Here is a 144,179-nt window from a genome sequence, read left to right as displayed (position 1 = left end):
TAGCACTTACTCCTGAAGCGGGGCACACTCCAACGCAGGTCACCTTTGAACGGAACCTTCGCTCTTTCTCTCCATCTCGCCTATCCTCTGTGGTTTCATCCTCACTTCCTTCACTCTCTCAGATTCCAGCTCTGGACACAAACAGTTCTACTGACACTCTTTGCTCCACTCCAACCTTTTGCTTGGACAACTTTTGCCCACTGTCGTCTAGACCAGGATGCACCACCTGATCTGCCCCCTGGCTGTCTGATGTTCTCTGTGAACATCGCTCTAAACTCAGGGCTGCAGAGAAGAAATGGCATAAATCAAGAAACTCTACCGACCTCAGTGTGTATCAGTCTCTCCTCTCTTTCTTCTCTGCAAATGTATTCACTGCTAAATCATCAAACTACCACAACAAAATGAACAACTGTTGTGATGCTCGCTTTCTCTTATCTTCTTAATCCACCTCCACTTCCTCCATCGAATCTTACATCTGACGACTTTGCAATTTTTTTCACAAATAAGACAAGAATTATCAGTGACCAATTCTCCACACTGCAGACTGAGGATAACTTCACAACGACTTCTCTCCTCCTTCTCTCCACTCTCAGAAACGGATGTTTCCAAACTTATCCCGTCCACTCAACTGACACTGCCCTGCTCTCGTTTACTGAAACCCTGGGACTGGCAAGAGCAGCTATGTGTACTCAAAGTACGTTTAGGCGAAAGCGCAGAAAACACACCTAGACCTTTGCACACGCTGATTCTTCAAACTGATTACGTAACGGTGCAAACTGTGAATCGCTGTAAATGCCCTTATGGTTGGCTAACACTTCCATTGATCAAAACTGTGCTGGCTAGGCATTGGCTAGCTAACAATAGCCAAACACGAGGTGTGGCGATTGGCACCTTGATAAACCAGTCAGTGACCCCTGGAGTGTTATGGGCTATAACATCGCTTGTGATTGAAGGAGAGAGACGAGGGAGGGTTAATTTTACTCGGAAGAGACCATTCTATGAGAAACAAAAGCTGGAATACGATTTAGAATCGATATTTCTTTGAAAATGGACGCTATCGACAACTATAACTCAAATCGCGCATGTAAACAAAGGAGGGTCTTTCGTTTTTTCCCCTATTTATTCGTTGTTTTGGATTAAAAAGTGGGATGCATCTTGAAGAGTGGACCCTTACCTTGAAATGTGTGCTGTTGTTTCTTGGAATAGTCCGAGCTGAGCAGAACTATAGGCGGTGAAACGTAAGTACTGCCGTGCACTTTGTACATGTTTAAATGACCGGTCCTTCAGCATTTATGTTAACCCTTTCCTCTCTGCTGTATTGATTTAAAAAACAAGCTCAGAACGTGGATTTTGAGTGTTTTAGCTTTCAAATGATATATAGTTTATGATAGTTTATTGAATATTTTTCTTTAAAAAAGGTTATTAATTTGACAGTCAAGCCCTGCCACGCCCTATTGGCCCGTGGCCGGGCCGGTGCGGGTTAATTAAAACTAACAAAGTATGTTGTTGTTTTTTTTTTTTTACATTGAACAATGATGGAGCTATTCTTTACCCATCTTCTATGGTTTTTTCTTAGCAGCATAATGTATAAAATAAAAACAGCTCCTTATAAAAAACAAAAAATGTAAATGTTATATTGTTGTAGTAGTTATGAACAAATACAACGATGTAAATTTTTATATGGAACTCTATAACTCTTTATATTGAGTGTGTTTTTACTCAATTGGTTTCTCTATAGGGCTTATGTTTTTTGGAACAAAGCAGGAATTATGGTCTGGCTGAAATGGGCTCGTGAAGGAATATTGTAACGGGGCTCAATTACATTAAGCATGTTCTTAAAACCTGCGTTTTCCACTATAGGCGCTCGCTCACTCAGTATGCGATGAAGGCTCGTTGCAAAATGGCTAATGCGTTTAACAGACCAGAAAAAGAAGATCCTCCAATTACCAACAGGTCTGGTGTTTGGGTGCACTTTGGATTCCCTGTAAGCTATAATGGTGATGATAGAATGAATGGTAAATAGTAAGGTCTCATATCCGCGGCTATAACATAAATGAAGCCTACCAATCGCCGCGGTGATGTTTTTTAAACATTGGCCATCGCATACTGTGCATGAACTGCTCGCTCACTCAGCGAGTACTGAGTGAGCGAGTGCCTGACTGAGTAGCCTAACATGAAAATATAAGTTGGTGTTTTTTTCTTCTTCGGGGGTGTCAGGGGCATTGCCTGTTACGTCGTTTGGGTTATTGTGCTACCTTGTTGAACTCATATCATTATATTTAACTTTTTTTTTTTTTCAAATATAATTAATTAGTCCAACGAACCGTTCGGTACATAATGTGTACTGCGTAAAGAACCGCCAGCCTCGTACTGAACGGTTCAATACGAATACGCTTATCGTTACACCCCTAAAAAAAATATATATATATATATATATATATATATATATAGAGAGAGAGAGAGAGAGAGAGAGAGAGAGAGAGACAGAGAGGTAAATGTATACTTTCAAAATAAACCAATTCAAATGGAAAACTAATTTTCGATTATGTATGAAACACACATCTGCTATACTGTGGAGTCAGTGTCACTGACTTTTGAAAACAAAGAGGGCACTTGTTAATCAAATTATTAAAATGTTAATGTAGCCTCCTTTCCTGTCACATTCACAATCACTTCTTCTGCCAATGTGCTGTGGCAAGCTTTATTTGTTTACTCGAGCGTTTATTGGGCTATGTGTGCAATTAAAGGCTCATTATAATGATTTAAATGGTTTAGAAATAAACATGCAATTAGTTGACTGCTGCACCACATGACCGACTACTAGTCGACCAAAAAAAAAAAAATTTAGGGCAGCCCTAGTTCCTACAGACAATTTTATGATCAGTTTATAAAGGAAAAACTTTTCCCCTTTTTATCACAGGTTAAGGCAGGAAATATATTTTATAGTTTCTATAGGTTACTAATGAGATGTCAATCAGTACTTGATTATTCATATAGTTTATTCTACAGCATCTAGTACTTCAGCTTCAGTCATCACACCCAAAGAAAAACTGCAGTGCTTTACAAATATAGGAGAGGAAGATCTAATTAAATGTATCACTGCATCTAAACCAACAACATGCCTATTAGATCCTAAATCCACAAAATTACTGCAAGAGTTGTTACCTGTAGCAGAGGAACCGTTTCTCAATATTATTAACTCAAAAACCATTCAAGCTGATGGTTATTAAGCCTCTTATTAAGTAACTACAACTAGATCCTAATGAACTGGCAAATTACAAACCCATTTCAAATCAACCATTTATGTCTAAAATTTTTGAATAAGTTGTCTGCACATTTGTGCTCCTTCTTGCAAAAAATATATCTCTATGAAGAGTTTCAGTCATGCCCCACCATAGCACAGAAACTGCACTTGTTAAAATTACAAACTACTTGCTTCATCTCAGTTATCACAAGTAAAGTATGGTGTGCCACAAGGATCTGTCCTAGGCCCTCTGCTATTTTCAATATGTTACCCCTTGGTAATGTTATTAGAAAATATGGAATTAGTTTCAATTGTTATGCTGTTGATAACTTTATATGTCAACAACACCAGATGAAACTTCTAAATTATCTAAGCTAGCAGAGTGTATTAAAAATTTAGAAGATTGGATGAGCAATAATTTTCTCCTATTGAATTCGGAAAAGACAGAGATATTACTTATTGGACCAAAAAGCAGTACACTGAATCTCTTCAAAATCCTATTTCCCATGTTACAAAAACAGGATTCTTCCATCTTAGAAACACTGTCAAGCTACAAAACACATTACCTGTTTCTGATGCAGAAAAGCTAGTTCATGCATTCATAGACTGGACTATTTTAATGCACTGCTAGGTGGTTGTCCTGCATCTTCAATAAACAAGCTATAGGTAGTCCAAAATGCAGCGGCTACAGTCCTTACCAGGTCAAGAAAATATTATAATATTTGCCCAATTTCACAGTCTCTGAACTGGCTGTCACGTTGCAGGGCGCCTTGTCGGCTTCCCCTGTGGTCTGTGTTGTCCTGTCTTTCCGGTAGTTCGTGGTCTGGGCAATCAGTGCTGATCGTGGCAGGAGTACGCAGATCACAAGCTGATTCTCCCCCACCTGTTGCTCGTTCCCCCACTCCCTTATATGTCTCTGCCTTTCTGTCTGTCGTTGTGAGTAGATTGTTTTGGCTTTGCCCGTGTTTTGTGTGGTGTCCATGCTTCAGGCTTACCCTCTGTTCTCCAATTTAAGGACCCGTAGTTCGGAGATCCGGCCACGCGAGTGGTCCACAGTGTGCCGGCCAGTTCTGCGATCTCTGTGTGTATCTGTGCAATTTAAATTATTGTTTAAAGGGGGGGGGGGGGGTTTCACTCAATATCCTGTTAAGTACTCAAGTACCTTGAGTACCTATAGAGTAGTACTGCATCCTTCATAACTCCAAAAAGTCTTTAGTTTTATTATATTCATAAGAGAAAGATAGTCTGTACCGATTTTTCCCGGAAAATACGAACGGCTGGAGGCGTGACGTGCGGGCGGAGCTAAAGAATCACGAGCGCCAGTAGGCTTTTGCGTTGAGAGCGTTTGGAAGCTGTGACATTTCCGTGAGGACAAAACCAACCAAAACAAACCATGGCTAACAGTCAGATTCAGCGTATATTTATGATCCAGAATCAGATCCAGAGGCTGAAATTTAACAAGAGCAGCATCAGCAACGACGTCTCTATGTGGTATGTACTGAAACTGTATATATTTGCTTAGCGGTTTTGGAAAATGACTAAGTTCCACTTTGTTGTCTTTTTTTATTTTTTTTAAGCTGTACATGTGGAAAGTGCAGTTTGATGACAACATCGCATGTTGTTTACTTGATGTGCTTACGCGCCGATAGCTAAGTTAACAACACAGAGATATTTGAAGCAGTTTTACTCACCGCATACGGTTCCAACACACGATCGTTACCCTTTTTCGTTGGGACTGCATTATCCTTAAGAAATAAACGATGTGCAAATACGGCGTCAAACTGGGCCTTGTTTGTAAAACAAGCATCTTCAAAATGCAGGGGAACAAACACAAACACTTGTACAACTCCGTTGATGATCTGTAAAAATAAACTCCATCCACTGGTCCCTTAATGCTGTTTTTCTTTTGGTAATCTGTGCAGGGTTGTCTTGCCCTGGCAACCAAAAACACACTTCTTTTGTGATATTTCGCTACGCTCTCGCTCTGATCCGTGAATGTCTGTTGTGCTCTCAGTGCTCTGCTATACGGGATCGCGCGCTCTTCCGGCAGAAGTCTTCTTAGGACCCATATAAGGAAATTCCGCTCCATCTAACGTCACACAGAGCCATACTCAAAAAAAACTTTCCGAAACTAGTGACAAACCGGAAGGATTATTTTTGCAACAGATATACTCCTTCAAACGTACAACTTAATTTTTGAAACTTTGTCCATGTTTAGCATGGGAATCCAACTCTTTAACAAGGTCACGAGCATTGTCGCTGCTTTAGCAGGGAGAGCAGTCAGTGTCTGGTTACTCCATTGAATTCCGCACGCTCGCCGCGTCCTGCGGCAGGAATGAGAAGGCTCTCTCGCTGATCCCCACTTCCTCCACGTCCTGGCTGAGCGTGTGAAGGATGAGATCTATTCTCTGGAGCTGCCTTCTGGCTTGGATGAGCTCATTGACCTTGCCACTCAGTTCAATGACCGGATTGCTCTCCATTTTCGGCACCAAAGAGAGGGGATTACCCACACGATGTCTCAAAGTTGCATCCTCCCGGAGATGGAGCCTATGCAGATTTGGAGAGCACAGCTGACCATAGAAGAGAGACACCTTCGCATGGCTAATCAGCTCTGCCTTTACTGCGGTGAGGTGGGGCATGTGGTAGCGGTGTGCCCTGTGGCAGGGCAACGCTTTTCACACAAGGGAAAGCACATGGTGAGCGTCACTACAACTCGACTGCCAGCTGGTGGTTGTTCAGAGTTTCAGGCTTCGGTACAGTTTGGGGGAGCTGTTTTCCAGGTTTTGGCATTAATCAACTCTGGAGCAGAGGGCGACCTCATGGATTCCAGATTGGCAACACGTCTGGTGATTTTGGCCATTGGGCTGGCCGAACCTATTTCTGCCAGGACCCTTTGTGGCACTTATCTCACTAATATTACTCACACCACCCAGTTTGTCACATTAACTTGTCTGGTAATCATGCCGAGGATATTAGATTAGATTAAACATAACCCCCATATTGATTGGGCCCGTGGTTCTATTTTGGCTTGGAGCCCATTCTGTTTAGCTCAGTGTTTGGGTGCTGCATGTTCCCCAGTCTTGTCTCGTTCTTGCAGGAGGAGCTGGTCAACCTGGTGGATGTACCGCAGGCTTACCATGATTTGAAAGGGGTTTTCAGTAAGTTCCGAGCTTCATCTCTGCCTACGCACCGCCCGTATGACTGTGTGATTGACCTGTTGCCTGGCACTTTTCCACCTAAGGGATGACTTTATTCTCTGTCTGGTCCAGAGAGGGAGGCCATGGAGAGATATATACATGATTCTCTGGTAACAGGCAATATCTGTCCCTCTTCCTCTCCAGCCGGGGTGGGGTTCTTCTTCATGGTGGAGAAGGATGGATCGTTGTGCCCCTGTATTGACTATCAGGGTCTGAATGACATAAATGGGAAAGAATCGTTATCCTTTGCCATTGATGTCATCGGCCTTCGAGCTCCTACAGGGGCAACCATCTTTCCGAAGTTCGACCACCGCAGTGCTTATCACTTGGTTTGGATTAGGGAGGGGGACGAATCGAAGACCGCCTCTAACACCCTAATGGGGCATTTTGAATATTTAGTTCAGTTCTTCAGTGACAGAACTGTTTGTGTCCGTTATGGAATAACTCACGCTAATAAACTGCGTCTTGGTAGTAAAAAACGGCATGGTTTTGCAGCGTACAGTGTCACAAACAGAATGAGACAGCGCTCTCTCGTGACGGCTCGTGACATGCTCTGACTCACCTGTCAGCTGATGGAGGCGGAACTTATAGTGATCGTCTTTTTCTTTGTTTTTTTTTCAACAGTTTTTATATATGTGAGAGTGTGTTTTATGTTGAATGTGAATGTATCTGCATGACTACCATCTGTTTGAGTGCAAATCAGCGCAAATAAGCTCGCTAGTAGTGTATAATCACGGCTATCAAAGTGAACACATCTATATGAATAGAGAAGTGGATTATTTACTTTAAGGCGCATTTGTGTTATTACCATCTGTATAAGTGGCAATCAGCACATCAGCAATTATTTGCATTGTAATTCATTGTAAATGCTGCATTTCTAGCAATCTCAGGTGTAAGGGAAACGGGTAAATTTAGCTCAAAGGGAATCATTTAAGATTTTAAAGGGAATTTTAACAGAATCACTGTTTCACGGCTAATCACTGAGGCACCCTGCGATTCACTGAACGAGTTGTTTAACATCAAATCTGCACTGGATATTAATATCCAAACTATAGTGAAAACACTATTAATTATCACAGTAACATGATTGGCAGTTTAAGACATTAACTTGTAAGCACAAAACACAAGATACTTCTCTTTTCAATATGAATAAGGCTTTATTAGATAAATCTAAGACATATAAACTAATCTAACCAGGGTCGTCGGACTGGGGGTAAAACCAATACTGATTACCAGGGCCCCAAAGGAAGAGAGGGCCCTTGAAAAGTCTGGAATATATATTTTCAAGGTGTGGGGGACCCATTAGGACTGCCTATGCATAGGGCCCGGGATATTGTGCAGCGCCCCTGAATCTAACACATAAGCACGCACTCACACATTCACACAGGTTGCAGAAAGATAGAAAGTTAGGGAAGAACAAGTTTAAGAGAATAAAAATGTGGAATCCCAATTTTACAGCAATACGTGAAATTGCATAGACATGAACACCCAACAATCACTTAATTAACCCTCAAATTGAGTTCCTCAATGAGGTTAAAATTATATTAGATGCACCAGTACAGATGTGAGACTGGGGGTAAGTTACTTGCATAGCCTGTGTAAAGGGGGTTCCCTTTGTTGTCGTTGGAAAGGGGGTTTCCTGAGGTTGCTGATTGGCTGGGAGATCAGTAGTCATTGGAGTGATGTCTTGGGAAACCTGTGGTTGGACGTTGGCTGAAGACGCGGAGCTGTGGGCTGGTTGAGCTTGAACAGGCACTCGAGGTCAGACTCGGAGACACAGCGTCAAAAAACTTAACTCAGAACACGAAACTCTCATCGGAAAACTACTACAACTGACTTCAGACACAGCCTTAGATGAAATCAACTGAAATAAAATACATGAAATCTCTCAAGATCTGATTAAACAACCCCACAAACAGCATCACCAGCTCCACTTATTAATTACCAGACTGACTTTATTTCTGTCAGACGTCTACAGAAGATCTTATTGAGAATGAACTTAGGTTTAGATGTTGAAATCCTTGTTAGTGCGTCCGCCTCCCATGCCGGAGACCCAGGTTCGAGCCCCGCTTGGAACGAGTGCGAGGAGCGTCAGAGAGGACCCGGGTGAGAGGGGTAACATTGGTGCCGTGACCCTGATGGGAGTGAGGTTTAGGGGGGTAAGTGTAACGGAGGCAAGCAAGTAGTGCTGTGCAGGTAAACCTCACTCCCCGATCTCAAGAGATGCACTAGCGAGAGACGCTGATGGCTGTAGCCATTTAGCCTCCTTGTTAGTGCGTCCGCCTCCCATGCCGGAGACCTGGGTTCGAGCCCCGTCAGAGAGGACCTGGGTGAGAGGGGTTACATAAGGCTGTGTCTGAAGTCAGTTGTTGTAGTTCTTGTGTTTCTCTTTTCTTCAGTGATTCTGTTTGTTAACAGCAGCTGTTCATCACTAATGCTCAATCAGCACTTAGTTAATCAATTAATTACTTAATTGCAGTATATATCTTCTGTTTCTGAACTCAACTAAATTAACTTCAGAGTACTTATAACTGTTAGTTTTAAAACTTAAATGGTTTAAGGCAATCAGTTTCCTCAAATGATATGAGTTAACATAACTTGTCAGGTTTTAGTGAGGCTGTGTCTGAAGTCAGTTGTAGTTTCTTTCTCTCTTTTCTTCATTAATTCTGTTTGTTAACTGCAGGTGTTCATCACTAATGCTCAATTATCACTCTACTAATCACTTCATTATTTAATTGCAATGTAAATCTTCTTTCATTGAACTCAACTGAATTAAGTTCAGAGTACTTAAATGGTTTAAGGCAATCGGTTTCCTCAAACAGTTTGAGTAAACCTAATTTGTCAGGTTTTTAAGGATATCTGTTTACTCAAACGGTTTGAGTTAAGTTACTTGTCGGGTTTTACAGTAGCAGGCATGCAGGCGCTCAAAGAACACTAACAGTCATGACTAAAAGCAGCAGCTGAAAAGCAAACGCTAAAAGCAGAAAACAAAATTTGATGGTGTCCTGAGTATTTAAACCGGCCTTTTGGCCACACCTCAAATGTTGTCTTGACCAAATAGATCTTGTCTTTGCTTGGGGTATCATAAATCATATGTTATCTTATCAAGCAGGTGGTCCAAATTTTCCCGCTCTTGCAGGGTATAATTTTGGACATGATTTCTATAACAAGAATGTTATACATTTGACAAATAACTGGTCTCGAAGTCTCGAAGTTTCCTTCATCGTGGTTTATTCTTCCAAGTCAATAAAGAATCACATTTCTCAAATACAGCATAATCCTCTTGTTCAGCGATATCTTCTCAACAACTTATTTGAAGAGATACTTGTTAGCCAATTTATGCTATATGAAAAACAATTATGAAACGGTCAAAAGCTTTGTGTTCTTCCGTTCGTCTAAACTTACTGCATATACGTCAATATCTTTTCACACAACTACCAAAATGACGTCACTGAACATGCGCAGTAAGAGCAAATATAAACCAAGTAACATATTCAACAGTAAATAACTTATTAACAAAAACAATTACTGTACCAAAGTTACATAATAAAAATGTGAAAATATAAATTCTGGAATATGAAATATGGCTCTTACATACCGGGCCCTAATTGACAGGCAAGCAGACTGACAATTACCTTTTTAACAAAAACAAAAGAGCCAAAAAATACTTATATCATGCATTACCTTAAAGACAATAAGTGTCTATTATCTATATCCTGGAATTTCCAAAGTCTTTATAAGGTATAGAAACACTCAATTTTTTTGAGGAGTAGTTAACAGTCCATTTCACAGATAAGGCACAACTTGTCAACAGGCCTTTCCAAGGTATTGGTTTTAGTTTTAACCAACACACGTCTTACAAGTCCTTTTTCATCTGGAAACGTTTTCATGATTCTTCCAAAGACCCACGAATTTCTTGGAGACGAGTCGTCTATTATCAGGACAACATCTCCAACTGAAAGGTTTTTCTTTACCTGAGTCCATTTTTGACGCTCCTGGAGCAAAGGTAAATATTCACGCACCCACCTCTTCCAGAATAGGTCAGCAAGATACTGAATTTGTTTCCACTTGCGACGTGCATACAAGTCTTCCTTTCTGAAAAGACCAGGAGGTAAGGCTGGTTGCTTTTTCTTTAATAGAAGGTGATTAGGTGTCAAGGGTTCCATATCTGTGGGATCATCTGTTGTAATGGTAAGTGGTCTGTCATTTATTATTGCTTCCACTTCACACAGGAATGTATGCAAGCTTTCGTCAGTAAGTGTTTGTTCTTTCAGCACAGATCTCAGGATTTTTCTAACAGACTGTATCTGTCTTTCCCACACTCCACCGAAATGAGATCCAGAAGGTGGGTTGAAAATCCACTGAATTCCTTTTTGCAAGAGAGTACTTTCAATTTTTGACTGGTTCCATTGTTGAATGGCTTTGCGAAGTTCAACCTCAGCACCTATGAAATTAGTACCGTTGTCACTTCTCATAATTGACACTTGTCCCCTCCTGCACACAAAGCGACGGATGGAGTCGGTGTCCAGTGAATGTGCAACTTCAGTGTGCACAGCTCTTGTTGTAAGGCAAGTAAACAATACCCCATATCTTTTAACATTACTTCTGCCTTGTTTGACCTCAAATGGTCCAAAGTAATCAACCCCGACATTGGTGAAAGGTGGTTGATCTGGTATTATTCTGTCTAGTGGCAGATCTGACATTTTCTGCTCTGCAGCCTTTGCTTTGATCTTTCTACATGTCACGCATCTGGAGAGAAACTTCCTAATGATGGAATTCGCAGAAGGAAGCCAAAATTTTTGTCGCAACTTTGACAGCATATAGTTTCTTCCACAATGTCCAATTTTCTCATGAATGTCTCGTAAGATTAAAGTTGTGACATGTGAGTCTTTGGGTATAATTATGGGATGCTTTGCATGCTCAGACATTGCAGATCTACCAAGACGACCTCCAACTCTTAGCAACCCATCCTGAAGTATTGGATCCATTTTAGAAAGGCAACTGTTCTTTTTCACAGATGGATTACCTTTTTGCAACATGGACATTTCTTCCTTGAATCTTTGATTTTGAGTGAACTTGATGATCTCATTTTCAGCCCTTGTTATATTCTGCATTGTTAGAGCTTTGCAGTTTTCTGTTGTGGAATTTGTTTTACAACTCAGAACTTTTCTGTTTTTGACTGTTACTTGATTGCTGCGATGTATAACCAAGTCTTTGAAACGAAGGATCCATGCCACGGCTCTCTTTAATTTGTACCAATCTGAGTAATAATTGAGCAATTTGTTCACAGCATCTGTGTCATCCACTGCATACAGAAGATTTACTGATTGTTTAACCTCACTGTCAAACAAATTTGTTGATAGGTCATGATTAGTCTCAGGCCAGTTGCTTTCTGATTCTTTGAGAAAAGAAGGACCATTGATCCAGTTCACATTTTTCATGAACCTTTCACAAGTAAGTCCTCTGGATGCACAATCAGCAGGATTCATTGAGGTATTGATGTACCTCCACTGTTGTGGTCTAGTTGACTCTCGTATGGTGGCAACTCTGTTGGCAACAAACGTTTTGAAACGAAGTCCTTCATTGCCAATATATCTCAAAACAGTGGTGCTGTCAGTCCAGAATACAGATTCTTGCAATTCTAGTTCCAGTTCATCTTTCAGCATCTTGTCTGTTTTAACAGCAACAACTGCAGCAGCCAACTCCATACGTGGAATGGTGGTCTGCTTCAGTGGCGCCACACGAGACATCCCCATCATGAAGGCGCAATGTGCAATTCCATCAGCATTTAACAATCTGAGGTATGAGACAACTCCATATCCCACCTCACTAGCATCTGAGAAGTGGTGTAGCTGCGCTGAAGTGGACACTCCAAAGTCTACTGGTTTAATACACCTTGGTACACTGAAGTCAGTCAACTGATTTAGACCACTTAACCAGGAAATCCACCTTTCTGCACTCTGTTCTGGAATGTCATCATCCCAGGCAAGTTTTTCTCTGCATAACTGTTGCATTAGAATCTTTGATGGCAATATTACAGGTGCGAGAAAGCCCAAGGGGTCATAGATGGAGCTTGTGACTGACAGAATTCCTCTTCTGCTTACAGGTTTTTCTTTCAAATTGATTCTGAATTTGAACACATCTGAAATGACACACCATAACACCCCTAATGCTCTCTCTACAGGTAGTGCATCTTTGCTTAAATCCAAGTCTCTGATACCTGCAATTCTTTCACTTTCTGGCACAGAGGCCAACAAGTCACGACTGTTGCTTGCCCATTTTGTAAGACGAAATCCTCCACTCGCACACAGTTTTGTGAGATCATTGTGCAAGGCAACTGCTTGGGCAGAACTTGAAACAGACTTTAAACAGTCATCTACATAAAAGTTCTTGAGAACTGTATTGATTGCTTCAACTGTTGACTTGCTACGATTGTCTTCTGCTGTTTTCCTAAGGGCAAAATTAGCTACACTTGGAGATGACTTAGCACCAAAGAGATGGACAACCATCTTGTACTCATCCAAGTTCTGATTTAGATCCCCATCTGGCCACCATAGGAACCGAAGCATGTCACTGTCTTTTTCAGGAACTCTCACCTGGTAGTACATAGCTTCAATATCTGCAATCATGGCAACTGACTCTTGTCTGAAGCGAGTGAGCACTCCAATGAGTGTATTTGTCATGTCTGGACCCTGTAGGAGTTCACTATTTAAAGACATTCCTTGGAAACTGGCAGCACAGTCAAACACCACTCTCAGTTTTTTGTTCTGAGGATGGTATACACCGTGATGAGGTATATACCAAACTTGACCATCTTGACGATTTAATTGTGATGTATTCACCTTGACTGCGTAACCTTTGTTTAGCATGTCAGTCATGAAGCTTGTGTACTCTGCATGAAAGGAGGGATTTTTCTGAAATTTTTTCTTGATATTTAGTGCTCGCTGGACAGCAGCAGTGCGATTGTTAGGCATTTGGATGACTGTTTTCTTGATAGGAAGGTCAACGTAATAGTGACCATCGGAAAACTGCACTGATTTAGACACAGATTCCAAAAACTGGTGATCCATCTGCGACAATTCCGCTTTGTCATCACAATTTCTTTCAGGAAAATCGTGGTTGTACTGTTGTATCAGCATCTGTTCTACACTCTCAATGGAGATTCTGTTGACTGTAAGATTTGTTTGTTTATCTCCATGAATGCTTTCTTCAACAGGTTCCCTAAGAGGTCCATTTAAAACCCATCCAAGGGCAGTTTTCACTGCATACGGCCCATTGTGCTTACTATTAATTACTTTCCAAGGTTCCAGAAGCTTGAATTCCTTGTTTCCTATGAGGATTTCCACTCCAGCATCAATGTGAGGCAACTTCACTTCACTTAGGTATGGCCATTTGTCAACATCATGTTGTTGTGGAATGTTTTCCATTGACACTGGTATGCTCATTTGTGTGAACACTTTGGGAAGTTCAATGAAGTAGTTTTCCTCCAATCCACTCACTTCCAAGTCTGTGAGGACATAACTTTCCACTCGTTTCTTTGAGTTCATGGTGCTTAGCATCATATCGATCTTTCTACCCTGGACATTCAACCGTCTTGCTAGTGCATCAGTACAGAAGGTGGCAGAGCTGCCTGGGTCCATAAAAGCATACACTTCCAAACACTTATCACTCTTTTTTGACTTTATCTTGACAGGAACTATGGCAAGAACACAGTTGTCTCCGGACCCAGTGCACGCACTTGTCTCATGACTCACTGTGGCAGGTAAATTGGTAACTTCAGTCCTTTCAACTTTTACCATTTCCTTCTCAAGAATCTTGTCTTGTATGGTTAAGTGTAACATGCTAGGATGTTTCTTTGAGCACAGCTGACATGTGCTTCTTCTGTTACAGTCTTTGCTTAAATGTCCTTTCACTAAGCATCCAAAGCAAAATCCACTTTTTCTTAAAAAGTCCAATTTGTCTTTATATGGCTTAGCGCTGAATTGGTAACATTGCTCCAAGGTATGGCCTTTCTCACAGAATGCACAAGGTTTTGTGTAGGCACTGATGACTGATGTACTGTTGGTTTTTAACATAGTCAAGTCTTTTTGAGTTTCACCAACCTGTTTGACGTCAGTTACAAAACTGCTGCTTCTTTTTGCTTCCTTTTTAAACTTAGATCCTTGAAGAGACTTGTTGGTCTGTTTTTTATCACCTGCCAAGGCATCCAGATCCCCAAAAAGTGGGTTTGATATGACTTTTGCTTGGCGATCAACAAACTCCACCAACTGAATGAACTTGGCTCTTCTTCTGTTGCGCTCCTCATACTCGTAAGCATGTGCTCTCCATTTTTCACGCAACTTGTAGGGTAGCTTTGAGATAATAATCCTCATGTTGGTAGGATTATCTAACTCATCCATATATTCAATATCCTCCATTACATTGCGGCAAGTGACTAGGAATAGTGAAAATGCACTTAAAGACTTTCCATCCTCTGACTTAATTTCAGGCCATTTGAATGTCTTCTGCATTAAGGCTGTAGCAATTTGCAGTTCGTTTCCAAACTTCTCGTGCAAGAGTCTCATTGCCTTTGCATAACCACGATCATCTGGCATATGCTGACAACTTCTTACAAGGTCTCTGGGCTCACCTCTTGTATACTGCTCCAGGAAGTACAACTTGTCAGCACTACTGTCAGCTCTGGAGTCAACAGCATGTTTGAACGCTTTCATAAAAGACCTGAACTCAAGTGGATCTCCATGAAACAAAGGAATATCACGTTGAGGTAGACAAGACATCTGTTGATTCTTCACTAGCATTGCTGTGATATCTGTCTGACGTTTCATCACTTTTTGCAGTTCTGAAGTATCATTATTATGGCCAGCTACTTCATTGACTGGTGCCGACCATTCCTTAGCAGTATTTGTTTTCTTAGGCCTGACACTAACAGGTATACTTGGGTAAATTACTTCAGGATGCGATGACTTTTTGCTGTGATTTGATGTTACACTATATTGATCATATTCATAATGTTCATGGTTTGAAATGCACACATCAGCTGCTTGGATAGCCCCGATTTGACTTGCACACTGTTGTTGTTCTTCGCAATCTTGATACACTTTAATTTTGGCATTAGACATAGCAAGAGCCGTTTCTATTTCCAACTTTTCCATTTCAGCCTTTAACTGTGCTTCTTTCATTTCCAATTCCTGCCTTTCCTTCAAACTGGCTGCTTTAGCCAACAAAGCTGCTCTGTTATCTTCTTCCTTAAGACGAGCTGAGGATGCTGTGGATATTGAGGATTTTTTGGAAACAGACGTTGCTCCACTTCCTGACTTATTAGAAGTGATAGTCTTGGAAGACACCATTGACACACTGTCCATTGGTGTGACATCGTCACAAATTTAAGACATCTTAATGCACTTCTTGGTTTCCTCAATCCACGACTCCACTTTTTCAATGAATTGTTTGCAGCAGATTAGTTTAGGCTGAAACCAGAAATCCTGATCGGCATCATGCTCTTCATCTTTTAAATACAGCAACACTGATGCATTACTTTCAACAAATTCTTCAAACAGCCGTTTGTAGACTTTAAATTGGTGGTTTTCAACATCATTCACGTTGCAAACATTCTCCATAAGCAGTTCAATTTCGCTTGATTTTGCGGTTAATTGTCTCAGCTTGCCTCTTCTGGCGTTTATCTTGCTGTGGAGCTTCTCTTCTAAACCTTTGTCAGTTGGCGCCCTCTTGCGGTCGGACCGCGTAATAGCATCATCGTCGTCGTCTTTGTTGTCCGCCATCTATGAAACTTAATAGCGTGCAAGTTCACTTACGATAGAAGTTGCTCAGTAAGACTTCTTGCAAAGAAGATGATCGATATCCATTCATTCATACCTCCAATACACACAATACTGCACGATATTGTTTGTCCAGCAGCAAATGAGCCCTTCTGACTTCGCATGCACGGTCTTCCTTTAACGTGCTGTAACGTCCGCACTTGCAATAATTCCTTAAACAACGGAGAAAGCTTTTGACTTACATGTGGGGGACATGTGAGTATCTTTGTAATTATTTCACAAGTTTTGACGCGTTTCTTCTTAATTTGTATTCATCACTCGAAGTCTCGAAGTTTCCTTCATCGTGGTTTATTCTTCCAAGTCAATAAAGAATCACATTTCTCAAATACAGCATAATCCTCTTGTTCAGCGATATCTTCTCAACAACTAATTTGAAGAGATATGAAAAACAATTATGAAACGGTCAAAATCTTTGTGTTCTTCCGTTCGTCTAAACTTACTGCATATACGTCAATATCTTTTCACACAACTACCAAAATGACGTCACTGAACATGCGCCGTAAGAGCAAATATTAACCAAGTAACATATTCAACAGTAAATAACTTATTAACAAAAAAAAAATAACTGTACCAAAGTTACATAATAAAAATGTGAAAATATAAATTCTGGAATATGAAATATGGCTCTTACACTGGCCACCCCTATAAAAACATGCTGGCTCCACCAACAGATCATACAGTCTCATACATTTGAACTCTGTGAACAGAGCAGTTTTTGACAAGGCAAAAAGGATTTACACTTCATTTCATGAAAAATCATATAATCTTATGGAAAATGGGCATCTGATGTCCCCTTAAAAAAAAGAACAAGCTAAAAATGTTAATTTTATTAGTTTGTTTGTTAGATCCATGTACATACATTTTCAATTTAAGCCTAAACATATTTTTAATGTTGGATGACTGACCTCACAAAAGAAGATGTCAGCTATGTGAAGGAAAATATTGTTGATGGTAAACATTCCAGTTGATCCATGTCACAAAAAAGTGTCTTTCTGAACACTAATAGCTTACAGTGTTGCTTATGTCTGTGTGTGAGGCAAAACAGCCAACAATGTGTGCAGTCTGAGATCTGTATGAAGTGACAGGTCTTTGTTTGAGGTTTGAGCAGATGATGGACTCTTGTGGAGCTCTTGATTTACATCCTGCTTGAGATCATTCAAATACACACAAAACAACATGGAAAAGATCAGCGATCAGACTGATGGAGTGGAAATCAGGAGAGATTAACTAAAGTGAAAGTGAATGTCGTGGCATTTGCCAAGTATGGTCACCCATACTCGGAATTGGTGCTCTGCATTTAACATATCCAAGTGCACACACACAGCAGTGAGAAGTGAACACATCATGAACACACATCCAGAGCAGTGAACACACACACAAACACACCCGGAGCAGTATTCAGCTATATATCCAGCACCCGGGGAGCAACTGGGGGTTCAGTGCATTGCTCAAGGGCACTTTAGTCATGGGTATTGAGGGAGGAATATAGCACTGTTCCTTCACTCTCCACCACCTACAACTCCTGCCAGCACCAAGACTCAAACCAGTGACCTTCTGGCAACTAGTCCAGCTCTCTACAACAATCCTGTGCATTCTATTCTGTGACAGTTAAACCAAAAAATAAAGATGGCGTCTGAAATTTGCGGTCAGTGGTCATTTTGTGTGTAAATGTATATTTTTGATCAACGTTTTCCACTTTTTATGTAATTTCTAGTGAGAAATTAATATTGCAGTAATGAAATATCCAATTAGTTATCACCAAAGCTCTGTATATTTTGCTGTAGATCATTAAATAATTGCTCTGCCTCAGAAGCCTGTCTGAAATCAGTTTCGTGAGGTGCCTTCCTGTAAAACGCTGCCTGCAAAGTCATTGCCTGATACGACAGCGAGGCAGCAAGTAACCTGCCTAAGTTTTTGGATGCAGCAGTTATCTGGACAAGGGCTAATGCTCTTGCCTGAATTTGAGTATTGACCATATGTCGTACTGCTTTAAAGGGGCATGCTGATCTTTTTAGCTATTATAAGATAGCACGCTTCGCTACATCTATTCTTCTGTAAGGGGTTTCTGTCCCACTAAATGTAATTTATTAATAAGATTCGGGAGGAGCGCGTCAGATACTTAGCCTAATCAACACAGGTGGACCATAATCAAGTAATCAGTCCCATAGTATAAATATCGCTGACTTACCTCTATCCATTGACGCTTTATCAGCATCCCTCCTCCACCCCATCTCCTCACTTCAAGTTCACTTTATAAATAGACGGGGAAGGGGGGGTACTCTAGGTTCGGGCCATTCCCGAGCTCGGAGCCCTTCCCCGGACAGCACGCCAAATACGCATACCATACCTCAGCTAATTATATGTAAGTGTGAACTAGTGAAATGCCTTTTTGAAGGTCTTTACTTAAAGCTATCAGGGTACTGGAACCACTTGCGTGTTGAGGCTTATCTAGTGTCCAGTATTATATAGTGCTAGACCTGTCATTGCTGCTTCAGTCAGTGATGGTTCGAAATGACAAATTATGGTAAACAGAGAACTAAATGTTTAAGTAGCCCCCTGTTAAGTCTGCTTGGCTTACTGATTTTTGTTTAGAACAATGTAAATTGCTAATGTGCCTTTAAAAATCCAAACGATTTACAAGTAAGTTGTGTCTGTGTTGTATCTGTGAGTGTGCTTTAGCTGAGATAAGAGTATGTATGTAAAAGGAAATTTGCCACAGTTGTAAAGTGCTGGAAATTTTTATGTCCTTGGAAGTAGTTGCATTTTACTTGGAAGGTGTAAGAACCCTGGTGTACTATTCTGTGAAATCCTTTAGATCCTCATCTTCATTTGCATTTTGCCAGATTTGTTTAGTAAATCAGACTTGATCTGAGAGGTGTTCTGAGAAAAGCAATTCTGGAGGTCCTGTGATGTGTGAAATATATTCAGTAAGAATGGAGACTCGAACTGTTAAGAGAAACACAGATAAAAGGAGGGATGCATGCTCTTGTCATATCTGACTATCACAGGTATCTGGTTGATGGTCTTTAACAAACCAGATGGAGAAACTCTCATCTGTTCTTACTTTTGGGTGAGTATATATGACACACATCAGTCAGATGATGTACAATTATAGATGCTGTTTAGCTATTCTTTATTATTTTCTTTATGAGTCAAATGCAACACAACCTTGATGGACATCCCAAAAAGCAATGGACATATTTTGTTTTTGTAACAGGTGTATTTTCCATTCAGGGGAGTTCAGAAAACTTGGAAGGTAATGTCCCATTAGTTAACATGCATTAAGTTACATTAACCAATACACAACTTACAGTTTTTATTAATATTTGATAATGTTGGTAATAAAATACAACTGCTTGTGGTTAGGTCATGTTAATGCAGATCCATTAAAAATATTAACTTCAGATTTTAATGCAGTAGTAAATGGAATTGAGTGTTTTGGACTGGAATTTAATATTTTTAACCCAAATGGACTGTATTGAAACTTCACACATTTGAGTCTTGACCCTCTGTCTCTTGAAATGTTTCTAGAGAATCTGGCATTAAAAGGAACAGCTGTACAGTCGTCCACATATTCCATCTATGGAGCTTCAAACGCCATCGACGGCATCAGATACGCTCCAGGTCCATCCTCAAGCTGCTCCCACACAGAAATCGAGCTCAACCCGTGGTGGAGGCTGGACCTGCTGGATTCTTACAACATTTACAAAGTGACCATCACCAACAGAGCCGATGGCTATTTGGATGAAACGGCTGGAGTAGAGATCCGCATCGGAAACTCTCTGGAAAACAACGGCAACAACAATCCCAGGTGAAGTTATGAAAACAGTTATGAATGTGTCAGGAGAACTGGATTTGAGCAGGTCAGCTGATTGTGTCATGGTTTCTCTCTTTCTCTCTGTAGATGTGGTGTCACCTCACTTGCCCCAGCAGGCAGTTCTGTCAGTTTCTCTTGTGGCGGAATGGAAGGTCGTTATGTGAACATGTACATTCCTAACATCCAGCAGTATCTCACACTGTGTGAGGTGGAGGTTTATGGAACAGGTAATTTGTGAAATTTCACGCCGGAAGAAATAGGTCCATCCATTGTTAATAGTGTAGAGGTGTATGAAGCCCAGCTCACAAAGATTTCACTTTCAAGCTTAGCATCTTTCTGTTGGTCGAATTTGCATGATCAACTTGAACATACAGTGAAATCTACGTTGGGAATTTTTTTGCCCTCATGGGAAACTCTGGATCACACAGATTCTTTTTGGAATCTTATTGGAAGTACAGATTAGTTTTTTTCGCGAGCAGCAGTGTTGCCAACTAATTTTCAGGGAAAGTTGCTGAAGGCAGGTTGATTTGTTGCTAAAAGTTGCTAAATGGCGTTATGATATCATTGGGTGATGATGTCATTACATGATGCAAAATTGCGTCACTGCGTAGAATACACAATGAGATTACTAAAATCTTAACAAAAATATGATTTGAAATATGTTCATTTTAAATATGTTTGGAAAAATAATATAAAAATGTATTTGTAAATGTAATATATATATATATAACTTTTTTATAACTAGATATTTTTATATTTAAATTCAACATTGAATTATTAAACAGTGACACATTTTTGAACAATTACATTTTATGTAGTAAAACTATACATTTTGAACAGTTATAGTTTAAAGCATTAGTTTGTTAGTACGCCACACAGAAATGACCAAAAAAATTGGGCAAAATGTGTCAAACCTGTCTGTCATATTTACTGTTGTCTTGTGCAAAGTGTATATACAATGGCTAAGCAACTATTCAAACTGTGTGCTTCTCCCTGCCCGCGTTATTTAACGGGTGGGGATACACACAAGCTTTGTGTAGTTTGTTTGGGAGTGGAGCATGCGTTATCAGCCTTCGAGGAGACTGATTGCCCGCATTGTGAGAAGCTTTCGCTTCGCATGCTCCGCTCCCGCTTGTCACTCTTTGATGAGAAGAGCGGCGGGCCTTGTGCTCCTCAGGGTGCAGGACCCGCTTCTGCCGAGGCAGAACGGAGAATGCATTCCTGGGGTTCGCAAATGGATCTCTCAGCAGGGTTGGAGACGGGTCCGAGGGCTCTTTCTCCTCCCTTACCTGGGAGATCCATTGCTCAAACTCCGGTGTCGGAAGCCCGCCCCGCGGCTTCTTCCGCCCGGGGGGAGAGCCCATTGCTTCGTTGCTCTAGCTCCGAGGAGTTAGATGTAACGGGCAGTGAAGGTGACACAATCAGGGGGGAAGAGGATTCGCCATCACTTTCCCCAGCATATGAGGAGTTGGTTGATGTATTAACACGAGCTGTAGATAAGTTACATATATCTTGGCCATCTGATAATCAGAGCGCTCGTCCTAAAAGCAAATTAGACAAGCATTTTCTGTCTTCTAAAACATCGCCTACATCACGGGGTCTCCCTTTTTTCCCTGATCTTCACAGTGAGCTGTCTAGATCGTGGAATAAGCCATATTCATCATGTCTTTTCAGCCCTCAAGTGCGCATTTATTATTCTGAAAGAAAATAGTTATGAAGCGATGCCCGGGCGGAACAGACGCTCACGAGCTATCTTTCCCCTGGTTCAGCGTCATCTATTAAGAACCCGACTTTGCCCACGAAGCCTTTAAAGATCACATCTAATTTAGTGGGTAAAGCTTACACAGCAGCAGGTCAGGCTGGAGCTTGCCTTCACTCGATGGCCTTGCTTCAGGCTTATCAGGCTGAGCTGCTGGGGGAGTTAGATAACAGTGAGGGAGTGACGAATTAGATAACGTGACGAAATTCGCGAACTTCGTCTGGCTACGGATTTATCTCTCAGGGCGACTAAAGAAACAGCACATGCTATTGGTAGATCTATGGCTGCTTTGGTTTCTACAGAAAGACACCTTTGGCTTAATCTTTCAGATATTAAAGATAAAGATAGATCTTTTCTTTTAGACGCTCCCATTTCTCATGAAGGTCTGTTTGGTGATGCTGTGAATGAACTGGTTGAAAGATTACAAGAAAAATAAAAAGCAATCTGAAGCTTTTAAAAGTTTTCTCCCTCGTCGATCTAATCCTGATACCGCTGGGCGTGCAAGGCAGCCTCAGCCATCATGCTCCTCATATCGTGTTTTTCAAAAAGAGAGTGTTGCGTCTCGCGCTCCTCCTCAAAAATCACGGGGACCGAGCCAGCACTCACAGCCAAAGCAATCTAAGCAGAAGCCGGATCTGAGGACCGTTCTTCTCGCTAAGAAAGCTTCGGCTCAGAAGAAAAGGTCCTGATGCCAAATGGGTCAGACCTGTGAGGGCAGCCCCAATCGAGACGGTGCAGTGTTCACCTCAGTATACGGTGCCCGTCCGGTCTCGGTGCTCTCACGGGGCCGTCCTGCCAACCCCGCCACCCTTGGTGCCTCGGGGCGCAGCGGTCTCCAGCGGGTCTCTGGCGCTGTGTCTCCCAGACGCTGCGTCGGGCTCGCTCCCTCTGAGGGGGGGTTCAAGAGCAGTTAGCTCGGGTGGTTCCTGCGCTTCGGCTTCAGGTCCCCGAACTAGTTGTTCAAATTACACCAGAGGCCAGCCTCGAGAGGCTGGTTCCCTTAGTAGAATGTCTGACAGAATGGAAAAGTCTGCCGAATATATCTCAATGGGTCCTGCAGATAGTAGAGAAGGGTTACAGAATCCAGTTCGGTTCTCGTCCCCCACGCTACAACGGGGTGTTGCTCACAGTAGTGCATCCCGGGCAGACTCTGTTCATGGAGCAAGAAGTGAAATCTCTTTTAGCGAAAAATACTATAGAGCAGGTGTATCCTCCCGACAGGGCATCGGGTTTTTACAGCCGTTATTTCATTGTTCCAAAAAAGGATGGAGGGCTGCGTCCCATTTTAGATCTTCGTCTGTTGAATCATACAGTTCAGAAATTAAAATTCAAGATGCTGACACTCAAAAAGATTGTGATTCAAATCAGATCCTAGGACTGGTTCGTCACAATAAACCTAAAAGATGCGTACTTCCATATCTCCATCCTCCCTCAGCACAGGAAATTCTTAAGGTTTTCTTTCAGGGGCAAAGAATACCAGTATCAGGTACTTCCCTTCAGCCTAGCTCTCTCACCCTGCACATTCACGAAATGCGTAGATGCAGCTCTGGCCCCGCTCAGGCTGCAGGGCATACGCATTCTGAATTACCTGGACGACTGGTTGATTTTAGCGGAATCAGAACAGTTGGCGGTTCGGCATCGAGATGTCGTGCTCGCTCATATGCAGAAGTTGGGTTTGAGGCTCAATACCAAGAAGAGTGTGCTATCTCCATTACAGAGGACCACTTTTCTTGGGGTGGTATGGGATTCTGTCACGATGCGAGCCGCTCTTTCGCCTGCTCGTGTAGCCAACCTCCTCACAGCCACATCAGAGCTAAAGCTAGGCCAGTCACGCACTGTAAAACCAATGTGATCCCCTTTGGCCTGCTGGGCATGAGACCTTTACAGTGGTGGCTCAGGACCAGAGGGTTCTCCCCGATGGGAAACCCACTTCGTACGATCAAGATCACATGGCGGTGTCTCCGCACCTTGGTCATATGGAGAGAACACTGGTTCCTGCCCCAGTGTCCGGTATTGGGAGCTCTTTGTCATCGGGTTACCATCTCGACAGATGCTTCCCTTACCTGCTGGGGAGCGGTAATGGAAGGCCGCTCAGCTCAGGGTCTGTGGGAGAGCCATCATCACTCTTGGCACATCAACTGCCTGGAGGTGATGGCTGTCTTCAAAGCTTTGAGGCACTTCCTGCCAGACCTGAGGGACCATCATGTGCTGGTCCGCACAGACAATACATTGGTTGTCTCTTACATCAACCGTCAGGGGGGTCTGCGCTCGCGCCCACTCTGCAAATTAGCACACCAGATCCTCCTGTGGTCCCTGGGGAAATTACGCTCTCTGAGGGCAATGTATATACCAGGGACTCAGAATATTGGAGCAGACACCCTGTTGAGGCAGGTGCTGAGGCCAGGGGAATGGAGGCTTCACCCCGAGGTGGTGGAGCTCATATGGGAATCTTATGGCCAAGCAGAAGTGGATCTGTTTGCGTCTCAGTCCACGACGCACTGTCCACTATGGTTCTCCCTTACTCATCCAGCCCCCCTGGGGTTGGACGCTATGGTACAGACGTGGCCGAGGGTATGTCTGTACGCCTTTCCCCCTGTTGCTCTGCTCCCAGGAGTTCTGGAGAGAGTCCGCCGGAACGGAGTAAGTCTACTTCTCGTAGCTCCACACTGGCCGAGTCGAATCTGGTTTGCGGACCTGATTCATCTCCTCGACGGTTCTCCCTTGGAGATCCCAATCAGGAAAGAGCTTCTATCTCAGGCCGGGGGCACTATATTTCACCCCCGGCCAGAGTTTTGGAAGCTTTGGGTGTGGCCTCTGAGGGGGCGCAACTCATAGAGAGTGGTCTCTCAACTGAGGTTGTGGAGACCATTCTTAGCTCCAGAGCTCCAGCTACGAGGAAACTTTATAGACTCAAATGGAATGTTTTTTCTTCTTGGTGTTACCAACATCAGTGTGACCCCGTCCACTGCTCTGTTGGCTCAGTTCTTGAGTTTTTACAAGACTGCTTCACTTCTGGTCTATGTCCATCCACCTTAAAAGTTTACGTGGCAGCCATCTCGGCTTTCCACGCCCCAGTGGGTGGCGCATCTCTGGGTCGAGACCCTCTTATCTCTCGTTTCCTTCGTGGCACCTTGAGGCTGAGACCTGCAACTTGTACTAGAGTGCCGGCCTGGGACCTGGCTATAGTTTTAGAAGGCCTTTCTAGGGCTCCTTTTGAACCCCTAGATTCAGTCTCTGAGAAGTTTCTTTCGTTTAAGACTACTTTTCTCCTGCTATTTCGTCCCTTAAAAGAGTCGGAGACCTTCAGGCTCTCTCGGTTTCTCCCACCTGCCTTGAATTTGCACCTGGGATGGTCAAAGCATTTCTCTACCCTAAGCAGGGATACGTCCCTAAGGTACCGACCGTTGGTTTTTCTGGCTGAAACTCAGGCACTTGTAATATGGTGGTTTGGGTATTCTCGTTCCCAAAGCGTTATCGAAGCATCGTCTCTCCCTCGATGGGGAACGTCTTGGTTACGTCTGTAACCTCGGTTCCCAGAGAAGGGAATGAGACGATGCGTCTCCCTGCCATACTTCCTTCGTTCCTGTGATCGACTTGCTTCGGCACTGTCGAAGCTAACACCGGGTGCTCCGGTTGGGGTTTTTATCAATTCCTGGTCGTGACGTCACTCCTGACGCTCACTCTCGCCATTGGACTAGTTGACATGGATGCTTCAGACGCACTCACGCAGAATGCGTTCCCAAAGCGTTATCGACGCATCGTCTCGTTCCCTTCTCGGGGAACCGAGGTTACAGACGTAACCGAGACGTTTGATAATAAATAGTACATACACACTACAAAAGGGCACAGGCTGCCATTTACAAACTTCATCTCATGCAATCAAAATCTTGCATTTGAAACAGTTCATATAAGGAATAAGTGACCATACAATGTGATCTCACTTAATAGGAGACAGAAGTGTGATAGAAGTAGGCGCATTATCACAAGAAAGACATTAAGGTTAAGACACAGGTGATGAGTGGCAGATGTGTGAGAGGGGAAGCAAACTTTTTTTTGACTGTGACTGTATACAAAATAAGAAACATAAAAAAAAAAACACTGCTTCATATTCAGCAGGATTTACACCATTGACACCAGTGTCACATTTTAAACTTTGTTTCTCACTAATGCATACAGTATGCATCGGCATGTAATTGAGAGCATTCTGAAAGATAAAGTGTTATCAACATGTCAATTTATTATAAGAAACACAAGACTTTAACAGCCAATGAGATTTCCAGCTGGGGAGACTCAACTGATTTTCTACAGTTTAGTGTTAATCATCATCTAACGCAACCAGTCAAGAGCTACATTTAGCCTCAGATGTTATATGAATATGGTCCCTGAAGCATATGTTTTATTAGCTGACAATAATAATAAATAAATAAACATTATAGGCACAAATACAAATGTACTTTTATAAATTGTTTTTGAAAAATATGGTGTTATTGTTTTGGTAAGTTGAAATTAAAACATCTATGAAAACTTGTGTGATATTCCTTTAAAAGAAACTTCTAGTAGATCTTTTTTTAAAAGTATATTTTACTGTGCAGTTTCTTACATAACTTCTTTGAGTTAGACCGAACTTTTATTTTGGTGGGTTGTAGACATTTGTGGTGGTGGGTTGTAGACAGAGTTTCTGTGTTTTTTAACAAACTATTATTATTATTAGCTATTAGGCCTACTTGAAGTATAACATACTCTACTGTGCAATAGTACTATATTTCTGTTTAAATTTCTTGAAGTTATACCGAAATTTTATTTTGACAGGTTGTCGTAAAGACATTGCAGTTTATGTCTGTACACATGTTGGAGCCTACATCATGTGTCAATATAGTGAAGAGCTGAAAACACCACACGTGCTTCAGTGCGTGTGTAGTAGTACAGCACAGATCGATCCCAGAGATGTGTAGAACAACAATTGCAGTTTCTTTGACCTTTAATATTCACAGACACTAGTCCATATCGAGATTTGATTAAATGTACACCCCTACTTTTTATTTATTCATTAAAAAATGGCCGAATTCCGTGATGTTCTGCTTTATACAGCAAGTTCTTGTGACTGAATTCCGCGATTCAATTCCTGTCGCTTTCCAAACGCAGACGGGGTGAATTTATGAATGAAAGTGTGAAAGTTTCGAAGTGGGTAACGTATCACGTAGTAGACTACACCACTGTAACATTAGTTAGCTAAATAACGTTCTTCAACCTGATATTTATCATCTCAAATTCAGCATTACAACTATGCTAGCTTTCATTATAGCTTAATTTCTTGATAGACAGATAATCAATTTTTTTTAACCTCTTTCCTCCTGTGTCTCCTCGCGACTCTGGTTCCCTCGTTCCGTGCGCACTCATATAGTTTTCCAAACAAATGTAAAATATAGTCTATTGCCACTCTGTCCTCTTCTCGTGCTGCTGCATTCACTGCAGTCGGACATTGGAGATTCGCGCTCGTAAATTTTCAAATTGGCCATAACTTTTAATTCGTTCCTGCCAACTGGGGTGGCAGCTGGGGTGGCAAGGCTTTCTTTAAGGGTGGCATTTGCCACCCCATGCCACTCCAGTAGATCCGCCCCTGCAAGAGGTTAAAATAGAGCATAAAGTGCCAGTTGCTGCATTCCCATCCAGAGATGAGAAATGAGTAGGTGAGGGAAGAAGGGAGGATACTACAGAGGAAAGACGGGAGGTTGAAAGGAAGCATAGGTTTCGTCTAAAAGTAACCGGTATAGGGCTAGGTGGCACACAGGTAGCAAAATGTAAGTAAAGTAAATTTTATTTATATAGCACATTTAAACATAGGAAGGCTATCCAAAGTGCTGAACAAAGTAAAAACAAATAGAATAAAACACAGAAACAACCAGACAGAAAACAGACAGAAACAGCATCAGGAGATAGTTAAAAATGCCCGGGAATAAAAATACGTTTTCAATTTAGATTTAAAAATAGCAATTGAAGGTGCAAGGCGGATGTCGAGAGGCAATTGGTTCCATATACGTGTAGTTTAAATGTAATGAAGAAATGGTCAGAGATATGTAAGGGTTCTACCAGAATGTTGTCTGGAATACAATTGCATGTGTATATTAAGTCAAGTTGGTTGCCTGATTTGTGGATATAATTTGGGGAGTAGGGCGGTAAATTACCACAACCTGGAGTTTTATAGAAGCTATTACAGTAATGGCATGATATTCAAATGAGGTATAAATGTGTAGGGGAGAGAGAGTTGAGTATTTCCACTTGTTAGAAATGAGATGACAAGTGCCCCCACCCTGGCCAAACTGACAGGGGTGTGAGAGAAAGAGAAATTGTTAGAGAGAGCAGATGGGGTTGCTGAGTCTTCTAGACAAATCGAGGTCTCAGGCTTGCCAAGATGCTGAGTTTGGATTGTAAAGAAAAAGCAGAAATGAAGTCTGCTTTGTTGACAGCTGACTGACAATTCCACAGACCCACAGAGAAAGAAAGAGATGCAGTAGAGGATGTAGAGATAGGATGCAGGTTAGCAAGATTGTGTTGTGTCTGTGTGTGACATTAGAGAGTTGTCGAGAGACAACCGGAATGTTATGGAGGCACATGATAGAGGTGGAAAAAAGAAGACAGGAAAGCAGAGTGTGTAAAAGGAAGGATAAAAAATAATACTTAAGTGTGTTGGCGGATTCGTTGCTCTGTGAAGTCACCCAGGTAAAGTTGCAGGTCTATACACTGGTTGATCTTCACACAAGAAGGCTGGACACGAGGCCTGAACGCTTCCACCAATGCTTCAGCATCAGCACACAGACATCAAATAAATACACAGTCTAAAGCCCTATTCGGACGGGACTAGTTTTACTGGGGGTCGTTAGAGAAATCTGCGTTTCACAGACGTACTTGGTGATTTTAATCCCGTCCGAATCTGCCACGTCTGTGTTTTTCTCACACAACCTCTGTGATAATTCCAGAGCAAATTACCTACTGTTTTTCAGCAAACTCAGTGATCCTCTGAGAAAACTAATCCCGTCCGAATGCGAATGTCTGTGATTGCCGGTGATATTTTATTTCACAACACGTTTCCTTATGTGTTTTGGCCAACGTGAATTACCGTAGATGCTCTTACCGCACGGATGTTTGATATATTTTCTTAGCGGCAAATAAATAATACAAAAATAATAATAAAATCAAGAGCAAGATCACGTAAACTGTTAATACCGGCTAATATCAGCATCAGGTAAGATTACTCACGCTCATTTATGTACTCAGTTACATAATGTTTTAATTAGCCTACGTTTAATAAAAAAAAAAAAAAAAAAAAGTTAAACTGAAGGAACCACACATTAACATGGTTTTGTTATACTAGCCATTTAGTATTTATTGTGTAATAATACTAAGGCAATCATTCTGAATGAATGCAATGCACGCATACAGAGCGCGTGATCTCTGTGACGCCCAGATGCACAAATCAGACCCTCCCACCTCTGTAATAAACACGGAGATGTTAGTCCCGTCCAAATTGGTACATTAAAATCTCAGACATCAGGTGGTAAGAATCGAAACTCAAACGTAGTTTAGAAAACTAGTCCCGTGCGAATAGTGCTTAAGACACTAAAGTGAAAAAAGCTGTGTGTCCGCCTCTAATTAGCACAGCCAATAGTCTATGGCAGGGCAATTCCTCAAATCAAAACTACAGTTCACACTTTAGTGCAAGAAGGGAGCAATGCAAATAACACTTTTTCTTAGCCAATAGCCATTAGTATAATTACCAGTAAGTGCAATCGAAAATATAAACTACAGTGAAAATAAAAAGTAGAAATGGGTAGATAACTAAATATTCCTTCCTAGCAGCAAATAATACTTATAAGACAAGCGGATCCAATGCACCGCCTTTCTGAAACGCATCGATTTTTACAAAACTCATCGGTCTGAAAAGCGAGGTGTACACTGATTGGCCAGCTATCCAGTGTGTTGTGATTGGCCGAATACCTCATGCGTTTAACTGAAATGTTACACCCCTTAACATACTGTGATGCTGTGTCTCGGCATGATGAGACAAAACCACTAAAACCCATTACAAACGAGGCGTTTATTGCATCCAGTGGGGACATAATTACTGATAATGAGGAGTTATGTATTCTTTACGGATTGTGTTACATATTGCGCTGCATAAACATAAAACCCATGTCTGCATTTGCAATCGGACAAATGACAAAAGACAAGCATTACTCTACACTGCTCAAAACTCGCGTTTGAAATATCAGTGGCAAATTATTTCAATAGGTAAACATTCTTACAGACTGGGAGTCAGAAGCACCAGACTGTCCTTGAAAAGTTGGAATTGCCTCATTTTATAGAAACAGACATTGTAGTATTCTCTCCCAGGAAACAGTCCTCCGTAAAATGTGCTGCACACATCTGAATATTTGGGTTGAACTGTTCTGTCGTAAAACAACTTAACCACTGATTTCTATTTGTGTCCTCTTTTGGAAGACCAAACAAAGTAGTTTCGCTTTCACAACGAACAAACATCATCTCCACAACATAGCAGCGACAGCAACGGAGAGAATGTTATGCCTTCTCTTTTTTGCGTGAAAATTTGGGTTGTGTTATGCAAATTTTCCCACACCGTGAAGTAGAGATATTGGGGCGTGTTTAAACAAGGCATTTTAGGAGGTAGTGGTTGACTTTTATAAAGAATATCTCTTTGAATTTGAGACTTTAATCTTTGCAACTTTACAGATCTTCTTTATGCACCAAGAGCTTGAAACACTCCAAAGAGAAAGGAAACATCTTAATCTCATCATATTAGCCCTTTAAGCAAGACACTCATGCGTTGCCGTCCATCTCTTCTGTTGACTAATCGCTTTCCATCCTAAATTTTAGTGACTTCATCCTAAATTTAAAAAAAAACTTTGTCTTTCTCTTTATTTATTGCTTCCCTTTCTAGATTTTACTTATTTGAACAATGCCTGAAACTTGATATTATAAACACTTCCTGTTTCTGTTGGCCTCTTTAAGACTCACTTTATACTTTAAGCAATTGTAAGTTGTTTTGATCAAAATATCTGCAAAATTGTTAAATGTAAATGTAACTCGCTACTCAGACATAAACTAAGTGGAACGAAGTCTGTGCTGGTGCAAATAATTATCGTACACTTGATGATAAAATATGCACTACGACTCAGTACTTCTACTATAATACTGGTAGCTCTGTCCTGAACTATTTTGTACATTCATCCATACATCCAATCCTCTCAATTTCAACATTTTGTTATGTATTTAGAAATTCAACACACTAAACAAAATAATTATAAACGTCAGCAAGCAACTCACATATCACACAACAGACACACTGCATTCAGTTAGAGACAGCAGTCCAGAACAGTTGATCTAATCACCAAAAAGCCAGAAGTTCAAGAATACATAAAGTTGTGTTGCTGAGTTTGAACAGGGTTTAAAAAATAGAGCAAACTTCAATAGGAAGCGTGATTTGTATTATTATAGCTGTCTCTATAAAGCATACAGACTGTATTAGACCGACAGAAAGATGAAGCTGTGCCGAAGTATTCAAAATACACAATCTCCCAGCCTAGGATAAAGTCATTATTTACATTAACAATAATTTGGGAGAAATATAATGTAATTTTATGGAAAACTATAAAATCGCGGCAGGATTTTTAACAGTGTCGGCACAGACAGTCGTCGAGTGGTGTCACCGGTGTGCATACACTCAACACAAAGATGTGGAACAGCGCTGCACTTCTCATCCGGTCTCTGACCCCCTTTACTCACACACTCTGATGTGTTCTCAAGCACTGAAATTTGGCACCAATTGATTTAATGTGAATCGGTACTCAGTACCAATGTAACTCGGCCGGTGCTCTTAAAAATACAGAGTTCAGAACTCAACCCTAGTTGTAGGTCCCTATAAAATCAGTTTGATTTATTCACAAAACGTCTTCCAAAATTTTTTATTTTATTACAAATGTAAACAATTTCCATTAAAAAAATTCAGAATTCAATTTTATTGGTTAAATTTAATTTAATTAAACAGCCAAGTATGGTGACCCATACTCAGAATTCGTGCTCTGCATTTAACCCATCCAAAGTGCACACACACAGCAGTGAACACACACAAACACACTGTGAACACACACCCGGAGCAGTGGGCAGCCATTTATGAGCAGTTGGGGGTGCAGTGCATTGCTCAAGGGCACCTCAGTCGTGGTATTGCCAGCCTGAGACTCGAACCCACAACCCTATGGTTAGGAGTCAAACTCTCTAACCACTAGACCACGACTTCCCCATCACATACCTCAATCTCAGGGGCAGATATAAGTAAATGTTTAAGATTTGTGGTCAAAGGGGTTTGTCTGAAAAAAGCTGATTTATATGTTCAGATAGTAAGTTAGTAAAACCAAGTAACATATATGATATGTTTCTCCGACAGCCAAGAAGCAGATGATCCGAGTGCAGGTGAAAGCTGCTGAGAATGTGGATGAAGCTGAACTGAAGGCGCTCGTCTTAAACAAGGTGGATTTTATATTACTCATCTGACTAAAATTAATTGTTGAACATACAGCAAACAGAAATTATCAGGTCAGTTTAGACATCAGTCTTAAAATAAGACTCAAGAAAAATCAAATCAGATTTCCCCACCAGTGTGCACAAAAACCACCTCAGTCAGTCTTTATATAAAGACAAAACACAATGCTTTGACCAATTCTGATCTTTCTGAAATGCTGAAATGCCTCAAACTTGTCTGTGTGGGATCTATCCACTGAGTAACTGAAGACTGTTTCTGTGTTTAGTTAAATCAGACGCTGAGCGATCAGGACGTCATACTGACATGGAGGACACAACCCAATGGGAAAGTCTTCCAGAAGAACAGGACTGTACTGAAACAATCTCCTGTTTGTTCTTCTTTGAAGTGAAATGTTATTTATTTAAAGCAATTCATTATTAGTTACAGATATCTGAATTATTACATTCGATTATTGCATTGGGCTAACAATTTATAGTAATTTCTCAAAAATAGTTAAATATATTCATTTTTCATTGATTCATTTAGATGAAAGATACGTACACCTAAATATGAGCGAAAAATGGTAGGATGTTTTATCATTGTAGTTAAACTCTTTAAGAATAGATAAATGCCTTTGGGAGGATTAAAATATAAATAAAACTATCTCACAAGCAAAAAGCACAAAAAAGCAAATTTGCCTTGTTTGTTTGTACCATTAAAGGGTCATGAACTGGTTTTAATGTTGTCTGAGGTCCACTTTACATTCAAAATCATACAAATCAATAAGCAATGGTCTATAGTCCTTTCATTCATGGCAATAAAAGAGCATCACAACAAAGGCTTATGGTTTAAATTAAAACATGATCTAAATGTGTATATTGTATGATATTCCCTAAAACATACTTTTTCAATAAAGTATAATAATCATTAGTTTCAGAAGAGTATTGTTTTGTACAATAGTAGTATAATATTTACAATACTATTCCTGTCAGTTTCCTCCAGTTAAACTTATATTTTATTTTGGTGGTTTGAAGTTCTTTTGAGTTTCTGTGTATGTCTGATGATAGTTTTCTCAAATGAAATGGTGAAATTGTCACTGGGGTGGACTCGGATGACCAGCCACCCCTAACTTATCTTCTTCATCTATGGGTAGGTACTGATCGTCACAGTTTTGCCCAGTAGGTACTAACTTCACCAATGGGGCAACTCTCTTCAGGACTCGGGCATTGAGTATACAGTTAAGGATGCTTCTCAGTCGAGGATACTTGCGTCGATACACAGTAATGAAACAGTGGTTTAAAAGCTTACTTCACCAGCAATGCTGCATTCTTCAGGACTCCGACGGTGAATAGACAGGTCAGGATTCTTCACAGTACAGAATAACTTCGTCAAGGCACATTAGAGAAACTGTGATTTAAAAGCTTGCTTCCTCAGCAATGCACTAGGTTCCTTCCTAGGGCAGCAATACTGCATCCTTCTGGACTCCGACGGTGAGTAGACAGGTAAGGATCCTTCACAGTACAGAATACTTTCGTTGGGGCACATTAGAGAAAGAATGATTTAAAAGCTTACTTCAGCAATGCTACGTACTGCCAGACTCAGACAGTAAGTAGGGGGGGTAAGAAGTCTTCTCAGCACAGGATACTTGTGTCAGTGCACGTGGGTGAGACAGTAGGCGTTTCTCAATGTCAAGGATACTTCCTTGGTAGGACTGATCCTTCCAAGTCACTTCCTTCAGAGGCGAGGTGAGACTCCTCTTTAGCAGACAGAGAACACGTAAATGGAACAGGCTAGCAAGTGCACATAATTGCGTAATTACGTCAGTGAAAAGGTCCGTTTGAATAACGCTGTGAATGGTATCATTAAATTACTTTGGAGAACTTAACTAGTTATTTATAAAAGAAATGCCGTTGATGCAACCAATTGTTAAATGACAGGTCCGGTTCAGTTAACCATTTGTATTTGTATAATTTACAATATGGTAGTAATTTGTACTGGCATTTAAACGTCAAACTTTACTTATATTTACTACAGTTATAACAAATGTTTGGTAACGTAAATAAAAACCGTTAACGCTCCGACTAACTTAACGTTCAACATTTTTTTATTTTTGAACTAACGTTATATAGCAAAGCTGCGCGCATAGGATTGTGGGTGATTTGAGAGCGCGAAGAGCGCGAAGGATACACATATGCATCCTTTCCTGTGTATGGGATATTCTTCGAATTAAGGACTCAGTCCTTGGTTGAAATTCCGAGGCTCCTCGACATTGGAACAGTCCTTCGACGGATGTCGATGACGTAGCATCCTCGAAATACTGGCTTCCGGGGATCCTTCCTTGACATTGAGAAACATCTAGTGACTTAAAAGCTTACTTTCTCAGCGATGCTGCGTTCTTCAGGACTCCGACGGTGAATAGACAGGTCAGGCTTCTTCGAAGTACAGAATACTTTCGTCAGGGCACATTAGAGAAAGAGTGATTTTAAAAGCTTACTTCCTCAGCAAGGCTGCATACTTGCAGACTCAGACGATAAGTAAGAAGGCAAGGATTTTACCCACAGCAAGATGTTCCTTCCAGCTCAGCTGTATCACTCTGGGATTCCGTCAGGGAGTAAGTGTCATAAATTTTCACAAACGTATAAGCTAGGGTTGGGACCGCTTCTCAACAAAAGCACACCACACTCATGTTTACCACAAATCCACAGCAATGAATCCATGTGTAACAATAAGACAAAAGCACTGCAACTCACTCACACGGTAGGGCTGATCAGAGGCCTCAATCCATTCGTTACACTCCCGTGGGAGATATTCAATCCTCAATTCCTCTTCAGCACACTCTGAAACACATAGCTTCCCCAACAGTCAGATTTACATTCACTGTATCCTCTTCAAGCTTTTTGAATGTTTATAAGATGGAATCAATTCACTTATCTTTATCTCTCCCTTCTCAGTGCAGATCCAATCGATAAATCCGTCCAGCAAATTCCCACAGGCGAACTCTGTTCCAGCAGACTTCAATGGGCAGCTTTCACCCCAACGAGGCTTCATCACAGCCCAGTACACTCCTAATGCATCTTCAATAGGGAACCTTTTCCCCGGAGACTTCATCAAGAAACCTGCACACCCCCATAACTTCCCTGAGCAAGCTTGTGCCCAAAACTGCTCAAAAACCCCACTCTGCTCTGGGGAAAAAAACAACTCCCCGAAACTTCTCTGAATAGCCCTTTTGTCTTTGGCTTGTAAAGCAGGAAGCCTATGTGAACGCCGCTCCTCCCTCTCTCGCACCTGCAGTGCATTAGCACTAATCAGGCCGGACAATAGGCATTTCTCAATACCAAGTTCGCAGAGTCTGGACTTCCGTCCTTCCGAGTTGACTTGCCAAGTTCAACTCAGAAGAACGAACTCTTGAGGATGGGAGGGTACGAGTCCAGTCATTCTACAAATGGAACGGCAACGTACTTGATAGCGTCACCGTGCATGCTTTACTTGAATTAACTTCTTATTTATTTTCAATATATTAAATATATTAGTATTAAAAAATGTATATGTACCTACTCCTACCTATTATATTTAATACCTACCTATATGTACTAATATGTACCTTCCTATTATATTTAATATAATATTAAACAACTGCCTCTTTTTTATTTTAAAAACTATTAAACATATTAATATGTGGTTCAGGTAACATTACTGCTGTGATTATATTTACGTAGTTTAAAATAAAATATAAAATATGTGGAAACAACTGCCTCTTTTCATTAAGAACAATCTAGCAATAAACCCACAATTTAAATTAAAAAGCAGGAAAAACGGTTGAAAGGTGTAAATCAATAGTAAATCAGTGTAAATCAAAATGGAACACCTTACGTTGAATTTCGTGCACAATAGTATTTTGAAATGTATTACTTAAAGTTGTGAGTTTTCTCCTTCGCCATTGATGTGAGCCTGGTTCGAACTGAATTCCGGGTTATGACCCATATCAAGTCCAAGCAGATTTGTCACCTCTCAAGTCACCTCTCCATGCATCCTCGGTAAAAGGGGCGGATCAAGAACAAATCCGGGGATTTGAACTGGACTTGGCTAGATGTGAACTTTGAATTGGAACAGTACTTGGGCAGCAACTGATGACGTTTTACAAGAACACAAGTACAGACAAGTACGCATATTGAGAAACAGCAGGAGTGGGATGTGTCGCACACAAATCTTTCCCTCAGGAAACTCATGACTCTTCAAGAGGGTTCGGCTCGCTGAGCATTTTTGTCACCTGTGACAAAATGCTGGTGAAGTGACTCAACAGTTACTGACACAGTTGAGCTTCAGTAAGTGCAGTAGAGCAAACAGACATCTACTTGACAGTCTGTTAGTATTTGCAGACACTCATCCATGTCATGGTTTAAGTGTACAGCCCTAATTCAAATTTTTTCATCCAAATTTTCCCAAATTCTGCATTATACAGTAAATTCCACTTTCATCGCTAGATTCTTTGATTCCGTCCCTGTGTTTTCCACAACATGAAAATTATAGAGCCCCACTATTTCTGTAGTATATAGTATGCACATTTTCCTACATTTTCTTTCTGATCTACAGTACCAACTTTTTTCAGGCAGTATTTGTGCAGTATGTGACTACAGCACACTATATGGAATACAGTGGTATCCCACAATGCAATGCACTCGGACTGACCTTCCAGTTGTAGTGAGATGGAATGTGTAAACCGCAAGTCTAGAGTTGGGTCTGAGTCCACCTTTGTCGAGTACGAGTCAAGACCAAGTCCTTAAACATCAAGTCCAAGTCCGAGTCCAAAAGGGGCCGAGTTGGACTCAAGTCCGAGTTCTTAAAGGCCAAGTCCGAGTCGAGTCCGCCCGAGTCCAGAAAGTAATTAAATTAAAAAATTGGTATTGTAAATTTTTACATTCTATTAATATTTTAACCTTTCAACCCTTTAAACCAATGGCAATATAAAAATGTAATAAAAAAATACCACTGTTACATCTCATTGCCATTGAACATTTTTATTTTATGTCAACAGAACTAGTTTCCTATCAAAAAAGGTTTTATTGTATTACAAGTGCATGAAAATACAAATGAACCAGTTTTATTATTGTATCACACTATATTGTCCTCCAGTTAAAGCTGACATTTCAATTATTTAATGCCTCTCCCCCACATTTGACAGAGGTAAAGTGCAGCCAATGAGGAGATCCTTAATGATGACATCATCTTGTTGTCTTGCAGAACTTGCATCATAAAGTTGCACTGCTTGTTTGGTCAATTTTGGTCTTGCAAATCCTGCAATGCTGAGCTGTGCAGCATCTGTTGGTTGCTGCTGCTGTCTTTGGTACTCGGTTGCATCGGTTTTCGGATCATCAGTACACTGAACCGAAAACCGTTTCTTTCGGACGCGTCCGATTTGAGAACCGATGAACTGATGATACTGCGCATGCGTGTAATTTTTCAAGTATTTTGTTAAACATCGGAAAGTGTGATAAAATAACTATAACTATATATATATATATATATATATATATATATATATATATATATATATATATATACTGTATATATATATATAATTGTTTATATATATATATATATATATATATATATATATATATATATATATATATATATATATATATATATATATATAAAAATTATAAAATGTTTCTAATCTGTATATTGTAGATTATGTATAGGCCAAAGGGGTTTCCAGGGAAGTTGGACAATAATTAAGACTCTAAAGACTCTATGTTTAATAGGAATAAGGGATGATTTATGAAATATCTGTACTGTATTTATAGTTAATGATGACAGATTCACAAATTGAGTTTGTAGTAAACAGAACATGAACACGTGTAGAGCAGTTGATGATACTGAACTGCAGCACGTGCCGGTTAGAGCGATTCTCGTTCTCGAGTCAAGAACCGGTTGCATCGGTTTTAGGATCATCAGTACACTGAACTGAAAACCGTTTCTTTTGGACGCGTCCGATTCGAGAACCGAGGAGCTGATGATACTGCGCATTCGTGATTCAGCGTGAAGCCGACTGACTCACAGAGTGTCTGAACCGAACTGATTCTTTTGGTGATTGATTCTGAACTGATTCTGTGCTAATATGAGCGCGGGTAAACCGAAGGCTTGAATGAAGGGCAATCTGGCGAAACGTAAGTTCATTTAATAACAAATACATCGCAATGGATTATGTATAGTAAGTGGATCATGGTTTCTGCGCTGATGACACCTAATTTATTTTATCTTCAAGACTTAAATCCTTGTATGCACATTATTGCTGTTACTGTATTTGGGTGTGTTGTTGCAAAACTTAATTGTAAACTTTTCATGATTATGAGGTTTTTAACTGACTGAAGTTATGATTACTGGCTTTATATATTTGAATGTTTGATAGACTCGACGCCATTACATCATCACCAATGCTGGTTTTATTGTTACACATGACGCAGACTCGACTGTACTCTGAATATTTTCTGAGTCCAAAATGTTCAAGTCCGTGTCAAGTCTGAGTACAAATTCACCCGAGTGCGTGACAAGTCCGAGTTCATTCAACTTTTAATACTTAAGTACATTTAAGATTAAAAAAAATATTTTTATACTTAAGTACAATATCACATACTTTAAGACTTTTACTCAAACAATATTCTAAATTGTGACTTCAATTTCTACCAAAGTAATTTTCTGGTAAGATATCTGTATTTGTCCGAGTCCAAGTTCGAGTACCCCAACTCTACGCAAGTCATTTTGATTATTTCTTAATCTCCTTAACTCACTATTTGGTCAGACTTCCAAATGCCAAATCATTTTAACACAATTTAAGAGATAAAATCTTATTGGCTGGCACTCATCTATTACCATCTGATTGATTTCAGCCAATCAGTTCATGGGAACACAGATAATGTGATTAATATTCATTAACGCATCAACATTTGAGTCCTTGGAGTCTTCACTAATGAGCTGATGAGTGATTAGCAGTCAATGTGAAGCCAGTGCTTTCAGATGGAGCAGCATTTAATACACAAAGCCATAGTTCACTGACAAGCTACACAAAATCACGTTCATGTTCTGCAGGCAATATAATCCAGTGATAATGAAATAAAAAATAAACAAAATATGTTCTGAGTTTATGAAAGCGGTTTGTGTAGCTTGTCCGTGAACTACGGCTCATTCAAAACATCAATCTAGTGTTTTAAATAAATCCTTCTGTGAGATGATGTGGCTTCTTACACAGAAATAAAGCATACAACATATTTCCTAGTATTCTAAGAAGTGATAAAGGCTATGTCGATTAACATTGAATTATTATATATTTTATTATAATAAAAATTATAATAAATTTTAAAAATGTATAAATATAAAAACACTCAGATAAACCATATTGTCATAATCAGTGAAAGCAGTTAAATCTTCTGTTTATTCAGTAACTGCTATAGGAATTTCCTGATTTCTTCTGCGGGGTGTATTTGGAGTTTCAGCAAGAGAGTGCCCTTTGGTCTTTGAATGGAGATTCACTGCTGATCACAGACTGTGCTTCAATGAACGAAACAGTAATGTATAAAGTCATACTCAAGTAAAAATACAGATATCTTACCAGAAAATTACTTTGGTAGAAATTGAAGTCACAATTTAGAATATTGTTTGAGTAAAAGTCTTAAAGTATGTGATATTGTACTTAAGTATAAAAATATTTTTTTTAATCTTAAATGTACTTAAGTATTAAAAGTAAAGCTACAGGTAAATTCAAAATGGAAAAGAAGTATATATATATATATATATATATATATATATATATATATATATATATATATATATATATATGTTCATACACAGCTTGATTTTGTTCAGTTTTAAACATTTTTATCCATTTTGTATTTTTGGATAAGAATAAGAAGCACTTCAGCTGTACTTAGTGTCTTTCATTCCAACATAAGAAAACATTTATTGAATCTGCATCTTAAAAAGCATTTAGGTGTATTTACAGTTTATGTATTTCAGTTTATGTAGAGGGGACATGGATGCATTTAACCTGCAGTTACAGATGGATAAATAATGTTTTGTTTTTAACATAAAATGTTGACTACTGATATTTCAAAAAATTTAAAACATGAACAAAATAGTCTAAATGTGAAATTCTATGGGGCAGAAGCGGGACGGGGTGCAAGCTCGGGAGTGAGTTCAGCTTCCTGACAGCCTGGTGGATGAAGATGTCCTTCAGTCTGCTGGTCCTGGCCTGAAGACTCCGCAGTCTCCTCCCTGATGGCAGCAGACTGAAGAAGCTGTGTGACTGGTGTGTGGGATCATCTGCAATGCAGAGGGCTTTGAGAGTGAGTGAGTCTTGAAAAAATATGAAACATACATGGAATAGAAACAATGTAAAGATTGAAGGTAGAGTTCGACTAAGTTAAATAAAAAATCTTGCATGGATCTAAACAAAAAAGTATCAGACACGTTCGTTAAAAAAAATCTTGAAACATTACATTTTAAAAACGAGTTAAAGTTTGTTCTAAATCAAACAAACAAACAAAAAGTACCAGATTTGTTAAGAAACAGCATAAGATACTTGTCAAAATCAATGTTGTAGTGTACCATTACAATTTAGGAAAGTTAGAGTCTGACGAAGTTTAATAAATAAAAAGAGATGACCATCTTACCCTGATCTAAAACTTACAAAAAACTAAAAGTAACAGATATGTTCATTAAACAATATGGCAGTTTTTATATTTTGCACTTTTAAAAAGCTAATGTTTGTTACAAGTTTAAAAAAAAAGAAAAGAAAAAGAAAAAAAAGAGTTGATCATCTTACCATCTTACCGTATTTTGAAGAAAAGGTTATGCCATTATTTGAAATATAAAGCAGTAAAAACAAGACGGGGACTCTTTGATTTGATTTAATCTATCAGTTGAAACAGACATACATATTAAATGTCTAAACTTTTACAACATCACAGGAGATGCAAATATTTTGTCTCACGCACCGCAAGAGAAGGTCTGAAGATGGGATGCAGAATCGGTGGTGCGTCAATATCAGATCAACGAAGGTTGTAAAAATAAGTAGGCTAAATAAAAATAAAAAAACTTTTAAAGATGTTTCTGAGGTCGCGACCTAATGAGTTTTGAGGGATCTGACATTGTGAACTTTTGTGTTGTATCAGGTAAAGGTCAGTGATCAAACTGAAAATAAAATTTTCTAAGATGTTCTGTGATCAAAGGATCTCCATTGCATCTATTTTATGGCATGCTCCTGTGAGTGTGAACTTTGTCAAAAGTTTAGGCAAAGGTTCAGTGGTGGGTCAAAGGATGTGTAGCCTTTTGAACCTTTTTTATGACCGTTGAATTTGCATATTGTATCTGGTCGAATTATTAGGTAAAGTTCTTGAAGATAATATTTTTCTAAAAAAAAAAAAACCTTGAAGGTTTATGTATAATGTAGATCTGGTGAATGTGATTTCACAAATGTTCAGGAGAGATTCGATAGATAGAGACAAGACAATAAGAACTAAGTGAAATAAATAGGGCAGGTCAAGGTGATTGTTTTTAACAAGGCAGTCTATGATGTAGGAAAATGTTTAATTGTAGATAATTTAGTTTATTTTAGTTACATTTATTATTTTTATTCCCACCTAGACATTTAAGCCTCAACACAAACATACACACACACACACACACACACATACACAGAGAGAGAGAGAGACAGAGAGAAACACAGACATGTATGCGAACAAAACAAGCACAAACATAAAGATACATGCAAACAGTCACACAAACACATACAAACGTACATTAAAATGCAAACATACACGCACACACACAACATGTGCACAAACACATAAACATAATATAAACACAAACACACACACTCAAACAACCCCCTGCAGTTAAACCATTTAGACTTTTAAGATGTCTCATACAGACCTTTTACAAATAAAAACTTTTAGAATCACACTGGGTATCTCTACAAGATGATGAAAAGCAGTATGATTAAACAATGACTCTGAATCTTAATTTGAACATGTGTGCCCCATCTGGATATAAATATATTGACGTGCCTCGAGCTTCGGGTAAGGGTGGTGGCTTGGCTGCAATATTTGTATCAAATATATCAATCTATGTTATTGATGCTCCTACCGTTTCATAATTTGAATGTCTGGTTTTAAAGTCAATGGTGCTGCACCTGTTCTTATGCTGCTCATTTATCGTCCACCAAAACCTTTTTCTGAGTTTACTGAGTTGCTGACACTTCTTAGTCCACTTTGTCCATCTATGGTCTTGACTGGTGATGTCAATTTCCATATTGATAATCCAAACTGTGTCAAAACTACTAACTACTAACTACTACTACCCACTACTAACTCCGTGGAGCACTATAATTCCATGCTTTCCTCACTTTTGGATGAGTTCGCACCTGTGCGAGAATGGCTTGTTACTTTTAGGAAACCCTGTCCATGGTTTACCCCGGATTTACGTTTAATGAAAGCTGCCGGAAGACAATTAGAACGGCAGTACAAAAAATCTGGCCTGACGGTGCACAGGCTTCTTTACACTGAACAACAGTCTGCTTACCATTCTGCTTTGAATACTGCACGTAAGAGCTACTATTCAAGCATCATTGGTAATGCTGCAACAAATTCTAAGTCGCTGTTTAAGACTGTTGACAATCTTCTCAAACCAACTAAGGTCGTTGTTCATTCCTCTGTTGAACAGTGTAATAAGTTTCTTCATTATTTCACTGGTAAGGTTGAGGGTATATATAGCACTTTAAATACCATCACTCCTCTTGAGCTAGTTAATATCCAGCCTTCAAACTTCCCACCTACTACCTTTTCAAACTTTGAAATGGTCGGAGATGATTTTATTATAAGTACAGTGAAGTCCATGAACTCTACAACCAGTATTTTAGATCCGGTTCCCTGCTCGATCATCATGAACTGCCTTGCATCAATCTGCCCTTTTGTGACTTCAATTGTGAACCTTTCATTGACTTCTGGAATTGTTCCTCCAGAACTAAAAACAGCTGCCATTACACCAGTCCCTAAGAAGACTGGTTGTGATGTATCTGATTTATCCAATTACAGGCCGATTTCTAACCTCCCATTCTTGGTTAAAGTTCTTGAGCATGTTGTGGCTGTTCAGTTAAATAATCACCTAGCTCTGAACAGTCTCTTTAAACCTTTTCAATCTGGGTTCAGAAGAGGGCATAGCACTGAAACCGCTTTAATAAGGGTCGTAAATGATCTTCTTATCACAGCGGATTCAGGTGCATGCAGTATTTTGGTCTTGTTAGACCTCAGTGCTGCTTTTGACACTATATGTCACTCTCTTCTGCTTGGCAGGCTGGAAAATTGGTTGGGTCTTTCTGCAGCTGTCCTCAATTGGTTTCCGTCTAATTTAACAAATCATGCTTGTTTGGCTTGGGTAACTACAAATCAGATACCATGCCTGTTTGACAGGGATTTCCTCAGGGTTCAGTGTTGGGTCCAATATTATTTAATATTTATATGCTTCCACTTGGGCAGATCATTAGAAAACATGGTCTTGGGTATCACTGCTATGCGGATGATACGCAGATTTACATCACTACTAGTCCTGATGTCCATTGCTCATTAATAGCTTTGCGTGGTTGTTTAGCAGAGATCAGTATCTGGATGCATAACAACTTCCTGAAGCTGAATGGCTCCAAAACTGATTGGTACAGTGGCAGCTAATCGTAAGGCCGAGCAGATCAGTTTGATTGTTGATTCCTGTACGGTATTTCCCCACTTCAACAGGTGCGAAATCTTGGTGTCATTTTTGATCCTCAATTATCATTTGAAGCACACATAAAACACATCTCTAAAACTGCATTTTTCCACCTGAGAAACATAGCTCGACTTAGACCTTTTCTCTCTTTTGCAGACAAAGAAAGGCTTATACAGTATTGTTCAAAATAATAGCAGTACAATGTGACTAACCAGAATAATCAAGGTTTTTAGTATATTTTTTATTGCTACGTGGCAAACAAGTTACCAGTAGGTTCAGTAGACTGTCAGAAAACAAACAAGACCCAGCATTCATGATATGCACGCTCTTAAGGCTGTGCAATTGGGCAATTAGTTGAAAGGGGTGTGTTCAAAAAAATAGCAGTGTCTACCTTTGACTGTACAAACTCAAAACTATTTTGTACAAACATTTTTTTTTTCTGGGATTTAGCAATCCTGTGAATCACTAAACTAATATTTAGTTGTACGACCACAGTTTTTTAAAACTGCTTGACATCTGTGTGGCATGGAGTCAACCAACTTGTGGCACCTCTCAGCTGTTATTCCACTCCATGATTCTTTAACAACATTCCACAATTCATTCACATTTCTTGGTTTTGCTTCAGAAACAGCATTTTTGATATCACCCCACAAGTTCTCAATTGGATTAAGGTCTGGAGATTGGGCTGGCCACTCCATAACATTAATTTTGTTGGTTTGGAACCAAGACTTTGCCCGTTTACTAGTGTGTTTTGGGTCATTGTCTTGTTGAAACAACCATTTCAAGGGCATTTCCTCTTCAGCATAGGGCAACATGACCTCTTCAAGTATTTTAACATATGCAAACTGATCCATGATCCCTGGTATGCGATAAATAGGCCCAACACCATAGTAGGAGAAACATGCCCATATCATGATGCTTGCACCTCCATGCTTCACGGTCTTCACTGTGTACTGTGGCTTGAATTCAGAGTTTGGGGGTCGTCTCACAAACTGCCTGTGGCCCTTGGACCCAAAAAGAACAATTTTACCCTCATCAGTCCACAAAATGTTCCTCCATTTCTCTTTAGGCCAGTTGATGTGTTCTTTGGCAAATTGTAACCTCTTCTGCACATGCCTTTTTTTTAACATAGGGACTTTGCGGGGGATTCTTGAAAATAGATTAGCTTCACACAGACGTCTTCTAACTGTCACAGTACTTACAGGTAACTCCAGACTGTCTTTGATCATCCTGGAGGTGATCATTGGCTGAGCCTTTGCCATTCTGGTTATTCTTCTATCCATTTTGATGGTTGTCTTCCGTTTTCTTCCACGTCTCTCTGGTTTTGCTCTCCATTTTAAGGCATTGGAGATCATTTTAGCTGAACAGCCTATCATTTTTTGCACCTCTTTATAGGTTTTCCCCTCTCTAATCAACTTTTTAATCAAAGTACGCTGTTCTTCTGAACAATGTCTTGAACGACCCATTTTCCTCAGCTTTCAAATGCATGTTCAACAAGTGTTGGCTTCATCCTTAAATAGGGGCCACCTGATTCACACCTGTTTCTTCACAAAATTGATGACCTCAGTGATTGAATGCCACACTGCTATTTTTTTGAACACACCCCTTTCAACTAATTCAACTAATTGCCCAATTGCACAGCCTTAAGAGCGTGCATATCATGAATGCTGGGTCTCATTTGTTTTCTGAGAATCTACTGAACCTACTGGTAACTTGTTTGCCACGTAGCAATAAAAAAATATACGAAAAACCTTGATTATTCTGGTTAGTCACATTGTACTGCTATTATTTTGAACAATACTGTACATGCCTTCATAACAACTAGGTTAGATTATTTTAATGCCTTGCTCTCTGGCCTTCCAGCTAAATCGTTGAGCAAGCTTCAGTATATACAAAATTCTGCCGCTCGTGTGCTCACTTGTACTTCTCCTCGTGAACACATTACACCGGTTCTTTCACAATTACACTGGCTTCCCGTAAATGCAAGAATTGATTTTAAAATTCTAATTTTAACATACAAGGCAATTCATGGGACTGCACCTGAGTATCTTTGTGATCTCATCAGTCCTTATATTCCATCACCCTCTCTTCGCTCTACTAACTCTCTTTCCCTTCACCAGCCATCATGTAAGCTAAAGACCATGGGGGAAAGAGCCTTTTCATATAAAGCCCCTAAGCTATGGAATGTACTTCCTCTGCAGGTCAGAAATGCACCAACGTTGGGTGATTTTAAAAAGTTGATTAAGTCGCATTTATTCAAGACTGTCTTTCTTTAATGAATTGTTGTATTGCTTTTGGTGTTTTGTTTTATTTTATTTATTACTTTTTACTGTAGCGCTTCGGGTTTAAGAAAAGCGCATTACAAATAAAATGTATTATTATTATTAATGATATAACTTTTGTTTTTGTAAGTTTTGTAGATTTTTAAATCTTTCAAACCTAAAACCATGATGCTCTAAAGCCAAGGATAAGCAGTCAAATGATATTCTGACGAATGCTTGGCCATTACAGAGATTTTTCTTTATGAATTGATGACGTCCCTAAGGTCACAAAACGCTGGACTTTTGGTAGTTCCTAGGATAGCAAAGTCCCAAACTCTGGAATAAGCTTTCTCATAATGTTCGGGGTTCAGACACACTCTCTCTGTTTAAATCTAGATTAAAAGCACATATCTTTCGCCAAGCATTCGAATAATGTATCTCTTAAATTGTGACTGCAGTTGTATCTGATCAAATGCGCATTCGTATTCTTTAGCTTGGGTTAAACTCATTAATTTTACTTGGTTGGAACAGCAGCTATGCTAATGATGTCTCTATGTGTTTCTTTGTTTCTGCTGGGATTTACATCCCGTGGTAACTAGGATTTACACAAGCTCCAGTCTGGATCCAGAACACACAAGAAGAGATGATGCTGACCCTCAGAGGACCTCAGATGATGCTAACCCTGAATCAACTAAAGAACTAACAAATATTTCTACAAGTGTGACTGCATCATATAATAATTGCTGTTAATAATGTTCATCGTCTGGCTGACTACTTCTTGAATTAATTTTTCTGAAAAATCCTGTCATACGTTTACAAACTGACAGTCACCACTTATAAGCTACTACTAAATATTGTAGAAACGTAATTTTCGGTGAAGTTGCTTTGTAATGATTTGTATTGTAAAAAGCGTTATACAAATAAACTTGAATTAATTGAATTGAATTAATTGAAAATTAGTTGTCATAAGGTTGTTTACAACAAAATGTGGTTCTTAAATAAGGTGTACAAATGTCTCACAAAATCTTAACAGATTAGACTTTCTCACTTTAAAAATGAATATTAATCATAGTGTTTAAATGAAACAAATTTATTTTCCACAGTATGTTTTATTTTATTAAAATAAAAACAACTGATCTATGTAGGTTTATTTTACTAAGATTTGATCAAAAAATTAATAGAAGAAATAATTCAAAATTATCAATGTCCAGTTTATCAACCCTGCCAGATGTGTCTGATGGTTTGTGATTACAAATATCTTACTGATACAAATGTGTTAAGATGTTAAGTATCTGTAAAAACTGTTTAAAAAGTAATCTTTTTTTTGGCTTTCATGTAGGATTCATCTCCACATTCAAAGGTGAGACCTGAGACAAATGACAACAGAATGCATGAAAGACCTTTCTCTTTAAGATATTTTTAATGACAGAGTAAAAACTTTAGATTAATTAAAACAATTGAGTTTATGCATTTCTCTTGAATATGTATACAGTAATCAGTGAGTACATGAAGCAGTATAAATACATAACCTCATAAATTCAGTGTGATTCAATAAAAAAGCAATTTAAAAAAAAAAACTTAATTTATATACCATATCTGACTTTTTCCTCAAAACAAAGTATTTCTTCAAAACTTTCTTATGACTTTTTTTTAATGTGCCAAACAACCCGTTTGTTGGGAAAAAACATTTTAGTGTGATGTTTCTAAGTTAGGATGAAGTTGACTCACATCTTTAGCCTAAAATATTTTTGATTCAAACTCTCTCACTGTCAGACACAAGACAGGAACACAGAGGTAGGTGAACGTGTACCAGTATTTATTGTGACAGAGGTTTCAGACACAGGTGAAGTAACAGGAATAGTCTTGACACAAAGAAGGTTGGAACTTAACTCTGGTTATGATGGAAGTAGATGACAGAATCGGAAGGCGGCACAGAGGAACTGACGAGGAAGGAACAACGGGTATCCAGGGGAACAACAAGTACATGTGGGTCAATGCTAGATCAGACGAGGAGTGAGGGGAAGTGATGGTCCTAGAGACGGCCCTCTGGACCTCCCGGCGGAGCTGGGTTTTGTAGATTCCCATTAGTAATCTGTTGGTTAATGGTTCACTGAATCGGGTTAACAAGCACGACTGGAGGGAGAATGGGTTCAGCAACGGATGGTTCAGGATCGGCTTGGTAAAGGTGAGAAAGGGCATCTGCTCTACAGTTCTTGTCACCTGATCTATAGGTGACCTGGAAATTAAATTGGTGAAGAAGAGAGCCCATCTGGCCTGGAGAGGATTCAAGCGTTTGGCTTCTCTGAGATACTCATGATTGCGATGATCTGTAATGATTTGGAAAGGTTGCTTGGCTACCTCCAGCCAGTGTCTCCATTCCTCGAGAGCTGATTTTATGGCTAGGAGCTCATGGTTTCCCACGTCATAATTCTGCTCCGCCGGGGATAACTTTTTTGAATAGAAGGCACATGGATGGAGCCGTGGGGGGTCACCCTGCTGCTGAGAGAGGACCGATACCAGTTGCTGAGGCGTCAACCTCCACTATGAAGGGCAGATCTGCATTGGGCTGAACCAGGACCGGAGCCGATAGGAAGGCCTGTTGCAGTAGGGAGACGGCTTCTCTGGGAGGTGTTGTCCATGAGAGAGACTTGGGCCGGTTCTTTAGCATAGAAGTAAGAGGAGCACTAAGCATACTGTACTGGTTAATGAAGCGTCGGTAGAAATTGGCAAATCCCAAGAAGCGTTGAAGTTCTTTCACGGTGTTGGGTAATGGCCACTGCTGGATGGTTTCCACCTTCCTCTGGTCCATCTTGATACCATGTTGGTTGATGATGTAGCCTAAGAATTGGACGGTGGAGGCATGGAACTCACACTTCTCTAATTTTAGAAACAGTTGATGTTCTCATAGTTTTTGAAGGATTTGGAGTACATGCTTCTCATGTTCTTTCATGTTACTGGTGTATATCAGTATATCGTCTATACAGATGATGACAAATCGATTCAGGTACTCATGGAAGATCTCATTCCTATAGTTCTGGAAGATGGATGGAGAGTTGGACAGGCCATAAACAGTTAATCAATGACAGAGACAATGCTCTTTAAAAAAGCCATAAAATCAAAACTATCGTGTGAGAGACAAAAATGTGCTTCATTACGAAATAGAGTGATAAGGCAACTACGAAAAGCAGACCTTTTTATCACAATTATTAAAAATGGTCATGGAAACTCAAAAGCGACTTGAGATCAGATTAATAAATTAACAGGTAAAACTTCTTCTAGGAATAATTCAATACAGCTAAAGAATAATGGCATGCTTTTGCAGGATCCATCTGCTGTGGTACAGACACTAAATTAGTATTTTGTTGATTCTGTGGATACCATAGCTAAAAGTTTCCCTGTGAAATATAACAACTTACCTGTCATTACATATCCAGTTGCAATCAGCGAGATTTCCTTTCTTTGGGAGTTTGATGATAACTTTCCTTTGCCAATCCTCTGGGACTTGAGCTGTTGCACAGCATGTATTTAGGAGAGTCGTCAGTTTTTCGATGATGGGGTGGCCCCCATGTTTTAGAATTTCTGCTGATATCATGTCTAATCCAGGCACTTTGTTATTCTTTAGCAGGCGGGATCACTGTTGCCGTCTCAGTTGTTGTGATGGCATCCAGATTCACGGCCAGGTCCTTGTCAGAAGCAGGTGGGTTGAAGGCAAAAAGCTCTGCTGACATTGATTGGTTGAGCATGTCCTGGAAGTGTTCAAACCCACCTTCTCTCTTGGTCTTCTGCTGTCAGCAGTACCTTGCAGTTAAACAAACAAACAAACAAACAGGTCTTTTAAGTTTTCATGCTCAGTATTGATTCTTGTTTAAGATTACTTTATAATTGGTCTACTTCACTGGTTTACATTTAACATTTAGTCATTGAGCAGACGCTTTTATCCAACGTTACTTAAAAATGAGGACAATGCAAGCAATCTAAATCAACAAAAGGGCAATGATATGCAAGTGCTATAACAAGTCTCAGTTAGCTTAATACAGTACACATGATGGTTTCTTTTTACTTATATAATCAATAAAAAGAAAACTATATAGAAAAAGATAGAATATAAAAAGACTAAAGCAGAGGCCTTTGTTTTGCTTTTGTTAATTGTATAATAAATAACACTTAATAAATAATTCGGACTATAAGTCGCATCTGAGCATCAGTCCAAAAATACATCATGATGAGGAAAAAAAACATATATAAGTCGCACTGGACTATAAGTCGCATTTATTTAGAACCAAGAACCAAGAGAAAACATTACTGTCTCCAGCCGTGAGAGGGCGCTCTATGTTTTCAGTGTAGACTACAGGAGCAGCATCTCTGGCAGCATAGAGCGCCCTCTCGCGGCTGGAGGCTGTAATGTTTTCTATTGGTTAATTTCTCTTGGTTCATTTCTCTCGGTTCATTTTAAATTAATTTTGATAAATACGTCGCACCTGACTATAAGTCACAGGACCAGTCAAACTATGAAAAAATGTTTGACTTATTGTACGGAAAATACGGTAACTTTTACAGTGTAATATGTGTATCCTGGTATTCCCTACATTATTTCCCCACAAGTATAGTAACACCAGTAAATATATAAATATTTTTTGGTCCCCATGAGGAAACAAGCATTTAAATCATACAAAATTATACAAAACAAATTAAACTCTGCAGGACGTATGTATAGGTTGAGGGCAAGGGGATATTAAATACAGTCTGTACTGTAAGAAAACTGTTATGCCCATGGAATGTCCACATAAAATAGGCAAACTCAATTTGTGTGTGTGAGATCAATTTGGTCTGTACTCTATCTGCCATGTGCCTTTGTAACAGGTACAGAAAGTGTTTTGTTCAAACTTATGTATTGATTGTTATAATTCTCACAAAATTGTTTTTCACATGCACCTGATATGATTGCCTAAGTGTGTTGAGTACGCTTCCCCTTTATTGCTGTGATGTCTTCATGAGCCTACATAATTTCCTGTTATGGCCCCTCCTCTTCCTCTTGGCATTGTAATTGCATGGAAGAGGTGGGTTATTTTTGGCTCCTGCTAATCCTTATTAATCTTTATTTCAATTGTTGCTTTTATTTCTATATCTTCATTGCAAATTAAATGTATTATGTTATTTTACTTACCTGTGTGGTTATTTTTGTCATTTTGCCCAATTTAAGTTATATTTGTGTCTTTGGCCTAATATGTGGAGATGAAAAGCACATGGTAATTAAATCTACGTCACATTTGTTTTATAGAGCAAGATAAGGGTGATTGTACTCAGAGGCTGTTTTTATTTGTTTTACATCAGGTATGTTTTCTCTGTATTCTCTTTCCTCTTGGCATTGTAATTGCATGGAAGAGAGCAAGATAAGGGTGATTGTACTCAGAGGCTGTTTTTATTTGTTTTACTTCAGATCTCAGAGTAAAACCCAGCGAAAACGCCGCCTGTGATCCAGTGTCTGTTTTCACAACGCAGAGAAAAGTGATTTTATAACTGGTATCGCGAGCCACCGGTTACACCCTGTGATGCTTTACTTATCTTTTTACAAGACCTATTTGTATAGTTGTACTTTATATTTTATGAGTACTTTGTATTTAATGTTCCACTTTTAGTGTTATCCGTCTGCACCGTGAACATCGCTCTAAACTCAGGGCTGCAGAGAGGAAATGGCAGAAATCAAGAAACTCTACCGACCTCAGTGTGTATCAGTCTCTCCTCTCTTCCTTCTCTGCAAATGTATTTACTGCTAAATCATCAAACTACCACAACAAAATTAACAACTGTTGTGATGCTCGCACACTCTTGAAAACTTTCTCTTCTCTTCTTAATCCACGTCCTCCTCCATCGACTCTTACATCTGACGACTTTGCAATTTTCTTCACAAATAAGACAAGAACCATCAGTGACCAATTCTCCACACTGCAGACTGAGGATAACTTCACAACGACTAATGCACACTCTTTCTCCTCCTTCTCCCCACTCTCAGACATGGACGTCTCCAAACTTACCCTGTCCAATCATCCTACTACTTGTCCACATGATCTGATCCCCACTCACCTCTTTCAAGCAATTTCTTCTTCAGTCATACCTTCACTTACTCCCATTATCAACTCCTCTCTTCACTCTGGAACATTTCCCTCGGGTAAGCCCACTGCTTAAGAAACCATCTCTAAATCCACCACTTCTAGAAAACTACAGACTGGTATCCCTTCATTTATTGCAAAGACACTTAAGCGAGTTGTGCTCAACCTGCTTTCTATGTTCCTTGTACAGAACAACCTCCTGCACTGCAACCAATCTGGCTTCAAAAGCGGCCACTCAACTGAGACTGCTCTACTCTCGGTTACTGAAGCACTGGGACTGGCAAGAGCAGCTTCCAAATCCTCAATACTCCTCTTACTGGATCTGTACTAATGCTTGCTTACAAGACGACCACTGGCATGGCACCAACTTACCTAAACTCACTTGTTCAATCAAAGAGGTTCAAAATCACTCTCACGGACCTTTTCCTGGACTGTGTCCAGCTGGTGGAATGACCTCCCAATCTCAATTCAAACAGCTTAATCTTTACTCATTTTAAAACATCTAAAGACTCATCTTTTTCGCCAGCACTCAACCAACTAATACTAGCATTTACATTTTCTTTTCTTGTCTATCATATTCTTAAAAATGAAACCTTGCTGCATGTTCTGTGCTAGACTAACTGAGACTTGTCATGGCACTTGTATACTGTTGTCGTTCTCTTATTGGTCTGATTGCTTCTATTGTTCTCATTTGTAAGTCAGATAAAAGCGTCTGCTAAATGATTAAATAAAAATGTATGTACTGTACATATGGAAATTTGAAAATTAAGCAGACTCGACTTGCTCATAAAATAATCCCTAATTTTTGGTCATACAGAAAAGAGTAATACATCTTTCAAATCTGTAAAGACTTTTTATGCACTCACAATACCATGCTGTTGCAATATAATGAAAGCAAACATGATGCGCTTTATGCTGTCTCAGTCTGTCAACTTGAACACAAAACTGTGTATATACATTTGCCTTACAGACAATAAAATCTATATCTATAGAGAGGTAAATGTATACTTTCAAATGAACCAATTCAACTGGAAAACACATTTTCAGATTATGTATGAAACACACATATGCTATACTTTAGAGTCAGTGTCACTTTTGAAGTGACTTTTGAAAACAAAGAGAGCACTAGTTTATCAAATTATTAAAATGTTAATGCAGCATCCTTTCCTGACACATTTCACATTCACTTCTTCTGCCAATGTGCTGTGGCAAGCTTTATGCGTGTGCTTGAGCATTTATTGGGCTGTGTGCAATTAAAGGCTCATTATAATGATTTAAATGGTTTATAAATAAACATGTGATTAGTCGACTGCTGCATCACATGATCGACTACTAGTCGACCAAAAAAAAAAACCTTCCTAAAGGCAATCTTATTATAAGTTTATAAAAGAATAGTTTATTCTACAGCATCTAGTACTTCAGCTTCATTCATCACACCCAAAGAAAAACTGCAGTGCTTTACAAATATAGGAGAGGAAGATCTAATTAAATGTAGCACTGCATCTAAACCAACAACATGCTATTAGATCCTATACCCACAAAATTACTGCAAGAGTTGTTACCTGTAGCTGAAGAACCGCTTCTCAATATTATTAACTCACCATTATCTGTAGGTCACGTCCCAAAACCATTCAAGCTGATTGTTATTAAGCCTCTTATTAAGTAACATGAAATAGATCTTAATGAACTGGCAAATTACAGACCCGTTTTAAGTCTACCATTTAAGTCTAAAATTTTAGAAATAGTTGTTTCTGCACAATTGTGCTCCTTCTTGCAAAACAATATATCTCTATGAAGAGTTTCAGTCAGGCCCCACCATAGCACAGAAACTGCACTTTTTAAAATTACAAACTACTTGCTTCATCTCAGTTATCACAAGTAAAGTATGGAGTGCCAAAAGGATCTGTCCTAAGTCCTCTGCTATTTTCAATATACATCCTACACCTTGGTAATATTATTAGAAAATATGGAATTAGTTTCCATTGTTATGTTGATGATAAATATATTTTCAGTTTAAGTCTAAAATATTTTGAATGTTGGGTGATTGACCTCACAAAAGAAGATGTCATATTGTGAAGGATGTGGAGGAAAATATAGTTGAAGGAAAACATTCCAGTTGATCCATGTCACAAAAAAAGTGTCTTTCTGAACACTTACAGCTTACAGTGTTGCTTATGTCTGTGTGTGAGGCAAATCAGCCAAAAATGTGTGCAGTCTGAGATCTGTATGAAGGGACAGGTCTTTGTTTGAGGTTTGAGCAGATGATGGACTCCTGTGGAGCTCTAGATTTACACCCTGCTTGAGATCATTCAAATACACACAAAACAACATGGAAATGATCAGCGATCAGACTGATGGAGTGGAAATCAGGAGAGATTAACTAAAGTGAAAGTGAATGTCGCGCCATTTGCCAAGTATGGTCACCCATACTCGGAATCGGTGCTCTGCATTTAACATATCCAAGTGCAAACACCATGAACACACACCCAGAGCAGTGAACACACACCCGGAGCAGTTTTCAGCTATATATCCAGCACCCGGGGAGCAACTGGGGGTTCAGTGCCTTGCTAAAGGGCACTTTAGTCATGGGTATTGAGGGAGGAATATAGCACTGTTCCTTCACTCTTCACCACCTACAACTCCTGCCAGCACCAAGACTCAAACCATTGACCTTCTGGTAACTAGTCCAGCTCTCTAACAGCTGCGGCCTAATGGTTTGTTGCAAAGGTATGTAGGAGCTACTGTAATTAACATACAGTACATGTAGAGATTAAAAACAATTTTTCCAGATTTCATCACTATACGAAGAACAAAAGCAGCTTTGTACAGATGTACTTTTACACTATGTTCTTGGTGATTTGCATAGTTATGAGAATTTCCACTGGCTCGCCCATATTGTAATGCATTTCTATTGAGTTTTACCTATTCTATACAATGTCAGATCAGTGGAAATCTTGAGTTTACCTCAGAAATCCCTTTTTTATCAGTGAATTTTCAATGATTGTACAATTTTCCACCAGAGACCAAAACACAATCTCCTGGATACAACCTGAGAAAGCAATTAAAAGGGGGTTTAAAATGGACAAAACATGAAAGGAGAATAATTGGTTAGTGTAAAGAAATGTTGATTACATTGTCTACATTTTCATTTTTCCGTACAGTATGTTGTTGATAATCTAGTGTCTGATAAACAAAAATTCAAAACAGAATAAATATATACATCACAGAATTTAAATGTTGTTATCAGCAGAAAGTTCTGTTCATTAACGATTTATCAGAGTATTTTAATCGTCACACTAAATGACAAGTCAAAAATACCAGAAATTCACTTTTATTTATGCATTTATTTTTAAAATTGTTGCTACAAGAATTGTAAAACCTGAAATTTTTGACCTTGAAGAAAAAACTTTTTCAAAAATAATTTCCCTTCACATTGTATAATTTAGCGTCCATGTTTACTGTTGTATATTTTACCTTTCATTCAGATGTCCCACATAGATGAGATCAGATGATATAAATCGAGCACAGCGTTAGTTCAGTCAGGCCACGGAGGCATAGGTTGCGATCAGCTGATGTGGTCAGCCGTCAAATAGCTTCAATCACTACCATTCTCCAATTAGACACAGGACATATATACATGGAACTACTGCTCGGTAATTATGCTCAAATGGCTCGGAACAGCTATCGCTCACACAGGAACTAATCAGACGGTGAATCCATCTCTATAGGAAGCATTAACTTAACCAAATTCACAGCGTTGTTTGTCAATCGATGGACTGGAAGTGATCTGAGCGAGCACAGCTCCTATCAATTGATTTAGACACTTTGCCCGCGATTCATCACCAAAGTTGTACTAATACGACTGACCCAAAAACTTTACACGATATCTGCTTCCCCTCATCCACGAACAACTGTCAATTTCACCTTTAACTCATCCCTGGATGTCTTCATGAAGCTAAGCAAAGTTTCTTTCATTTTATTGCTATTTTGGCGAACATGCTTCAGACATTGCTCATTGTCCAAAGCTAATTGTTCAGTTATGTTTGCTAGGTATGCTATCGTATCACCACACCGGTGACACTACCAGTTAAATCTACCAACAAGCCTTGTTAATCTGATGTCAAGGCTGTCGATATGAACGGACTGCTGCTTCAGGCTCATCTATTGGGGATGCTTTCATTAAACTTATCGACTATTGCCAACACACTGTGTTTAAATCAGTGATATGCTGTTGCTCAAGCTAACTGGTGTATCAATAAAGCGTTTGATATAAATGTACAGATCATAAATTTTGCTCATATCAATGCTAAACGTTATCTGGACAAGGGCTAATGCTGTTGCCTAAATTTGAGTATTGACCATATTTCTACTGCTTTAAAGGGGCATGCTGCTCTTTTTAGCTGTTATAAGAGAGCACCCTTCGCTACTTCTGTTCTTCTGTAAGGGGATGCTGTCCCACTCAATGCCTTTCTGAAGGTCTTTACTTAAAGTAATCTATACAGTATCATATTGTGCTAGTCCTGTCGTCGATAAGCAGGATTTATGCTTTCACCTTGCTCCACTGCGAGCCTCTGATGACTGTGTGCACCTGACCAAATGGTCAAGGCTTTATACTCGTTGCGTTCACCATCGTACAGGGTCATACGGGTGCTTGAAATCCTTGAAAATGCTTGAAATTTAATGCAGAGTTTTCAGGGTAAAAAAAAAGTTCTTGAAAATGCAGTGCGTTGGTTCATTATAATTAGTTTTCTTACTTAATGGTTAATCATTGTTTTTCATAAAATAAGCAGCTCCGCTCGAGTCTGCACCTGTGGCTGTATTGTGCTCTTTATTAACGTGTGCCCTTTCCGATAGAGGACAGAAAGAAAAAAAAAACCCTCTCACCGGAGGTTGATGCTTCAGTCAGCAATGGCTCGAAATGAAAAATTATGGTAAACCGATAATTGAGTATCCCCCTATCAAGACTGCTTGGTTTTGTTTTTCATGGGAGAGTGTGCGCTTTGAGCATGTAAAGATAAAGGTAAAGGTTTCCCTGCTCAGTTAAACTAAGCCTTAAGACTGTCGTGATTAAAGAGAAAATGAAATGAATGAAAGTGTTATTGTAGTATACATTCAAGATCAGCTTAAAATGCATACAGTCTTTATGCAGGGTTCCCCAGCATTAGGGTAGGTATTATTGACATTATAATTAATCATACATGGTGTTGAACACTACAGTTGTGTTCAGATCATGCGTCACTGGACTGGACTCTCTCGAATATCGTCATAATAAACAGCGGAAATGATGTAAACAAGAATTAATTTGTGGTGTAGTCCACGAGATGCAGTGGAATCATCAGTCATTAATCAGGAATGTTTGTTGCTCGGTAAGTTACAAAGTAAGGTGTGTCTGTGTTGTATCTGTCCATGTGCTTTAACTGAGGTAAGAGTATGTATGTAAAAGGTAATTTACCACAGTTGTAAAGTGCTGGAAAATTTTTATGTCATTGGAAGTGCTTGAATTTTACTTGGAAGGTGTAAGAAACTTGGTGTACTCTTCTGTGAAGTCCTCATCCTTATTTGCATTTTGCCAGATTTGTTTAGTAAATCAGTCTTGACCTGAGAGGTGTTCTGAGAAAAGCAATTCTGGAGGTCCTGTGATGTGTGAAATATATTCAGCAAGAATGGAGACTCGAGCTGCTATGAGAAACACAGATAAAAGGAGGGATGCATGCTCTCGTCATATCTGACCATCACAAGTATCTGGTTGATGATTTAACAAACAAGATGGAGGAACTCTCTTATCTGTTCTTACTTTTGGGTGAGTATAAATGACCCGCATCAGTCTGATGATGTACAATTATAGATGCTGTTTAGATATTCTTTATGATTTTTTTTTTAAAGAATCAAATGCAACACAACCTTGATGGACATCCCAGAAAGCAATGGAAATATATTGTTTTTGTAACAGGTGTCTTTTCCATTCAGGGGAGTTCAGAAAACTTGGAAGGTAAAAAGTAGTAACTGATGTCCCATTAGTTAACATGCATTAACTAACATTAACGAATACACAACTTATAGTATTTATTAATATTTGATAATGTTGGTAATAAAATACAACTGCTCATAGTAAAGTTCATTTAAGTGTGAATACATTAAAAATATTAACTTCAGATTTAAAATGTAGTAGTAAATGGAATTGAGTGTTTTGGGTTGGAATATATTATTTGAAACCAAATGGAATCTACTGAAACTTCACACATTTTGGTCTTGACCCTTTGTCTCTTTACATGTTTTCAGAGAATTTGGCATTAAAAGGAAAAGCTGTACAGTCATCCATATATTCCACTTGGGGAGCTTCAAACGCCATCGACGGCATCAGATACGCTCCAGGTCCAGGCTCAACCTGCTCCCACACAGATAACGAGCTCAACCCGTGGTGGAGGCTGGACCTGCTGGATTCTTACCACATTTACAACGTGACCATCACCAACAGAGCCGACTGCTGTCCGGAGCAAACGACTGGAGTAGAGATCCGCATCGGAAACTCTCTGGAAAACAACGGCAACAACAATCCCAGGTGAAGTTATGAAAACAGTTATGAACGTGTCAGCTGATTGTATCGTGGTTTCTCTCTTTCTCTCTGTAGATGTGGTGTCACTTCACTTGTTCCAGCAGGCAGTTCTGTCAGTTTCTTTTGTGGTGGAATGGAAGGTCGTTATGTGAACATGTACATTCCTGGCATCCAGAGAAATCTCGTGCTGTGTGAGGTGGAGGTTTATGGAACAGGTAATTTGTGAAATTTCACGTGGAAAAAAATAGGTCCATCCATTGTCAATAGTATAGAGATGTATGAACCACCGCTCACAAAGATATCACTTTCAAGCCCAGCATCTTTCTGTTGGTCGAATTTGCAGTGAAATCTGTGTGGGGAATTTTTTAGCCCTTATGGGAAACTCCGGATCACACAGAATCTTATTGGAAGTACAGATTAGTTTTTGCGGGCAGTAGTGTTGCCAACTAATTTTCAGGGAAATTTGCTAAAGGCAGGCTGATTTGTTGCTAAAAGTTGCTAAATGACGTTGTGATATCATTATGATATTATTTTGATGATGTTATTACATGATGGAAAATTACGTCATTGTGTAGAATACTAAATGAGATTTCTCAAATCTCAACAAAAATATGATTTGTCTCTGTTCATTTTAAATATGTTTGGAAAAATAATGTAATGTAAAATATATTTTTAAATGATACAAACATTATATATACACAAAACTTTTTTATAATTAGATATTTTTATATTTAAATTCAACATTGGATTATTGAACAGTTACACATTTTTAAACAATTACATTTTATGTAAAAACTACACATTCTGAACAGTTATAGTTTTAAGCATTAGTTTGTTAGTATGCCACACTCTAAGAAATGTATATAAAAATTGGGCAAAAATTTTACTTATTACTTTGTTAATATGAAAAAGATTTCTTTATTGATATTTCACAAGCATTTTACCTCTATTTAAAATCATGATTTACATTTTGTGTAGGCTTACAGGAAATGTCTATAAACATCATGAATAATGTCCTGGCAGAAAGTTAGCCCACCTTTTCCAATTTTTCTACAGAGATTTCTTAACCGATTATGGGTACAAACTAATAACAAGGTGTATCATAAGCAATTACTGATTCACATGTGATGTATGTTCTTGCCGGTAAAGGGCAAGAATTGACACTAGAATACAATAATTAGCACAGACTACCCCACCCTGTTTCTATGAACGGGGAAAGTTATACCCAAAAATATAGCACACAGGTTCGTTACCACTGAATACAAGAGACTTGGATATAAATAAAAAAATGCTTTTATTTCACAATAATTAATTCAAATGTAAAAAAGTGTTGACCAAACAAAGAAAATAAAAGAAAACCAAGAAACTTTCCGGCTGAGGCTTACCAGTAGGGCAGCTAGCTGAACAGTGAGTATCCTAAGACACACCACTCAACCAACTATGCCATGCACAAACACTCACACCACACACACTCTAAGTGAGGGAGACACAGATCTCAAATGGCAAAATAAAACATTTAGTTCAACTCACATTCAATCCAACAACTTGCATTAGAATAAGTTCAAACCATGGTGGGGAACATCAATGGACAATTTACTTGCTACAGGGGTCAGACAGAGAGATGTAAATACTCAACTAGGTTCGTGCCAAAAGCTCATGAGCCTAGACATATCATGGAGCAGCAAGAGGTTAAAGAGAACAGAACCAGAAAATAATAAAGCAAACTATACAAAAAAAATATAAAAATAAATAAAGTTAAAGAACAAAAAAACTTAAAGCTGAAGAGAACTCGGCTAACAAAACTTAAGTCAACATTAAACAAAAACACGCTGCTGGTGGCAATATAACAACCGGTGGGGTTAAGCAGGCACCGTTAACAGTAAATCTCTTTAAATGACGACTCAGACTAGCCACCCTTCACCAAAAACAACAGCATGAGTGTGAAAAACAAAAAGCAAACACAGCAATAATCAAATACAAAAACGGTCACAGTCATAAAAATAGCAGCAGAACAAACAGTGCGGTCTTAACGCCGTCTAAGGAGAGTTTTGCCCTGCTGTCCACAGCAACGAAGTGCTCACGAGCAGCTGCACCAGAAGTAAATCACTAAACACGCGGGTTCAGTTACTCACAGCTTTATCCCTAATCGACGAACTGCAAATATGCAGGCGTTCTGGAGCGAAGGACAGCCTGTACCCAACAGCAACGTCGCACAAATCGTGACCATAACCTGGCTGCACGCACACACACCAATATGATTGTACGTTGTGTACCCAGGTAACAAACTTTACCTTAAATACACCTGGAGCGGCAGCCAATAAGCTGTCGCACCTGTCATGCAGGTGAAAACTACGTTTAATAGGGCAGTACCTAGACTGCCCTACCTCATACTACTAGACACCTCTCTCCAGGCTGAGGTGCTGCTTGCTGGTTCAGTGGTTTCTTATTTTCTGTGTGATTTAGAGGTAAAATACATGTCTTTTAGGGTTAGGTGGGACACAGGTAGCAAAATGTAGTTTAAATGTAATGAAGAAATGGTCAGAGATATGTAGAGGTTCTACCAAAATGTTGTCTGGAAAACTATTGCGTGTGTAAATCAAGTCAAGTTGGTTGCCTGATTTGGGGATATAATTTGGGCAGGAGGGAGGTAAATGACCACAACCCAAAGTTTTTTTAGAAGCTATTACAGTAGTGGCATGAGATTCAAATGAGTTATAATTGCATAGGGGAGAGTGGGTTGAGTATTTCCACTTTTTAGAAATGAGCAGACCAGTGCCCCCACCCTGGCCAACCTGACGGGGGTTGTGAGAGAAAGAGACAGTTTGTTAGAGCAGCTGGGGTTGCTAAGTCTTCTGGACAATTCCAGATCTCAGTCAAGCCCAAGATGCTGAGTGTGGACTGTAAAGAAAAAGAAGAAATAAAGTCTGCTTTGTTGACTGACAATTCCACAGACCCACAAGAAAGAAAGATGTGCAGTAGAGAATGTAGAGATAGGATGCAAGTTAGCAAGATTGTGCTGTGTCTGCGTGTGACATTAGAGAGTTATCAAGAGACAACCGGAATGTTATGGATACACATCACAGAGAAAAAGAGGACAGGAAAGCAGAGTGTGTAAAGGGAAGATAGAAATAAAGCTTAGTGTGTTAGTGGTTTCGTTGCTCTGTGAAGTCGAGCAGGTTAAGTTGCAGGTCCTTACACTGGTTGATCTTCACACAAGAAGGCTGGACACGAGGCCTGAACGCTTCCACCAATGCTTCAGCATCAGCACACAGACCTCAAATAATATCCACACTCTATGAAACTAAAGTGAAAAAAGCTGTGGCGGCCTTCTCATTAGCACAGCCAATGGTCTATAGCAGGGCAATTCCTCAAATCGAAACTACAGTTCGCACTTTAGTGCAGAAAGGGAGCAATGCAAATAACACTTCTTCTTAGCCAATAGCAATTAGTATAATTACCAGTAAGTGCAATAAAAAAAATACAAACTACAGCGAAAATAATAAGCAGAAATAGGTAGATAACTAAATAATCCTTCCTACTAGAAAGTAATAATTATAAGACAAGCGGATCCAATACCTGCCTTTCTGAAACACATTGATTTTTACAAAGCTCATTGATCTGAAAAGCGAGGTGTACACTGATTGGCCATCTATTCAGTGCATTGGGATTGGCCGGATACCTCAAGAGTTTAACAAAAATGTTACGCCCCTTAGCATACTGTGATGCTGTGTGTCCCGGCATGATGAGACAAAACCACTAAAACCCATTAAAAACGAGGCATTTGTTGCATCCAGTGGGGACATAATTACTGATTATAATGATTTATTGTGACATTCCTAAACCCAGTGAAACACAGGGAATGAGAGATCCAATAGCAGTAATGTTTATTTAGGGTAATCCAAATCGTAATCCAACAAGAACATGAACAGAAACAGGAACAGGAACTCGGAATGCCATGAACTCGGAAGACGAGAAGACTGGGTACGGAAGGAAAGGACTCCACGCAGACAACAGGAAAAGACTGGTTAATATAGGGAGGCTAATGAGTAATAAGTGAAGGCACCTGGTGCAGTTAACAGGAGTGCAATTACTGTGATGAAGGGACATGGCTAGTGGGAATGGTAGTGCCTACGGTGAGGTGAGACTACTAGTGGACACCCAGGGAAATGGAGAAAAACAAGAAGCCCAGGAGGGAGGTGGACTGGCGGAGGATCAGGGGGAGGGATGGAGGGCCAGGTCCTTAGTGGAAAACGGAGAGAAAAACAAAGACAAGGAACCCAGGAGGGAGGTGGACCGGCAGAGGATCAGGGGGAGGGACGGAGGGCCAGGTCCATAGATGGAAACAGACAGAAGAGGAGAAAAAACAACAACAACAAAACACAAGTTCAGGAAGGACAAAACGTGAAGCCCACCAGGGCAGAGCAGAAGGCCACCACATCCGTGTGGTCGAGACAGAATCCCACCAGGGCGGCGCAGAAGACCACCACATCCGTGTGGTCAAGACAGAAGCCCACCAGGGTGGAGCAGAAGACCACCACATCCATGTGGTTGAGACAGAAGACCACCAGGGCGGCACAGAAGACCACCACATCCGTGCGGTCGAGACAGAAGCCCACCAGGGCGGCGCCTTGACCTTGCCCTTGCCCATGAAGAACACTGTTGACCATGAAGATCATTGGTGACTTGACTTGTCTCCGGAGTGTCAACGGTGACTAGCCCTGACTCTGGAAGGTCAATGGTGACCAGCCCTGACTCTGGAAGGTCAACGGTGACCAGCCCTGACTCTGGAGGGTCACTGAGCACCTGACTCAGCTCTGGAGGGTCCACGAACACCTGACTCGACTCTGGAGGGTCTACGAGCACCTGCCTCGACTCTGGAGGATCAACGGGAACCTGCCTCGACTCTGGAGGGTCAACGAGCACCTGCCTCGACTCTGGAGGGTCAACGAGCACCTGCCTAGACTCTGGAGGGTCAACGAGCACATGCCTTGACTCTGGAGGGTCAACGGGCTCTGACTCGACTCTGGAGGGGAACAGGAACGGAAACAGGAACTGGAACTCGGAATGCGAGGAACTCGGAAGACGAGCAGACTGGGAATGGAAGGAAACGGAAGGAAAGGACTCCATGCAGACAACAGGAAAAATGCACCTGGTGCAATTAACAGGAGTGCAATTACTGTGATGAAGGGACAAGGCTAGTGGGACTAGTGCCTACAGTGAGGTGCCTAAGGGGAAGTGAGACCACTAGTGGACACCCAGGGAAACAGAGACCAGACAGCGTGACATTTATGTATATTTTATGCATTGCATATCGTGCTGTGTAAACATAAAACCAATGTATGCATTTGCAATCAGAGAATTGACAAAAAACAAGCGTTACTCTGCTCAAAACTTGCTTTTGAATCATCAGTGGCAAATTATATTAAATATGTAAACATACTTACAGACTGTGAGTTAGAAGCACCAGACTGTCCTGGCAAAGTTGGAATTGCCTCATTTTAAAGAAACAGACACCGGCATTGTAGGCTACTCTCGCAGGACACAGTCCTCCGTAAAATGTGCTGCACACATCTGAATATTTGGGTTGAACTGTTCTGTTGTAAATACAACTCGACCACTGATTTCTAGTTGTGTCCTCTTTTGGAAGGCCAAACAAAGTAGTTTCGCTTTCCCAACGAACAAACAGCATCTCCACAACATGGCGGCGACAACAGCAACAGAAAGAATGTTACACCTTCTCTTTTTTGCGTGAACATTTGGGTTGTTATGCAAATTTTCCCACACAGTGACATAGAAGTGGGGTCATGTTTAATCAAGACATTTTAGGAGGTAGTGGTTGTCACTAGGGATGCACCGAAATTTCGGCCACCGAAAATTTTCGGCCATAAATTGCCTTTTCGGTTTTTGGTCGATAGACTTTTATCACCGAAACAACACGGCCGAAATGTTGTGATGACGCAAACAGAAACCGCGACCTGCACGTGCACCTGCATAGCGCAGACCACGAGCTCCACGCGACATTCACTTCACACCAGTGAGAACATTCTCTCTCTTCGTATTCCTTTATTCGCAGCACTAAAACGTCTCCTAACAAAGATATTAAGACGGACCACGAAGTAAAAACAAAGAAAAGTACAGTCTTATAGAGTCTGTTAGCACACGTCTCACTGAGATCTTTTCGGATCCTCTGCACTTCATCGCGAATGTGCTTGATCCGCGTTATAAAGACCATTACTTGGATGCGGAAATAAGGGAGCGTGCACAAGAAATGATCCAGGCCGTGCTGGATGCGGAGAACCCGCGTGGAGATGGAGAAGCGCCAAGCGCAGGAGACTGAGATCAGAGGGCAGAAAAAAAGACTGGTCTCTGCACCAGATGAGTGGCATGCACCCTCGTTGTCTGATATGTTCAGTGGAATTCTGCAAGAAAGTGCCTCAAATAATAATAATACGTTGGCTATTTTGTTCTTAGGCTACTATATATATATATATATATATATATATATATATATATATATATATATATATATATATATATATATATATATATACACACACACAACCAAACATATATACATACATACAATCAGATTGTAGCCATATTTATGCTAGATTTTCTGCTAGATTTCTGCTTTAATTTGATAAAAATGTTTATTTATGCCCTGGCCCTATTTAAATACACTTTCTCAAATATTTCTCAAATGTCAGGCAGATGACAAGCTCAACTGCTCAACAGCTAGATGGTTATCTGTCTGAAGTCCCCATTCCCAGAAGTGATAAAAGTCTTGCCTACTGGAGAAGTAATGCACTTTCTAGTCCTACATAGAAAAATTTCAAATGCACTTCACCTAAATGCACTTTGTTTTTATGAGAGAACTGTTCATTTTAAAACCTTTCTGCAGGCCAGTAGGCCTGTACATTATTATTAAATATACACGAGTGGGATAAATTTTTAGTTTGAATTTTATTTTATACTGTGCATTGTTGCAATGTGCTTAATAAATATTTGCATCATTTGTAATTATGTATTTTTATGTATTTTTAAAAAAAAATAAGTTATGTAATTGTAATTATCTTTGAAACTTTAATATTAATTTATGCAATTGCAATGTCTAATTTTAGTAAAGTTAGTACACGGTCATAGCAATAAATGCAATGGTACTAATAATTGGCATAATTTCTTTCGGTGTTTCGGTTTCGGTTTTCGGCCTTGGTTTTCTCTTTTTCGGTTTTCGGTTTCGGCCAAGAATTTTCATTTCGGTGCATCCCTAGTTGTCACTTAACTTTTATAAAGAATATCTCTTTGTATTTGAGACTTTAGTATTTGCAACTACAGATCTTCTTCATGCACCAAGAGCTTGTCACACTCCAAAGAGAATGAATTTCATCATATGACCCCTTTAAGCAAAACACTCACGTGCTGCCATTCATCTCTTCTGTTGACTAATCGCTTCTCATCCTAAATTTAAGTGACTTCATACTTAATTTAAAAAAGCTTTGTCTTTCTCTTTATTTATTCCTTCCCTTTCTAGATTGTACTTACAGTGTATTTGGACAATGCCTGAAACTTGGTATTTTTAACACTTCCTGTTTCTGTTTGCCTCTTTAAAAAGAATCACTTTATGTATTCCCCTGTGGTAAGATTCTTTGGATAAAAAGTCTACAAAATGACTAAATGTAAATGTAACTTGCTACTCAGACATTAACTAAGTAGAACGAAGATTGTGCTGGTCCAAATAATTATTATCGTACACTTGATGATAAAGTATGCACAATGACTCAGTACTTCTACTGTAACACTGGTAGCTCATTCATACATACATCCAATTCATACATTCATACATACATCCAATCCTCTCAATTTCAACATTTTGTTATGTATTTAGAAATAGTACACACTAGAAAAAAAATTCTAAACATCAGCAAGCTACTCACATATCACACAACAGACACACTGCATTCAGTTCAAGGAGACAGCAGTCCAGAACATTTAATCTAATCACCAAACAGCCAAAAGTTCACTTCAAAAATGTTTTTGAATTTCCTTATATGGGTCTTAAGGCACTTCTGCCGGAAGAGCGCGCGCTCCCGTATAGCAGCGCAACTGAGAGGCTGAGCACAGACTCACTGATCAGAGTGAGAGCGTCGCGAAAAAGTCACAAAAGAAGTGTGTTTTTGGTTGCCAGGGCAAGAAAACCCTGCACAGATTACCTAAAGAGAAACAGCATTAAGGAACCAGTGGATGGAGTTTATTTTTACAGAGCATCAACGGAGTTGTGCAAGTGTTTTTGTTTGTTCCCTGCATTTCGAAGATGCTTGTTTTACAAACAAGGCTCAGTTTGACGCCGGATTTGCACATCGTTTATTTCTTAAGGATAATGCAATCCCAATGAAAAAGGGTCACGATCGTGTGTTGGAACCGCATGCGGTGAGTAAAACTGCTTCAAATATCTGTGTTGTTAACTTAGCTATCAGCGCGTAAGCACATCAAGTAAACAACATGCGATGTTGTCATCAAACTGCACTTTCCACATATACAGCTTAAAAAAAAAAAAAAAAGACGACGTAAAGTGGAACTTAGTCATTTTCCTATACCGCTAAGCAAATATATACAGTTTCAGTACATACCACATAGACGCCTTTGCTGATGCTGCTCTTGTTAAATTTCAGCCTCTGGATCTGTGTCACAGCTTCCAAACGCTCTCAACGCAAAAGCCTACTCGTGCTCGTGATTTTTTAGCTCCGCCCACACGTCACGCCTCTAGGCGCTCGTGTTTTTCCGGGAACAATCGGTACAGACTATCTTTCTCTTATAAATATAAGAAAAATAAAGACTTTTTGGAGTTATGAAGGATGCAGTACTACTCTATAGGTACTCAAGATTAACAGGATATTGAGTGAAAACGAGCATTTCACCCCCCCTTTAAGATTTGTAAAGTAAGAGATGCTCATTTTGAGTTGAAATGCCTCAAACTTGTCTGTGTGGGATTTATCCACTGGGTAACTGAAGACTGTTTCTGTGTTTAGTTAAATCAGACGCTGAGCGATCAGGACGTCACACTGACATGGAGGACGCAACCCAATGGGAAAGTCTTCCAGAAGAACAGGACTGTACTGAAACAATCTCCTGTTTGTTCTTCTTTGAAGTGAAATTTTATTTAATGCAATTCATTCTTGGTTAAAGATATCTGAATTATTACATTATATTATTGCACTAGACTAACAATTTATAGTTATTTCTCAAAAATAGTTAAATATATTCATTTTTCATTGATTCATTCAGTTGATAGATATATATTGATAGATATGTACACCTAAATATGAGCGAGTGGTAGAATGTGTTATCATTGTAGTTAAACTGCTACACTTGCCTTCTTTAGGAAAGATCAGTGCCTTTGGGAGGATTAAACAATGCATCAAATGTTCTCACAAATTCATTTTACAAAAGAATGAAGCAAAAAGCACCAGCCTATTAAACACTTTTCAACACTTGAGAAATCAAATTTGCCTTGTTTGTTTGTACCATTAAAGGGTCATGAACTGGTTTTAATGTTGTCTGAGGTCCACTTTACATTCAAAATCATACAAATTAACAAGGAATAGGTTATTTTCTACCTTGTTTTCGAGACCAGCTCAAGAAACGCTCTGTTTTTATATGCGTGCTGCATTGAAGACATGGAAGTAAACGCCCACACCTGTGATTGGATAACAGTTTTGCAGAGTAAACTACCTTTGTGTGTGTCGGTTTGACAAGCTACGTCCTTCATAGTTGGAACCTTCTGTGACTTTGGTTCGACACGTCCACTTATTCAGTACATATCAAGCGATCTCTAACAAAGCATGTGCTGGTCCATTCCTGTCAGATCCAATACAGACGGCACTATATGGGGAAGTCGTGGCCTAATGGTTAGAGAGTCGGACTCCCAATTGAAAGGTTGTGAGTTTGAGTCCCAGGCCGGCAGGAATTGTGGGTGGAGGGAGTGCATGTACAGTGCTCTCTCCACCTTCAATACCACGACTTAGGTGCCCTTGAGCAAGGCATCCAACCCCCAACTGCTTCCAGGGCGCCGCAGCATAAATGGCTGCCCACTGCTCCGGGTGTGTGTTCACAGTGTGTGTGTGTGTGTGTGTTCACTGCTCTGTGTGTGTGCACTTTGGATGGGTTAAATGCAGAGCACATATTCTAAGTATGGGTCACCATACTTGGCTGAATGTCATGTCACTTTCACAACATTGCTTTTTAATATGGCTGTGTATCATGTTCGATACTTTTTAGGCACCGACCGAATTGCCTCTATACTCTAGTCCTTCCATACCAAATTTCGATACCTAAGGGGTTCAGCTAATCAAGGTCAGTGAGCCAGTAAACGTGCAGCATGCTTGATGTGCCTAAATCAATGATTGGCTCTGGTGAGGCGTCAAGGAAAACACGTTACATGACCATTCACACTGTAGCATCAAGCTACATAAAACAATTTATAAAATGTAAACTATGCTCTTACTCAAAACTCACTTTAAACCACCATTGAGTATTTGTAATAACTTTAGATTGAGATCTATATATCATGATAATGCTGCAGAAATATGCTATTTGTAACATTTTTATATAAAAAATCGAAAAAATATGTTTTATATCAAGCTAATTGTCACAGCAACTTTCAGACCCCTTTAGCAATATTAAAAAAAAGCGCCTAGCGACAAATCTAGTGTCTTCTTGCATAAACCTTATCTAGTTTGCATCTGATCTGTTCATTGATTGACTGAGAGGAGCAGCGCATTCAGTTAAATTAGATTATGTTGCTTCTCACCTGAATGATCAGTTTACAAGTAGAAATACACAGCACAGTTACTCTCTTTATCTTGTGTGGGTTTGTTAAATGATGTTTGACAGCTTGGAAGGGAGAGCTGGTTAACATGTCGTCTTAATGGGCTGCATTTGTGTCACCATTTCAACAACAGATAGAACAAAAAATGAACTAAAACTCAAAATACTAATTTTATTTAGAATTTACATATTAAAACATAGTATGTGAGCACTGAGAGTATGAGAGAAACAAACAAATGTTATAGACTAACACTATGTAGAATGAAAATATATTGCAATTATGTCATGAATATGCTTATGCTTATTAGCCTATGACATAATTTAGTGACATTCTGCAACATTTTGAGCAGCCTTTAGCTACTTTCCTTTGAAAGAAGTTAAAAATTTGTATATTGTATGATATTGTAATGGCGAATGAAGGTGAGGAAGCAAGTGCAAGTAAACAGAGTCAGAAACACAAGGAACATAAAACAGGATAACAGGTGGATGAGGTGAAGTCTGATGGCGATCCGGGAAGTAACAATGTCCGTGTCATAACACTGGGAACTGCAAACAACGCTCTGACAAACACAAGACGAAAGATTGAAGTGACTCTCAGATGAAGTTCATCATATAGCGAGACACAGTCGAGCTTCAGTAAGCAAACAGACATCTACTTGACAGTCTGTTAAGTCCATTCCATGGCTTAAGTGTACAGCCATACTTTAATATTTTCATCCAAATTTTCCCAAATTCTGCGTTATACAGTAAATTCTACTTTCATCGCTGGATTCTGTGATTCCGTCCCTGTGTTTTCCACAACATGGAAATTATAGAGCCCTACTATTTCTGCAGTATATAGTATGCACATTTTCCTACATTATCCTTTTGACCTACAGTACCAACATTTTTCAGACAGTATTTGTGCAGTATGTGACTATGGCACACTGTATGGAATACAGTAGCATCCCACAATGCAATGCACTCGAACTGACCTTCCAGTTCTAGTGAGAAGGACTGTGTAAACCATAAGTCATCAAGACATTTGAACACAGAAAATGTGATTCATATTCATTAACTCGGCAGCTTATTAATACTTAGTGCATTTTATATTGTTAGTAGTATTTTTTTATTGTTGTTTATCTTTGAAAAGAAAAAACATAAATATATATATATATATATATATATATATATATATATATATAAATATAAATTTTTACAGAATCACTCATTGACCAACAATGTGTTAAGCACTACCAATTTAGACAATTAAGCATTCACAAACATGGTAACCATTTTTTCGTTTTATCATTTATCATTTAAAAAAAGAAATGCTTGATTGGCTGATTTTAAGAGTGTACTTTCAGATGAGTATAATAGTAACTATATTAGTTTGGCAAGGCAACTAAAAAAATCTACTAGCCCATGGTGATTCATTTGCCAAGGTGTGTATAGAGGGTTGGAAAACACTTTTTCCTTCTCTGCACTCTCTATTTTTATGCAGTAGTTTTTATGAAGACAGTTTGGCAACACTTTCTATGAAGCCCGTATTTATAATGAATGCATAATAAAAAATCTTATATGTTGTATCTGTCATGGCTGTGAGTAAGGACAAGAAGTAGTTGTGAGTAATTGGTATTTATTGAACTGTGTAATGGTATGTAGATGATGGTGGGTGACCCAGGGACCTCAATGGCAGCACAGACAGTTGATGAGGTGTTTGAGTGCGCTGGTGGAGATGGTGGTGGTGAGTAATCCGTTGCGATGACTGGTTAATCCAAGAGCGACCGAACTGGTACAAGACACAACAAAGTAGAGCTGGTGGAATACAGACATGTAGCATGGAGGACCTCAAACAACGATCTGACAAACAGGAGATGAAAGACAGGGCATTAAGTAGGCTGGTGGAATGAGCTGCAGCTGCTGCTGATCAGAAGATCCTCCTAAGGACGCCTCCTGGTGTCCCCAGACTCCCTTACCTGTCGATTGTAATCATCGATAAGGGAGTGATCCAGGATGTCCCTAGCAGGCACCCAACTTCTCTCCTCCAGACCGTAACCTTCCCAGTCCACCAAGTACTGAAATCCGCGTACCCTCCGTCTAGAGTGCAAAATATGATTGACCTAGTACGTAGGTTCCCCATCTACGAGTCGTCGGGGGTTGGGGTACTTGGGAAGGCGGATTAATAGGAGAATGAAATACAGGCTTTATTTTAGATACATGAAAGGTGGGATGAATTTCCTGTATGCTGGAGGAAGTTTGAGGCGGACTGCCACCAGACTAATGCTTTTGGTGACAGTGAACGGGCCAATAAATTTGGGAGCCAATTTATTAGAGATGGAATGGAGAGGAATGTTCTTAGTAGAAAGCCACACTTTTTGACCCATGACGTATATGGGTACGGTAAATCGTGGTAAATCATGCTAGAATCAATAAATCATACTTGAACATGGTAAATCATGGTATACTATAGTAAATCATGGTAAACTATGGTAAATCGTGGTAAATCATGGTAAGCTATGGTAAATCATGGTAAACTATGATAAATCATGCTAGAATCAGTAAATCATACTTGAACATGGTAAATCGTTGTATAATATAGTCAATCATGGTAAACTGTGGTAAATCATGGTAAACTATGGTCAACTATGGTAAATGATGCTAGAATTATAGTAAATCATACTTGAACATGGTAAATCATGGTATACTATAGTAAATGATGGTAAACTATGGTAAATCATGGTAAACTATGGTAAAGCCTCGGCTGTGTCTGACCACCTGAACATAGTTTTGGGAGAGGTCAAGGCGATCAGAGGTGCGGCTAGTTGGCTGAAGTTGCGAATAAAATGCCGGTAGAAGTTGGCGAACCCCAGAAACCTCTGTAGGGCCTTACGGGAATCTGGACTTGGCCACTCTACGACAGCCTTAACCTTCTCGGTCGACACGATATGCCTGGAAGACCACTGGGAAGTTGGAGAGCCCAAAGGGCATGACCAAGTATTCAATGTGCCCCATAGGGGTGTTAAAAGCGGTCTTCCATTCATCCCCCTCCCTGATAGGGACCAAATTATAAGCATTACGTAAGTCCAATTTGTGAAAATCGACGCTCCCTGCAACCTCTCGAAGGCTGAAGACATCAACGGCAAAGGGTAAGTATTCTTTACAGTGATGTTGTTCAGTCCCCGGTAATCAATACAAGGTCGCAACGATCCGTCTTCCTTCCCCACAAAAAAGAACCCCGCCCCCGCTGGAGAAGAGGAAAGGTGGATGAACTTCGAAGCTAGAGAATCAGAAATATATTTCTCCATAGCATCCCTTTCTGGAACAGAAAGTGAATATAATTTGCCTTTAGGTGGAGACTTACCTAACAGTAATTCTATGGCACAGTCATAGGGATGATGCGGAGGGAGAGAAGCAGCACGAGACTTACTGAACACTTCCTTCAAGTGGAGGTACTCCATGGGCACGTTAGACAAATCCACTGCCTCCTCCTGAAACACAGACATAGAAACAGACGGACAAGCGGACAGTAGATAAGACTCATGACATTTGTTACTCCAGGCCAGGATGGAATTTAATTGCCAGTCTATTTTGGGGTTGTGCAGGAGGAGCCGAGGACTATGGGTGCAAGAGGAGAGTCAAGGATGTAGAAGGAGATGGTTTCTGAGTGGTTGCCTGGAACGCGTGGAAAACGCTAGGCGCGTCTTTCTCCTCCTTTCCAAAGCACTTGGGCAGAAGTGCCCCTTAGGCTTCTGCCTTTGCTAAGCAACAATGACATGCTCTCTCCATGAAGACGCGGAAATTTCAGCAAAGGATAAATGGATTTTAGCTCTAAAAATCGCTTGCAGTAGGCTAGCTCTGCTACTAAATTTATTTAAAAATTACAATCCATATACAACTATGATATTCATAAGCTGTGGGTACATGTGGGTCAATGCTAGATCAGACGAGGAGTGAGGGGAAGTGATAGTCCTTATATGAGAGCCTGGTGATGATGGACAGGTGCTCATAATTCTGGTGATTGTGAACGAGTAGGCGTGGCATGTGGAGAGGGTGTAGACTGTGACTCTGTGACAGTACCCCCTCCTCCACGGGCGGCTCCCGACGGCTGGACGGGAAGTTGACGACAGGGTCTGCCACGACCCCAAGGAGCTGGACGATCTGGGTGTTGGAATTGGGTAAGTCCAGGATGTCATTGCAGTTCACCCAGCATCGTTCCTCGGGGCCATAGTCTTCCCAGTCCACGAGGTATTCCAGCTGTGGACCCCGTCGTCTGGAGTCGAGGATGGCCCGCACCCGGTAGATGTTTTGAGTCTCATCGATGGCAGGAGGAGGAGGTACCACATCATCACCAGACTCTGACTCTGACACCAGACTCAGCTTACGGCAAGGCAGCCGGAGATGGATGTCCCGAGTGGATAGCCAAACCTTATGGCCAGGTTGGTATTGCAGAGTGGGACCTCTTCGGGGCATCGGCTTGTTCCTTGTGTCTCTGGACTGCCTGTTGGAGATGCACGTGAGCCGAGTCCCTGACCCTCTCGCTTTGCTGGAACCAGTGGTTGAGAGCTGGAACCTCGGAGGGCTCACCTGACCAGGGGAAGAGGGGTGGCTGATAGCCCAGCAAACATTGAAACCGGGTGAGCCCAGTGGTGGTTTGACGGAGTGAATATTTGTGCGTATTCAGCCCAGGGTAGGTATTGGCTCCAGCTCTCCTGGTTATGGTGACAATACAGTCTCACGAATCTCCCGACTTCCTGGATCTTACGCTCAGTCTGGCCGTTGGTTTGAGGATGGTATCTGGAGGAGAGACTGATGGACACCCCTAGGAGACGGGAGAAGGCATTCCAGACGCGTGAAATGAATTGGGGACCTCTATCCAAGACAATGTCCTATGGGAGTCCGAATTGGCGGAAAACTTGATGGAAGAGTGCTTCTGCCGTCTGTAGAGCAGTAGATTTAGAGAATTGATCAACCACGACCAGGACGCTTGTGTAACCTTGGGACGGAGGAAGATCGGTCACAAAGTCTACTCCAATGTGCGTTCAGGGTCACTCGGGGATGGGCAGAGGCAAGAGTTTCCCTTCTGGTAGCTTCCTAGGGGGGTCAGGAATGGCACAGACTGAGCATCCTTGCACATATCGAGAGACGTCCCGAGACATGGAGGGCCACCAGTAGCGTTGTTTCAGGAGAGAGAGGGTCCTTGTCCTGCCTGGGTGTCCAGAGCCCGGGTTTGTATGAGTTGAGTCCAAGAGGGGCTGGCGATGGGTTGGGGGAACGTAGAGACGCCCCTCTAGACCTCCCGGCGGAGCTGGGTTTTGTAGATTCTCATTAGTGATCTGTTGGTTGATGGTCCACTGAATCGGGTTAACAAGCACGGCTGGAGGGAGAATGGGTTCAGGAACGGATGGTTCAGGATCGGCTTGGTAAAGGCAAGAAAGGGCATCCGCTCTACAGTTCTTTTCACCTGATCTATTGGTGACCTGGAAATTAAATCGCGTGAAGAAAAGAGCCCATCGGGCCTGGCAATGATTCAAGCATGCGGCTTCACTGAGATACTCAATATTGCGATGATCTGTAATGATTTGGAAAGGTTGCTTGGTTCCCTCCAGCCATTGTCTCCATTCCTCGAGAGCTGATTTTATGGCTAGGAGCTCCCAGTTTCCCACGTCGTAATTCTGCTCCGCCGGGGATATCTTTTTTGAATAGAAGGCACATGGATGGAGCTGTGGGGGGGTCACCCTGCCGCTGAGAGAGGACTGCTCTGATCCCGGTTGCTGAGGCGTCAACCTCCACTATGAATGGCAGATCTGGATTGGGCTGAACCAGGACCGGAGCCGATAGGAAGGCCTGTTGCAGTAGGGAGAAGGCTTCTCAGGCAGGTGTTGTCCATGAGAGAGACTTGGGCCTGTTCTTTAGCATAGAAGTAAGAGGAGCACTAAGCATACTGTACTGGTTAATGAAGCGTCGGTAGAAATTGGCAAATCCAAATAAGCGTTGAAGTTCTTTCACGGTGTTGGGTAATGGCCACTGCTGGATGGTTTCCACCTTCCTCTGGTCCATCTTGATACCATGTTGGTTGATGATGTAGCCTAAAAATTGGATGGTGGAGGTATGGAACTCACACTTCTCTAATTTTAGAAACAGTTGATGTTCTCGTAGTTTTTGAAGGATTTGGAGTACATGCTTCTCATGTTCTTTCATGTGAGCAAAGAAGGTGGATAGTGAAGTCATTACAGGAGCATTTGTTTCCCAGAGGGGTTGAGCCCATCATAGTGATCGTCAAGAGAGAAGTGAGATGACGAATGCAACGCGACCGTGTTCATTCTGGAACAGGTGAGTGTTGGCCTCGATGTAGAGCAAGCAATGAAGCAAAAACCCGCTGCAATCCTCCGCCGCGCCGCTGTATGTCGCTGGTTGGGCCACAAGACTGGCAGAGGCAGCTGATGAAGTAGTTGTTGTTGCAGGTGGCTGCTGGAGTCCTTGCTGTACGGCTGTGATGATCTCGGGAGAAAAATGGGTTAGGCTTGTCATTGTTTGTGGTAGTGAGGACCGTACAGCGTGAACTAGTGCAACAAATGGATACGTGGTGCAGTCCCCTCCTGTGTCCAGAGAGCTCTGCATAGGGTCTGATCTCCTGTCAGACAAAAGAAGGGAACACAGAGGTAGGTGAACTTGTAGCAGTATTTATTGTGACAGAGGTTTCAGACCCAGGTGAAGCAACAGGAATAGTCTTGACACGAAGAAGGTTGGAACTTAGCTCTGGTTATGATGGAAGTAGATGACAGAATCGGAAAGCGGCAGAGAGGAACTGACGATATAAATATAAATCGATAAAACAATTAGAAAAGCACAGGAATGTGCACGAAACAGGCCTCATTTTTACCTAAATGATATACAGTTTATTTTAATAAATATAAAAAATGTATAAGGTGTGCATTGTAGCTGACACCTAAATGAACATCATGAGCATCATTTACATATTATCTAGACTGGACAATTGTTATGCACTTCTAGTTGGTTGTCCTGCTTAATCAATAAACAAGCTACAGGTAGTCCAAAATGCAGAGTCCTTACCAGGTCAAGAAAATATGATCATATTACCCCAATTTTACAGTCTCTGCACTGGCTACCTATTAAGTTCCGTATCATTTACAAATTATCATTACTTACCTATAAAGCCTAAATGATTTAGCTCCTGCGTACCTAACTAGCCTTCTACCACGCTACAACCCATCACGCACCCTAAGGTCACAAAAACTTTTGGTAGTTCCTAGCATAGCAAAGTCCACTAAAGGAGGTAGAGCTTTTTTTCTCATTTGGATCCCAAACTCTGGTATGGCTTTTCTGATAATATTCGGGGTTCAGCCACACTCTCTCTGTTTAAATCTAGATTAAAAACGCATCTCTTTCACCAAGCATTCAAATGATGTATCTCTTAAATTGTGAGTGTAGTTGCATCTGATCAAATGCGCATTCTTATTCTTTAGCTTGGGTATAAGTAATTAATTTTACTTTGTTGGAACAGCAGCTATGCTAATGATGTCTCTATTTGTTTCTATGTTTCGCCACGGGATTTACATCATCTCTTCTCAGGATCCAGAACACCTGAGAAGAGATGATGCTGACCCCCCAGAGGACCTCAGATTATTCTAACCCTGAATCAACACACAGAACTAACAAATATTGCTACAAGTGTGACTGCATCATATAATAATTGCTGTTAATAATATTCATCGTCTGGTTGACTACATCTTGTATGAATTTTTCTTTAAAATCCTGTCATACATGCACAAACTGACAGTCACCACTTATAAGTTACTACTAAATATTGTAGAAACTTAATTTTCTGTAAAGTTGTTTTGTAATGATTTGTATTGTAAAAAGCGCTATAAAAATAAACGTGAACTGAATATGATTTCATATATATATATATATATATATATATATATACAGCCATTACAATGAAACAAAATATTATATAAATTTGCCTTTTTTATTTTCATTTTAACATATAGATAAATTGAATACAGACCAAAGAAAACCTGTTAGATTCACTCTAAACAGTCTGAGCAGTTCTTCATTTAAAATCTTAAAAACAAACAATAACATCTTGAAATCAATCCTGAAGCGGACAGGAAGCCAGTGTACTGAAGCTAGGACAGGGCTATTGTGCTCATACTTTTTAGTCCCAGTCAAAAGCCGAGCTGCTGCATTTTGGACTAACTGTAAGCGTTGAAGAGATGACTTATCCAGACCAACAAATAAAGAGTTACAGTAGTCTAGTCTAGATGTTATAAAAGCATGAATAACAGTTTCAAACTCCTTACATGGCAGGTAGGGCTTGACTTTAGCTAACAGTCTTAGTTGAAAGAAACTGGCTTTTACAACAGAACTAATCTTTTTTTCAAATTTAAAAGCACTGTCAAAAATCACACTGAGATTCTTGGTAAATGGACGAACATATAACCCTAAATTACCAAGTGCATCTACACAAGCACTTAAATCCCCAGGACGACCAAACACAACAATCTCAGTCTTATTTTCATTAAGACAAAGAAAGTTCTGATCCAACCATATTTTCAAATCTTTCAGGCAATTCAGTAATGAAAGAAACGAAGCTTTGTTATTAGTATTGACATGCAAATAAATCTGTACATCATCTGCATAACAGTGAAAAGTGATATTGTGCTTTCTAAAAATATACCCCAAGAGCAGCATATACAAAGAAAACAACATAGGGCCCAATACCGACCCTTGAGGGATGCCACAAAAAAGAGGGTGGGCAGATGATGAAAATTCACCAAGGTGAACAGAAAAACTTCTGTCTGTCAAAGAGCAGTTTCTGTACTGTGACGGGGCTTAAAACCAGACTGAAAATTTTCATATATACTAAATTCATCAATAAATGACTGAAGTTGATTAAAAACAACTCTCTACAAGACTTTCGATAAAAAGGGGAGTTTAGATATAGGTCTAAAATTTGACAAATTGGAAGGATCCAAGTTATTCTTTTTCAGTAGTGGTTGTACAATGGCATGTTTAAAAACAGATGGTACACACCCTGAGCTGAGAGATGTATTGACCAAAGATACAATGCTTTGCCCAACAGTGTCAAAGACATCTTTAACTAAACGTGCAGGAATACTGTCAAGGGGGCAGGTCGTAGGACGTAGCTGTTTAACTATGTCAAAAAGATAGGAAGACAGACTGCTGAAAGACAGCTGGGCAAAAAGAAAAATCAGGGGAGTTACTGATAACTGTAAAGGGTGGAAAACTGAGACCAGCAATTTTGTCCACAAGGTGTTTCAGAAAGTTTTCACATAACATTAAAGATGGCACAGTACAATCTGAATCACGTGGGTTAACGAGAGAATTAAATACATTAAAAAGAACCTGAGGCCGCTGGCTGTTACAAGCTACGAGGTCAGAATTATAGCAGCTAAATTATATTTTATGTTTAACCACTAAATAGACATCAGAGCCAGCGGCACACATCAGAAGTTCTAGCCGAAGTGAGGCTGCTTTTCGGCGGATAGATGATCACTGAGCTCTCGCTGATTGTGGAGCTGACCGTCTCTGAGATCGGCGAAAATAGGCGCTGTCTTTATAAATAAACCACAGATTTGAGTTTTAAACAACTACATTCTCGCCTGAAATACTTTTAAAATTACATTTCATGACACAATAACACTAATATTTTGAAAATGATCCAAATAAATGCTGCGTGAACTCAGATGACCATGGCTACTGCAATTTTCCTCTCAGTTTATTTATAATAAAACGAAATCGGATATCAAATACCACTGCCTCCTTTCGTTTTCATGTAAACATACTAACACCTGCAGAAATGTACTTTGTTCAGGGATATGTGTATATACAGCCATTACAATGAAACAAATATTATATAGTTTTGTCTTTTTTATTTTCATTTTAACATATAGATAAATTGAATCCAGACAAAAGAAAACCTGTTAGATTCACCCCGCAGCTGAATTATATTTTATGTTTAACCACTAAAGACACATCAGAGCCAGCGGCACATATCAGAAGGTCTAGCCGAGGTGAGGCTGCTCTCTGCGGATACATGAGGACTGAGCTCCCGCTGATCGAGTGGAGCTTACCGTCTCAATAGGCGCTGTCTTTATAAATAAACCACAGATTTGAGTTTTATACAACTACATTCTCGCCTGAAATACTTTTAAAATTACATTTCATGACACAATAACAGTAATATTTTGAAAAGATTTTGAAAAGATAAATGGTGGTTGAACTCAACCAATGCTTCGTGAACTCAACCAATCAGCATGTTTAGCGCCCAAGACCCGCCCCCGAAAGTTCCGGAACTTTGAAAAAGTACCACCTCGCCAGCAAGGACCTTCTGAGGGGCATTTTTTTACCCAGAACTTTATTTAGTTCCTGGTTCCTGCGGTGGAAACACACCGAGTACCAGGCCAAAGTCCCTAGTTCCTGGTTAAAGTTCCTGCGGTGGAAACGGGGCATAAGATAACTTTATGCCTGTTTTTGTTTTACTTTCTTTCGTTTTCTTTTCTCTGCACCAGATTGGTGATGTCTTTTAACCGGACATAAGCTGTGTCCAAATTCAGGGTCTACATCCTTCGGAGGACGCATTTGAAGGATGTTACGTCACAGCGCCACGACGAAGGCTATCCAAATTCGTAGGATCCTTCAAATGCGGCCCACAAATGCGTCCTCCTTTTCCCCGAATTGGAAGGATGGGTGTGGTGGATCCTTTCGCGTCCTACCTATCCCATAATTCTTTTCGGCAGGACAAAGCGAGCTGTAGCGGAGTGGGGGAGGAGTATTATTTTCGATGTTTTTTAAAAACTGGCTTTTCAAAAATATATATTTTCAGTGGTTTTCTAGTTAGGCATTTTGTTTTAGCGTTAAGCATTTTTTTTTTTTACATTTGTACGTGTATATGTAAAAAAAAAAAAAAAGTTTTCTTTCGTAAACTAGCTTCTTCCTTACTGCCTGTGTGAATATCCCCTTACACACAGCTTATTTGTTAGTGATTGAAGCTGTTTTTAACGCTTCTAAGGACGAAAGAGCAGACAGAAGTGTTTATAAAGCTCCGGGAAGAGAACCATGAGCTCTTCACCCGCTTCTTGCTTGGCGCTGTCACGGTTGCTAGGCGACAGGATATGAGCAACGGTTAAGGGAGGGAACTGAAAGAAGGGTAGGCTGTCCAAATTCACAAACACCGACTTCCGGTTTTTGCGGTCGTCGGAGGACCCATCCTCCTTCAACCGGGTAGGAAGGATCCTAAGGAGGATGCAGACCCTGAATTTGGACACAGCTAATGATTCAGCCGTGAGCATTTGCGAGTGTGTTTGGAAGCTCCTAGCTGCAGGTGTCGCTGTTGGACAGTGTTTTTTCTGCTTCCTGCTGGCCTTGCTGCTGCTGTTTTTGATCATAGCTCTGTGTAGCTGTTTTTTTTTCTTTTCTAGAATCTTTATCTTACTATCACTCTCTGTTTTTTAAAGTGATAAATTATAACTTAATTCCCACCATATTTCTGATATTATCTATCAATCTTATCAGATTCATTTTGATGATTCACTTTTATTTTAAATCCATGAGTGCAGTGCACCTGCATTGCGTTAGCACTCATTAGTGTCATAACCCGGCTCAAAGGCCATGACAAATGTGAAGAGGACACGAAGAATTGACAAAAATATACATATTTATTATAACAACTTAAACAATAAACTAACAATTAACAATATAGAGTGTGTTAATCAGTAGCATCAGTGGTGTAAATGTGGATGAGTGGCTAGAGTAAAGAAAAGTGTTGAGAACCTGTAACAAAACAAAATATAACAAAACAAAGGTGTGGTACTGCTGAGCCAGCCCGAAATCAAAAGAGCCGGAGTATTTATCCTTCCCACAGAGTCTAGCGCAGGTGCTGCCAATCTGGATTACGGGCACTGATACCTTCAAGGACAAAAAGAGACTGTAAACTGCCCAACACCACACAGTTAAAGACCTAACCATGCCTGACCGTCAACCCCCCCCTAAAGTCGGTATTCCCAGGGACCACCGGCCCAGCAATAACACCTAACAAAACTACTCAATGTATCTTAATAACCTAAATTACATCAATATGACACAAAGAAGATACATAACCTCAGTTTCAGCCACTTCACCTGGAAACTTCCTCACTTCCTCACTTATTTTGTTTAATGCGCAACAGCTTCAACACTTGACCAAACATGTGAGCTGTAAAATTTGAACCCTGGTCACTATGGATCACCTTAGGATTGCCAAAAATGGAAATGAACTGTGTTAAGGCCCTAACCACTGACTTAGTCATAATGGTCCTCAAAGGGTACGCAGCTGGATACCTTGTGCTCTTACACATAACGGTAAGTAAATATTTGCAACCAGATTTAGCACAATGCAATGGACCGACACAGTCAACAATAAGGTGTGTAAAAGGTTCTCTCACCACTGGAATAGGTTGCAATGGCGCAGGTTTAATACTCTGATTTGGCAAACATCTTTCAAACCATCCTCACCCACTGGAACCCATTTCCTGAACAACAATTCCTTATGCAAAAAGTAGCCAGAGGCCACATTACTAATTTCCAAGGCTGGCAAAACACATCTGAATATTTCCTTCAAAGACACATCATTGCACTGCTCCTGAACAACCTCACCACAAGACAGTGAAAAGCCAGAGACGGAACCTCTTGGCAGCTCAGCCAGAGACGGAACCTCCAAAGGCCCATTAACATTGTTAGATTCAGATAACCCATTGAGCTGTAATTTGTGCATAGCACGTGTAACCACACAGGCTGGAGAAACTTCCGGCAATGCACCAGAACTCTTATTCGACACAAACTCAGATGGACATAATGTGACTACTGGTGAAGGCGGAGAATCAGCCCAAACTCTGCTACCAGCCAAGCCGTTCCCCAAAATCAGGTGTAAACCTTCAATAGGCAATGCCAATAATACACCCACATCAACCTCACCCTGAACCAGATCACAGTCTAGAACCATCCTGTGCAAAGTTGCTAGAAACACACTTAATCCCATTCCACGACTGAGAACAGAGTCACCAGTATATGTGTCCCCTGAAAAAGGCAACGCAGAGCTCACAGTGTAGTAGTTATAAGCCCCCGTATCCCTCAAGATCTTTAATGGGATTTTCACATCACTGCCTACCAGTGATACAGACCCATCTTGAATGAAAGGAGAATAAGCTGCCAAAACATCCACTTCACAAATGAGTGGTGAACATACCTCATAAACCAAGTCAGTTTTTACATTTGCAGCAAATGTTATAGGTCTAATATTAGTTTTCATTCCCTTTGTTTTAGCCTTTAATACAGCACAATCCGCCTTCCAATGACCCTGTTCATGACAATAGTTACAAACATCATTATCATCAAATATACTACTTGTTTTACCATCAGGTTTCATATGACCGATTTTGGTAAACCATGATCTCGAGATGTTTACACTTTGTGGTGAATTCTGTGTGTCCCGCGTCTGCACTGATAAGTTGTGGGCGTCTCCGTTAATTGTATCAGCAACAGCTGCCACTCATTACTCATCCACTATATAATGGCTTGTCTCACATCTTGTGTTTGTGAGATCGTTGTTTAATGTTTGATGTGGTTACCCTGTTCGTCTGGCTCTCAGTGTTGTTTGCGTTTGGATGTCTGTGTTTTCCCTAGAACCTCATCCACTCTCCACCCATTCACTCAGCCTTAGACATAGATAACGCTCCCTGAAACTGCTCTTATGAAGTAAGAGATACTCATCAGCTGCAACAGCCGCGGTCCCTGCGGTAACAATTTTTCGAAATGTATGTGGAAACACGTTCTGGCAGATTATTCTTAAACTGTTCCAATATTACCAAGTTGCACAGATCATCAAAGGTGGTGACTTCCAGTTCAGTCAACCACCGCTTAAAGTGAATTGAAAGATCTCTGGCAAACTCGGCATATGTCTGGCCACTCTCTTTTTCCCAAGATCTAAACCGCTGGCAATATGCTTCTGGTACAAGCTCATAAGCTCTAAGAACAGCTGCTTTTATTTTATCATAGCTAGAGCTATCTTCAGGACTTAACGACGCATACGCCTCTTGTGCTTTCCCAGAAAGCACACACTGAAGCATCAGAGCACAATCACCTTCGTCTTAGCCAGACGGTCAAACAACAGAAAAAATGTATCTGGATCTTTTTCATTAAATTGTGGCAACAAGCGCAAGTTACTTATATCAAAACGGTCAGATGATCTAGACTGCTGCCTGTCATAAGCGTCACTTGACAATAAACCGTCTCTGATCATTGACAACCGATCTCCTTCTAAATCTATTTTTGCTTTCTCTGTGCTCTGGCGAATTCTCTCCACTCCCAGCTGCTTTTTAACATCCAATTCATGTTTTATTTTCTCATAGTCCAACTGCAACAGCAACATCTCTTTCTGTTGCTCAAAAGGTAAACTATGTGTTGTGGGACTCTGAGAAAAATCTGCTATAGATTCCAACATAATTCCAGCTACCATTAACCTGGATTCAATAGCAGATTTAATGGTTTCTTTGACACGTTTGTCTCCAACAATCTCAACTGAATAATGCTCAGCAATCGAAGTACCTCACTTTGAGACCAGATAGACACTCGACACTTGGGGTGTGCCCAACTGGACTAATTCCAAACGTGGCTCGGAGTTCCCCCGCTATCTAAAACCAACATAATTATCTAAGCTCCCCCCTAGTCTTCATGTGGTTAGTTGTGGTGGGAATTTACGCACTAGAGACCGCTGGATCAGTAAAGCGACTGGTGAACCAGCAACTCCCCTGAAACCACGTTGACGTTCCATGTTGATATTGAAAAAGATTCATTGGGATCAGCATTTATAGACATTCTGAACTCTATTGGAGTTTGACAATACGTTTTATGCAGTGGTGGTAAGTAACGAAGTAAAAATACTTTACTACTTTACTTAAGTATTTTTTTCGGGGATCTGTACTTTAATTGAGTATGTTTTATTTGCATCTACTTTCACTCTTACTCCACTACTTTATTAAAGACAAAGTTTACTTTTTACTCTGATACATTTCCCCATGCCCGCTTCAAGTATTTATTACAATGATTTTACAAACCAATGAAAAATTTGGTTTTCTTTTGAAAAAAAGTACGCGCGACTTCACGAGTTCTTTGCCAACATACGCTCACGCAGCAGTTAGTTTGAGGTGGAAGATGACCGCTAAAATAGGTGATAGTGCAGCTCTTGCTGCCCGCAATGATCCCGAGATTCTTGACAGGGATCACCCATGGCCATATCTCAAGGATATGTTTGAATTCAATGAAGTCAAGGGAGATTCTTATTGGCTTAACTGCTTAACTGATGATCCATCACAACTCCTAGGTTTATGTCTGTCCTGGAAGGAGTTATGGTTGATGAACCCAGCTGTATAGAGAAGTTGTGATGAAACGATGGGTTAGCTGGAACCGCCCGCAGTTCTGTCTTAGTAAGCTTGAGCTGAAGGTGATGGTCATTCATCCAGCTAGAAATGTCACTCTATGTGAACAACTACCGTCGGGTCATCTGGTTGGAATGAGAAGTAGAGTTAAGTGTCTTCAGCGTAGCAGTTATAGGCAAAGCCATGCTTCTGAATGACATATCCTAATTATGCCATGTAGATGGAGAAGAGAAGTGGTCCAAGTACTGAGCCTTGAGGAACCCCAGTAGCAAGTAGTTGTGACTTAGAAACTTCAGCCCTCCAAGACACACTGAAGGATCTATCGGAGAGGTAGCACTTAAACCACAGGAGTGTGGTTCCAGAGATGCCCATCTTTCTGAGGGTGGACAGGAGAATCTGGTGATTAGCATTGTCAAAAGCAGCAGACACCCTTACGAAAATTAACCATGGTTTTACTACAAATAAAACCAAAAAACCATGGTTACTGTAGTTAAACCATGGTAACCACAAATTAACCATGGTTTTGCTATATTAACCATAGTTTTACAATGGTATTTGTAGTAAATCTGTGGTTTTACAAATGGCAGTCAATACGCCAAAAAACCATGGGTTACTACAGTTTTACTATAATAAAACCATGGTTATTTTTCGTAAGGGCAGGTCCAGTAAGATGAGTACTGAGGATTTTGAAGCTGTTCTTGCCAGTCGTAGGGGTTCAGTAACTGAGAGCATGGCCGCATTTGAAGCCAGATTGGTTGCTGTCCAGGAGGTTATTCTGAACAAGAAACATAGAGAGCTGGTTGAACACACCTCGCTCAAGTGTCTTTGCAATGAATGGAAGAAGAGATAGTTGTAGTTTTCTAGAAGTGCTTGATTTAGAGATGGTTTCTTGAGCAGTGGGCTTAGCCGAGCCTGCTTAAATGCTGTGGGAAATGTTCCAGAGTGAAGAATGGAGTTGATCATGTGAGTAAGTGAAGGTATTACTGAAGAAGAGATCGCTTGAAGGAGGTGAGTGGGGATCGGATCAAGTGGACAAGTAGTAAGATGATTGGAAAGGATAGTTAGTTTGGAAAGTTTGGAAACGTCAGTCTCTGAGAGTCGAGAGGAGGAGAGAGAGTGTGCATTAGTCGTTGTGAAGTTATCCTCAGTCTGCGATCTTGAGAATTGGTCACTAATTTATATGTCTCAGTTTTAGTGTTAAGTACATCAGGTTATACTAAATGGAATTGAGAACTAGAATAATTTACATTTACATTTTTATATGTATTTTAATTATTTTTTACTCAATGTTTAAGCTATAATATATATATATATATATATAATGTTTATTTCAAGTAACAAAAACATCATTATTAATTTGACCTGCTTTGTTAATGTATGACTGAAAAAAACATGCATTACATTAAATGTATAAGTTAATGTTAAAACTGTGTAATCCAAATGGATGGACATTTTATAAGAAATTCAAACACATCAAATTGGCATGGTTATTTTTTGAGTGTCCAACTCCACTGAAAGTCTGTTTCCCTTTGGCACACAGGTATAGTTTGCAACTTATAACACTGAACAAGAGCTGATTCCTGCATAAGAGAGTGTGAAGAGGTCACTGGGGTTTTTTCGGGGAGTTCTCTGAACGGGAATAAGACGAGCCAACTCTGGAAGGAGCCGTTTAGTGTCTCTGGCGTGGTTTCTGAACAATATTCATGATGTTGTTGTTGCCGATCTGAACTCCACAGACATTTGACATGGTGATCTGGACACCGCCTGAGAGGAGAGCAGAAAGACGGATGAGTGAGATGCTTTCTGTTCCAATTCATTCCACCATTCAAAAAAAGGAAAAATAAGTTTTATATATATATATATATATATATATATATATATATATATATATATATATATATATATATATATATATATATATATATATATATATATGTATGTATATATACATATATATTTCTTTTTTAATCTAAAATATTCAACATTTTCTTCTTGCAATTAGGAGTTTATATCCTGCAATTCTAACATTATATTAAAATTAAAAGAAATCCAAATCGTAAGATTACAAATATTGAAATTAGCTTTTTTGTTTTTTATTCTGTAGCAGAAACAAGCTTAAGTAATTATTTGTTTTACATGTGTATGAACAAAGATGGTTATTTATTGGGTTCTTCACAATTACATTTTTTAATTGAATTAAGATTAATAATTCATCAAAGTATGTACACTACCGGTCAAAAGTATGGATCAGTAAGTCTTGTAATGTTTTTTTAAAGAAGTCTTTTTGCTGGTCAATGCTGAATTTATTGATAAAAAATACAGAAAAAAACAGTAATCTTGCAAAATGTTATTACAATATAAAATACTATTTTAATATGCTTTGAAATATAATTTATTTCTATATTGCAATGCTGAATTTCCATCATCATTATTACAGTATAAAGTGTCACATGATCCTTCACAAATCATTCTAATATCATGATTTATTATTAGTATTATCAACAGTTGTGGGGCCAAATATTTTTTTTGGAAACCGCAATAGTTTTATCAGGATTCTTTGATGAATAAAACGTTTAAAAGAATAGCATTTATTCAAAATATAAATCTTTTCTAACAATATAAATCTTTGCCATTACGTCTTATTAATTTAACACATTCTTGCTGAATAAAAGTTTAATTTCTTTCATAAAAAGAAAGAATAAACATTTACTGACCCCATACTTTTGAACTATAGTGTATATTGTTAGAAAAGATTTATATTTTAAATAAATGCTCTTCTTTTTAACTTTTTATTCATCAAAGAATGCTAAAAAAGTATCATACGTTCCATAAAAATCTGAAGCAGCAGAACAGTTTCAACATCACTGATAATAAATCATTACATTTACATTTATTCATTTAGCAGACGCTTTTATCCAAAGTGACTTACAAATGAGAACAATAGAAGTAATCAAAAACAACAAAAAAGAGCAATGATATACAACTGTTATAACAAGTCTCAGTTAGCTTAAACGCAGTACACGTAGCATGGGATTTTAAATAATATAATAAATCAAAATAAAACAGATAGAATAGAAAAAGAATAGAGCAAGCTAGTGTTTGAGGTCTTTTTTATAATTGTATAATAAATAAAAAGAAAACAGGATACAAAAAGAAAAAGGTAGTTAGATTTTTTTTTTTAAGAATAGAATTAGAATAGTGAGTGTTAAAGTTAGAGGGTCAAATAAAGATGGAAGAGATGTGTTTTAAGCTGATTCTTGAAGATGGCTAAGGACTAAGATGGCTGCACGGATTGAGTCCGTAAAAGTGACTTTGTGCTTCTTTGGGATGGCACAATCAAGCGACGTTCACTTGCAGAACGCAAGCTTCTAGAGGGCACATAAGTCTCAAATAATAAATTTAGGTAAATGGCTGCAGAGCCAGTGGTAGTTTTGAAGGCAAACATCAATGCCTTGAATTTTATGCGAGCAGCTATTGGAAGCCAGTGCAAATTGATAAACAGAGGTGTGACGTGTATTCTTTTTGGCTCATTAAAAATTAATCTTGCTGCCGCGTTCTGAATTAATTGTAAAGGTTTGATAGAATTGGCTGGAAGACCTGCCAAGAGGGCATTGCAATAGTCCAGCCTGGACAGAACAAGAGCTTGAACGAGTTTCTGGCTGTTTTTGAAGGAGTTATGGTTGATGTGCCTAACTTGATGATGAAATTGTGATGAAACGATGGGTTTTCTGGAACCAGAAGCAGTTCTGTCTTGGCAAGGTTGAGTTGAACGTGATGGTCCATCATCCAGGAAGAAATGTCTGTTAGAAAAACTGAGATGTGAATAGCTACCGTCGGATCATCAGGATGGAATGAGAGGTAGAGCTGAGTGTCATCAGCATAGCAGTGGTATGAAATGCCATGTTTCTGAATGACAGAACCTAATGATGACATGTAGACAGAGAAGAGAAGTGGTCCTAGAACTGAGCCCTGAGGCACCCCAGTAGTTAGATGTTGTGACTTGGACACCTCACCTCTCCAAGATACTTTAAAGGACCTATCTGAAAGTTATATTAAATAATAATAATCATAATAATATAATAATAATAATTAATCAGTACATTAAAATGATTTCTGAAGATCATGTGACACTGAAGACTGAAGTAATGATGCTAATAATTCAGCTGCACATCACAGAAATAAATAAGAAAACATTAAAAATCATTCTGATCCTATAATTTTGAACAGTAATGTACATTTATTCATAATAAAAAATATATACTTTGTGTTATAAATAACCATCAACAGCCCTGCTTACACATGCTAACGTTTATCTGCTAACGTTTATCATGAAATGTGTCAGGTACACTTCCCTTCAGAGTAAGATGAAAGCAGGTGAAACTGACCTGGTGTGGAAGTTTGCCGCTGTAAGAGGACACACAAACACACAGCAGACGTTAGCACAGAAGAATATATGAGCCGGAGGTGTTTGATTGTTTGTTTCAGACCTGTGTTGTTCTGACAGACGTCGCTGGTGGAGCAGGACCAGGAAATGATTCTGTGAGAAACCGCCACAAACAAATACATTCAGCACCAAACAAATCATATGAATCATCATAAAGCATTTCTGGGGCTCAGATTACCTTTCTTTATGGGTTTCGCGTAACTCACAGCCGTTTCCTACAAGACAAAATATTGGTTAATACACATTCTCAGTTCAGATTGCTTTATTCATTTTAATACATTCATTTTTTAAATTTATATTTTATTTAGTCATTTAGCAATCAATCATTCGTTCGTTATCTGGCTTGGCTTGGTGTTCATCTTCAGTTCTCTCTTCACAGCAGTTCAGTCAGTCTGTTTGAGTAAATGAATTACTCCAGGATATTGGTTTGTTTTAACTCAGAGGGAGTGTCAGCCACATTAAAAAAGTTAACATAAGTCATTCGTGGATTAATGCGTATCGGAGATGTGAACCATTTCAAACGATTCCGTTCGATTTGGTGAACTGGTTCAAGAAGATCCAGTTACATCGAATGATTCGTTCCTGAACCGGATATCACAAACTGCTTTGATTTGAACTCTCTCTCACACAGACACGGAAGAGAAGACAATGCTGAATAAAGTCGTAGTTTTTGCTATTTTTGGACCAAAATGTATTTTCGATGCTTCAACAAATTCTAACGGACCCTCTGATGTCACATGAGCACTATTCGGACGGGACTATTTTTGTAAACTACGTTTGAGTTTCGATTCTTACCACCTGAAGTCTGTGATTTTCATGTACCAATTCGGACGGGACTGGTGGGAGGGTCTGATTTGTGCATCTGGGCGTCATAGAGATCACGCGATCTGTATGCGTGCATTGCATTCATTCAGAATGATTGCCTTAGTATTATTACACAATAAATACTAAATGGCTAGTATAACAAAACCATGTTAATGTGTGGTTCCTTTAGTTTAACTTGTTTTCCTTTTTTTTATTAAATGTAATTAAAACATTATGTAACTGAGTATACATAAATGAACGTGAGTAATCTTACCTGATGCTGATATTACAATGGCCAGTATTAACAGTTTACACGATCTTGCTCTTGATTTTATTATTTGAATTATTTTTTTTATTATTATTTATTTGCCGCTAAGCAAATATATCAAACATCCGCGCGGTAAGAGCATCTACGGTAATTCACGTTGGCCAAAACACACAAGGAAACGCGTTGTGAAATAAAATATCACCGGCAATCACAGACATTCGCATTCGGACGGGATTAGTTTTCTCAGAGGATCACTGAGTTTGCTGAAAAACGGTAGGTAATTTGCTCTGGAATTATCACAGAGGTTGTGTGAGAAAAACACAGACGTGGCAGATTCGGACGGGATTAAAATCACCAAGTACGTCTGTGAAACACCGATTTCTCTAACGACCCCCTGTAAAACTAGTCCCGTCCGAATAGGGCTATGGACTACTTTGATAATGTTTTTCTTACCTTTCAGGACATGGACAGTAAACCGTACACACAGCTTCAATGGAGCGACTGAGAGCTCTCGGACTAAATCTAAAATATCTTAAACTGTGTTCCGAAGATGAACGGAGGTCTCACAGGTTTAGACCGACATAATGGTGAGTTATTAATTACATAATAAAATTTTTTCTGTGGACTAGCCCTTTAAACTGTTAACTTTTTTAATGTGGCTGACACTCCCTCTGAGTTCAAACAAACCAATATCCCGGAGTAATTCATTACTCAAACAGTACACTGACTGAACTGCTGTGAAGAGAAAAACTGAAGACGAACACCGAGCCGAGCCAGATAACGAACAATAGACTGAATCTTTCGCTCGCGCATCTCCGCCGCTGCTCTCTGAATCCATTCAGTGTGCTTTATCAGCTCGCACACGTCAGCTACACAGGCATTAATACTGAATGTTTAACATTATATTCATTGCATAGATATCATATGTAGACAATCTTTATCTCTAATAACTCCATTCTGCTGTCTGTTGTTCTGTTGTCTGTGATTCTTTGTCTGAATATGGCACTTATCACATGCTGTGTGGTATCTGCGTTTGGTATCGGGGTATTTTATCGAGTACGAGTACAGGAGCTCAGTATCGGGCTGTATCAGTATCGGGTCACTAGTGCATCGCTAGTTAAGAGTGTTAAGATTTGAGTTTTAATTACAAGTTTAGGCATAATTTGTTTATATACCTGTTTAGGAGGCATTCCGGTGATGCAGGACAAACCCTGAGAACCAGCTTCTGAAACACAAAGATCAACATAAAACAGCTTTATGACCCGTTCGACATATTTAATGTGACACACGTCCAGTATGTTCATTAAATAACAAACCACAAGAGAGCAGGACTGGATTTCTCCATCAGGAATCGACTGTAAAATCAGAGGGGATTGATTGACAGACTGAATCAACTGATGAATCAATAATACACAATAAAACCAGGAGCACTGAAGCAGAAGAACATAAACAGGGTTGATTTAGATTTCATATTGACTTCACATTCAAAGCATCATAATAAAAACAATCCAAAAAGGGGTTTCTGTACATTTAACAAGCTTCCTTTATAGAAATGGTCTCAGCTTTTCAAAATCAGTGTTATAGCGAAACACAAATTATGTGTCTTACAATAATGTTTATTAATAATAATTACAATAATGTTAAATGATCGCTCTATTTATGTGAAACAATTCAAGTTTCCTTTATGTGTGAAATGTACATTCTATATGTGAAAATGTATTCTCGTAATATTTCAACTTTAATCTCATAATATTTTGACTTTATTCAAGAAATATTATGACTTTATTCTCGTAATACTTCAGTGTTATTCACAAAATATTACGACTTTATTCATGAAATATTAAGACTTTTTTCTCGTTATATTTTGACTTTATTCACAAAATATTTTGACTTTACTCACAAAATATTGAAACTTCATTCTCGAAACATTTCGACTTTATTCTCGTAATATTTTGAGAATTAAGTCAAAATATTACGAGAATAAAGTCGAAATGTTTTGAGGGCTTTAATCTCGTAATTTTAGAAAAAAAAACAAATTTCAACGTGGCACTAAAACGCCATCGTAGTTATTAGATATATTGTTTTGCGTTTAAATTTTAGTTGAAGTTGCATATATATAGAGTCAACATTTAATACCATTGAGTGGATTGTGGCTGATCTGGATTGATTTCAAACTGGAACAGACATCATAATCATCATCATCATCATCCTGCGTATGAGAAAACATAAGGTTAACGGAGGATAAAAGTAAAGGTTCAGTGAATTTTCTTTCTCTTGCAAACTGGCCTTTGGATATATTTAAGTGTTTACGCCATTCACAATCAATTTTAGTTCCATCGTTTGACAAAATGGTGAATAAAACGATAAAATGAACTGTACCAGCTGCTTCAGAACATCATAGACGGCATCGTTGAGTCCATGTCTGTGCATCTGAAAGATCTTCTCGGTCTCATTAACACAACCTGAACACAGAGACAGTGAGGTGAGAAGATGCAGAGGCTGATTCTCATGAGAAAGGGACTGGGTTCGAGTCTCACAGAGGAACGACGGTCTCCTGTCGGGGTCCTGATGCCAGCATTCAGTCATGAGCTGCACCATCTCATCCAGACCTTCGGTCTCGCAGCGGTCTATGGAGGTCAGGTCAGGTCTGTCCCCCTGAGGGATCCGGAAGCACACCAGACTGGACAGAGCGCCTGCGGGACGGACACGAGTGAGACACTGGTGTGGACAGGGACCAGAGAGCAGCTGAAGGATACTTACCGCTGTAGGGCTCTCTCCCGGTGACCATGGACCACAACAGCACACCATAACTGCAGAGCAGACCGTTCACAAAACACACACTTCATCTTCATCTCAGTCATGAACGAGGAGCTGAACCCTCCTCTCGCATTCAGAAAACATTTGAAAAATTCTGCATTTTTAGTACACGAGAAAATGTTTGCATAAGGATTAAAACGATAATTTGTTTATTCATTTATACTTTTTTATGATATTTAAGCATTTAATCTGAATTGTTACACCTTTTGCATTCAGATCAGTTTTAAAGCAGTACATGAAATTGTCTAAAAATTGTCTTTTTTAGTACAGAAAAAACTTTGCATATGGATTAAGACACATCATTCAAAAACACATTTTCAAATATATTTTTAAGTGATAACCATTTGAACTAAATTGCAACACTTTTTACATTCACTTCAGTTTTGAGTGAAGTGAAAGTGAAAGCGACATACGGCCATCTATGGTGACCCATACTCAGAATTTGTGCTCTGCATTTAACCCATCCAAAGTGCACACAACACAGAACAGTGATCACACACACACACACACACCGTGAACACACACCCGGAGCAGTGGGCAGCATTTATGCTGCGGCGCCCGGGGAGCAGTTGGGGGTTCGATGCCTTGCTCAAGGGCACCTAAGTCGTGGTATTGAAGGTGGAGAGAGAGCTGTTCATGCACTACCCCCACCCACAATTCCGTCCGGCCCGAGACTAGAACCCACAACCTTTCCATTGTGAAGTAGTACATTAAATAAAAAATAAAATAAACAAATCATAAGAAAATAACATTATATATATATATATATATAACAATATATTCTTTAGTTTTAATTTCCCTAACCATTGACCTTTTTTTTTGTTTTGTTTTTTATAATGGTGGGCGTTTAACAGCTGTACCTGTAGACGTCGGAGGCTTTGTTGGCTTTGTAGTTGACGGACTGCAGCGCTTCAGGAGGCATGTAGCTCAGCATTCCTCCCTCGTCCTCGTCTTTCTGTCCGGAGCATCGAGAAACGCTTTGAGCCACTCGGGACAGACCGAAATCTGTGAGCTGCAGGACGGACAGAAACAAACACAGGGTTAAATAAAAAAAATTTAAAGTCTGATGCGTTTTCAATTCTAAGAGAGACATTACATTTACACTTAAATGATTAAACTTGTGTGAGTTAATTTGATTACTGAAATAATATTTTTTATTTAAATCATAAAACACAGAATCCAGATAATTTGAAGAAAAAAAACTTTGAAAAATTAAACTTTCATATTCAGATTTTTACGAGCTATATAAAGGATGAAGTTGTTAAAGGTTTATGAATTCAACTTATTAGATAAAAAATGAATTAATCTGATCAGAAATACTTTTGCGGTTATTAAAATAGAAGTAAAACATTACGTTAAAACACAATCCTGAAAAAAGCTAGAAAGGTAAACAGCATTTGGGGGAAAATAAAACTGAATTTGAGGAAAATTTTAGAAAAACTTTTCATAGGGTACTACTATTGTTACATAAATACATAAGTTTTATGACTTCAACTGATTAGACATCCTTTTTTTATTATTACTAAAGCTTATTTTAAATATTTAAAACAGAAGTCGGAAAAATGAAAAGGGTAAATATTATGTGATAAAAATAAAACTGAATTTGAGAAAACACTTCATGGGGCACTATTATTATTCTTTTAAAAACGGCAATCAGTTATTTCAATTGATAAAGTGTTATGAATTCAACTGAATTGAAATCCTTTTTGATTATTAAAATCCAGATGTGTTCAGGATCTGGGTGTAATGAAGCAGATGTGAGCGTCTGGCCTTGGCTCGGAGGCTGTCGTCCAGCAGCACGTTGCTGGGCTTCAGGTCCAGATGCAGGAGCGGAGGAGACAGATGATGGAGGAAGTTCATGCCCAGGCTGATCTCGTGGGCCATCCGGAAGGTCAAAGGCCACGGCGGCGGCCCGGTCAGCGTCTGCAGCAGGTCAGCCACCGAACCCTTGGGCATGAACTCCATCACCAGCCCCGACTGCAGCCGCTCGCCGTCCACACGGCCCTCGTACAGACCCAAGATCCTGATCACGTTAGGATTCCCGCCCTGGAACATCAGCTGAGCTTCTCTCTGAATGGAGGATCTGCTGCACGAGCACAAACACAAACAGGTCAACATCTGCAACACTTCACAGCCTGACGCTCAGATCAGTGTTTTCCAGAGCTCCTCAACATTTACCGTCTTTAGGGGAATCAGCCAAGAACGACTTAAAAACACAACTAATAATTAATCTCTTAAACACTTTCACTAGAATCAAATGTAAATATAGTGAATATATGTACACCCACTTAAAAGTTTACCATGGTAAGTTTTACTACATCAAAACTGTGTTTGGTAGGGATGAGGGAGACCAACAGGACTGGCTGGGGTAAGTTGTCACAGTGGACACATGCTATCCAGTGACAATGACTAGAACAACTGGTGTGGGGTTTACTTTGAAACAGCTTTCACTTAGAAACTGTGAGTCATTTTCAAAAAATAATCACACACGCACACACAAAACGTTAAATTTTGAAGCAAAATGACTGAAATGGTAACATCTCCAAAATCTGTTTTATACTGTAAAAGATGTAAATACAGACTATTAGAGTACGGTTTACTAAATAAATAAATACATAAAATTCTACTTTAAAAAAAAGTCATGTCGAAATGTGTGAAATCTGGCTCGTTCTCCTGACGTGCGGCTGTCAGCGCGCTTCAGTGTCAACTTCCCAGTGTGACATCATCCCCTCATTCAACAACACTAACACACAAACTGAAAGAAAGATCGCGTCTGATACTGGCTGAAGGCTAAATTAATGTATCATAATTTTACATCAGTAAGGTTGGATTAGGCCATGTAAAGGCTATCTTGGTAAATATTGTAAGGTGCACGTGGAGTCAGATTACCCGTCTTTATAATGTAAAAACTTGATGGCCACGTCCATCCCCAGAGTCGAGTGCTTCGCCCGGTACACATCCCCGAACCTGCCGGCCCCGATGCTCCTCCAGCACCGCAGACATTCATCTCCGAACACGTTCAGCCGGATGCAGTAGTTCTCGCCCATCTCACCCGAGTCTACTCAGCGACTGGAGAGAGATTAGACATGTCATGTCCGAGATCCTCGATGATGGAGACGCCTCCACTTCCCCATCAGAGCCCCGTGAGGTCTGACGTGCTGTGCGTCACCTCACCTGTCTGTCTGTCTGTCTGTGTGTCCGTCCAGAGGGACGATTTCAGCGCGAGGACATCTCAGATAACAGACAGATCTCCTCAGAACGCGTTGCCATCGTTCCCATTAGTCTACAACTGTTACTTCTGAATGTATTCTGAAAGTTCCAAACATTAAGAGAGAGTTCCATTTTAGAACTTTGCAAACAAATGTTACTTTTGAATTTCTCTGAACCATCTGAAACCAGTAGACTGAGCAGTTTAAAATAAACCTTAGACAAACGTGAAACGGAGATGTATAAATAATGTTTATTCTGCGTTTCCTGCGTATAACGTTTCCATTGAATGTTTAAAACTTATTTTTTTTCCTCGATTATGTTAGAGAAACATTAAAGGAATATTCTGTTTTATATGAATGTTGCTTTTGAACCGTCTAAATGTCTAATGTTTAGTAATGTTAAGTTTCAAAACCTGTCAAACAGTGATAAATTATCACCCATTCTGATACAGCCTACAGAACTGAAACGAAGAAAGAAAGTTTGTTGTATGTTCTGTGCCTGTAAACGAGCTTAAAGTAACTTTGGTCAATGATTGCAAAGGACTTGGGAGTTTTCTATAGGTTAACATGTTTGCTGTTGACTTTAAACGGATGTGGCTCTTTGCGTCAGTGGAAATTCCCGCAAGATGTCACTGTATCTGCCTAAAGCCATAATAAAGCCTGCGTCCGTCTATTTTTCACGCACTTCCATATATTAAGTCATATAACGTGTTTTTAAATCGTGTCTGGTCTGATGTCCCTCGTGTTTCAGTGTTTCACGCCTGTAGATGTCTGTGAGCACGCGTTAAAGCGCGTCAGCAGACTGTCCGTGCGCGTGCTTTACGTTCATTACGGTAGAAGAAGATCAGCGCAAAGTTTCCCTTTGGTTTCATTTGATCAACAATCATCATGACCTGTCCAAAATGTGGATCAACGAGTCTCGCGGAACCACGAGCGATCTCTAAACCAAAAGAAGCCTTTTATAAGCGAGCAGGACTACATTTGGACTGAATCTGGAGCGTCGCAGAAGAGCGTTCAGACTCGCTCCGGATTGTTTATCGCGACGCTTCGTAAACACGAAAGAGCGCAGTTTAAAGTTCACGCGATTATGGTAAGAACGCCTGTTTACTGTCGCTCGGTCCTATGTATAGCACACATTTCTGTTTTATACTTGTGTTTTTGTTAATTAACACCGTTGTTGAGTTTTTATCATGAATCTGTTTCGTTCGTTATAATTGTTAAACACATTATATTTAATCGTTTGACCGATTTTAATTGCGAAACCCAATAGTACTCGAATATAAACATGTTCTAAGAACGTCTCGCTATTCCTAACGTTCCCTTTAAGTTCTAAAATGATATTTGTGAATGTTCTCACAAAACGTTCAGTGATGGTGTACTATCTTTTTTCTTTCTTTTTTTTGAGGAGTGGGTGGGGGGGCTTGAGGTTATGTTTGGGCCCTTCTGTACACTACATGTGCCATCATATAGAACATCAGCATGGAGTAACACAAAATACACAAACATATGCTTTGAGGTTCATAAATAGTACAATTAGTATGCAACATGTTTAGGCTACAGTCAAAGTTTAAGTGTAATATTAAATATTCATTATAATAATAAACAGGATCTGTTCTCTAAGTTGAGAGATCAAAACCCTCACATAACTTTGAGCAAAAAAAAAAAAAAACAAACACAAAAAAAACCCAGAGATACTTATAGTATTATAAAAGTTATTGTGTTGAAGCGATCTTTAACACACATCTGTGTTATCTGGGATTTCCATGTGACTGTTTTCTGAACATAATGAGAACATTAGTTTGGATGTTCTCCAAACCATCTGAAACTTATAAGTAGTAATGAGAAAAAGACCAGATAACTTTGAATGAACATGCTATTAACATTATTTAGACCCTGGGATTTAATCGATTAGTACTTCTGAACAATGAAAACTTCTGCTAATATACTGAAGTTGGACTTTATTTTTGTTTTGTTTGTTTGTTCTTGTTCTCTCTCGTCTGAAGCTCCACCGTTGACTGTGTCCTTCTCACGTCTCTTTCAGTGAGTTGCATCATGGCTCTCTCAGGTCTGATGGAGGACGAGTTCACCTGTGCAGGTGTGTTGAGGGGGGCGCTGCTGGCACTGCAGCCCACCGTCGAGCGGATCTTTGGGGTGAAGCTGAGTATCGGAGAAGAGGACGCTCTGTCTGCACAGAGTGGTCAGATCTGGCTGCAGCTGCTGGGGGCTTCAGGAGACGTGCAGGCCGCGAAGGTGCTTCACACTCTAAGACTTTCAGTTTCTGTGCACCTAAAGTGAAACGGCAACGACAACAACAACAACATGTATTTATAAAGTCCTGCTTGATGTGGAATAACAAGTCTAAGTCTAGAACTGCATGTTCCCATCACAGATGCTTGTATTGGTTTAAGGATGCAAAAGCTATAATTACAATAGAAATGTTTCCTAATCGAATTCCTGAGGGTTTACTCAACTTATATGTTATGCATCTTGTAGCTTTTTGTGAAAGGTGTCGTCAATCAGGAAGCTCAGCAAGAGATCCAGTTTCCTGAAGTGCTTCACTGTGTCTTCAGTGGTGCTAAAGGGCTGTTTATGGATGGCCTGATTAAAAATTCCTCCGCTCAAATAGTGGTGAGTAAAGGGTTTTCTAAAGACCATCTGTGCTGTATTTTCTGATATAGTTTCAATGCTACTACCCTTTAACCCCTTTTCAAAGTATATATAGCTGAAGGTTTTTATGTGTAAACGTATTACTTTTCTTTGCACAGCACAAAAACATTAGAGCCAAACCTGATTTTTTTCATAAACGTTGATTATGAAACATTGCCATTTCAATCAAACTTGCGCAAATATCTGAAGATGGTGGGTGCATAAACAAGCTTCATTCTTCCACCCGCCTCCTTGCAGCAACGCCTTTTTTAATACGCATGACATCATTTCCATATTCATATTTCCATCCAGATGTTATTCTACCACCTTTGTTACTCGAAACTAGGAAAAACAGAAGGTGAGACAGACACACTACAGTGGCCTCAAATTTGAAACGTATCTAAACATCCATAAAACAAGATAAATCTTACCTTAGAAAATCAAACTGCATAAAATCAAGTAGATCGATGTAACATAAAAAATTACATAAAAATGCAGGATAAATGTAACACAATAAATGCTTAAAATGCAAGATAAATGTAACATAATAAATGCATAAAATGCAAGATAAATGTAACCTAATAAATGCATAAAATGCAACATAAATGTAACACAATAAATGCATAAAATGCAAGATAAATGTAACCTAATAAATGCATAAAATGCAAGATAAATTTAACATAATAAATGCATAAAATGCAAGATAAATGTAACACAATAAATGCTTAAAATGCAAGGTAAATGTAACATAATAAATGCATAAAATGCAAGATAAATGTAACCTAATAAATGCATAAAATGCAACATAAATGTAACACAATAAATGCATAAAATGCAAGATAAATGTAACCTAATAAATGCATAAAATGCAAGATAAATTTAACATAATAAATGCATAAAATGCAAGATAAATGTAACACAATAAATGCTTAAAATGCAAGGTAAATGTAACATAATAAATGCATAAAATGCAAGATAAATGTAACCTAATAAATGCATAAAATGCAAGATAAATGTAACACAATATATGCATAAAATGCAAGATAAATGTAACCTAATAAATGCATAAAATGCAGGATAAATGTAACATAATAAATGCTTAAAATGCAAGATAAATTTAACATAATAAATGCATAAAATGCAAGATAAATGTAACACAATAAATGCATAAAATGCAAGATAAATGTAACACAATAAATGCTTAAAATGCAAGGTAAATGTAACATAATAAATGCATAAAATGCAAGATAAATGTAACCTAATAAATGCATAAAATGCAAGATAAATGTAACACAATATATGCATAAAATGCAAGATAAATGTAACCTAATAAATGCATAAAATGCAGGATAAATGTAACATAATAAATGCTTAAAATGCAAGATAAATTTAACATAATAAATGCATAAAATGCAAGATAAATGTAACACAATAAATGCTTAAAATGCAAGATAAATGTAACACAATAAATGCATAAAATGCAAGATAAATGTAACCTAATAAATGCATAAAATGCAAGATAAATGTAACACAATAAATGCTTAAAATGCAAGATAAATGTAACACAATAAATGCATAAAATGCAAGATAAATGTAACACAATAAATGCATAAAATGCAAGATAAATGTAACACAATAAATGCATAAAATGCAAGATAAATGTAACATAATAAATGCATAAAATGCAAGATAAATGTAACACAATAAATGCATAAAATGCAAGATAAATGTAACCTAATAAATGCATAAAATGCAAGATAAATGTAACACAATATATGCATAAAATGCAAGATAAATGTAACCTAATAAATGCATAAAATGCAGGATAAATGTAACATAACAAATGCTTAAAATGCAAGATAAATGTAACACAATAAATGCATAAAATGCAAGATAAATGTAACCTAATAAATGCATAAAATGCAAGATAAATGTAACACAATATATGCATAAAATGCAAGATAAATGTAACCTAATAAATGCATAAAATGCAAGATAAATGTAACATAACAAATGCTTAAAATGCAAGATAAATTTAACATAATAAATGCATAAAATGCAAGATAAATGTAACACAATAAATGCTTAAAATGCAAGATAAATGTAACACAATAAATGCATAAAATGCAAGATAAATGTAACCTAATAAATGCATAAAATGCAAGATAAATGTAACACAATAAATGCTTAAAATGCAAGATAAATGTAACACAATAAATGCATAAAATGCAAGATAAATGTAACACAATAAATGCATAAAATGCAAGATAAATGTAACACAATAAATGCATAAAATGCAAGATAAATGTAACACAATAAATGCATAAAATGCAAGATAAATGTAACCTAATAAATGCATAAAATGCAAGATAAATGTAACACAATAAATGCATAAAATGCAAGATAAATGTAACACAATAAATGCTTAAAATGCAAGATAAATGTAACACAATAAATGCATAAAATGCAAGATAAATGTAACCTAATAAATGCATAAAATGCAAGATAAATGTAACACAATAAATGCTTAAAATGCAAGATAAATGTAACACAATAAATGCATAAAATGCAAGATAAATGTAACACAATAAATGCATAAAATGCAAGATAAATGTAACACAATAAATGCATAAAATGCAAGATAAATGTAACATAATAAATGCATAAAATGCAAGATAAATGTAACACAATAAATGCATAAAATGCAAGATAAATGTAACCTAATAAATGCATAAAGTGCAAGATAAATGTAACACAATATATGCATAAAATGCAAGATAAATGTAACCTAATAAATGCATAAAATGCAGGATAAATGTAACATAACAAATGCTTAAAATGCAAGATAAATTTAACATAATAAATGCATAAAATGCAAGATAAATGTAACACAATAAATGCTTAAAATGCAAGATAAATGTAACACAATAAATGCATAAAATGCAAGATAAATGTAACCTAATAAATGCATAAAATGCAAGATAAATGTAACACAATAAATGCTTAAAATGCAAGATAAATGTAACACAATAAATGCATAAAATGCAAGATAAATGTAACACAATAAATGCATAAAATGCAAGATAAATGTAACACAATAAATGCATAAAATGCAAGATAAATGTAACATAATAAATGCATAAAATGCAAGATAAATGTAACACAATAAATGCATAAAATGCAAGATAAATGTAACCTAATAAATGCATAAAATGCAAGATAAATGTAACACAATAAATGCATAAAATGCAAGATAAATGTAACCTAATAAATGCATAAAATGCAGGATAAATGTAACATAATAAATGCTTAAAATGCAAGATAAATTTAACATAATAAATGCATAAAATGCAAGATAAATGTAACACAATAAATGCTTAAAATGCAAGATAAATGTAACACAATAAATGCATAAAATGCAAGATAAATGTAACCTAATAAATGCATAAAATGCAAGATAAATGTAACCTAATAAATGCATAAAATGCAAGATAAATGTAACACAATAAATGCTTAAAATGCAAGATAAATGTAACACAATAAATGCATAAAATGCAAGATAAATGTAACCTAATAAATGCATAAAATGCAAGATAAATGTAACACAATAAATGCTTAAAATGCAAGATAAATGTAACACAATAAATGCATAAAATGCAAGATAAATGTTACCTAATAAATGCATAAAATGCAGGATAAATGTAACATAATAAATGCATAAAATGCAAAATATAAACATTACATATAATATGAACATTACATAAAAACAGCTTGAAAATCACTTGGAAAAAAAATTCACAAAATGCAAGATAACAGTTAACATTAAAAAGAGCATAAAATCTAAGATAAATGTAACTAGAGAAACGAAATTGTGTAAACGTATAGATATAAATGTAAATCATAGTAAAATGAAAATCAAAATAAATTACATAAAATGCCAAATAAATATTACATTGAAAAAAAATAAATAAATAATAGATGTTACTTGATAAACATATAATGCATCAAATGCATGACTTGTGCTTTCCCGTCCTACAGGTGGGATCTCAAGGCATCATCCTCATAACCGGGCTGGCAGAACCTGTGGTGAAAGCCTATTCCTTTATTACTGACCTGCTGGAGAAGTACAAGAGCAGCCAGGGACGGCGCAATGAGGCTGGCCTCGAATCCCTGGAGTCACGTCGGGCCTTCAAAGCCATCGTGGAGAGTCTGGAGGACCGTCACACCCTGGACCTGCTGGTGTTACCTGTGCTGGTGAAAGAGGTCCTGCTGGATTTGGTCAAGCAGTCTGGATTGGACTCGTATGCAAAGCGGGACCGGGAAGGTCTGATCCCATTCAAAGGCAATGGATCGTGGGCGATGCAGAGAACTGTTGATGAAATTGATTTTGGAGGCTCTGAGGGACAGCTGAGATCGAATTATAATGCAGAGAACTCACCTTCCAAGCAGCCAGGTCTTTTTCTACAATCTGCCCATCACAGAATTAACGGGACGGATGATTTCAGCAGAAAATCATACAACTCTTTTTCTCAAAGCTTGGCCCTTGACCCAACACACTTTGAGATGCCGGCGTCTCCAGAACGTGGTTCGCCACAAGAAACCAAATCTAAAACGCCATCGCATGAGTCTGTGCTGTTGTCCGCGGGGAGCAGAGAGGATTTCGACCACCTCCTCATGTTCTTCACCACAATGGGATTTGCCAAGGACGTGGTGCAAGCTGTTCTAACCCGAACCGGTCCCAGAGAAGCCTCGCAGCTTCTGGATTTGATCCAGCAGGAGCAGGACAAATCCGGCCAGCGGAACCTCCCCAGCGAGTCCCAAAATGTGACGGGAATTGGTGGAGAAATGCATGAGGCACTTCAGATTCTAGAAGCCAGTAAAGAAAAACCCAATGCTAAAGAGGAAGACTTTGTCTTGGATGTGTTGAAGAAGGCCGCGGCCACTTGTGGCTACACCGAAGAGACCGTAATGGAAGTGTGCAGCAATCTCCCCGACCTCAAGCCACACGAGCTGCTCATGGAACTGCAGAAACAAGGAGAGGTGAACAGGACGAGAGGAGGCTCTAAAAAAGCTGACTGGAAGATTGGTCCAAATTCAGTCACAGATCTCGACACTGGGAGTGAAAAGGCTGGAGCAGAGATGAGGACCACAAAGGTAGACCCATCCAAACCAGTGAACATTAATGGCAGGCCTTTATCGGTGAGAGGCCCACCGCAGACGACATACTGCTTTGAAACCTTGGACTCCGAAGTACAACCAATGGATTCACACGTCCAACTGCCTCCACGGACTATCAGTCAGAACCCAGATCTCAGTTCCCCAAATATCTCCAACCAGTCCATTCCGCACAAACCTCAACACGGCAGATCAGGTGCAGCATCGGTGGTCACGGGATCACAGCGGTTCCTCGAGAGCCTCAAGACACCCTTCAAACTGCAGCTGTCGGACGAGCCTGGTGACCCCATGCTGCGTCAGATCATCATCGATGGGAGCAATGTCGCAATGAGGTAAAAACCACGAGATGGTGTGCCTTCTTGTGGTCAGAATGAGAACAGAGACTCCCTGATTCTCGCAAAAGGCATCATATGCATTCCTGTCTGTCAACAGTCCACCTCTAGTGTGTTGTTGTACTTAAAGTGTAGCAAGTATTGATCAGAATTTAAGATGATGTGACTGGTATCTTTTTTTCGAAGCCCCGCACATGACATGCAAGAAAAAATAAATAAATTGAGGGAACGCAATAGTAATCGTTTGTTTTAGTAAATCGTGCGCACAATTTATAAATCGGGTGAACGCAATAGTAAATCGTGGGAACACTATAGTAATCGTGTGGACGTTTTAGTACATTGAGGGAACGAATTAGTAAATCGTGCACACGATTTAGCCTTATATTTTCCTGCGTGTCATGTGCGGGCTCCGTACTTTTTTATGACTGATAGTCTTTTTTAAATATACTGTTGCTGTAGCCATTAAAAACTACAGTGCTATGAAAAACTCATTTCTAATCCATTTACACACAGAATGGTTCTCCTGTATAAATATTCTTAAATCAAGAAACATTTTCTTGAGCTGCACAATGACACGTTAAGGCCAGATACGACAGGTCAACACTGTAAAATGTTTACTAATAGATATCGCCGTCTTCGAACTGCTGAGTACATTGAGACAATTGTTGTGTATTACAAGTTTTCTTGAGTTAAATGTTTAAAAATGTTATGTCAGCCAGGTTGAAAATTCTTGTATGCTGCGTCCTCTAGCTCCCTGCCATGCTTCGGACGAACTCGTTGGTGTTTTTTCAATGTATGCTTAAGACACGGGTCACAACGAGGTGTTCCCCATAGCGCCCCCTAGAGGATGCAGTTCGAAGCTCCCTTGAAAGGGAACTGTACATTTAGGTGCATTTAACTTCTGCTGAAGTAGAGAAAGAAACTTGTTTTGAGAAAATGGCTTTAAAGTTATGTTCTGAATTTGAAATCTACTGATGGATATAACACTTAAAAGTGAATTTTGGATGTTTTCTTTTAACTATCCTGAGAGAAGACATGTTATTGAGTCTGGTTTAATAAAAAGCTGGTCAAAATTCAGTGAAAATTGATAAACCTGTATATGCCAATGGGATCAGGGAAATAGATGTTTTATCTTTGAATTATTTTTCGGACACCTATTTCTCTGATATTTGTTCTTGTTTAATTTGTAAATTCAGGTAAATATGAAACAAGATTTTTCATCTCCAGTAAATGTATCTTGATTTAAGAATTGTACATGAACCTGTGAATCTGATGCCTATCCTCCGCAGTCACGGTTTGGGGGTGTTTTTCTCCTGTCGAGGCATCGCTCTGGCCGTGCAGCAGTTTTGGGCGAGAGGTCATCGTGAGATCACCGTGTTCGTCCCTCAGTGGAGACAGAAGAGCAACTCAAAGGTTAAAGGTGAAGCTCACTCTATGCCTTCACATCTCAGTGTGTTGAGACCGCAGCGAGTGTGTCATCATGTGACTCTGTGTCTTCTGTAGAGAGGCAATACATGAATGAACTCTGTGATCTGGGTTTCCTCAAATACACTCCATCCAGAGAGGTCGAGGGCAAGAGAATCAACTCATACGACGACCGGTAATTAATCATTTCATCTCAAATCAACACAAAATAGCCGGATATTTTACATGCAATTCACATACATAAATCTTACATTTAGGTCTGAATATTAGTTGAGTGCAAGAGCATGCAGCCGAGGCGTAAACTAAAACAGTGCTGATTCGTTAGTTAATGAGTGATTGTTGGTTAGATTCATGCTGGAGCTGGCGCAGAAGACCAAAGGAGTGATTGTGACCAATGACAACCTGAGAGATCTGGTGGACGAGTCGCCCGCCTGGAGAGACATCATTAAGAAAAGGTTATATTCACAGTCATCCCATCTCAGATTTGTTTAACTAGTATATTATGATTGTTCTATGTGGAAAGGGAGATCTTCATAATTGAAGCTTTCCTGAAGCATCTTAAAACGATTCTTTTGAGGGTAGCTCACTAGGGTTCGTGTGGTGAACAGGGTTTTATATCTGTCTCAGTCGTGGTCATTCACTGATGGAAGTGTTGTTCCAGTTTGCTTCAGTACGTGTTTGCCGGCGATCTTTTCATGTTACCTGACGATCCTTTGGGCCGCGGTGGTCCTCATCTGAGAGACTTCCTTCATAAACACAACAGGTACTAACATCCACTCCACATCACACTGTCTTCTAGAGATTTTGGACTCAAATGATGTGCACTGCTGTCCAGAAGTTTGGGGTTGGTAAAGAAAGAGGTCTCTTCTGCTCATCAAAACTGTATTTTCAGCATCACTCCTCCAGTCTTCAGTGTCACATGATCTTCAGAAATCAGAATAATATGATGATTTACTGCTCAAGAAACATTTCTGATTATTATCAGTGTTGAACACCGTTGTGCTGCACAATATTTTTGTGTAATAATTGAATAAAACTAAATAAATCTTACTGACCCCAAACTTTTGAACGGTACTGTACATGATTAATTTATACTTTTGACACAAAAAAGCAAAGCATTATTAATATATTTAAATATGAAGAATTATTATACGATTATATTTAGGCAGGGATAACAAACTGAATGGCCACAAGTATTTAGTATTTTCATCAGTATTATGTGTTTTCACTGTTGGGTAATATTTAAGCTGAAAATGCAAACATGGAGATTTCAGGGGATTGTTGTGTTTTGTTGTTTAGGAGATTTACCAAATGATGCCTTTTTTTCTGTAGAACACCATTTTTTGAAACAATCTATGTGCTATATGTTCTCTAAATTTTGACAACAACAAAAAACCCATTGTGTTGTGTTTGTGTGCCTGTGCCTCGGCAGTAGTTTACCTGTCCCAGGCAGTCACTCATACGCAGGTGCATCCGCGTCCTCTCCTCATCGGCCTGCCACGCTGCACGCTCACACCGAAGTGCTGCGCTTTCGAGACCGGACACCGGGGGGTCCCAGCAGAGGTCAGGGGTCAGGCAGAGGTCAGTGGGATGAGGGTGAGGGGCGTCAGGAGGTCAGGGAGAGGACGGCGGAGGAGACACTGAAGCTGCTGCAGGGTTTAGTGACGATCTTTCCTGGCCAGGAGAGCGTGATTATCATGATCCTGCAGTGTCACCCGAGGATCAGAGACGTCAGCCGACTCACAGACCTCATCCTGGAACAACAGGAATGAACTGAGACGAGCAGAGGAAGACGGGGACGGCCAGCGTCTGGAAATATTGTGTACTGAGCAATACATAAGAATATAATCATCATTTCTTACGATTCCAGAGCTATTTAACTCCCAATGTGCTTTCATAATTTATAATTTACGTAATTTATATTCAATGAGTGTGAATGAGTTTTTATGAACTTTTAAAAAATTTTATTAACTGCAGTTGTGCTTTAGAATGTGCTTTTAGGAGTTTTAATCTGAAATATCAACGCTTGATACTATTTATTTTCACATGATGTAAGGACAATAAAAATATGACGAGTGTAAGAGACCAAATCAAGCAAAGAATATGCCTTAATAAGTTTACTTAGACATTTGTCTTGTTTTCATGGTTTTCCTTCAGGGACGACGGATGTACATCAGCAATGTCGCTATGCTCTGAAATGTTTACATTTTGTATTTTTATGCAGATGTTCATTAATGCGCTCTGTCCCTATTAAACAGCTACGTAAATCAGGTTGTCTGTGAATTTGTGTTGCAGGTAATCTATTTAAAACACATCAGACCTGTTGATTCAACCTATGGAGTCATTTTTTATTGATTTGTTTCAGTATTATATTCAAACTGATTAAATAGTTTAATATTTATTAAGAACTACATCTGCACCTAAAGTTTACTTGATATTTTATATGATCAATTTGAACACTTTTTAAAAACTGAATATCCACAGCGCACTCATGCTGTGTACCAGCAGAGGGCGCTATTGCACCACTGATGCTGCATACATAGTGAGCTATATGAGTGAATGGGGTATAAAATATCCTATAGATTATAACCATACTCACCCCGTAGATCGTTTACATTAGGAATTGCAATTGTTTGTTGTATTACAAGTTTTCTGAAATGTTATGTGCAAATTAATTGGATAAAGCTAGGTCCAAAATGTGCAATTTTGTTGGCATCAGTGGAAGTGCATTAGCATGGTTTAAATCATACTTAAATGACCGCCATCAATTTCACAGCAGTGAATGAAGATGTATCATATCGATCAGAAGTGTAGTATGGAGTACCTCAAGGCTCAGTACTAGGGCCGCTACTCTTCACGCTTTATATGTTACCCTTGGGAGATATCATCAGGAAACATGGTGTTAGCTTTCACTGTTATGCTGATGATACTCAGCTCTATATTTCTTCACGGCCCGGTGAAAAACTCTACAGTGTGGAGACGCACAACAGTTTTGCTTAATTTAGGTTAGCAAACTCGCACAAAAAACAAACAATATTGACAATATCGTGTCCAAAATCTAACGGTGTATTAAATTATTGTTTATGGGGGGGGGGGGTTAGCTCTATTGCTCGAGTTGAGACATTAATAGTTTTTCTTCCTCCGATATTATTTGCACTACGTTATCTTCATTTGTAAGTAAAAACTTTAAAGTATACTAATTTGCTTTCGTCCAGCCAATGCTGATTCTGAATAAATTATTCAATAAATCATAGATTATCCATTTCTGGAGCTGCAAAAATTACAGTTTAAAATCAGTCAGTGCATCTTTATATTTACTGTACAAGTTTACCTCCATATTATATGTAGGCTACTTTCCGTCTGACCCCCTGTCAGGGGGGATCAAGCCTTCTGCTTTTAAGACACTACTGGAGGAGAGCTGAACTGAATGACGGCATTAGTGAATCATCATGAACTGACTTTGACTGAAAAACTGACTGTTTTCTATTGTCCTCTTGCATTATCAACACACCTTTAAGCTGTTTAACATTGTAAAGCTGCTTTAACACAATCTGTAAGTTGATGTTATGAATACATTTAAAAGACTTTATTGAAGAAAAATTTGCTTTAATATGGATCAATCAGTATTTTAAAACCCTTGCACCAAGTTTGTGTGCTCATGTTGGTTTTTGAAAGTTTCAATTTACACATTGACTCAATGAGAAAGACGAAGTCTTGAAATCACTTGTTCATTGGTTGCACTTTATGTTGATTATTCTCGTCTGTTAGGTTAGTTAAAGTACATTTAATATAATATTTATGTTTTCATTAGCTGAAATAGCATAGGGATTTGGGAAATAAGACTTTGAAATAGTTTCAAATATGTGATGAAACTATGTTTTATTTAAATAAATTTACCTGCAGAAAAAAAATCACTGTCCAGAAAAACATTGACGTTAATGGTGGATGCAAAAATATTTGACTGGAAAAATTCAAAGTTTTAAATGTGTTTAAAATATTCCTCCTAATAAAATCCTCTTCCATTAACAATGCAAATCAAAGAGAAGAACTTATTTGCTTGATACATGCAAAGTGCCTAAACAAACATTTCAAAGAAAGCGATCATGAAATCAGAAAAGGATTTGCAGAACAAAGAAACTAAAATAGTTTACAACAAAAGTGTAATTTTTAGTCAGAATAATACATCTAAACCAATGGTCTTTTCAACATGTTATTTCTGTGAATTCATGTCCTTCTCCAGCGCGAGGAAGATCTCGCCATCCGACTGAACTCTCCACTGTAGTTTGGCATCTGTAGGCATTCCCAGACTCATGAGTTTCTGCTGGATCTGAGATTATAAGTGACACAGTGAGTTAAGTGACACAGATACTGGTGCTGGGCTCGATCACACAAGCAGAACTCAATCAGACTCACCTTCTGCACGACGGACACCTTCATCACAGGATCATCCATATTCTGACCTGATCTCAGCTTCATTCTCAGTATCTGCATCTTCACTCCTGTAGGAACAGTTTGAGATCCGATTATCAGATTACCATGCGTGTTCACCTAGCTATTTTTCCATGTTAAATAATTTATTTAAAGGAATAGCTCCCCCAAAGATGAAAATTATCTTAATATGTGCTCACCCTTAGGTCATCAGAGATCAGGATGAGTTTTTCATCAGATTTGTAGAAATGTAGCATTGCATCAGTGTCTCATCAATGGATGCTCTGCAGTGTATGGGTGCCGTCAGAATGAGAGTCCAAACAGCTGATTAAAGACATTTTTAACACTTATATTTAAGTTAAAATCATCTTAATGCTGGATGTGTTTCATCTTTTGTCTTCTCCAGATGTTCACTGATGGACTGGAGTGCTGTGGATTATTGGGATGCTTTTATCAGCTGTTTTGTACTCTCATTCTGATGGCACCCATTCACTGCAGAGCATCCATTGATGAGACACTACAAACCTAATGAAGAAACTCATCCACATCTTGAATGACCTCATAATGTTGACTAAATTCAGAATCCTCCTCGTTTAAGCCCCGCCCCTGCATTTTTGAGAGACACGCCCACACCTCAAGATCCAATCAACAACAGAGCCAAGTCGTGCCCTACATTAGTTCTTAATGGAGCTTCATCTTCATGGGGACTTTGATCAGAGTGTGTTGTAAAAGCAGCTCACCGTCCTCACAGATGAACGGTCTTGTTTGGTCACAGTTCTCATCGGACCATGTGTTTGAGAGACTGTGCAAAACACAAGCTCCACTGCCATCAGGCTCGCCGACGGACCAGTGTCTGATCATGGAGCTGCTGTTATCCGTCCATCTGAAAGCATCTTTATACAGACCGATGAACACCGGAGTACCATGCACCAAATTCTGCAGCTGCTGGTTCTCGTCCAGGTTCCTCACGCTGACCAGATCTGTGTGTGTCTGTCTGCAGAGTGTCCGCGCGTCGCTCCAGCTCTTACCTGCACTGACATACACGTACCTCTGGGGGACATTTCCTGTGATACAATAACATACTGTACGTTCAGTACTGGGACTGGGAAAATACACTAAACAAGGCTTGGGGACTCGCTAGCTAGGAGACAATTAAATAATACATCAATAAAATGCTGTGTTTCTGAATTCTCAAATATTTACTAGTTTGGAAAACAACTCATTTATTCAAACTCAGATCAAATCTATCAAAAATCTCATTATTATAATGCATTCTAATGTTTTAAATCAGAAAGTAATCAGACAATACTACAACAAAATATATGTGTCAAAACTATCCTATATTAGTTATTTTCATGTTACAATAAAATTTTATGTAAATCATTTCTAATATCAAATTAATTAATATCTAAATGGTCCTAAAAACAGAAGTGAAATATGAGATATTTAGGATATTTTAAGTTTTATGTAAGATATGAATTGCATATAAAATTGGCATCCATTTGGATTACACAGTTTTAACTAATTAATAAACTTAAAAAACCTGAGTCATAAAACAGGTAAGATTTCTTTAAAAACTAATCGATTTGACTTGATCATATTTTCAAACCAGCATAAATCTATTAATTGTGAAATCAATGACATTTATTCTGTTAAAAAGTATGAACATGGTCAAACATGTGGCTAGCTGTGAACCCAGCAGTATTCAGTTAAAATGAAATGCATGAGATTAGAACTGACTGGATTTATTAATGATAAATATATAAATCTGGTTATTGTGCATTTAAAACACTATTACAGAAATCTGACCGCTTTCAGAAAAGGTCATTACTGTTTGCTAAAACTAAAACCAGAAAGAAAAAAAAAAAAATTAAGGCAAGGCTACATTTCAATATCTACTAAAATAACTAATATAAGATACAAAACATATCAGAATAAAAAAATAAAATAATATATATATATATATATATATATATATATATATATATATATATATATATATATATATATATATATATATATGCTAACTCTAACATAAAATAAAGTAAAAAATGTAAAACTAATTTAAAGAACAGGATACTAAAATAAGACTGGTTTCACCGAATATGCATCACATTATGTTTTATTATTTTATGTTATTTTACAAATTATGTTTTAATTCAAATTAATTTACATTTTATATGCAGTTCAAATCTTAAATTTAGGGCTGATTTTTTTATTATTATTATTTTTTTTTTTTTTGAGGTAGAAATACTGGGGCAGAAGAGCAGTGAATTGTTTTACTGTGTCCTTACCATCATAGCAAATGAAGGGAAATTGATTTGTACAGGGGACATCCCAAAACTCCCCATTGCTGTCGAGAGCACCACAGTTTTCATGTCCTCCGGCGTTGTCCAGCTGTCCTGCTTTCCAGCGTCTGTATTCAGCTTCTCCTTCCCTGTAGAAAGCTCTGTCGGACAGAGACCAGATCCAGTGCAGCTCGCCTCTCTTCAGTCCGATCCACACGCCCGGATCTGTGACCCCGCTCACCACGGCCTGCAGACGGCTGAAGTCCGCCGTGTCTTCAACGCTCGCCAGATCACCGTGAAACTGTCTGCAGTAGACCTGGGCATCAGAGAAGGTCTTCGCCTGCTTGATGAAGATAAACTGCTTGGAGATCGCGGATGAGATGCACGTCCCTGTGGAAGAGCAGAGATTTTAAGTCCAAAAAGCAAACAGGCTGCAGAATAGTAAACTAATTTGAGTGAAAGTGGATTCAAGTTGAAAGGAATTAATAAAAGTAGATCAACTTCCAGTAGGTTTTTCCACGATTGACATGTTCACGGGTCACAAGTGTGTAAAAGTGATGTAATAATGGCATGTTTTTCCATTAACTTGATAAACAAATTAAACTAATTTCAACTATATTTTTTAAGTCATGCGAGAGAATATTTAGTGAATGATGCATAGGTACATACCCCAAACAAACAACACGAGATTGATCTCTGGACCCATGGCTTCAGACGGTGACCCTGTGACTGTGGAGAAATAATTGTGTGCACAGATGTGTGTGTGTTCACTCAATGATCTCTTCTTAAAGACTATTATGCAAACATCAGCAGATCAGGGAAATGAGCCGATGACATGTCAACCGTCCCGAGGAGAACCACCCAGAGACCTTTCACAGAATACAGTGTGTGTGTGTGTGTGTGTGTGTGTGTGTGTGTGTGCGTGCGTGTGTGAGTGTGTGCGTGTGTGTGTGTGTGCGTGCCAGGAGCTGAGTTTAGATGTTTCTTGAAGGCAGTGATTTGATTTCTCTTTAAAGCTCAAGAGTACCCAAGCAAAGTCCCAGAATGCACCTTTGCAGTATCGTCACTATGTAATAAATTGCTTGTGATATTCCTTAGATGAACGCATAAAATGCAAACAGCTTCAAACATATTATATGTTTTTTCAAAGATAATACAACATATAACACAGATAAGAACATTTGTTTTGGAAAATACCTTCATGAGGATGCAACATATTTAATAAACCTAACATAAACCAACCTGTTTTAAAATAATATGACATGGATTTTTTTTTTTTTTTTTTTTTTTTTAACGTGGGTTTGGAATGACACAAGGGTGAATAAATATGTAATTAACGCACAATTTTCTCAAAATCGTGTTTGAAAACAACAAAAACAACAAAAACAACTATGACAAAATGTGAGTAGAAAATAGTAAAAAAAAAAAAAAAAAAAAGTGAGCGACCTCTGGTGGTGAACATGGATGGAGGCACTCTACTTGGACTACTGAAAAATAACACCCATTCACTGCCATTATAAAGCTAGGAAGAGTCATGGCAGTTTTTAATATAACTAGTTGGGTTCATCTGAAAGAAGAAAGTCATATACACCTATGATGTCATTTTTGGGTGCACTATCCCTTTTCTGCTTCAGTATGCCTCGTTCATCCTTCAGCTCTTCAGCTGGACACAGATCAGACTCTAACATGATGGAAATATGTATTAGTTCTTGGACATCGCCACTGGAACAGATCTGGAGGAATCACTATCGCATGCTGAAACCATATTTTTTGTTAAAACAAAAAATCGCAACAGTGCATCTTGCTTTAGAATATGAATTATGAATGTCAATTTTTTTCCCAGATTTCAACAAAACCTTGAGTCCCAAACTTCTTTGGATTTTTCCATCTTCAGTTTCCTTTCCTTGCATCGAAAGAAACAAGAAACAAGGATGTGCAAAGAAGAAACTGACAAGCAACATTTGACATGAATAATGAGTGGAAAAGCTGACTACAGCAAACCTTCTCGTTCATTTCCATTAATGATATAATCATTTACATGAAGCTGTTTGAGAAAGTTCTTGGTTTTTTTTTTTTTTTTTTTTTTTTTTTTGTCTATGAAATGAAACTCAATAGAGTTAATTGTTGTTTGATTCCTAACATTCTTCAAAATTTCTTTGTGTATGTGTTCCCAGAAGAAATAAACTCATGCATTGGAACAAAACGAGAATTTATTAATTTAGTTTGTTTTGATATTCAGAATTGTGCTCTGCATTTCACCCATCCAAGTGAAAGAAAGAAATTAAAGAAAAATTCCCATGACTTTGCCTTCTGTCCTGTCACATACTGTGTGTATATCAACAAATAGTCAGTATGATTTTGATTATGATTGCTGTTATGAAAGCAGCAGTCATTGATCAAGGCAGCAGAGCTCAGTGTTATGACAGAAAGATGACGGGGTTCCTCAGGGTTCGGTCATGTCGTCCAACCGGTTTTTCAAGTTCAAGAGAACAAAAAAATGGAACGGCCAAATATTTAGAGAACTGGAGTGACTGAGAGAGAGAGAGAGCGGAGGAGAGCTGACAGGGTGCAGGTATGTTGACTTTCATCTGTTTTTACTGGCCGAAGAGAGCATTTATAGATGTGTGTGTGTGTGTGTGTGAAGAGGGACAGGGTCATGTTTTCATCAGATGGAGTTTACCTCTTTAAACACTGTGATGTAACCCTGTCACAGTGAGAATGAACATGTTCAGCTGTGTCCCATGAGAACATGTTTCAGCAGAGTAAAGAACTTCTCGACTGTGAGCGTCTGTAATGGTCTGATTCTCAGTCGTACACAGCATCAACAGAGCAATGGCATTTCTGAGTTGGATGTTTCTCTTGAAATTGTGTGGCTATTTATCATTTTAGGGTGTCTGCATCGTTTAGAGACTCTAGAACACACTTTGTTCAATTATGTTAAATTACTTTTTATCACATTTCCTTTTTTGGTAATGTCTGAGAAGTGTTGATGTTTACTCTTTACCGCCAAAAGCACACACTGATAAAATGTGTTGTAAATTGTTTATGGCAAATAAATAAATGCAAATCATAAAGCAACTATTTGTTATTTGCATACCAAAAAATAAATTTAAAAATCCCTTTTTTTGCTCATTTAAAAGTCTATAAAAATGTGTTTTACTGTGTTGAACGCATCACCCAATTCTCCAAGTTTTGCTGCATTGATGAATGCTTTACTCCTTTGACTTAAGGCTCCTGCTACATTGAATACTGACAGGTGGCATTGTAATGACCTTCAGTGTGAGTTACAGGGAAAAATATGGGATGTGTTTATGGAAAACAGTGTCAGAAGAAAAGGTCAGGCATGCAAATAAATGCAAACGGACAGACTTTCTAACAGCGGTCCAGAAACAGACAGCAATGATGTTTTCCACAAAGAAAGACTGGTAGGTGATGTGTTCTCTGTCATTGGTGTGGTCCAGCTGCTGCTGTGTCTCTTCACTCAGGGATTTATTTCACTCAGACTTGAGCTGCATCAGAGAAGTCTGGAGGTGTAGTGAAACCAGCTTCAGAGAGGCTTTCCTCTGATCTGATGTGAGCGGGTAAGAGCAGATCCAGCAATAATAAACCTAAAGACAGCCCTTTGTTTGGCATTTGAAGAAGGCTTTGTGAAGGTCTGTGACTCACTGCTTCCACAGAGAGTGAGACAGAGACACCAAAAGTGCTCTGATCCCAGATCAGTGTTAGACGGAGCTGTTGAAGACCAGCTGGGTGACAGATCTGATCTGAGGTCAGGGTTCAGGGCTTTCAGTGAAGGCCTGAGGGGCGATGTCATGCCAAATTCTACAAATCATTTTCCTAAGAAGCATTTATTTTGTTGTCCGGTAAAAAACTTTTTCCACACGTCTAGGCAAATATGTGGAGATTTACTGTTTAAAAGTTTAGGGTTTTACAGTTTTTGAAAGTCTATTCTGCTCAGCAGCGCTGCATTTATTTGATAAAAATATAATGAAAATGATGAAATATTATTACAGTTTAACCAGCTGTTTTCTGTGTGAATATGTTGTAAACTGTAATGTATTTCTGTGATGCTCCGCTGTATTTTCAGCATCATTCCTCCAGTCTTCAGTGTCACATGATCTTCAGAAATCAGAATAATATGATGATTTACTGCTCAAGAAATATTTATTATTATTATCAGTGTTGAACACAGTTGTGCTGCACAATATTTTTGTGCAAACTGTGATGCATTTTATTTTTCAGGATTTGCAGATGAATGAAAACTATTTTCTAACATTATAAATGTCGTTACTATTACTTTTGATCAGTTTAATACATCCCTGATGAATCAAAGCAAGGTTTTATTTTATTTATTTTTTTATTTTTTTTACTGGTAACTCAAGATCATATTCTCTGAGAATCATTATTTTTACCACAGACAGCGAATTTGTTATTTTTATTTATTTCAATTATTTATTTTCATTGTATCATATCAGGACACATCTCTGTATAATGACATGGGTATGACACAGATATCACAAGGAGAGGGTGACTTATGAAGACATAACCCATGTCCCCATTATACAGTTTGTACATGGGATGAACACACTTTACACAAAAACAAACATGTGTGTGTGTGTGTGTGTGTGTGTGAGAGAGAGAGAGAGAAATTCTCTCCGTATCCAGTTCATCCTGTTCACCTGAATTCACCTCAAACGTGACATCAGTAGGTTTGTGCTCCTTTGTCCTGTAGTCTATACATATCCCTGCTCTCACAGTTCATTTTTGATGTCTTTGTTTTGTTTGTTGTATTTTAAATGTCAAAATATTACAGTATAAGATGGAGTGTTTGTTAGCGGTTGAATATTAAACTTTGCCTCTCAGTACTTTAGGGAAATGAGGGCATTTGCATGTTTCCTCTGTGTGTGTTTGACCGTTTGGAGTTCATGTTCCTGTCAAGTCAAGTCAAGTCAACTTTATTTATATAGTGCTTTAAACAAAATACATTGCGTCAAAGCACTGAACAACATTCATTTGGAAAACAGTGTCTCAATAATGCAAAATGATAGTTAAAGGCAGTTCATCATTGAATTCATTGATGTCATCTCTGTTCAGTTGAAATAGTGTCTGTTTTAATTTGCAATCAAGTCAACGATATCGCTGTAGATGAAGTGACCCCAACTAAGCAAGCCAGAGGCGACAGCGGCAAGGAACCGAAACTCCATCGGTGACAGAATGGAGAAAAAAACCTTGGGGGAAACCAGGCTCAGTTGGGGTCAGTTCTCCTCTGACCAGACGAAACCAGTAGTTCAATTCCAGGCTGCAGCAAAGTCAGATTGTGCAGAAGAATCATCTGTTTCCTGTGGTCTTGTCCTGGTGCTCCTCTGAGACAAGGTCTTTACAGGGGATCTGTATCTGGGGCTCTAGTTGTCCTGGTCTCCGCTGTCTTTCAGGGATGTAGAGGTCCTTTCTAGGTGCTGATCCACCATCTGCATGGATTAACATTTCTGCATTTGACATTGAGAGCATAGGCCGTAATTTAGATATATTTTTGAGATGGAAAAATGCAGTTTTACAAATGCTAGAAACGTGGCTTTCTAAGGAGAGATTGCGATCAAGTAGCACACCTAGGTTCCTAACTGATGACGAAGAATTGACAGAGCAACCATCAAGTCTTAGACAGTGTTCTAGGTTATTACAAGTAGAGTTTTTAGGTCCTATAATTAACACCTCTGTTTTTTCTGAATTTAGCAGTAAGAAATTACTCGTCATCCAGTTTTTTATATCAGCTATGCATCCATTAGTTTTTCAAACTGTTTTCCTTAACCTTTCTTAAGCGTAAAGGAGCAGCTGTATTTAAAGTGCTAGAAAAGAGAGAGTCCATAGTTTCTGTTACATCATCAAGTTGTTCTGAGGTTTTGGATATGCTAAGGAATTCGGATACATCTGGAAGATAACTTAAAAAGCAATCTTTTGTGGTAGAAGTGATGGTTCTTCGATACTTGTAACAAGAATTTACAATTTTGGCTATATGAAGTTTACACAGAACTAAATAATGATCTGAGATATCATCACTCGGCTGAATAATTTCAACACTATCAACATCAATTCCATGTGACAGTATTAAATCTAGAGTATGATTTCGACAATGAGTAGGTCCTGAAACATGTTGTCTAACACCAATAGAGTTCAAAATGTCTATAAATGTCTATAAATGTCCTCGTATTGTCCTCATAATCTTATATTTGTTCATTTATCACACACAATTTTATCTACACTCTTAAAAATAAAGGTTCAACAGGGTGTTTGCCCACTGATGTGGTAAAATAACCTTTTTTGTCTTAGTGTGAAGAACCAAGAAATCGAAATAACCTTTAGTGGAATGGAAAGATTCCTCGGATGGAAACATTAATGTCAGTAAAGAGCCATTATTGTTAAAAGAGTTGCACGAAAGGTTCTTTAGCTTCATAAAATATTTGTCAACCTGGAGAAAAATGGTTCTTTTTTAAAGTTCTTTGTGGAACCAAAAAGCTGATAAACGAAAACCCATTATACTGTCAACTGATTTGAAGTTTCAGATGCATTTCAGATGTTTCTCTTGACTTAATGATCTTCTTTACCATTGTGTCCTTCAAGTAACGGCTAACACATCTGACAGACTTCGAGAGGAACAGAGCTCCACTACATGGATTTACTTCAAGAGACTTGAAGAGCTTCAGGAGCTCTGAAAACGTTCCCTTTGGAAGCGACTGGAAATTGATCTCCAACCCTCGGACCTTATCTACTCCAGTTTGGAGAATGGAAATTTTAACTTCTCCTTAGCAGACGTTATTTATATATATTGCCGGCGTATATTGACTTTGCACATTGGCGTCTTGCTGAAACTGTGCTGAAAACATTCAGAGAAGCACAAACAAAGATCCAAGGCGGTCAAGAGACGGGCATGTTGGACGACTCAAAGGTTAAGACCGAGCTGGGTGTCGCCAAGCTCGGGAACGTCCCCGAACCCATGAAACCACGTCCATCATTGAGAACTCCTAATCCTGATGAGGAACCCAATAATCACACTATAAATGGACTTAGCAATGGCACTTCATCCCAGAACGTCCCACACTGGACTCAGGCTGATGCTGTTGACAGGAGACACAGTCTGGGGACGCTATCTGAGAGCTCGAGGACTTCCACTGAGGTTTCTCTAAGCTCCCGCAGCAGGTTCATCGTGGATAAAGAGCTGCAGGGATCCCGCTGGAGCTGCTGTTTCCGTGCGGTGAACATGGCGTTCCTGCGCTGTCTGGAGGAGACGCCGCTGCTGGTGTCTGGATTACTGCTGGCCATCCTCTTCTGCGGGACCATCATCATCATCACCCCCTCCACCGGACGGGTAAGAGCTGACACACTCATCGGTCACTCACTTCGTTGTTTGCAAAAAATGCTATCCTGCTGGAAAAACCCGATTAACGTGATCACTATAGGGATAATTCAGCTCCAAAATAAAAATCTGCTCACTGTCAGGCTGTTCAAGATCAGGATGAGTTTGTTTCTTCATCAGGTTTCATCACTGATGCAATGCTACATTTCTCCAAACCTGATGAAGAAACAAACTCATCCTGATCTCTGATGAACTGAAGGTGAACACTTTTTCAGTAAGTCTTCATTTTTGGGTGAATGATTGCTTTAAAGGATCTTCAACCGGGATTTTCCAGCAGGTGTGTGTAAGGTTTGAAAAACATTTTCTAAATGTAGATTTGGTGAAGTGTCTGTTTGTCTCACACACACACAGAGCCTGAGCGTTCACGTGGCAGCGTTTGCAGTGGTGTGTGTGCTGGTGTGTGTGTGTGTGCCTCTGCTGCTGTGTTTGCCGTGTATGCCGGTGATTCGGAGAGGAAAAACACCTCTCGCACTCTTCATCTGGTCCATGCTCTTCATCGTGGCCTTCGTCTTCATCTTCACCGGAGGTGTCGTCACGGCCTGGGAGCAGGTCAGCTGATGAAGCTCATTACATCAGAAGATCACCACTAGTTTAGATCTACTCTTGATTTTACAACTTCTGTAGTACTTATTTATTTTACATTTTCATCAGAAGCATGCTTTCTGCAGATACACTGATCCTGAAGATAAAAGTAATCACCTTATTTCCACTATTTTAGGTGTTTTTTTCTAGACCTGGAAAAATCATGCCAGTTTTTTTAATGCAATCTTAAACCTAAAGATAGAAATGTTTCTGAAAATGCAAAGTTACAAAATATTTTCAGAAATTTTTTTTTTACACGTCCTTAATCCTCGTGCAGGAAATCAATGCAAATTCATTGTTAAATAAGCACAGGGTTCCTGAAGAAGCATGAAACTTCTGCAATTAAGTTTTTTTATTGTTTAGAATTTTAAAAATACACTTTTAATAATCCATTGTTAAAGTTTGCATGTATCATGCACATGCCTAGTTCGAACAAGTGCAAATGTTATAGTGTAATTCAGTTTTGGTCTAGTTTTAGTTCAATTTAGTACATCAAGCTGAGCTATATTAATATGAAAAATGATGATTAGGCAACTACCTGAAAATAACTGTTTTTAAATGCCATTTTATTTCAGCTAATGTAAAAGTTAAAAGTAATAAAACTGCTTTTTGATAGTTTTGGTGATAGTTGTCCATTTTAACTCTATAATGTATATATGGGCAATGCTGATTATCGTCTGTAATGTTGTATTTTGGTCAGGTCGCGTTCTTCCTCTTCCTCTCATTGTCTGTTTATACGGTTCTTCCTCTCCCGCTCTCATGGGCTCTGATCTTCGGCATCGGGACCAGTGTGTGTCACATCATCATCATCAGTGTGTATGTGTCTGTCACCAGCCCTCAGACACAAGACCTGGCCGTGCAGGTAACACACACACACACACACACTCACATATATATGTATAGATGGCTGGTCAGAGGAAATGTTATATTCAAATGGTGAGCAGCGGAGGCCATCAGGTGACACCAGATGATTTTCCTGCTGCCGCACGTATTCAAAAACCTCTGTGTGTGTGTGTGTGTGTGTCAGCTGGTGGCGAACGCAGTGCTGTTTGTGTGTGTTAATGCCGTGGGTGTGTTTCACCTGTGGCATACTGAACACGCTCAAAGGAAGTCCAGCAAGAAACGGGAAGATTTCAGCAGAAACCGCGCCACACAAGCCAAACAGAAACGTGACCAGGTACAGATTTGCATACATGTATCCTTCATTCAGTGTGTGTGTGTGTCAGTAGGGTGTATATGACTGTGTGCATGCTAAGGCTTTAATAAATACATGCATGAACACACTGTTAATGAAGACAGTGTTAATGAAGACAGTGTAAATGAAGACAGTGTTAATGAAGACAGTGTAAATGAAGACAGTGTTAATGAAGACAGTGTAAATGAACACAGTGTTAATGAAGACAGTGTTAATGAAGACAGTGTAAATGAAGACAGTGTTAATGAAGACAGTGTTAATGAAGACAGTGTTAATGAAGACAGTGTAAATGAACACAGTGTTAATGAAGACAGTGTTAATGAAGACAGTGTAAATGAAGACAGTGTTAATGAAGACAGTGTTAATGAAGACAGTGTAAATGAAGACAGTGTTAATGAAGACAGTGTAAATGAAGACAGTGTTAATGAAGACAGTGTAAATGAAGACAGTGTTAATGAAGACAGTGTAAATGAAGACAGTGTTAATGAAGACAGTGTAAATGAACACAGTGTTAATGAAGACAGTGTAAATGAAGACAGTGTTAATGAAGACAGTGTAAATGAAGACAGTGTTAATGAAGACAGTGTAAATGAAGACAGTGTTAATGAAGACAGTGTAAATGAACACAGTGTTAATGAAGACAGTGTAAATGAACACAGTGTTAATGAAGACAGTGTAAATGAACACAGTGTTAATGAAGACAGTGTAAATGAACACAGTGTTAATGAAGACAGTGTAAATGAACACAGTGTTAATGAAGACAGTGTAAATGAAGACAGTGTAAATGAAGACAGTGTTAATGAAGACAGTGTAAATGAACACAGTGTTAATGAAGACAGTGTAAATGAAGACAGTGTTAATGAAGACAGTGTAAATGAAGACAGTGTTAATGAAGACAGTGTTAATGAAGACAGTGTTAATGAAGACAGTGTAAATGAAGACAGTGTTAATGAAGACAGTGTAAATGAAGACAGTGTTAATGAAGACAGTGTAAATGAAGACAGTGTTAATGAAGACAGTGTAAATGAAGACAGTGTTAATGAAGACAGTGTAAATGAAGACAGTGTTAATGAAGACAGTGTAAATGAACACAGTGTTAATGAAGACAGTGTAAATGAAGACAGTGTTAATGAAGACAGTGTAAATGAAGACAGTGTTAATGAAGACAGTGTAAATGAAGACAGTGTTAATGAAGACAGTGTAAATGAAGACAGTGTTAATGAAGACAGTGTAAATGAAGACAGTGTTAATGAAGACAGTGTAAATGAAGACAGTGTTAATGAAGACAGTGTAAATGAACACAGTGTTAATGAAGACAGTGTAAATGAACACAGTGTTAATGAAGACAGTGTAAATGAACACAGTGTTAATGAAGACAGTGTAAATGAACACAGTGTAAATGAAGACAGTGTAAATGAAGACAGTGTTAATGAAGACAGTGTAAATGAACACAGTGTTAATGAAGACAGTGTAAATGAACACAGTGTTAATGAAGACAGTGTAAATGAACACAGTGTTAATGAAGACAGTGTTAATGAAGACAGTGTAAATGAACACAGTGTTAATGAAGACAGTGTAAATGAACAGTGTTAATGAAGACAGTGTAAATGAACACAGTGTTAATGAAGACAGTGTAAATGAACACAGTGTTAATGAATACAGTGTTAATGAAGACAGTGTTAATGAAGACAGTGTAAATGAACACAGTGTTAATGAACACAGTGTTAATGAAGACAGTGTAAATGAACACAGTGTTAATGAAGACAGTGTAAATGAACAGTGTTAATGAAGACAGTGTAAATGAACACAGTGTTAATGAAGACAGTGTAAATGAACACAGTGTTAATGAAGACAGTGTAAATGAACAGTGTTAATGAAGACAGTGTAAATGAACACAGTGTTAATGAAGACAGTGTAAATGAACACAGTGTTAATGAATACAGTGTTAATGAAGACAGTGTAAATGAACACAGTGTTAATGAAGACAGTGTAAATGAACACAGTGTTAATGAAGACAGTGTAAATGAACACAGTGTTAATGAAGACAGTGTAAATGAACACAGTGTTAATGAAGACAGTGTAAATGAACACAGTGTTAATGAAGACAGTGTAAATGAAGACAGTGTTAATGAAGACAGTGTAAATGAAGACAGTGTTAATGAAGACAGTGTAAATGAAGACAGTGTTAATGAAGACAGTGTAAATGAACACAGTGTTAATGAAGACAGTGTTAAGCCGTGTAACCTGTGTGTGCAGGAGCATCTGCTGCTGTCTGTGCTGCCGCGATACATCGCCATGGAGCTGAAGACAGAGATCGTCAAACGTCTGTCGGCCAAATGCAGCACCGAAGAAAACCTACCAAACTTCCACACTCTCTACGTCCGACAACACAGGGACATCAGGTGAGAGCAGACACACACACACACACACACACATGCACTGCACACTCATAAACACACACACACCTGTACACACACACACACAAAGCATTTCCTTGGTCTCTAGATGAAGCTGACTTCACTGATAACACACAGACTCAAAGCTGGTCCTCACAGACAGTGATTATTAGGCCTGGTCTCTACAGGAATTGCTCAGCTTCTTATTGCTGTAGTTTGTTGAAGTTGTGATCTGTGTCGTCAGTATCCTGTACGCTGATATCGTGGGCTTCACGCACCTGTCCAGCACCTGCACACCTGAGGAGCTCGTGGCCGTCCTCAACAAACTCTTCGGCAGGTTTGACGACATCGCCAAGGTGAGCGAGGATCTGTGTTACTCTCTGTGCTTCTCTAGTTCATGTGCTCAAGTCTCTCTCTCTCTCTCTCTGTCTGCAGAAGAACGGCTGTCTGCGTATTAAGATCCTGGGCGACTGTTATTACTGTGTGTCGGGTCTTCCTGATCCGATCTCTCATCACGCTCGCAACTGTGTTCAGATGGGTCTGGACATGTGCACGGCCATAAAGTGAGCCCGACGATCACAACACCTTAATTACACTGTTATATTAACATCACTGATACGCTAGGATTTTACAATTATTGTAAAAAAAATTTGTCTTCACTTGAGTTAAAATTGAAGTAATGCTGTAATCGTGTTTATTTTTTTATTTTTAATATTATATTGAATTATGATTTTCTAGAATTTATATGTATTTTGTTTTGTTTTGAGTCTTAAAGTGAGATGATTTATTTGCAGTAAGCTGAGGGAGGCGACGGAAGTGAACATCAACATGCGTGTTGGCGTGCACACGGGTAACGTCCTGTCCGGCGTGATCGGTCTTCAGAAGTGGCAGTACGACGTCTGGTCAGATGACGTGACTCTAGCCAATCACATGGAGTCTGGAGGAGTGCCTGGGTACCACACCTTTACACCCCTCAGGTCTGATTACTGTAGTATCACTGGTGATGACTCTGATGAAGATGGTTTCTCACAGGAGAGTCCACATCACAGAGGAGACGTACGCTCACCTGGACAGGAAATACCAGGTGGAGGAAGGAAACGGCGGGAGTCGCACTTCCACGCTGCAGGGAAGGAGAACGTTCCTGGTCATCGATCCTTATGCAGAAAACTCCGACACGACACCGAAGGTGATCACCAATAATCATTACTCGCTACATAGATCAGTTATCTGCTGTAGGGATCTATAAAATACTTTATTTTTCACAAATCATGTCTAATCAATTGAATCGATAAAACACACCAAAGCTGCATTTATTTAATAAAAAAAAAATAATAATAATATTTTTGTGCAAACTGTGATGCATTTTATTTTTAAGGGTTCACCGATGAATAGAGAGTTCATAAGAACAAATAAAAGTATTAATTCTCTGGTTGATTTCGTGTGTCTCAGACTCATGAGCTGAAGGTAGACAGCAAGCCTGTGAACCGTCAGAAGCTCCGCGCGTCGGTTCGGATGTCACAGTACTTGCAGTCCTGGAACAGCGTCAAACCGTTTTCTGGACTCAACCAACCAGAGGCTTCACTCACAGCCCCGCCCACTTCTAACAGCATCAGCCAACCACAGCCGTTCATAGTCAGTGGCACAAACGCTCCAAGGTGAAAATTAAAGGTTTACTCATTTTCATCAGTGATATTCAAGTAGTTTGCATCTGTACCAAACAAAGTACTTAATTTGGTTTGCTATCAGAATAGATCAGAGCTGGCTTTTATGGCCAATTTGTGGTGGACTCCGTTCGCTTTGTGGTTGACGTAAATGTGGTCTGAATTTGGTAATTCCCATTCGTTTCTTTTCTCAGATGTCTGGAAAATGGACCGGTAGACTCATTAGACTCTCTGGGAAATGAAAAGTGAGTGAAGAAATTATGATTTTATAGTATCACAGTGAATGAGTCAATAAAATAATATCTTTTCATTGTTTAGGGAACGAGTGAAGCTGAATAGTGTGACTTTATTTTTTAATAATATTAAGCTGGAGAAACAGGTGTGAATTATTTATTCACTTAAAATCAAATGTTTTTTCCATTTGATTATTATTTGCACTCTTATTTTCTAACCATGTGTGTATGTTTGTGTCAGTATTCGTTAAGTGAAGCCCAGGGGCTTCATCGATCTGTCATATGTTTGGCCTTCATCTTCATCTCTGTGTTTGTGGTTCAGATGCTAATCTCGCAAAAGTGAGTATCGTATGTTACAATAATACGAAAATACATTTCTCTTGATTTACTTTAGTAGATGTTGTGAGTTGATGAAAATCTAATAGTTAATTAAATTATGAAAAGGGTTTAAATAAAAAAATATTAAAAAATGAAATGCTTACAAAAACAGATCAAATATTTTATTTGTTAAGCATATCGACAAGCATATATGACAAAAAAAGTTTGGGAAATGAAATGAAAATGAAACAATTTTACAACTGTTATTTGACCTGTATTTTAAGTGAGGGGTCAGATTACAGTAGTAAAACTATCTTCATGTTGATTTTAACGCAATGCACATTACCTGTTATTTATTACACACTCATATTTATTATTATTCTAAATGAACACGTTTTCTTTGTGCACATATAGAAATTTTGCGCTGGCGGTGTCATATGGCGCCACTTTCCCTGTCCAAATACTGATTGTGCTTGTGGTCTTCACTAAATTCATGAAGGTATGACTGCTTGTCTTATTTAAATGAGTCTGTGTATATATTTTAAGAAAATGCATATTTGTGGTTGAACATTGTGGCTTTATAAGCGGTTAACTCTTACTATTATTTGTTAATAAAAAGAACAAAAGGAAGTTCTATAATTATTCTAAGGAATGTCTTGTGTTATTTGTTAACGTTGTGATATGTGTTTGTGTGTCAGCGCTGGCACTCTAAGTTTCCCCGCAGCATCTGCTGGGTCTCGACGCTGTTTGAAGGTGTGGCCACCAGGGCGGCGCTGCGGCTGCTGCTGGTGATTCTCTGTCTGCTCATCACGCTGCTCATGGCAGTGCTGAACATAGTGAGTCAACAGCTGCATACCCAGACACACCTGCACAAACATCAGCTCATGACCCACACGAGACCCACAAGAGTCAAAGCAGGCAAAAACGCCTTTACATTGCAAAAGTGGGTTACACACCACATAAATATGCTTGTATTGCTGTACATTCCTTCAAACCAGTAGAAAGAATACATCCAAAATTCACTTTTAAGTGTTCAATATAATGCTCTTTATTTATTTGCGATATTGTGATACATATCTTTACAGGAGGTTTCCTTAAAATAATTTTTATCTCCACTTCAGCAGCACTTACAGACACCAAACTTGGCAGTTTTATTCCTCTCTATATTCTGAAGGTTTTTACTGAGGGGTTTGTCCATAGCTCATTCATGTGCATTTTATCACACTTTATCTATTTGCATCTATAGATTTCAATTATAATGCCCGTTTTTGTAGGCTGTTTTCTCAAAATGAGTTTTATCTCTACTTCATTAACACTTACACACACCAAACTTAGCAGTTTTATTCCTGTCTATATTCTGAAGGTTTTTACTGAGGGGTTTCTCCATAGCTCATTCACATGCATTTTTTCACACTTTATCTATTTGCATCCATAGATTTCAATTATAATGCCCGTTTTTGTAGGCTGTTTTCTCAAAATGAGTTTTATCTCTACTTCAGTAACACTTACACACACCAAACTTAGCAGTTTTATACCTCTCTACATTCTGAAGGATTTTACTGAGGGGTTTGTCCATATCTCATTCACATAAGTTTTATTATCACACTTCATCTATTTGCATTTATAGATTTCAATTACAAGATATATCGCTAAAGGCCTTTTCAAAAATGAGTTTTATCTCCTCTTCAGCAGCACTTACATACATCAAACTTAGCAGTTTTGTTCCTCTCTGTATTCTGAAGGATTTTACTGAGGGGTTTGTTCATATGTCACAGGCCGGATTTTATTATTGCACTTTACCTATGTGCATCTGTAGATTTCAATTACAATACATATCTCTAAACGCCATATGAGTTTGTATCACTTAAAAACACCAAGTTTATAAGATTGAACTCATACATTTTATTTCTAAAAACATGGTGAAACAAATGTCTGATTAATGGAGTATTAAAAAGAGAAATCCAAAATCCCCCTCTGTTAAAACCTTTAACTCTAATATGTCATCAAAACTAAACAAGAACTTTGAACCAGGTCACATGCACAATAAAACATAACATAAAAAATTATAATAATATATTTTTCAAATTTTTACCCTATTCACCTGGTCTGTCTTACTTTAAAAGTTTGTTTAGTTTTTTTCTGAGGAGGTTTTGGTGAAATAGTTAATCTAACTTTGTGATTTTAATCCTGTTAGAATCAAACACCTATGTGTAAAATTATAGCACAAATGTGTTACCATTGCTTATGCTTTTTTGATTGGCTTGTACATCCTCTAAGAAAGATTATAATTGTAACCTTCTACCAAAATGCATCTAATTAGTTTCGACCTTCACTAAAGAACTTTGGCTAAGTTTCTTGTTCTATTGATTGTCCCATAAAAATCTAATTTATTGTTTTAAATTTATGTACAGAATGTCTTTGTCTGTGCAAAATCTTAAACTTTATCTGTTTGTTTTGTAGGTTTTTATCCCAGGCGATAACTGTTTAAATGTTTCCCACAATGCAACAGTACTGAACACTCTCAATCTCTACACTGTGCCGGTGAGCTGTTAGCTTATATTATAAATGATCAATAGAGATGATAATTTGCGTTAGATGTTGATGTCACATTGATCATATGTTAATATATAGATATGTTGTGTGTGTGTGTGTGTGTGTGCAGTATTATCTGTACTGCTGTCTGCTGGCGATGTTGGGTGTGATTGTGTTTGTGCGTGTGAGCGTGTCTGTTAAAGTCTTCCTCCTGACCCTCGCTGTGGTGGTTTATCTCGCACTCTTCCTTCACGTTTACGCGCCGCGCTCCGACTGCTACATCAAACAGCTCTACAGCGACAACAGCACGTAAGAGCCAAACACACACACACACACACTTGATTCGGCAGGTCACCTGTGATAATATTGTTATAAATATTTTGAGTTTTATTTAAATGCAATATATGAGTGCCAGTGACAGAAAAAAGTGTGAAAAATGTCTTTGTTTTTACATTGTTTCAAAAACTTTTAGGTGGACTGAAACCTTCTTGAGCTGTGTGTCTAAGTGATATTTTGCCAAGTAATCAATTTGAAAATGATGATGATTATTATTATTTTTATTGATCATAACATGTGACCCTGTCTGTGAATCCAGGTTAGAGTCTCACAATCTAATTATGAGATAACCAGCATCAAAGATTGATTTCAACCATTAACTTTCAATTTCAATTTCAATCTTTGACATGAACTTACTCAGTCTATATTAATTAAATAAAGGCTATATTATTTTCAAAGAATATTCCACATCTTTATGAAGGAGGATTTTATGTATAAAACAGTAAATCACCAAAAAATGACTTTAGTTGGTTTTTCACAGGCAGGGTCACACATGATAACAAAATAAAATAACATTATTATTAATTGTAACTTACAACAGTCATAATAATAAAAGTCATTATTGGGTTATTAATTTTAACTCTTATAACAATAATAACAGTTATCATTATCTCACAGAATTCTAATAAATGAAAATGAAAGATTATGAAGACATTTTTTTCTTTATTATTAAGTCACTGATCCATAATAAGATCAGGAACACAAATCAAGAGTCAAATACTGATTTCATGACTTTAGTGTGTTGATTCAACATTTATTTTGTGTTGTAACTCTAGCATGTCCAGAAACACAGTGATTGTTGTACAATTTCAATACACTGAGTGAAAATTTATATTTATTATGATATCTCACTGTGTGTGTTTTAGGCCAGGAGTTCTTAAGGAGCCCAAGATCATGTCTGGCATCTGGCTGGTCATTTTCTATCTGATTTCCCTTATTCTCATGCGACAGGTATGTGTGTGTGTGTGTGTGTGTGTGTGTGCGTGTGCGTGCGTGCGTGTGCGTATGAACACATATTTGATTATTAGTCTATTTTAGTTTAATGTGAAGTGTTCAGTAATGGGGAAGTTTATAGTAATAGTAATATAATAGTAATCTGCTCCTGATGACTAACTACTTCTCTAAACAGAGAAGTTTTTGTCTTTGTATGGCGTTACTTCCTTCAGCTGTCACAGCAGCTGATTCATACAACATTAGTTAAATCTAATTTACTGAAATATATCAATCAGCTGATGACAGGACGGTCTTGTACTAGTTTTAAACTTCTTGTTCTCTACATTTTGATTTATGGCCTTTAATTGCCCAACCACAGGAGGGTTAGTACAGTTAACTAAAACTAATTTTAAAATGATTAAAAAATATTAAAAAAAATTTTTTTTTGAAAAAATAAAATGTTTATATTTTTTTAAAAGGTAATTTTATTAAAGATAGTTGCCAACATTTCTCATTTTCAGTTAATTTATGTTAAAATATAAAAATATCTAAAAGTAAATAAATGGAAACAAGTATTAAATATACATATTTGGAAAAAAGTAATAAAAATGACAAGATAACACATTTTTTTTACTGAAAATAAAATGAAAACAACAAAAATGTAATTAAAAAATATAAAAATAAATAATCTAATTTGATAGTAATTAATAATAATAATTATGTTTTCTGGATTCCTCATCTTTTTCTTGTTTTCTTTGAATCGTGTCTCCCCGGCGTGTGGTTTGAGTTATCCGAGTGTTTAATGTGCTGCAGGACGAGCTGGGCTCTCGGACCGAGTTCCTGCTGGAGAAGTGCTTTAATAAAGAGACGGAGGAAATGGAGACCACGAAGAACGTCAACAGACTCCTGCTGCAGAACCTTCTGCCAGAACACGTCACAGAATTCTTCATCGGCAAAGACATCCAGAACCAGGTCAAGCACTCACACAGTTATTCATACTCTTTATCAACATCTCTGAATGGAGGCATGTAACGTGTGTGTGTGTGTGTGTGTGTGTGTGTTTCAGGACTTGTACAGTAAGTCATGCGAGTGCGTCTGCGTGATGTTCGCGTCCGTGCCACATTTCTTCAAGGAGTTTTACAACGAGAGCAGCGTGAACAACGACGGTCTGGAGTGCCTTCGCTTCCTCAACGAGATCATTTCAGACTTTGACGAGGTGGATGTCTGTCCGACCTGTGTTGTGTCCGTCTGTCTGTGCTGTATTTAACCCACCGCTCTCTTTCAGCTGCTCAACAAGCCCAAGTTCAGCGCTGTGGAGAAGATCAAGACCATCGGCAGCACCTACATGGCTGTGGCCGGACTAACCAATCCTGCCAAGACAGAGGAGATACGAGTGCGTGCGTGTGTGTGTGTGTGATTCAAAGGGCATGTTTTGCATATGGAAATTGACATGCATGAGTTTTCATCTGTTCACAGACGTGTGACAAGACGTACAGTCACATCCGCAGCATGTTGGACTTCGCCGTCGCTCTGATGGGGAGACTGGAGAACATCAACATGCACTCCTTCAACAGCTTCAAACTGAGGATCGGTACAACACACACACACACACACACTACCGGTCAAAAGTTTGGGATCAGAACAATATTGAATGTTTTTACAGGAGTTTCTTCTGCGTATCAAGGCTGTATTTATTTGATCAAAAATACAGGAAAGAACGTAATATTGTGAAATATTTTTAGAATGTAAAACATGATGATTTACTGCTCAAGGCGTCATTACATTTTTATTCTTGCTTTTATATTTATATATAAATTAAAACTTTTACTGTGTAACATTTGTTAAGAAGTGATAGCAAATGTTTATATTGTTGGAAAATATTGCTGTTCTTTTGAACTTTTCATTCATTAAAGAATAAAAAAAAAAGTATCATAGTCTTGACGAGTAGAAGAGACTCCTTCGAGCATCATCTCTACTGAATCTAACATTAATCTGACTCGTGCTGGTCGTTCTGTGTTGTTCAGGTATAAATCACGGTCCTCTGATCGCAGGCGTCATCGGCGCTCATAAACCTCAGTATGATATCTGGGGAAACACGGTTAATGTGGCCAGCAGGATGGACAGCACCGGAGTCCTGGATAAAATACAGGTGAACCATCAAAACATGTTTCCAGTTTCCATTTGTTCGCAAAACTTTGGTGCTCCCAGAAAAATGTGTAAATATTGTGTGCTACAAATATTTGTGTTGTTCACAAAGCATTTTTAAGAGAACACAAGAAGCTTGAGCGAAAGAAAACGTGCTTGGATAAATATACATGATAATTTTAGGTCGTGTCGAGGCCCCTTTAAGAGTTTGCTGAGGCCCTCTAGTGGCCAGTGGTGGAGAAACACTGCATTAGAGTGATCCATATCATGTTTGAGGATGAGTTAAAGAGTGTGTGTTGTGTCCTCAGGTGACGGAGGAGACTGCACAGGTGGCTCAGATACTGGGCTTCAGCGTGACTCTGAGAGGAGTGATCAACGTGAAGGGCAAAGGTCAGCTGAGCACGTACTTCATCAACACCGAGCATCTGAGCACTCAACAGCAGTCGGACACATCAGTGTGACCAGTGTTTCACGGAGGTCCTGTGCAGTACCAGCCTCACAGCCATGGCTCTACACAAACTCAACTAGTCTGCACTTAGATTTAACCAATTCTAGTACTTTTACAAAAAAATCTTAACTGTAAATTTTTGGAAATTGAGGTTTATGCATCATCTGAAAGCTGAATAAATCTCTCCATTGATGTCTGGTTTGTTATGAGAACAATATTTGTCTGAGATACAACTATTTTAAAATCTGGAATCTGAGGGAGCAAAAAAATATCAAAATATTGAGAAAATCATCTTTAAAGTTGTCCAAATTAAGTTCTTAGCAATGCATATTAATAATCAAAAATTTAGTTTTTATATATTTATGGTAGGAAATTTACTAAATATCTTCATGGAACATGATCTTTAATTAATATCCTAATTATTTTTGGCATAAAAGATCATTCAAAAATTTTGACCAACACAATGTTTTTGATTTTAGCTATTTCTACTTATATACCCCAGAGACTTAAGACTGGATTTGTGCTCCAGGGACACAATTAAGAAAGATCAGCATTTGTTTTTCTTTATTAAGAGGTTTTTAATAGTGAAGGTTTTTTTTTTTAAAACAATGCAAAGTTGCCAGGTTTTCTAAAGTCTTTAGTTTTGTATTGAATTTATTTTATACTCCTTAACTTGCACACTTATTTATTAACGGTTATTAATGTGTATTTAATATTTTGTATGTTTAATGTGAAAAGTAAAACTGTATAATATGTGTAAAAACGTTTCATTAAAAAAACGTGTTTGTTGTAACCATTTTTGTGACCTCGAAGGTAGAATCTAATAAAAAGTGACTTTTGATCAATTCCACTTTTGTATCTTTTTTTACTATATTTTAATCTTTTTATTCTTTATATATATATATATATATATATATATATATATATATATATATATATATATATATATATATATATATATACTATAGGGACATATAACTAACAGTTACAATATAGCTCATTTTTGTTTATATCGTTTAAAATCAAGCTATCTTGAAAAATATATAGAGATGTAGTCTAAGATAATTGTGTTTACCCTTGAATTCTCGGAAGATGAGCAAAATATCCGCCTGAAGAAAAAAAACTCATTTAAAAGCCGCAACAGTGGAATTTCCCTCAGAGCGAATTAAGCCCCGCCCACCATGCTCGCTGGCCTAACATTCCCCCACTCTGATTGGTCCACGCAGCCGTCCGTCATCTCGCTTCCTGCTTTGCTGAAAGTGAGGCATTATTGTGTTTTTATCGGAGCGCAAAAGTGTCGCACTTTAAACCGAGGTGATGACTTTATCGGTAAGTGAACGTTTGTTGTCTGTTTCAGCGTGTTTGTAATCAAAACTACTTTATAACCGAAATCAAGCCGCCAGATGCGGTTCAGCAGGTTTGATGAAGCAGGAAATGTTTTTGGTTCACTTTGCGCGTAGTTTCTCGGGTTGAAACAAATCGTATTCGATTTGAACTTTGTTTTTATTGGTTACTAATAATCTTTTTATTTTTTTTTTTTAATCAAATTAAAACGAGTTATCTCCTGCTTGAATTGAATACACTGAAGTGTTACTGTCTCGTGCACGCGCAGGTCCGGGGGAGTTCGCGTCATCATGTCCGACAGTAGAAGGCGACGCTCCCCCAAGATGTACATGGTCGCGTCCGATTACAAAGTGCAGGACCACCTGGAAGGAACCATTCGCCTTCAGCGGGGGCAGCTGTGTCTGCAGCAGGAGGGAGGAGCGCACAGGAGCGGGAGAGGGGATTACCTGTGGGTGAAGGTGAGACTGTTGATCTGTCATTATCAGCGGGAGATCCATTCATGGTGTCAGTGACGCGTGTTTATGTTCTCATAGCGCAGAACAAGTTCTTAAAGCGACAGTACCCTTTATTCCTCACAGGTGATTGATAATGGCTGCGTGGTGAAGGTGGACAGACAGGTGCTCAGTGAAGTCCCGGCTGAGTTCGCCGGTCTGCTCGAACCCGTCCCTGACCTGGACATCCGTGTCAAACTGCTGTCCAGGACGCAGTTCCTGCAGAGAATGGCTGCTTTAGCGCTGGGATCAGAGGTGCGGGTCATCTGGAGCCGCAGCCAATCAGAGCTCGCTGAGGCGGAGCTTCGTTACCGCGGGCCGCTAACGAGAGGAAGCTCCGCCATTCACTTCGGGGTTCAGCTTAAAGTGAGTTATAATATAGATAAAAAGACATCTACTTCTGATAAAATATAATAAAATATTAATTAAATAATTGTATACATGTAATAAATAATAAAAATACCTATTTTAAGATGTTGTTTCATTAAATAATGAATGATATGGAATAGTAAGTGGTGTTTGAGGCATGTCTTGCTCTGTCTGTGTGTCAGGGATGGGCAGCAGGTCGTGGGAAATGTAATGGCAGCTATAAAGGGCATCAGCTGTTCTCGTGTCCGGACGGCTGCGGTCTGTTCCTCCCGGTCAGTGAGATCACGCTCCCTCGCTCGTCCCGCAGCAGCAGCTCCAGCGAGCCCCAGAGTCCCGTCAGCATCCTGTCCCGCGCTGCCGAATCCAGCGTCCCGCAGCCGCTCGCCGTGGGACAGAGAGTGTGCTTCATCCAGGACGAGTGCGTCCAGCGCGGGAGCGTCCAGTTCTGCGGGGCCCTGTCTAACCGCACACCCTCCACACTTTATGTGGGAGTCCTGCTGGTGAGTCTGACGTCCAGAGGTGAATGTAAGGTTTAGTCAACTTTAGCTTTGACGTGTGTTTGTGTGTTCAGGATCATCCAGGAGGATCATGGGATGGATATTATAAAAACACCAAGCTGTGCTCCATCCCGTCACCTGATTATGGCGCTCTGCTTCCCCTCTCTAAAGTAACCGCAGGTAACAGTTCTGCATCAGTTATCAACACTCAACACCTTACACAGAATAAGATCAGAGAAAGGCATTTGGAATGATTATGATTTTTTATAAATGTTGCATGTTTTAAAAATGTTTTTTTTTTGTCTCTTCTGCTCATCAAAGCTATATTTATGTGTAAAAACAATGTAAAACATCTGTTTTCTGTGTGAATCTGTGTTAAACTGTATATAGTAGTGTATTAGTAATGTTTGAAATATAGAAATGATTTTATTTAATATAAATATATGGTGGAATTAATCTGGTACACAAACGATGAAAAACGATGAAAAATAAATAAATACTACAAATACTCCAATAAATAATAATTATTACAGTAAATAAAATGTAATTGTATTACAACATGGTACAATAAATATTATAATAATATTAACATTGAATGTAATGGCAAAAATAATATATTGTTATAATATAATAAAAAATATTTGTAAAAGCAAATATAATTTAATATGGCATATAATAACTTTATTTTTTATTTATTTTTTTAAATTTTTTAATTTTGTGTGTGCAAAATACTTAAATACAAAAACACTTTTTGTGTATGCAAAATAAGTCAAAAACTAACAAAATAAGTCAAATGGGTTTGTAATGATGTCAGGTGTTTTTTGGCTGAATAATTTCTTTGCAGCTGATCTATGTGTGTATGTAAATATATGTGTCCTGTGTTGTGCAGAATCTAGATCCGAACGGTCTCCTCTGGCAGTGACCAGTCCTAAACTGCCACCGCTGCCCCTCCCAAATAAACCCGCCCTCCAGCCCCCATCGCCCATCAAAGACCCGTCTCAGCCCTCGAGCCGTCCGCTCATCCAGCCGGCCATGCTGCTGACCGCCAGGAAAGCCCTTCAGCCTCCGTCTTCCTCCGCCCCGAGAGCCGCTGGGAAACCTCCTGCGCTCACGACGCCCAAACCTGCCCTGCAGCCTCCCCTGGTCCCGCCCAACAAGCCCCAAGCCCCGCCCACAGACCAGTCCCGCTCCTCCAACGGGTTCCACAACCTCCCGTCTCCACCAATCGCTGAGCAGAGGGCGGAGCCTGGCGCCTGGCTGGAGGTGGGCTCCATGGTGGAAGTGAACGACCCGCCCCTTTTCGGAGTCATTCGCTGGATCGGACAAATCCACAACATCCCGGAGCCGGTGGCTGGAATCGAGCTGGTACACAAACCACCCTCTCTTATTCACAAATAAACACGTCATATATGAGCAGCATCACTCGAGTATGAGAGCGAAACCCGAAACAGCTGAGCACAAGATCTGTTACCAATTCATAAACGCCACTTTACTTTAGTAACGAAGGAACGTGGAGTTGCTTCATTAGAAGCTCTCTGTATTATGAGCTAGAGATGGACTGAGAGTGTGATTACGTGCATCTAACACAGCATTCATTTAAAGCTCAATCTCATATTCACAATAAAACATTAGCGATATCTTTATCACACTGTCATTTCATCTGTTAAGTGTGATTTCTGATAACAGCGCTGCTTATCTTACAAACTGTTATTAAAAGCTAAAATAACTTTGAATATAAAAGTATTTACTGCAGACAACTAAAACAGTCTCTTGTCGCCATCTAATGGATGAATATGTATATATATATGATCTGCGGCCCCATAGGATCAGGAGTTGTCCGCCGCCACAGATGGCAGTTATCTCGGCGAGCGTCACTTCCACTGTCCTGCTAACAAAGGTCTGTTCGTCAGACTGAGGAACGTCAGACGTGACTCCAGGTTTCCTGAACCCGAGCTGCCCATTAATCAGGTGGACCGCTGCAACTCCATCGGTGAGAGGAGCCCTCACTCGCCCCAGATCATGTTACGTGTTATATATATACTGCACGTACAGTCGATTATAATGCTTAATACTGTGTGCTGGTGTTTCAGCGTTTGCTAACTGGAGCAGTAAGCGTGTGGAGGAGCACACGCCTCCTCTGTCCGGTCCAGACGCCCGGGTCACATACGAGGGCTTCAAGAAGGGGATTCAGGGTCACCTCAACTCCTGCTACCTGGACGCGTCTCTCTTCAGGTGTGTGTAGCTCCTGACCGACACACACTCCACACGAGCTGCACTGCTGGAGGACAGAAAACATGCCAGCAATGAAAGATCAAATCTAATTCAGAATAGTGACAGAAATGAGGAGTATGAGTGAAATAAAGCTGATCTAAATGTGTCAGAGCATAACTCACTGAGGGGTTTGTCTCTCTCTGTGTCTGCTGTTGGTTTGTGTCGCTAACGCTCGTTCATGTTTCTGTGTGTGTGTGTGTGTGTGTGTCAGCATGTTCTCGTGCTGCAGCTCGTTCGACTGGCTGCTGTTTTGGCCGGTTGCAGCTCAGAACAATCCCATCAGTCAAAGCGCTCAGGATCTGCTGCGCTGCGAGATCGTCAATCCTCTGCGCCGGTAACACACACACACACTCACGCTCTCTCACACACACACACACACACACACACACACACTCACTCGCTCTCTCTCACACACACACACACACACTCACTCGCTCTCTCACACACACACACACACACTCACTCGCTCTCTCACACACACACACACACACACACTCGCTCTCTCTCACACACACACACACACACACTCACTCACATACACTCACTCGCTCTCTCTCACACACACACACACACTTGCACATTCCCTCACACACTCACACACACACACACTCACACTCGTAAACTCACTCACAGACGATCACACTCACACACATCTAAACTTCTCCTATCACTATGACAGACTGATGAGAAACACTTGTTTCCATCCTGATCGTGTGTGTGTGTGTGTGTGTGTGTTTCCTGCAGGTATGGATACGTGTGTGCCAGTAAAACCATGGCTTTACGCAAACTACTGAAAGAAGAAACAGCTGATTCTGGATTTACCAACGAGGAGAAAGGTGTGTGTGTGTGTGTGTATACACCGTTTCATGTAATCTGGATTACATAATCTTTACATAATCCCATAATTAGATAATCTGCTAAATGACTCAAATAATCAGATTTCCCCATGAATGACTGTGTCTTTTGTCTGAACACATTCAGATTCATGTCATGCAGGCGTTCCCACTTGTTTTTGTCGTCTGGTGTTCTGTCTAATATATTAACTTGAACAACACCTGAGGTTTAAACATTAATATCTTAATCATCACCACATACACACGTTCACTCTTCTCTTGGTTTGTAGTCACATGACATGCAGGTGAACAAATAAAGTGTTTTATTTTGATTGATTAAGCTTTCATCAAACTCTCAAACCTCAGTTTGGGAAAATCTATCTTCTTACTCTTAGTGTTTTTCTATCAGTATGGTACGAGATGATCCTAGTGCTGCAGTACTTCTGTCATACCTCTACTGTCTCTGTAGTGCATGTATAACCATTCACAAAAGTGTGTGTGTGTGTGTGTGTGTGTGTGTGCTCAGATCCAGAGGAATTACTCAACCAGCTTTTCCTGCTTCTCCAGGTTGAGCCGCTTCTGAAGATCAGGTCTGTGTTTGTTTGTCTTGATCGGATTTATTAGTGTGTATGTGTTGCAGTAGTCCTGACCCGTGTGTGTCTGTGTGTGTGTGTGTGTGTGTGTGCGTGCAGGTCTGTGAGTCAGAAAGCGCAGGAGTGTTTCATCTATCAGCTCTTTCCTCCGTCGTCTCCTCTTCTCTCTCCGCTCGTGTCTCCGGGACCCCTGCGTGTCTCCAGCGTCCAGGCGTTACTCGAGTCCTCCTTCATGCACTCGGGACTCAAGCTGACGGAGGTGAGGGCACACACACACACACACAGACACACACACACACACACACTCATCTGATCGCGCCGCTCTTGTCTTCTTCAGGCTCCCTCCTGCCTGCCGCTCCTCATGCCCAGATTCGGTAAAGAGTTCAAGATGTTTGACGCCATCCTGCCCTCTCTGAGCCTGGACATCACTGACCTGCTGGACGAGAGTCAGCGCTGCACACACTCACACTGATCCGCTTGTTCACGACACTTACACTGTTTGGATTTATCATTAGATATCTAATATAGCTTTATTTTTTGCATTTTTTTTAAACTAAATGTATAATATAATATTTATTTAATTAATATATTCTTTATATTATATATCGGATTTATTTGAATTATTTAGAAAAAAAAATTCATTATTAATTTTCACATATATAATTTATTATGCTCATTTGATGCCTATATCATGCATTTTTTTATATTTTTATTTCAAATACCTTTATTTCTTTATTAGTACATATTTATTTTATAATAACTACATACATTTGATAAACAGATGTATGAGTGTGTACGTAATTATTTTTTCATAAAGCATATTTGATTCATTTACTGTTTACTTATGATTTTAAAATTTTTACTGTGTGTAGCTCTGCGGCAGTGCAGTATCTGTCAGTCGGTGGCGCAGTGGGAGTGTCTGCAGTGTTACGAGGATGTTGACATCACACCTGGACAGTTAAAACAGTACTGCAACACCTGTAACACACAGGTAACACACACACACACACAGATTCTCTCTCACTCACACTCACACACACAAAATCATAGCTCAAGTCACCTTTATTTATATAGTGCTTTTAACAATACAGATTGTGTCAAAGCAACTGAGTAACATTATATATGATACAGTGACCTCGGAATAAGAGAGAAACAGACTAATATTAGCGTAGATGCCATTCTTCTAATGATGTAGAAAGTACGGTGTTATGTGAAGTGTTTCCGGTTCCGGTTTACCTAATTAATGCTGCCTATAAATCCTTTACAGTACAGGAGTATAATGTAAAAGGAGCTCACTCAAATACTGAGGTGCTAAACCATTCAGGGCTTTATAAATAATAAGCAATATTTTTAAATCTATAAGATGTTTGATAGGGAGCCAGTGCAGTGTGGACAGGACCGGGCTAATATGGTCATACTTCCTGGTTCTAGTAAGAACTCTTGCTGCTGCATTTTGGACTAGCTGTAGTTTGTTTACCAAGCGTGCAGAACAACCACCCAATAAAGCATTACAATAGTCTAACCTTGAAGTCATAAATGCATGGATTAACATTTCTGCATTTGACATTGAGAGCATAGGCCGTAATTTAGATATATTTTTGAGATGGAAAAATGCAGTTTTACAAATGCTAGAAACGTGGCTTTCTAAGGAAAGATTGCGATCAAGTAGCACACCTAGGTTCCTAACTGATGACGAAGAATTGACAGAGCAACCATCAAGTCTTAGACAGTGTTCTAGGTTATTACAAGTAGAGTTTTTAGGCCCTATGATTAACACCTCTGTTTTTTCTGAATTTAGCAGTAAGAAATTACTCGTCATCCAATTTTTTATATCGACTATGCATTCCATTAGTTTTTCAAATTGGTGTGTTTCACCGGGCTGCGAGGAAATATAGAGCTGCGTATCATCAGCATAACAGTGAAAGCTAACACCATGTTTCCAGATGATATCTCCCAAGGGTAACATATAAAGCGTGAAGAGTAGCGGCCCTAGTACTGAGCCTTGAGGTACTCCATACTGCACTTGTGATCGATATGATACATCTTCATTCACTGCTACGAACTGATGGCGGTCATATAAGTACGATTTAAACCATGCTAATGCACTTCCACTGATGCCAACAAAGTGTTCAAGTCTATGCAAAAGAATGTTGTGGTCAATTGTGTCAAACGCAGCACTAAGATCCAATAAAACTAAAAGAGAGATACACCCACGATCAGATGATAAGAGCAGATCATTTGTAACTCTAAGGAGAGCAGTCTCAGTACTATGATACGGTCTAAATCCTGAATCTCACACACACACTCTCTCTCTCACACACACACTCTCTCACACACACACACTCACTGTGTCCTGTGTGTGGTCTCTGTCAGGTTCACACACATAAGAAGCGTCAGATGCACCGGCCGGTGGAGGTGCGGGGGCCCCGGGGCTGCTGGGAAGGGCCGGTTCACGGGGCCCGTCAGCTGATGGATCTGTTCGCTGTCACCTGCATCGAGACGAGTCACTACGTGAGCTTCGTCAAACACGGCCCCGGGGCCACGGACTGGCTGTTCTTCGACAGCATGGCCGACCGAGAGGGTAATCTTTCACTAGATAACAAAGGATTATATTCAAATATATCCAGTTATATTCCTTTTTAATTATATTAAATATATTTGTATGTGTCTGTGTGTGTGTCTCTCTCTCTCTCTCTCTCTCTCTCTCTCTCTCTGTGTGTGTGTGTGTGTTCAGGAGGAGAGAACGGTTTTAACGTGCCGCAGGTGCGCTCGTGTCCGGAGGTGGGTGGTTATCTGAGTCTGTCTGTGGATGAAGTGTCTCGTCTGGACGCCTCGTCTCTCAGAGATCCTGTGCGTCGTTTACTGTGTGACTCCTACATGTGTCTGTACCACTGTCCTCAGCTCTCGCTCTACAAATAACACGCGCATACATATATATATATATATATATATATATATATATATATCATAACACATCTCACAGCGCAGCACAGGGCAAAGTGTGACTACAAACAGTTATTTTTGAACAGATTTTTAACAGAATGCAGTGTATGCTTGTGTATGTTTAAAAATGTAAATGTTTAATTTTATAAAAAGAAACTGAACTGAACTTGTTTTGGTGTGTTTTATTCCTTCTGATGGGCATCAAAATAATAATTTAACTATAAAAGGCAAAAACATTATTATGTCACTTAAATAAAATCAATAATATATTTCTTCTTATTTTTTGGTCTAGTAAAATCAAAAATGTATAAGAAATGTGAATAAAGAAATAGTATAATAAATATTTCGACCAAATTAGTCATATTACATTTTTTAAGTTATTAATTTGTGTATTTATTGTCTGTTTTTTTTATTGCATCACAAGAACAGTAACAGCATACACATATAGAGGATCACCACAAATATATCTTTACCAGAGAATCCCGTCTTTAATTGTATACATTGAAATTTACCTTACATTACATTTATTCATTTAGCAGATGCTTTTATCCAAAGTGACTTACAGATGAAGACAGTGGAAGCAATCAAAAACAAAAGAGCAATGATATATAAGTGCTATAACAAGTCTCAGTTAGGTTAACACAGTACATGAAGCAAGGGCTTTTAAATAATATAATAAATAAAAAGAAAACAGAAAGAGAAAGTGTCAGGGAAGTTGTTTCGGGTCTCGGGGGAATAGTGTACAGTTTCCCACAGCGCCCTCTGCTGTTTTTGGAAAATGTGAGAAGTTTCCTCATAAAAAAAGGCAAATGAGTCTCACAGTTGTAAAACACTTTGTCCATATCTCTGCATTTCTCTCAAACAGAGTCAAGTCAAGTTTTCTCTTTGCAAAGCAGATTGTGTTTATTTGCAAAACACTGGATTTGTTTGATGAATAAAGGCACAGAATCCACTCCATACTCCAGACATCTGTGTTATATATATACACACCGTGATCCAAATTATTATGCAAGTGATATATCAATATGATTTTTGTTAGTGTGGTTTTTCACATCTTTTTAGATACCTGTCATCGATCTCAGACAGGTTTGGTCAGTAGTTCGCCAGGTAAATGGAAACCCTACGTAAAGAGGTTATTAAGCAAGTCACGGTGAAATATGGTGAGGGAGAAAGATCTTTCTGAAGATGAAATGTATGAAACAATGCAATGTCTTGCAAAAGGCATCACGACAAACAATATTTTGCTAAAAGCAAATAGAGATTATTGAAGTGTCAAAAGATTTGTGAGTGACTTAGAGCACAGAAGATCTTGGTCAGATGAAGATTTATTAGGGAAGGTTTCTGTCAAATGAGCTGTAATGTGCGTGTGTGTGTGTGTGTCTGTCTCTCTCTCTCTCTGTGTCTCTGTGTGTGTGTGTGTGCGCGTGTGTGTGTCTCTCTCTTTCTCTCTGTGTCTCTCTCTCTCTGTGTCTGTGTGTGTGTGTTTGTGTGTCTCTTGT

General features: G+C 39.1%; 5 protein-coding genes across 14 annotated transcripts; 4 read left to right on the top strand and 1 right to left on the bottom strand.

The window, feature by feature from the left end:
* The first annotated feature begins 58,209 nt into the window (after positions 1-58,209).
* On the top strand, positions 58,210-60,087 carry LOC128017565 (fucolectin-1-like). Its single transcript, XM_052602969.1, has 4 exons — positions 58,210-58,303; positions 58,783-59,062; positions 59,132-59,271; positions 60,035-60,087. Exons 1-4 carry the CDS (start codon positions 58,210-58,212, stop codon positions 60,085-60,087), a joined length of 567 nt encoding a protein of 188 aa, XP_052458929.1.
* Positions 60,088-73,778: 13,691 nt separating this feature from the next.
* Positions 73,779-97,395, bottom strand: LOC128017792 (receptor-interacting serine/threonine-protein kinase 3). Of its 8 annotated transcripts, none has more exons than XM_052603333.1 (12): positions 96,539-96,837; positions 95,420-95,735; positions 94,510-94,661; positions 93,593-93,642; positions 93,370-93,525; positions 93,212-93,294; positions 92,969-93,041; positions 92,008-92,057; positions 89,939-89,975; positions 89,811-89,853; positions 89,702-89,724; positions 86,679-87,080 (listed from the first exon to the last, which is right to left on the bottom strand). In XM_052603333.1, exons 1-12 carry the CDS (start codon positions 96,694-96,696, stop codon positions 86,986-86,988), a joined length of 1,236 nt encoding a protein of 411 aa, XP_052459293.1. In that variant the 5' UTR covers positions 96,697-96,837; the 3' UTR covers positions 86,679-86,985. The 8 variants fall into 8 exon arrangements, 6 of the variants coding, with proteins under 6 accessions (XP_052459291.1, XP_052459293.1, XP_052459292.1 ...); XM_052603332.1 differs by having other exon boundaries at positions 86,680-87,080; positions 89,702-89,720; positions 89,804-89,853; XM_052603330.1 differs by lacking the exon at positions 86,679-87,080 and adding an exon at positions 88,780-89,356 and having other exon boundaries at positions 89,702-89,720; positions 89,804-89,853; positions 95,420-95,732; positions 96,539-97,395.
* A 213-nt stretch (positions 97,396-97,608) lies between these two features.
* LOC128017784 (protein KHNYN-like) lies at positions 97,609-108,706 on the top strand. 2 transcript variants are annotated; one of them, XM_052603306.1, is made up of 9 exons: positions 97,609-97,948; positions 98,900-99,108; positions 99,352-99,486; positions 103,543-105,011; positions 106,301-106,431; positions 106,515-106,611; positions 106,784-106,891; positions 107,098-107,199; positions 107,872-108,706. In XM_052603306.1, exons 2-9 carry the CDS (start codon positions 98,911-98,913, stop codon positions 108,206-108,208), a joined length of 2,577 nt encoding a protein of 858 aa, XP_052459266.1. In that variant the 5' UTR covers positions 97,609-97,948; positions 98,900-98,910; the 3' UTR covers positions 108,209-108,706. The 2 variants fall into 2 exon arrangements, with proteins under 2 accessions (XP_052459266.1, XP_052459265.1); XM_052603305.1 differs by having other exon boundaries at positions 107,869-108,706.
* Positions 108,707-115,610: 6,904 nt separating this feature from the next.
* On the top strand, positions 115,611-134,179 carry LOC128017777 (adenylate cyclase type 4-like). 2 transcript variants are annotated; one of them, XM_052603297.1, is made up of 25 exons: positions 115,611-115,724; positions 119,768-120,512; positions 120,912-121,109; positions 121,843-122,004; positions 122,170-122,319; positions 124,594-124,739; positions 124,978-125,089; positions 125,169-125,296; positions 125,528-125,686; positions 125,766-125,919; positions 126,183-126,388; positions 126,589-126,639; positions 126,713-126,773; positions 126,869-126,966; positions 127,360-127,444; positions 127,644-127,781; positions 129,406-129,486; positions 129,608-129,786; positions 130,680-130,764; positions 131,560-131,718; positions 131,813-131,962; positions 132,032-132,139; positions 132,223-132,337; positions 132,771-132,895; positions 133,200-134,179. In XM_052603297.1, exons 2-25 carry the CDS (start codon positions 120,075-120,077, stop codon positions 133,350-133,352), a joined length of 3,441 nt encoding a protein of 1,146 aa, XP_052459257.1. In that variant the 5' UTR covers positions 115,611-115,724; positions 119,768-120,074; the 3' UTR covers positions 133,353-134,179. The 2 variants fall into 2 exon arrangements, with proteins under 2 accessions (XP_052459257.1, XP_052459256.1); XM_052603296.1 differs by lacking the exon at positions 115,611-115,724 and adding an exon at positions 116,550-116,733.
* Positions 134,180-134,528: 349 nt separating this feature from the next.
* On the top strand, positions 134,529-142,846 carry si:cabz01101003.1 (ubiquitin carboxyl-terminal hydrolase CYLD). The gene is made up of 16 exons (XM_052603303.1): positions 134,529-134,668; positions 134,952-135,141; positions 135,262-135,540; positions 135,726-136,043; positions 136,115-136,220; positions 136,930-137,405; positions 137,865-138,030; positions 138,131-138,272; positions 138,523-138,645; positions 139,056-139,147; positions 139,671-139,734; positions 139,837-139,996; positions 140,075-140,183; positions 140,610-140,728; positions 142,111-142,318; positions 142,472-142,846. The coding sequence occupies exons 2-16, from the start codon at positions 134,974-134,976 to the stop codon at positions 142,654-142,656; spliced, it is 2,715 nt and encodes a 904-aa protein (XP_052459263.1). The 5' UTR covers positions 134,529-134,668; positions 134,952-134,973; the 3' UTR covers positions 142,657-142,846.
* The last annotated feature ends 1,333 nt before the right edge of the window (positions 142,847-144,179 follow it).

This window comes from Carassius gibelio, chromosome A7 (genome assembly GCF_023724105.1).
Source record: "Carassius gibelio isolate Cgi1373 ecotype wild population from Czech Republic chromosome A7, carGib1.2-hapl.c, whole genome shotgun sequence".
Lineage (NCBI taxonomy): Eukaryota > Metazoa > Chordata > Actinopteri > Cypriniformes > Cyprinidae > Carassius > Carassius gibelio.
This window is presented reverse-complemented; position numbering and strand designations above follow the sequence as displayed.

Coding starts and splice junctions, on each gene's coding strand:
- LOC128017565 (XM_052602969.1), top strand. CDS start 58,210: ATGCATGCTCTCGTCATATCTGACCATCACAAGTATCTGGTTGATGAT. Junction 58,304..58,782: donor TTATCTGTTCTTACTTTTGG/GTGAGTATAAAT, acceptor ACATGTTTTCAG/AGAATTTGGCATTAAAAGGA. Junction 59,272..60,034: donor GGTGGAGGTTTATGGAACAG/GTAATTTGTGAA, acceptor CATTTTGTGTAG/GCTTACAGGAAATGTCTATA.
- LOC128017784 (XM_052603305.1), top strand. CDS start 98,911: ATGGCTCTCTCAGGTCTGATGGAGGACGAGTTCACCTGTGCAGGTGTG. Junction 105,012..106,300: donor GGGAGCAATGTCGCAATGAG/GTAAAAACCACG, acceptor TATCCTCCGCAG/TCACGGTTTGGGGGTGTTTT. Junction 106,432..106,514: donor GAGCAACTCAAAGGTTAAAG/GTGAAGCTCACT, acceptor TGTCTTCTGTAG/AGAGGCAATACATGAATGAA.
- LOC128017777 (XM_052603297.1), top strand. CDS start 120,075: ATGTTGGACGACTCAAAGGTTAAGACCGAGCTGGGTGTCGCCAAGCTC. Junction 126,774..126,868: donor ATATTAAGCTGGAGAAACAG/GTGTGAATTATT, acceptor TGTTTGTGTCAG/TATTCGTTAAGTGAAGCCCA. Junction 127,782..129,405: donor TCATGGCAGTGCTGAACATA/GTGAGTCAACAG, acceptor TTTGTTTTGTAG/GTTTTTATCCCAGGCGATAA.
- si:cabz01101003.1 (XM_052603303.1), top strand. CDS start 134,974: ATGTCCGACAGTAGAAGGCGACGCTCCCCCAAGATGTACATGGTCGCG. Junction 139,148..139,670: donor ATTTACCAACGAGGAGAAAG/GTGTGTGTGTGT, acceptor GTGTGTGCTCAG/ATCCAGAGGAATTACTCAAC. Junction 139,997..140,074: donor CGGGACTCAAGCTGACGGAG/GTGAGGGCACAC, acceptor TGTCTTCTTCAG/GCTCCCTCCTGCCTGCCGCT.
- LOC128017792 (XM_052603328.1), bottom strand. CDS start 96,696: ATGGGCGAGAACTACTGCATCCGGCTGAACGTGTTCGGAGATGAATGT. Junction 94,662..95,419: donor ACGACAGCCTCCGAGCCAAG/GCCAGACGCTCA, acceptor TCCGTCCTGCAG/CTCACAGATTTCGGTCTGTC. Junction 93,643..94,509: donor AAAGCCTCCGACGTCTACAG/GTACAGCTGTTA, acceptor TCTGCTCTGCAG/TTATGGTGTGCTGTTGTGGT.